This window comes from Rhinopithecus roxellana, chromosome 7 (assembly GCF_007565055.1).
Source record: "Rhinopithecus roxellana isolate Shanxi Qingling chromosome 7, ASM756505v1, whole genome shotgun sequence".
NCBI lineage: Eukaryota > Metazoa > Chordata > Mammalia > Primates > Cercopithecidae > Rhinopithecus > Rhinopithecus roxellana.
This window is the reverse complement of record NC_044555.1, coordinates 130,384,883-130,529,061: the sequence shown is the minus strand read 5'-3', so window position 1 is coordinate 130,529,061 and position 144,179 is coordinate 130,384,883. Positions and strand designations below refer to the sequence as shown.

General features: G+C 42.4%; 4 protein-coding genes and 2 pseudogenes across 7 annotated transcripts; 2 read left to right on the top strand and 4 right to left on the bottom strand.

Annotated features, from left to right (window-relative positions):
- Window positions 1–13,611: 13,611 nt before the first annotated feature.
- LOC104677808 lies at window positions 13,612–19,642 on the bottom strand (annotated as a pseudogene).
- Window positions 19,643–24,062: 4,420 nt separating this feature from the next.
- LOC115898804 lies at window positions 24,063–24,180 on the top strand (annotated as a pseudogene).
- Window positions 24,181–26,586: 2,406 nt separating this feature from the next.
- On the bottom strand, window positions 26,587–30,451 carry SMIM10L2A (small integral membrane protein 10 like 2A). Its single transcript, XM_030934812.1, has 2 exons — window positions 29,635–30,451; window positions 26,587–28,717 (listed from the first exon to the last, which is right to left on the bottom strand). The coding sequence occupies exon 1, from the start codon at window positions 30,230–30,232 to the stop codon at window positions 29,996–29,998; it is 237 nt and encodes a 78-aa protein (XP_030790672.1). The 5' UTR covers window positions 30,233–30,451; the 3' UTR covers window positions 26,587–28,717; window positions 29,635–29,995.
- A 22,385-nt stretch (window positions 30,452–52,836) lies between these two features.
- Window positions 52,837–71,229, bottom strand: LOC104677806 (embryonic testis differentiation protein homolog A-like). Of its 2 annotated transcripts, none has more exons than XM_030934440.1 (2): window positions 54,158–54,182; window positions 52,837–53,192 (listed from the first exon to the last, which is right to left on the bottom strand). In XM_030934440.1, exon 2 carries the CDS (start codon window positions 53,141–53,143, stop codon window positions 52,964–52,966), a length of 180 nt encoding a protein of 59 aa, XP_030790300.1. In that variant the 5' UTR covers window positions 53,144–53,192; window positions 54,158–54,182; the 3' UTR covers window positions 52,837–52,963. The 2 variants fall into 2 exon arrangements, with proteins under 2 accessions (XP_030790300.1, XP_030790299.1); XM_030934439.1 differs by lacking the exon at window positions 54,158–54,182 and adding an exon at window positions 71,214–71,229 and having other exon boundaries at window positions 52,964–53,192.
- Window positions 71,230–78,684: 7,455 nt separating this feature from the next.
- ZNF449 (zinc finger protein 449) lies at window positions 78,685–96,939 on the bottom strand. Of its 3 annotated transcripts, XM_030934691.1 has the most exons (7): window positions 96,875–96,939; window positions 93,931–94,384; window positions 92,090–92,294; window positions 81,230–81,343; window positions 80,418–81,035; window positions 79,614–79,713; window positions 78,685–79,450 (listed from the first exon to the last, which is right to left on the bottom strand). In XM_030934691.1, the coding sequence occupies exons 2-6, from the start codon at window positions 94,282–94,284 to the stop codon at window positions 79,658–79,660; spliced, it is 1,347 nt and encodes a 448-aa protein (XP_030790551.1). In that variant the 5' UTR covers window positions 94,285–94,384; window positions 96,875–96,939; the 3' UTR covers window positions 78,685–79,450; window positions 79,614–79,657. The 3 variants fall into 3 exon arrangements, with proteins under 3 accessions (XP_030790551.1, XP_030790550.1, XP_010381236.1); XM_030934690.1 differs by having other exon boundaries at window positions 78,685–79,713; XM_010382934.2 differs by lacking the exons at window positions 78,685–79,450; window positions 79,614–79,713 and having other exon boundaries at window positions 79,715–81,035.
- A 657-nt stretch (window positions 96,940–97,596) lies between these two features.
- ZNF75D (zinc finger protein 75D) lies at window positions 97,597–142,740 on the top strand. The gene is given in 7 exon segments (XM_010382933.2): window positions 97,597–99,945; window positions 132,607–132,740; window positions 134,300–134,829; window positions 136,078–136,270; window positions 136,978–137,069; window positions 137,406–137,532; window positions 140,669–142,740. Coding segments are annotated over 5 exon segments (1,533 nt in total). The 5' UTR covers window positions 97,597–99,945; window positions 132,607–132,740; window positions 134,300–134,418; the 3' UTR covers window positions 141,379–142,740.
- The last annotated feature ends 1,439 nt before the right edge of the window (window positions 142,741–144,179 follow it).

Below are 144,179 nucleotides of genomic sequence, written 5' to 3'. Positions count from 1 at the left end.
TTGAAGATCTACCTATAATTTGATGCTCTCAAATCTTAATTACTAATAGTCCTGTTGACCAGAAGCTTTACCAATAACATAAACGGTTGAATAACACATATTTTGTATGTATATGTATTATATACTGTACTCTTACAATAAATTAAGCTAGCAAAAAGACAATGTTATTAAGAAAATCATCATGAAGAGGAAAATACACTTACAACATTGTACTATAGTTATCAAAATACTGTGAAGTTATATATTCTGTTTACAAGAGGAATTATCTGTTTGAAATGGTGGGCAACCACAGCTGCAGACCTCAGTCTACTGTAGAGGTCAAGCAATTATATTTTTTTCTTGTAATAGCATGGTGTTTCTGCTTCTTGAGAGCACTTCCAGCATCATTAGTCACACTTCATATGGGTCCCATTGTGTTATTCAAGGTTTATGGTATTGCGCTAAACACAATGAAAAATACACAAGATCATAGTCACACAGATATCTTTTCGACATACTGATTTCATTTCCTCTGGGTATATACCCAGAAGTAGGATTGCTGGATTATATGGTAATTCTATTTTTAATTTATTTGAGGAACCTCCATAGATTTTTCCATAATGGCTGTACTAGTTTACATTCCCACCAATGTTGGAAAACTGTTCTCTTCTCTCCACGTCCTTGCCAACACTCATTCTAACAGGTGTGTCTTTTGACATTTTTAAAAATAGCCTTTCTAACTGGTGTGGGGTGATATCTCATTGTAGTTTTGATTTGTTTTTCCCTGATGATTAGTAATATTGAGCATCTTTTCATATACCTCTTGGCTATTTGTATGTCTTTTTGTGAGAAATGTCTATTCAAATCTTTCGCCCATTTTTATTGAGTTATTATTTTTTTCCTATTGAGTTATTTGAATTTCATATGAATTTTGGATATTAACCCCATATCAGATATATGGTTTATAAATACCTTATCACATTTCATAGGCTGCCTTCTAACTTTACTGATTGATTCTTTTGCTGTGCAGAAATTTATAGTTCGATGTTTATTTTTGTTTTGTTGCTTGTGCTTTTAATGTCAAATCTAAAAAATCATCACCCAGACCAATGTCAAGGAGTTTTCTCCCTGTTTTAATCTAGTAGTTTTATGGTTTCAGGTCTTATGTTTAAGTGTGTAATCCGTTTTGAGTTGATTTTTGTGTATGGTGGAAGGGGAGGACCCTCTTTTATTTAGTTATTTAATTATGTTGCATGTGGACATCCAATTTTCCTAACACCATTTATTTATTCAATAGCCTATCCTATCTCCATTGCATATTAGTGGTGTCTTTGTTGAAATTAGTTGCCTGTATGTGCATGGGTTTATTTCTAGGCTCATTATGCTGTTCTGCTGGTCTATATGTCTGTTTTGTGCCAGTACCATATTGTTTGGATTACTATTGCTTTGTAGTATAATTTGAAATCAGAAATTGTGATGCTTCCAACTTTGTTTTTCTTTGTCAAGAATCTTTTGTCTATTTGGGGTCTTTTGTGGTTTCATATTGATTTTATAATTTTTTTTCTATTTTTGTGAAAAATGCCATTGGAATTTTGATAGGAATTGCATTGAATCATTATAGCATTTTGGGTAGTAGACATTTTAATCATATTAATTCTTCCAATTTACTCTATCATTTTTCTATTTTCTATATATTTCTGCTCCGATCTTTATTATTCCTTCCTTCTGATAATTTTGGCTTTAGTTTGTTCTTATTTTTATGTCCTTGAGGTATAAATTAGCTTATTTATTTGAGATCTTTCTTCCTTTTTAATATAGGCATTTATCATGATAAACTGCCCTATTAAAACTGCTTTGTGCATAAATTTTGGCGTGTTGTGCTTTCATTTTTGTTTGTCTCAAGATATTTTAAAAATTTCTTCTTTGACCCATTGGTAATTCAGCAGTGTGCTATTCAGTTTTCACATATTTGTGAACTTCTTGAAGTTTATCCTATTATTGATATCTAGTTTCATACCATTGTGGTTGGAAAATATACTTGATATAATTTCAGTCTTCCTAAATTTGTTAAGACTTGTTTTGTTGCCTAACATATAATCTATCCTGAAGAATGGTTCATGTGCACTTGAAAAGAATGTGCATTCTGGTGCTGTTGGAAGGAATGCTCTGTGTATGTATGTTAAGTATATTTGGTCTAAAGTGTTTTTTAACCTTTATACTACAGGTATAAGTGATTCACACATCGCCAGTACAGTATTACAGTAATCAAAATTTCACTATATATTTACCTTTGCCAGTGAATTTTATACTTTCATCTGTTTTCATGTTACTGCTCTTTCATTTCAACTTGAAGAACTCCCTTTAGCATTTCTTGTAAGGCAGATCTACTAGTGATGAACACCCTGGTTTTTGTTTTTGTTTGTCTGAGTCAGTCTTTATCTTTCTTTCATTTCTACAGATTTTCTCAGTAAAGTTTCTTAGTTGGCAGTTACTTTTCTCTGTCAACACTTTGAATATATCATCCCACTGTCTCCTGGTCTGCAAGGTTTCTGCTGAGAAATCCGCTGATAGCCTTATTGATGTTTTCTTGTATGAGATATGCTTCATTCCTCTTACTGCTTTTAAAATGTTCTCTTTGTCTTTGATTTTTGATAGTTTGATTGTAATGTGTCTTGGTGAAGTCTTCTTGGGTTGAATATGATAGGACATCTTTGAGCTTCACACACCTGGATGTTCGTATCTTTCCTTAGATTTGGGACATTTTTGGCCATTGTTTCTTTTAAATAAGTCTTCTGTCCCTTTATTTCTCCCTCCTTATGAAATTCCTGTTATGTGAAAGTTATCTTTCTTGATAGGCTTTCTTAAATTTTTTTATCCTTTTTATTTTTAACTTCTTACTGGATAATTTCAAATGGTCTGTGTTCAAGTTCACTTATTCTTTCTTCTGCTTAAACAAGTGGGCTGTTGAAGCTCTCCGCTGCATGTTTTAGTTCTGTCATTGACTTCTTCAGCTCTATAATTTTTGTTTGGTTCTTTATGTTTTATAACTCTTTGTTGAACTTCATATTTTATTCTTGTATTATTTCCCCGATTTCATTAAATAGTTATCTTTTTCCTCTTGCAGCTTACTTAGCTTCTTTAGAACAATTATTTTGAATTGCTTGTAAGGTAATTCATAGATGTCCAATTCTTTGCAGTAGGTTACTGAAAGTTTATTTTCTTTCTTTGGAAGTGTCATGTTTCCCTGATTCTTCGTGTTTCTTGTAGAGCTGCATAGATATGTGCACACTTGAAGAAGCAGTCACCTCTTCCAGACTTTATGGACTGATTTCAATAAGGACAGATCTTCTTCACCTGTGGGGTGGTAGAAGGTGGGCATGCTGTGGCATTGGGTCTATGGCACAAAGCCACAAGTTTGGGGATTTGGGCACTTGAGTTTCAGGGGAGGATGCAGGGTCTCATTGGCTTGGGCAGCTAGCATCTACAACTCTGGTAACTGCATGGTTCTTGGTGGTTGTAAAGGCTGTTTGGGTTCTCAGTGGAGCTTCAGGTTCAGTGGCAAGAGAGTAGGGTAGGCAGTGGTGGGGGCCAGGACTGGTGGTGTACACATGTTCAGCTGCAGGCATATGCATGGCAGCAGGGCCTGACTGCAGGTACTCACATGGTGGTGGGGGCTGGTGGCTAGCACATGCACAGGTATGGGAGTTGGGTCTGGCGGCATGCCTGTGCATGGTTGCAGGGACTTGTTGCATGTGTAAGCATGGTAGTGAGGGCAGGCACCAGTTGGTGGGCCCAGATGCAAGTATACACATAGTTATAGGGCCAGGGCTGTTGGACAGCATGTGTACAGCTGCAGGAGTCATCTGCAGGCACATGCACGATGGGTGGCCTGTGATGGAGGTTGGGTTGATGTGTGCACGTGCACAGCTGCACATAACCAGAGTTGGCAGCATGCATGTACACTGCTGCAGGGGCTAGCTGTGAATGTGAGCATGGCAGTAAGGGCTGGAGACAGGAGTCAGCAGTCAGGGCTGGTTTCTTGTGCATGCGCAGCCATGGAGAATGCAAATGGTGGCCAGTACACACACAGTTCCATGGGTCAGCTACAGGCATGTGCAGGACTGTGCAGCCTGGCAATAGGGGTTGGTCAGCTGCAAGGACCACGAGAGCTTTTGGTGTGTACACATGTTGCAGGAATCAGCTGCAGACATGAATGTGATGGTAGGGGCTCGCAACTGGAGTCAGGGCCAGCTGTGCATGAACATATACAACTAACAGGGTCAGTCACACACACATGTAGTGGTGGATTGGGGCCTGTAGCACAGGCTCAGATGGATTGTGCACACATGCAAGGTGGATGTGTGGAATCACTGGGCTGGGGTGTCCACAGCAGCAACCACTGGGGATGTTCCAGAAGAAGGGGTGGAAGAGGGGTGGTGACTCTGGCAGCTGGAGACTGCGAAGGTGAAAAACTTTGCAGCCCTCGAGGCACTGGTTGTCCACTGCAGCAGTGCTAAGTGAACATTAGTTTCCTCAGCAGTAAAAGGCTTCAAGGGCTGTTAAGGTCTTCAGTAAAGAAGGCTGCTGCAGTCCTGTGCAAAGCAGACTACTGGGGACCACAGTGGTTCCTCCTACATGGCAGACACTGATAACCCCTACCCATTTCTTTTGTTCCTAACCATCTCCAAGCATCTCAACTGGCAGTTTTCTCAACATTCTGAGTGGGTGAAACTGGAGTAGATCAATCCTAGGCAGTGTCCTGAAGGCTGAGAAAGCCAGCTGTTCATCCTGCCCTGCAAGAGGAACTCACGAGGCCGGGCGCGGTGGCTCAAGCCTGTAATCCCAGCACTTTGGGAGGCCGAGACGGGCGGATCACGAGGTCAGGAGTTCGAGACCATCCTGGTGAACACGGTGAAACCCCGTCTCTACTAAAAAATACAAAAAACTAGCCGGGCGACGTGGCGGCGCCTGTAGTCCCAGCTACTAGGGAGGCTGAGGCAGGAGAATGGCGTAAACCCGGGAGGCGGAGCTTGCAGTGAGCTGAGATCTGGCCACTGCACTCCAGCCTGGGCGACAGAGCAAGACTCCGTCTCAAAAAAAAAAAAAAAAAAAAAGAGGAACTCACGAGCTGGGAAATGTTCTCTCCATGCTGAGCAGTGTCAACCGGGGGATGGGATGATGTAGGTAAAATGAAACTGTCCTTCCTACCTTTTTAGTGCAAGTATTCTCAGTTTTTTTCTTCAACTGTGTTGCTCTAGCTTCTTAAGTGGACTCTTGTGCTCTTTTGGAGCTATTTTTATTCATGAATGACTGTCAAGTTGTTGTTGTTGTTGTTGCTGTTTCGGAGGAAAAAAAGCTGGGACTCCTACTCCGCTATCTTGTTGATGCCACTTATTCCTGCCGGTAACTGCAAAGTTTTTTGTTGAGAAGTGGTAAGGATGGAATTGCCAATTTGAGATGTGGAAAACTAACAGGAGCCAAATTGGGTGCATAAGAAGAATAGCAAGAACTCAGCTTTAGACATATTAAATTTGCGTAGACATGTGGATAATTGAATCTGAGGTTGGTTAATGCTGGAGGTGTACACATTTTGAAGTTATCATCCCCCAGATATTATATAAAGTCACACAAAAGAAATGTATGTATATTAAAAGAGAAATGGTCCAAGACGTGTGTCTTGTGTCATTTATAATGTTGGATAGTAAGTTAAGGAAATGTTTAACATTGTGGATGTTGCCAGTTTTCCAACATGGTGTGACCATTTCCACTCCCACCTGCAGTGTTTGAAATTTCTAGTTCCTCGAGATTCTTGGTATTTATATCCTGCAACTCACTTTTAACTTATTGTAAAATTCTATTTGGAACTACTTGTTTATAACTGTAACATGTAATATACATATCTAAGAGTTCAAGCTGGGCACAGTGGCTTACCCCTGTAATCCCAGCATTTTGGGAGGTCGAGGTGGGTGGATCTCCTGGGGTCAGGAGTTTGAGAACAGCCTGGCCAACACGGTGAAACCCCGTCTCTACTGAAAAAGAAAAAAATACAAAAAATTAGCTGGGCGTGATGGTGGGTGCCTGTAATCCCAGCTTCTTGGGAGGCTGAGGCAGGAGAATCACTTGCACCCAGGAGGTGGAGGTTGCCATGAGCTGAGATTGCACCACTGCACTCCAGCCTGGGAAACAAGAGTGAAACTCTGTCTCAAAAAAAAAAAAAAAAAAAAAAAGAGTTTATCAACTGAACAAAACACCTAGGGAATTGATTCATTCTTACAGTAGCAATATTTCCCAGTATCAGGTTAGAGCCTGAGTAAGGAAGTGCGGAGCCAGTTACAGTGTACTATGATTTTACATAATTATTTCTACCACTAATACCAATCAACATTTATTTGGTGGTTATTAGTGCTGGGCATTATTCTCTGAGCTCTAAATATACCAATTAATTATCACAACACTTCTATATCATGAGGAATATTATTGTGCTTCTCATTTTATAGATGAAGAAACTGAGGAACAGAGAGATTAAGTGCCTCGACTAAGGTTGCAAACTGAGTAAGTGACACTGTCAAGATTTTAACGCAGGTAGCCAGGTTCCGTCTTTTGCTCTTACCTGTGTACTTGACTGCCTAAGGAGTTGTGAACATGACCAGTTGTTTAATAAATCTTGTACTTCTCCCTTAGATTGGCTGTGATGAAAAGTTCAGTTTCTTCATTTAACTTTGTTAAATCAGTAAAGGAAAATTAATGCCTAAAGGATTATAAACTTCCTTTCTAAAAAAAAAAAAAAAACAAAAAAAACAAAAAACTTCCTTTCTGACAGATTTACAAGGTGTCTGTTTAAACATGTGTGAAATGTACCTCAGATCTACTAAAAGCTATTTTAGGGTATTACAATATCAAAGCAACATGTGAAATTTAACATAACCTCAATTAATAGATAATGACACTCAAATCTCTCCATGGTTGTTTTAGGTCTCTTGCCTTGTAAGGGCAACTGGTTAGAAGTTGAGTATTACATGCAGCCAGGCACCTTAAACATCAAGCCATGCTCAGTGAAGCCCATGAGCTGTAAGCATGTGGATGAGGTCATTTGTTTCCATGTTGCACTTGTCATTAGTTTCTTCGAAATCTTCCTTTAGTGATAATTTTTATGCCCAGAAGTCTATTGGGTGTACTGGGAAATATAGAAAATGTGAGAAAACAAATGTATATATATATATGTGTGTATATATATATATATATATATATATATATATATATATTTTTTTTTTTTTTTTTTTTTTTTTACCAAAAGTAGCCTGTTTTCTTATTGAAATGGCAGGACTCCCAACAGAAAATAATGAGAAAATCATGTAGAACATGTACATAAGTAAGTTCTATATTATACAGTATATTTGGTATTTTAATATTATTAGGATGTTCTGAGAACAACAAGAAGAAAAACTGTGTGCTAGAAAACGCTGTATGCCAGAAAATTGTTGGGAAAGAATGCATGGAGTGGGTTGTGGGATTTGAACTTCCCAGTAAATGCTGGGTATGATTTGGGTAGTAGAGCCTGAAAATGAGAAAGAAATTCATTTTTAATAAAGGTACAGATGAAATAGTGAGCTTGGAAAGTGACAGAGAAAGCAGGGAAAAAATGATAGTCTACTTACTGCCACATTCCTTTCTCATTCAACCCCTTTCACTCTCTCAACCTTAACTACAGAGGTTTATGGACATTCTGTGTAGTATTCAGCACAGAGCTTCTCAACAGAGACCTAGGTCCCATCCCCAGAGACTCTGATTTACTTGGCTTAAAATGCCATCTGGGCATAATTATTTTTACAAAGTACCCCTGGTGTTGCCCGTGTGCCAACCATGTTGGGAATCACTGAAGGAGATGGAGTGACTTGAAGATTAGAGCCAGAGTGAGGAGGTGCAGAGCCCATTAAAGTGTGCTATGCTTTTACATAGTCATTTCCACCATTTATAATTACAGGTCTGCATTACTAGTCTACATGGAAGAAATGGGGTGATAGATGACAGTATCTTTTTCACCTTGGATTCTCTGAAACTTCCTGATGGATACATACCTCAAAGATATGATATCATCAGTATGGCCATAGTCGAGAGCATTCAATCCTGCTGTATTTGGAGGGCAGTTTCTATCACACCAGTGCAAAGGTTGTAATAATAAAACACTTATTCTCTGTTCATCTTCTCCTCTTTGGGCAGTAAAGAGCCTAGTTTAATTGAAAAGCTTAGCTTAGTAAACCTAAACATTATTTTACATATGACTTTTCTGGTAAATTCAATTAAGATACTGGCTGGTTCACTTGGACCATGAGCCCACTTTAGTGAAGTGCCTTATCAATTAAAAAGCATGCTAAAGCTGGCAAGTTACTGTAGGTAGGGAGTTTCTGGAAACGACACAACAATTCACTTTAAATTCCAGCATCGCACCTCCTCACTCTCTCTTCCTTTCCCTCACCATGTGACACACTGGCTCCCCTTCACCTTCTTCCATGATTGTAAGCTTTCTGAGGCCTTCACCAAAAGCAGATGTCAGCACCATGCTTCCTGTATAGCTGCAGAACTATGAGCCAAATAAAACCTCTTTTCTTTATAAATTACCCAGCTTCAATTATTTCTTCATAAATTAGAAATTCTTAATTTATTATTCATAAATTATTTCTTCATAAATTATTTATTTACCCAGCTTCGATTATTTCTGTACAAATTACCCAGCTTCAATTATTTCTTTATAACAATGTGAGAATGGACTGACACAGGATTACATGCAATGAAGAAAAGGAAATAAGACAATGATCTTGAGCAGGGGTGGAAAGCTAAGGCCGTTGTGTCAAATCTGTCCTGATGCCTGAAATGATCCTTAAAAATTGAAGTTCTATTAAAGTACCTGGAATTTAATTAGGACCTAGTATATTGTACTTACTATTGTCATCATGATTATGGATGTTATTAATTGACGTGCTTTGAAGTCTTCATCATAACTGTGGTTTCATCTATTACTACTTATATAGTGGTAATATACTACTTGGTCTGCTATTTCACTGCTGTTGTTATGAGATGCATAAAAGTTTGACTATATATCTGCCTTATGGGTATGTTTTGTGAGTATAAACAACCCCTCTCTCATGTTTAGTGGGTGGTTTTAAAAATTTGTTTTGTCAGAATTTAAAAATGCCACTTTATCAGTGATTTCTCAAAGAATCCCTGGTACTTTTTTTTTCCAATTGTTTTTACTGTGGCAAAACATGCATAAAATAAAATTTATCACCTTAACCATTTTAAGTGTACAGTTCATTGGAATTAAATACAATCATAAATACATTCATCAATGGAAACTTGAATTGTTTCTACTCTTTAGATACTGTGAATAAAGCTATGACATGGGTGTACAAATATCTCTTTGAGACTGTGAGACCGTGTTTTTAATTCTTTTGGGTGCATATACTGGAAATGGAAATGCTGGATCATATGGTCATTTTCCTTTTAATTTTTTGATGAACTGCTACACTGTTTTCCACAGTAGCTATACCATTTTACATTCTCACCAACAGTGCACAAAAGTTTTAATTTCTCTACATCCTTGCCAACATTTGTGGTTTTCTGTTTGTTTGATAGTAGCCATCTTACTGGGTCTCATTGTAATTTTAATTTGCATTTTCCTAATGATTTTGGGCATCTTTTCATGTGCTTATTGGCCATTTGTATATCTTCTTTGGAGAACTGTCTATTTTAGTCCTTTGTCCATTTTGGAATCAGGTTTTTGTTGTTGTTGTTGAGTTGTATGTATTCTCTATATATTCTTCATATTAATCTCTTATCAGATATGTGATTTGCAAATATTTTCTCCCATTCTGTAGGTTGCATTTTTACTCTGCTCATAGTGTATTTTGATGCACACATTTTTAAATTTTTATGGGTACCTAGTAGGTGTATATATTTATGGGGTATATGAGATATTTTGATAGAGGTATACAATGTGTAATAATCATGTCAGGATAAATGGGGTATCCATCACCTCAAGCATTTATTATTTATTAGTGTTATAAACATTCCAAGTGTACTATTTTAGTTATTTTAAAATGTACAATAAATTATTGTTGACTGTAGTCGCCCTGTTGTGGTACCAAATACTAGAACTTATGCATTCTATCTAACTATATTTTTGTACCCATTAATCATCCCCACTTTTCCTCCCTGCTCCCCATTACCCTTCCCAGCCTCTGGTAACCATCCTTCTATTCTTGATCTTCGTGAGTTCAGTTGTTTTTGTTTTTAGTTCCCAGAAATGAGTAAGAACACATGAAGTTTGTCCTTCTGTGCTTGGCTTATTTCACTTAACATAATTACCTCCAGTTCCATCCATGTTGTTGCAAATGGCAGGATCTCTGAAGTCCATTTTGTCTATTTTTATTTTGTTGTCTGTGCCTTTGGTTTCATGTCCATCAAATAATTGGCAAATCCAATATCGTGATGCTTTTACCCTGTTTTCTTCTAAATGTCTTATGGTTTTAGGTCTTACATTTAAGTCTTTGATCCATTTTGAATTAAATTGTGTGTATGATGTTAGGCAAGGTTCCATCTTCATTCTTTCACATAGGATATCCAGTTTTCCCAGCACCATTTGTTGAAAAGAATGTATTTTCCCCAAAGAATAGTCTTTTCTTTTATCTCTGAGTATTTTTATATTTTCCTTGTGATTTCTTCTTTGATCCATCGATTGTTTAAGAATATGTCAATTTTCACAAATTTGTGAATTTTCCAATTTTACTACTGTTATTAATTTCTAACTTCATCCTGTTGTAATTGGAGAATACTTTGAATGATCTCTATCCTTTAAAATCTATTAGGACTAAGTTTGTGGCTTAACGTATAATCTATCCTGGAATATGTCCTATGCGCACTTTAGCAGAATGTGTGTGTTGTTGTTACGTAGAGTGGCCTGTGTATGTCTGTTAGAATTAGTTGGTTTATTGTGTTAAGTCCTCTATTTCCTTATTTCTCTTCTTTCTGGTTGTTCTATCCATTACTGAGTGTGGGATATTGAAGTCTCCAACCATTATTGCAGAACTGTCTGTTTCTCCCTTCAATTCTGTCAATATCTGCTTCATATATTTTGATGGTCTGTTATTATAATTGTGTATATAATTGTTATGTCTTCTTGCTGTATTGAACCATCTATTTATATATAATGGCTTTGTCTCTTGAATCCTTTTTTGATTTAAAGTCTATTTTGTATATTAGTATAATCACTCCTGCTCTCTTTTGTTTACTATTTGCATACCATGTAGTTTTCCATCCTTTCACTTTCAACCCATTTGTGTCTTTGGATCTAAAATGAGTCTCCTTTAGAAAGTAGACATGTATATACACACACACACACAAACACACATATATACACACACACATGTATTTTATGCATATGTATATATACACATACATATAGTTTTCAACTTTTATTTTAGGTTCAATACTTGTTCAGGTATTTTGCATGGATAAATTGTGTGTCACAGGGGTTTGATGCACATATAGTTTTGTCACCAAGGTAATCAGCATAACTCGTGATAGGATTTTCAATCATCACCCTGCTCCTACTACCTATCCTCAAATAAGCCCCAATGTCTATTATTCTCTTCTTTGTGTCCATATGTACTCAGTGTTTAGCACCCACATATAAATGACAACAAGCAGTATTTGGTTTTCTGTTCCTGTGTTAATTCACTTAGGATAATGGCCTCCAGATCCATCCATATTGCTGCAAAGGCCATGGTCTCATTCCTTTTATAGCTGTGTGGTATTCCATGGTGTAAATGTACCACATTTTCTTTATCCAGTCTACCATTGATGGGCATTTAGGTTGATTCTATGTCTTTGCTATGGTGTATAGTGCTGGAATGAACATACCCATACATGTGTCTTTATGGCAGAATGATTTATATTCCTTTGGGTACGTACCCTGTAATGGGATTGCTGGATCAAATGGCAGTTCTTTTTTAAGTTCTTTGAGAAATCTTCAGACTGCTTTCCACAGTGGCTGAACTAATTTGCATTCCCACCAGCAGCATATAAACGTTCCCTTTGCTCTGCATCCTCACCAGTATCTGTTATTTTTTGACTTTTTGACAATAGTCATTCTGACTGGTGCGAGATGGTATCTCATTATGGTTTCAATTTGCACTTCCCTAATGATTAGTAATATTGAACATTTTTTCATATGCTTGTTGACTGCTCGTATGTCTTATTTTGAGAAATGTCTGTTTGTGCCCTTTGCCCATTTTTAACAAGGTTGTTTGGTTTTTGCTTGTTGATTTAAGTTCCTTATAGATTCTGGATATTGGATATTTGTCAGACACACAGTTTGCAAATATTTTTTCCCACTATGTACATTGTCTGTTTACTCTGTTGATAGTAGAAAGAATATCTTTGGATCATGTGTTTTTATCCATTCTGCTAATCTCTGCCTTTTGATTGGACAGTATAATCAATTTACATTTCAAGTAATTAAGAATAAGGAAGGACTTCTGATATTTTGGCACTCGTTTTTACTATTCTTTATAGTTTTGCGGGGCTCATTGCTTGCGTTACTGTCTTCTTTTGTGTTGATTCTTTTGTAGTGAGCAGTTTATTCTTTTCTCATTTCCTTTTGTGCATATTGTAGTTATTTTCTTCATGCTTACCATGGGGATTACATTTAACATCCTAAAGTTATAACACTCTAATTTGAATTTATACCAGTTTAACCTCAATAACATATACAAACTCTGTTTATTTACAACTTGGTTTTCACTCCTTTTAGTTGTTGACATCACAGGCTTACATCCTTACACAATGTATTCCCAAGAACATAAACTAATAATTCTTTTAAATTTCTTCATCTCTTAAAGTTATGTAGGAAACAAAGTGTGGAGTTACAAATCAAAGTTACAATAATACAATCTTTTAGACTAATAATTTTAAAAATGTGTTAATCTCTTAAGCCATGCACAATTCAAAAAGTAGAGTTACAAATTGTTGTTATAATAATGCTATCTTTTATAATTGCCCATGTATTTATTGAGACTTTTTTTTTTTTTTTTTTTTTTTTTTTTTTTTTTTTTTTTTTTTTTTTTAAGAAAAGGAGGTCTTCTTGTTACAGAAAACAGTTCTGAACAGTTAACATTGTAAAAAGGTGTAAAAATACAGGGTAGGGGCTCTGAGCTCTCTGAGGAATTTCCTGACACACACTCTGAACTAAGGCTGAGAGATCTCTGGAAGCCTGGGCCTCTGACCCCTGCCCTGGGCCTGGTCCCCTTCCTCTTTCCCACCAGCCCATGCTCCAGGGCTGACCAGAGACAAGGGCTCTCTCCAACCCTGGCTCAACCTCTCAAGGAAGACCTTGTACTATCTACAGTGGCTCATCCTGGAAGAGGGGGGCTGGACAGAGGTGGGGTCCGCAGGCGATGCCGGGAAGCCTCTCCAGGCCTGGAGCTGGAGTACCTCTCCTGAGCACTGCCAGTGGGGCTCCTCCTCTTTCCACCTTAGCTTGAGGCCCCTAAGGGACCAGGCTCTGGGTGGGGTGTCCAAGAGGAGGGCCCTCCCCTGTCCTGGGCACAGGGCCGTTCTCCAGATGCCAGCAGGGACTTATTTCTCTGGGGGGCCTGAGGATGGGGAGAAGGGTGCTGAGCTCCTTGGAAGCTCCTGCTGCAACTTTTGGTCCCTTCAGTGTGGATACCTGATCCTCCAGCTCGCGCACCCTCTGGTGGTGGGCCCGCTCCCATGCCTCCAGGGTGCGTTCAGCCTGGGCACTGCACAGGCGCTCCACCTCCTACTGCAGCTCCAGCTGCTAATGCTGCGCGTCCACCTCCAGTTGGGCTGGGCTGTGGCTCTGCTCCAGCGCCACCATCTGCGCCTCCAGCTGCTAGATGTGCCTCTGGGCCTCAGCCAGCTCTAGGTCAGCCCCCATGAGGGTCCGGTTCGGGGGACCCTTCTCTGCGCTCAGCGGCACTGTGTCCTTATGGCTGCGAAGCTTCTCTCGCTCCACCTTGTCCAGTACCCTCCTGAGGGCCACCAGCTCCTTCTCCAGCCGCAGGGCTGAGCGCTCCACCTCCCGCTTCTCGGCTTCCAGCTGAGCCAGGGCGCGCTGCAGGCTGCCCAGACGTTCCTGCAGCAGCCTCTGATCGTCCTGCAGCTTCTGGACCGTGTGCAGGGCTGCAGCCTGGCCCTCCTGCCGCTGCTGCAGCACCTCCTGAAGCTGTTGTAGCTGGCCCTCGGCCTCCGCCCGCCGCAGCTCCAGGTCAGCCACCTCGCCTGGCAACGTCTGCACCTGCTCGCCAAGGGAGCTGTTCTGCTTCCCTGTCTTAGACAACGTCTGCCCGGCAGCGTCCAGCCATTCCAGGAGCACTTGGCGGTCATGTTCACAGGCAGTCAGAGCCTTCTGTAGATGCAGGTTCTTGTCCTGGGTGCGGTTGAGGCTGGCACTGCTCTAGGCCAGGGCCTCTGTCAGGCCTCGCATCTTGACCCGCAGGAGCCCCTCCCTTTCCTCCACCTTGGCCAGGGCCCCATTCAGCCACTCCACTTTCAGCTGCAGGATCCCGGCCTTCACCTCACTGTCTGCCACCTGTCTCTGCAGGGAGTCCATCTGATTCTGGAGGGCCTGGGCCCGGGCCTCGCGGTCGCTCAGGCCCAGGTGGCTGCGCTACGGCTCCCCCTCAAGCGAGGGCCGCTGCAGTTCCAGCCTGATGGTGCGGCTCTCGGAGGCGTCCAGCATCTCCTCCAGGCACCGCTTGTCGCCTTTCAGCTTCCTCTCGTTGGCCTTCATCTTGCTGATCTTCTCTTGACTGGCCCAGAGCTCGCTCTCTGTGGCCTGCAGGCTTCTCTCCAGTGTGGTAACCTGGTCCAGCGTGGGCCGGCGCTCCCGCTCACTGAGCCGCACACTCTCCTCCTGCAGCACCAGCTCCGCCTGGACCCCGCTCAGCCGCCCATCAACACTGCGCAGGGCTTCCTCACTCTCAGCCACCGCCTTCTGCAGCTGCCTGGCCCTTGAGGTTGTGGTGTCCCTCTCGGCCTCCATCTCGGCCAGTTGGCGATTCGGGGCACTCTGAGTCCGAAGTTCGTCCTGTTCTCTCAGGGTGCTCCGCAGCTCCTACGGGAATTCCCGGAAGGCCCCGCGCACTGCCTCTGGGTCCGGGTCTGGAGGAGCCGGGGAGGTGGCAGGTCCTGGAAATGGTGGCTGGGACCCAGGGCTGCATTCTAAGGTGCTGGGGCGGCTGAGCCTTTCCCCGCTTCCTCCGGCGGGCGCGTCCCGGGTAGGGGAGCCCGGCACCGGTGGCGGGGCGGGGCTGGGCTGGGCTGGGCGCGCAACCGAGGGCGAGGCCGCGGCAAAGAGCGGAGCGCAGTCCACCTAGCTCAGCCTCCACTGCGCACCGCTGCACCCCCACGCGGGCCAGCTCGGCCTCCCGGTCTTGTGCCCGGCCCTCGGCCGCACTCAGCCGCAGGCCCAGCTCCGCAGCCTCGGCCTGCGCCGCCTCCAGCTTGAGCTCCAAGCCACGGGCGTGGTCCAGCTGCTGGTTTTCGGTGCCGCGCACCTCCTCCAGGGAGCCCAGCAGGCCTCGCTCGCGGGTCCAGAGCTCGCCTTCTTTTTCCTGCAGCTTCCGCTGGGCTACCTGGAGCTCCTGCCGCGTCGCCTCCAGGCTGGCCTCGCCCTTCAGCAGCCTCTGCCGGAGGCCCAGGGTCTCCCGCCCGCTCTCCTTCTCTGCCCGCTAGCCCAGCGCCAGGCGGCCCTGCAGCTCTGCCAGCTCGGGGCCCACCCTGGTATTCTCACTGTCCAGCATCTTCATGTGACTCCAGAGTTCCTGTAGCTCCCTCCAAGCCTCCAGCCGTGAGCACTCCACCTCCTGCAGCCCAGTCTGAAGCTCACCGTCCTCCTTGCCCACGGCTGCCTGTGCCGCCTCTAGGAGTGCCAGCTTCTGCTCCTTGTCCTCATCGGTACACTTCAGGTTGATGCATTCGCTCTCTATCTTCTTCACAGCGACCCGCAGTGCCTCACGCTCCTTGGCGCCCTCGCCCAGACTCTGCCATAGCTTGCCCGCCTCCTGGCGCTGCACCTTAAGGCCCTCCTGGCCCTCACGCAGCTTGCACTGGGCCTCCAGCAGCTCCCACTGAAACCGGTCACAGGCATCCTCCAGCAGCGCAGCTGGGTCCGAAGCTCTTCTGCCTCTCGAAGACAGGAGTCCCGCTGCTTGCCCAGGTCTCGGGCCTGCTCTTGCAGCCGCCTCACTTCCTGGGCGTGGGCCGCAGCAGCCTCCTGCAGCTGGGCCTGTAGATCCCGCAGCTCCGACATCAGAGCATTCACGGTGCTCCAGTCCTGCTCCTGCCGGCTCTGGGCATCTAGTTTCCATGGCTGCATCTCCAGGGAGATGGTGGCCAGGCTGTGCCTTGTACCCATCAACTTCTCTGACAACTTCTCTGACGGAGTCTTTTCAGACCCCTTCAGAGACAAGGCCTGCTGCTTCTTGCTCTGGGCCAAGAGGAGGCCTTCCTCACGCTCCTGCTGCAGGGCAGCGATCTCCTTGCTCAGCCCTTCCTTCTCGATCTCCAGCTGGGCCAGCAGCTCCTCCTGCTCAAGCTGCTGCTGACTCTGCAGCTGGGCCCTCTCGGCTTCCAGGTCCCGCCATGCTGCCTCCTTTTCGGGCTGGACTCCCTGCGAGTCCTCCTTGTGGGCTGCCCACTGCTCCCACAGAGAGGCCTGGACATCCCGCTCAGCCTGCACCAGCTTCTGAGCCATCAGCTCCTTGTCTAAGCTGGCTTTCTGCTGTGTAGCTATTATTCGCTGCCGCAGCCCCGCCAGCTCCCCAGTCAGGGTCTCCTTGGCCAACAGCAGGACCTGCCCATCGGCTTCCAGCCTGATCCCGACGGGCCTCAAGCTGAGCCAGGTGCTGTTGCACCTCAAACAGGCTGCCCTCCACGGTTTCCTTCTCCAAGCGCAAGCGTGTGGCCTCCTCTGACAGGGTGCTGCCTTCATGCTCTGCTGCAGCCAGCTGCATAGCCAGGCCAGTGCGCCCCTTGGCTAGCACCTCCTTCTCCTGGGCCACTCGCTCCGGAGCCTCCACCTGCCACTGTGGCTCCCACCGGGCCTGCTCCAGCTCCTGCTCCTGCCGACTCAGCTGCTGGGAGAGCTGGTCTAGCTGCTCCTGCAGCTGGCTGAGCTAATGAAGCAGCGTGGAGAGCTGCTGCTCCAGCGCCTCTTGGACGTCCTCTGCCACTCCAGCCCTCCAGGCCCTCCAGGGCCCTGCAGCGCCACCTCCTGCTCCAGCTGCAGCTCCTTCAGCCGCTCCTGCTGTTCTCGCGCCACAGTGGCTTCCTGCTCCGCTTGCCTCAGCCGGCCCTGCAGGGCTGCCTTTTCTTCCTCCAGCTGGGCGACAAGGCGGTTCAGATCCAGCCTGTCCTGAGACAGGCTCTGGTTGAGGGCGCTCAGCTTGGACAGGGAGTCCTGCAGGGATGCCTCCTCTGCCCTCAGCTTGGTCATGGACAGCTCGAGTTCCACCCGGCCAGCCTCAACCTTGGTCAGCGCCTCCGCCACCTGAGCCTTCTCGGCCTGCAGCATGTCCCGCTGCAGTGTGGGGCAGCTCAGTGCCTCCCTCACCTCCACCAGCTCCTTCACCAGGCCTGAGCGCTTGCCTTTCAGCTGCTCTAGCTGTTTGTGGCTGCACTCAAGCTCCTGACACACCCATGCACCATCCTGCACCTCATCCTCCTGCTCTTCCTCAGTCGGTCCCGCTGGCGCTGCAGCTCCTCCTGGGCAACCTGCAGCTTCTCCCGCTCCTTCAGAAGCTCTTGGCCTGTTGCTGGGCCACCTGCAGACTGTGGGCCAGGTTGCTCTTCTCCCTGCTCAGGAGCTCATTGGCGTTCAGCAGCCGCTGTACCTCGAGCTGGGCGTCCTCATGGGCCTGCATGGCGCCATCGGTCTTGTCCCGCTGGTGCTGGAGCTGTTCCTCTAGGGCCCGCTGCTCAACCTCGCTGTCACTAAGCTGCTTCCACAGGGTGCCCAGAAGGTCCTGGTTTGCCTCATAGTGCCCATGCGTGTCCTGGACCTGCAGCTGGTGCTTGTGCAGGGCAGAGTGGATCAGGGCGAGCCTGGAGGAGTCTGAGCTAGCCACAGACCTGCCTCGGTGGGGCGAAGGGCTGCTGCCCGGCGAGGAGCGCTGTGGTGGGGACGAGATCCTCTGGCCCGAGAGCCCCGCAGGCTGCCTTGGGACGCGTCCGTGGTGTGCTTGGAGCCGCTCAGCTGGATGCCATCTTGGTGTCCAACAGGACGGCCAATGCGAGGTCCCTCAGGGTGTGCTGCAGCCCCTCTCCATCCTCTGTCTCCAGGGCCTACTGCTCCTGTAGCTGCAGGGATTCCAGGGCCTCAGGCTTGCCGAGAGCCTTGTTGACCTAATCCTACTCCAGATTCTGCTTCTGAAGACGCTTCACTGCCAGGCCCAGCTTTATCGCTCTGGCACTGAGGTCGGCCTTGTCCAGGTCGCTTTGCATCTGCTGCTGGGCCAGTTCCTTCTTGCGGAGCACCTTGTCCCGCAGCTGCTCCTCCAGCTGGACCTGCAGCAGGACTTGCTTCTCCATGGCCGCTTCAGCCCCGCTGTCTGCCAGCCGCAGGCCCGTACTCTGTACCAGGCCCCCCTCCTGGACAGTGCATGATTTCCAGGCCAGCTCCCCTCCCAGCTACGGCAGGTCCCTCACAGTGGACATCGTCACCTTGCTGACCAGCCACCCAACCCCCACCTGCCTCCAGAGGAGTAACAGACGACTGTGCTCATTGCTGAAGTAAGCGTTGAAGGACTCCCCCTTGAGCCTCCATGCCGCCTCCCGCTGCTCCAGCTCCTTGCGTCTGTGTGTCCAGTCTCTGGTCACCTTTCGTATGTCCTCACTCAGAGCCTGGCTGGCCAAGCCTGCCTGGTCCAGCTGCTCTCAGAGCATGCCATTCACCTGGACCAGGCTGGCACTCCTCTGCTGCTCCTCCTCCAGCCGGATGAGGGCGCTCTCCAGGTCTTGGCTGTGCTCTGTGTCCCTCAGTCGCTGCTGCTCAGGCTCTCCGTATCTCTCCAGCAGCTGCTGCTCCAGCTCCGAGCACCTCTTCTTGTACTGGAGAATCTTGGCCTGCAGCTGCTGCACAAGCTGGGCCTGCTGCTGTTGGCCCTCCTGGTAGGCCAGCAGCTTGCGGCCAGTAGGAGGCCTGCTCCTCCTGCACCTGCCTCCACAACTCCACACTCCGCTGTAGCAGCCCCCTGGGCTCCTGCATCTCCAGCTCTCCAGACTCCAGAGGCACAGGCTGCTCCAGCGCATTGTACTTAATGGTGAGCTCATCACGCTTGGCGTGGCTCTGGGCCAGCAAGTCCTCCACACGCGATAGCTCCTGCTGTTGCAGCTGGTTCTTCTCCTGCAGTGAGAGCAGCAGTGCCATCTCTGTGGCCCACAGTGGGACTGGACTCTCAGGCCAGGAGAGGTTGCAGGTGACAATCTCCCTGATGCGGGCAGGTAGGATGATGGTCTGAGGGTCCTGGGCCAGGTCCCGTGCGCCCAAGCCCTTCTCCTGGCCCAGGATGCTTCTCTCCAGTGTCTGGATAACCGTCTCCAGTGTCAGCTGGGCCTCCTGTGCCCTCTATAGCCCCAAACTCATGATGGGGTGTCTGTGGGCATCCCTTCAGTCCCCTTCTGCAGGAGCCCAAGACTAGCTCAGTCAGCACACCCCACAGTCAGGCTGCTGTGCTGAGCACCAGGCAGATTAAGCTTAAATCCCGAGGTGCCCCATATGACCACAGCCGTGGGAGGAGCGGGATGGGGGTTGAGAGGGGAGGGGATGGGAAAGGACAGGAGAGGAGGGAAGCAGAGGCAGGGGGGATCTGAGGGAAGAGGAAGGATGAAGGAGAAGGGAGAGAAAGGGAAGGAAAAGAGAAGAGGGAATAGGGGATGAAAGGAGGGGGGAATCTTTATTTCTTCATTCAGCTTTGAGTTCCTATCTATTATCCTTTCATTTCACTTTGCAGTACTCTCTTGAGCAGTTCTTGCAGGACAGGTGTAGTGGTAACAAACTCCATTAGCTTTTGTTTATCTGGGAATATCTCAGTTTCTCCCTCACATTTGAGGAACAATTTTGCCAGATATAGCATTCTTAGTCAACATATTTTTAGCATGCTGAATATATCAGCCCACAGCCTTCTGGCATCTAATGTTCCTGAAGATAAAATTGCAACAGTTTCATTGAGGATCACTTGTATGTGATGAGTCATTTTTCTCTTGCTGCTTTCAAGATTTTTCTCTTTGTCTTTGTCTGTTGAAAGTTTCATTATAAGGTGCCTTGGTTTTGGGGCATCTTTCAGTTCATCTTACTTGGCATTCATTGAGATTCTTGGAGGTTTATATTCATGTCTTTCATAAAATTTGTTAAGTTTTCAGTCATTATTTTTTCAGATATTTCCTTTGCCCCTTTCTCTCTCTCTTTTCCTTTTGGGACTTCCCCAGTGCATATGTTGATGGGCTTGGTGGTATTCACAAGTCCCTTAGGCTCTGTTCATCTTTTCTTCAATCTTTTATCTACCTGTTCCCCAGACTTGATAATTTCCATTGTCCTATTTTCGAGGTTGCTGATTCTTTCTTTTGCCATGCTCAAGTCTGCCTTTAAACCCCTCTTCTGATTTTTTAATTTCAGTTTTTGTACTTTTTGGCTCCACAGTTTATTTTTGGTTTCTTTCTTAGGCTTTCTATCTCTTTCTTGATATTTCCATTTTGTTCATGCATCACTTTCTTGATTTTCTCCACATCTTCCTTTAGTTCTTGAGCATTTTTAAGAGAGTTGTTTTACAGTCTTTGTCTAGTAGATCTGCTGTCATATATACTAGATCAGGGACTGTTTCTGTTGATTGATTTTTTTTCCTTTGAATGTGCCATACTTTCCTGTTTCTTTGTATGCCTTGTGATTTTTTGTTGAAAATTAGACATTTGAATCTAATAATGTGAGAACGTTGGAAACCAGATTCTTCCCTTTCCTTGGTGTTTGCTGTTTTTTGTTATTGTTTTTATTTATTGTGTTTCTTTTTATTGCTGTAGGTTTTTTCTTTGCCAAAGATTAGTCTGGGGTGTAAACTTAAGATCTTCTCAGGTGTTTTCTGAGCCTGCAGCTTTCCCTGTGCAGCATGTGCAGTCACTTTCTAATTTCCCCCATATGTGCAGTTGTTTTTGAACGTCCTAGTCTTTAATCTCTGGCTTCCAAAAGGAGAAAAGGGTAAAATGAAGGAAGGAAAAGGAAAAGTGGTGCTAACCCTTTAAATCTTGGGAAGTTGCTTCAACCAGAGTGGGAGGGACTTGCAACAATGAAGAGAGGTGCAACAATAATGGTCACCCACCTCTTTGTCTGCAAGTCTGTGATCAGGAGCAGCAATCAGCTATCTGAGTACAGATGTGCAATATTGGGAGGGCAAGTTCCTTTTTGCCCACCCTTGCTCATGTAAGCTATGTAGAAACTGTTCCATTAACATGTGCACTGTGCTTGCCACAGGGCTGGGGCTGCTGGATGGATAGTTGCTAGTGGACTAAGAACACACTTTACCTCCAAACTTCCCATGGAAAGTGCAAGTCTTCAATATACTGAAGAGTTCCAAAATAGCTATATCAGGGTCTGTCAGTGCAATTTTTGTCTCAGTGGGGAGACTGATTCCTACTCTACCACCTTCCCAGAATCTTCCTAACCTTAAATTTTAAACTTGCACACTAAAAATTATATTTTTTCGAGTTATTCAGCAGCTCAATTCTCTTCCTGACAAAACAAAAGCCTTACCCATGTTATCTTCCCTCAGCACTCTGTCTCCACAATTCTCATGTTATTGTTTTGAATTTTAGTATAAGCTTGTTATGAGTGCATAGAAAACTTTTCTCCTCCCCTTCTCCATACATTTCCTTCTACCCATCCTTCTTTTTATAAGTGTGAGTACAGACTGAGAGTACAGACTCAGGAGAAAAACTATATGGGTACAAATCTTTGCTCCACCAGGTGTGTGACCTTGGGCAAGTTTCCTCATGTTTATAAAGAACGATAATGTAAGTTTCTGTTTTAGGGTCATGGCATTACATTATTTAGTACATGTAATGTGCTTAGAGCCGTACCTGACACAAAGTAAGTTCTCAATAAATGTTATTTTTTTCTCCTTCCTTGTTTGCTTAACCATCAATGTATGTTGATATTTTTAAACCCCTTTTAATTACCATTTACTTGCTATTATTTCTTGACTTCCATTCCTTCTTTGTGGGTTTCTCGTTCTTATTGCTAACATACATTTTTTCAGTAATTGTTTCAGCAAGAGTTGATGGATAGTAAAATGTCCAAGTTCTTCTATGTGTCCCAAGGTGTTCATTTCACATTTTTTCATAAGTTCTAGGCTTATGGATTTCTTGTCATGCTTTGAAGACATTGTGACACATGGAAAATCGAGACTAAGTATCCATCCCAATCCCCTAATGTACCTTCCTGGACTTCACAGTCAGAAAAGTCCAAATCTGTATTTCTCAGATTACTCTGTAGTAGGAGGTTCTGAATATGAATGATATCTCACCAGTTAGGTACTCTTGGGTGAGACTGAAATGATGGATGGGAAGCAGCAGCCACCTTCCTGCTTCTTTGGGTCTTTCTGCTTGTGAATACAGTCATGTAGACTTTATGTTTTCCTGCTTCAGTGTTCCTTTGTGTAGTAACTAGCTTCATGGTGTCAAAAGGTGGTTGTGATATGACAGCAGATTTCTGGTCTCTGAATCACAGCTACAGGAATGTGTTCTTGAAGTTAACAGCTTCAGTATTGGGCTCCCAATTTCCTACCATCTGAATTGAGTACAAGTGTTACCTACCTTAATGAGCCAGTTCTGCTGTGGTACCCTGGGAGTGTTTTTAGAGGCCCAACCTACCTTTCTCTCTTTCGGCCTTGAAATAATTTTGTAAGGACCTGGTCCATGGTTCAATTGAACTTCTGTTTAAAATAGCTACAGTGAGTTCTGTTTCCTGCAACCGAACCCTTACTGATGCATTGTCTTCTGGCACCCATTGTTGTGGATGATGTTTGTTTTTCTTTTTATGGATAATGTGTCTTTCCTCTCTAGTGACGTTTAGGATATTTCCTTTGTCTTCAGTGTTGTTTAATTTAACTGAAGGGGCCCAGCGGTATATTTTGTGTATGTACATATCCTACTCACCACTTGAGGTTTTTTTTTTTTGTTTGTTTGTTTTTTGGCATATTGGTACAAATCCAGACCCAGCACTGAGCACAGTGCAGAATTAGGAATTGAGAGTCTAGACGTTTCACTTCATTTCAAACCATGGTTTAAGCAGGGGACTCACTTTCAGGAGAGACCTGAGGTGGATAGGTCAAGATATTCTAGTTTTCATTCATGATGGAAACATTTTCCTACCACCTAGATCCATACAGAACACCTAGTTCTGGCTCCCTATCACATGCAGTACCTGCCCACAGTTGAGCTCTCTTTCCTAGCTTCTCAGACCTGTTTCCCTTGCTAGCTTCCAAGGGCTATGAAGCTTCAGGTCCCATTTACTGCTCTGCATTCCTTCTGCTTCTGGGTCTTAGAGGTTTCTTGTTACACTTTTGAGAATGGCTACTATTTTTAAAATATTTTTTAAATATGCTATCCATCATTATCGTGTGTTTGGAAAAGAAGGTGGGGAAGCAGTGGATTAGGGAGGTGTTCTTTCAGGTTAGTTCCAACTGACATCCTCATCTGAAGTTGCTACCCATCACTGAATGATAAAAGGCATATCTCGTTTCCTTTTTTTAAAAAAAAATTACTCTCTATAGTTGAAAACAGAAGTACAACTAAGCAATAGGCCTATGAAAATATTTAATCCTGATTATGTATTCAAAGGAATACAAAATAAAATATCAAAATAAACTATTTTAACCTATCAAACTGAGAGACTGACAAACCTGTTGTGAGACTCAGGGATAGGTAGCGTAGAGTAGAAGGAAAGGATCAAGTTCTCTCTCCTAGGAAAAAGAGTTAGCTCTAGCCTTAAAATAGAGATGGTCAAGAAGGAAATATGCATCTATAGCCATACCACCCTGAATGTGCCCAATCTCGTCTGATCTTGGAAGCCAAGCAGGGTTGGGGTTGGTTAGTGTTTGGAGGGGAGACTGCCAGGAATACCAGGTGCTGTAGGTTTTTTTTTTTTTTAAGGGAAACATTTTAGAAAAGTGATGGGTTAAATATTATATTGATCTTGAAGGAAGGGAAATGCACCCAGCTTGAGGCAATGAAAGTAGTAATAAGTTTTTCAATCTATTGAATCAGAATCGCCACCATTGTCTCAAAAAACTCTCATCCTGACTGGAGTGAGTAGTGTAACTTGGTATCCCAACTCTGGAGAGTATCAAAAGCCCTAAGCCATGCATACCCTTTGGTGCACTTTCTAGGAATATGTATCAAGGAATTGATCATGACTGTGCCACAGCATTTATCCACAACGGCATCTGTCACTGTATCACTTATAAAAACAAGGAAAAACAACAATAAAAAGCAAACCAACCGCCACCAAAATAAATGACAACAAAGAAAAACAACCAAAGGGCACTGGGGGATACATGATGAAACCTTCATACAAAAGAGATATTAGGTAGCTTTGGATGTAGGAAAATGCATAATAACATGGTAAGACAAACATAAAATAGTGGAATCAGATTTCAAAGTAGTATGTTTGTAGTTTTACATACATAAAAGATGCACACGAAGTGAAAATTCGTCCAAAATCCAGCAATTTCCCTTAGGAATGGGGTGGGTAGGAGTAGGATGGGATTTTGCATGCTCTTCATATTTCCCATTTCTCAATGTATTTGCTCTGGTGCCCCTGGAACTTCCCGCTTAGCTGCCCCCTTGCCCTCTCCTGACTCAGTCTCTTAGGTCCCAATCAATCTCTAGAGGTGGAATGGAAGAAAGACAGGTGGACCCATCTCAGGGTGGCCCCAGCTTCTCCCACTGGGGAGCTCCATTTGGAGAAGGCTCCCAGGTCTACCCCTCATCCAAGCCCTGGATTTCTTCTGGACCCCACCCAGAAAGGACAGGGTCATCTTCCATCTTTGCTATTCCATTCCACCGTTCTTCCAGCCCAATTCCCTGCCTCTCCAGGGGGCATTGGTAGCTCGGGAAAAGAGCTTCTTCTTGGGGTTCTATTTCAGACTTGGTTACTGTCTTTGGTTTCTCTGTAAAATGGAGATAATGGTTAGGTAGTTGTGGGATTATGATGAGATTAGGAATGCAAAGCACCTAGAATGGTGCCTGGCACATGGCAGGCTCTCATCAGAGGTCGGTTCCCTTCACTTGGCTCCTTTTCCCCACAGTAACAAGGCTGCTCCAGGTGAGACCTGATGACAAACAATGAACAGACATTGTATTCACTGCTTACAAGCATCCCAACAGAGCCTTACTAAAAACTCCAGGTTGTGCAGTTTGCCTAGCACCACACAGGAGTAAGTGGAAGAGCTGGGCTCAGGGCTCAGGGCTCAGGTCTCCTGGGGTCCCATCGGAGCAGAACTGGCCTTCCTGCCTTCTTTTCCTCTGTAGCAGGGATAGGAGGGGTGGTCCTCCCTCTTCAAGAGGCCTTGGAGTCAGGCTCTGGGGGGATCATTTCCCATCTTGGTTGGCAAGTCATGTGATCCATGGAGTGGGGATGAAGAGGACCATCTAGACAAAGGGGAGGGAAGCTTAAGGACTAGGGTCCATTTCTCCTACGGTGGCAGATGCATTAGCACCAGTGCTTTTGGACGACGACTCCTTGTCAGGGTGCTCTGACCCCTGGGTAGCCCTTGGCAACAGGAGTGCCCCCAGGGCCTCTAAACCCAGGCTTCACTCCTGAATCTGAGCATAGCCCTGTGTCCTCAGGATGCCTCCCCCGGCCGGGGCCCTGTGGGGCTTCCTCTAATACTACCTTCCGCCCTCCCTCCCCCCGCCTTCTGCCTGCTTGCCAACGCTTACAGCAGCCACGAGGAAACTCTCTCCGGTGGGAGCCACTAGGGAAGAGGGCTCTGATGGGCCAGAGTTTGCCTCCAACATTGGGAAAGGGAAGCAGGCTTCCAGGGCCAGGTCCTTTATCTTCTCCAAGATTCTGAAGTAACCTTGCTGGTAGGGAGGCAGTGGGAGGTGGCCTCAGGCAAGGAGAGGAGTCTCAGTGCTACACAAAATGACCTGTGTCATTTCAGTTCACTTCACCTTAGTCCACCCTCAGGATTCTACTGACTTAGACACTTTTGATCACCAGGCACTAAAACGGAAGGGGACTTATGTTTTGGGTCGTTTGAACAAAGGTTGTCAACAGGACAAGCAGCTACCTCTCGGGGCCAGGATAGGATGCTGCCTGCTTCTCATGGGGCAGTGGTCTGGGTCAAGTCGGGTCTCAGCACAGCCTCTGAACAGGAAACATGGTCCCCGCCACAGCCTGCTACAGCCTCCCCCAGCCCTAGCCTTCAGAGGCTTCTCCCTGCCAGCTCCTGGCCATGGGAGACGGTGACCTCACCATGGGGCCTCTCTCCACCTGGGGCCACTGCATCACCCCCACCAGACACGGGAGGCCTTCAGTTGGGATTTTAGTGTATTAAACCAAGGACTTTTTTTTTTTTCTTTTTTAACTTAGAGAAAACAAGAAGACATGACAGCACCAGAAACAAGAACATGTCTCTGGCCAGCCTGTGCTGACCAGTACACAATCACACACAGAAAAGTATATCATTCTGGTCGGTGTCTAGAAGCTCCACTGCCTGGAAAACAGACTGCAAATAAATAAAGTGCATGGAGACCCCGTCACGCAGCAAGGGCCCCGTAGGGGAGAGAAGAGGTGGGCAGGGGAGGTGGAGAAGCAGCAGGCGGGGCTACCACTTCAGGCAGCAGGGGTGAAAAAGCAGGGACAGGAGCAGATGCTGAGGGCTTGGCCCTGCCCCTCCCCAGCCAGCCCCTCTAGGCCAATACAGCCATACCAGGAGCCACCGGGGGTGGGCGGACATGGATTTCCCTGCCCCTCTTATGGGGTGGGGCTCCCTGCAGTCGGGGGTCTCTGAGGGTAGGGACCCCTGCAGCTCTGATGCACATTTCTCCCAGTAGGGAAGCAGGTTCCAGGGTCCCAGGCCGAGCCCCTTGCATGGGGAGGGCTCAGTCACCCCCCACACTCCCACGCCTGCACTCAGCAAAGAGTTTTCCTCCATCCTTCCTGGCTGGCCCAGGAAGAGGGTGGAGCTGGGGATCCAGTCACCCAGAGGGTGACACCAGGGTTTGAAAGGGCCACATCTGTGCATCAGACAAAAGGAGGCTCCTCACTCCTCTTCTCCTCCAGCCCTGTGTCACTCTTGTCCTATAGAGGCTGCCCCCAAAGATCTGTTGGGGGGACCAGCAGGCTGACAGGCCCCCAGAGGTGGTCCAGGGTGGTCAGGGTTGGGGTAGATGAGAGGGGCCAGCAGGGTCAGGGGTTCCCATGAAACTTAGGACAAGCAGGCACGTCATCAGGCCCTGGATGTGGGAGACTGCAAGGGGCACAAGGCAGCCACGGTCCAGCCTCTTCTGGGGTGAGGCAGGAGGACAGCTTCATGCAGGACCTGAGTCCAGTGGGCAGCTGAGGAGGGTACATGGTAGGTGGCTGGGCCACTCTGTCCCTGGAGCTGGCCAGACTGCTGCAGTTTTCAGTCCCAGGAACTGAGAACGTGGCCCTCGGGGTACCAGTGCAAGAGATGCGGAAATGGGGAAAGAGGGTGAGGGCGAGGGTCTCTTCCTGGCTCCCCTCTGGGCTGCTCCTGACCATTGTACACCGGCTAGCAGCACACCCGGGGGCCCCCAGGACCAATCCAAGCCATGAGGATGAGATTCTCCTGTGTGGTCCTGGGGATGGGGGATTGAGCTTGAGGAGAGAGAATTGGGGTCATGCCATGGGTCTCAGCCCCAGCTCACCCCAGGTTTATCCCTTCACCCTCCTGGTTATGTCGTGTCTCCAGGAGCCATGACACCAAGATCACCCCCAGTTGCCCACCAAACTGGGAGGCTTGTGCCACTGCACTGCTGAGGAGCCCTTGGTGAAGCTCCAGGCGGGGTGAGGAGGTTAGGCTTTGGGGGAGAGCTTGGCTCCCCAGGGGTCCTGGGGCCCATCTCTCCTGTCTCCCATCTCAGCTGTCTGTCCTCCTGATCTTCCCTGTGACCTTCCGTACTGCTCTAAGGAAAGCGAGATCCCCAGATTCCCTACCCCTGGGCCCCTTTCTCCCTTGGTGCCCCAGGAGCCCTATGCTTCCCTCTCCACTTCCCCTTTCCTCCTCCCACCATGCCAGGTCTTGGAGAAGACTGGGGAGGGGTGTGGGGGCCTGCAGGCCCAGGGGCACATGCAGTTCCTCCTCCTCCTATCTGCGTGTCAAGGGTAAACCCCCCCCTCCCCGAAGCCTCAGTTTCCTCTGTCATTAGGAGGGGGAAATACACCTCACAGTGCTGCCAGCAGATTTCAGTTCCCAGGGAACTCAGACCTTCCTTCCCAAGCCAGGACTTGATCCCTGGGAACCCCCACCCCGTGAGCCTTTGTCCGTGCTGTGCCTCTACTAGGAAGACCCTTCTTCTCCTGTTCAGGTCCTTCATGCTACCTCTGCCCAAGCAGGTCCAGGGCCAGAGGTGCCCCAGGGCAGGGATGAGACTCTTGGCAGGGCCAAAGAAGGGGCAGGTCACCGCCTACAAACGCCAATGCCTGAAAGAGAAAGAAAGTGATGGGGACCTCAGTTGCCTGGCCACCAGACACGTCCTTGCTTCCCCCAGGAATGGCCTCCTCTGCAAGCCCCTCCTCCATCTGCTCTGCCCACCCCAGGCTGAGAGCTGCTGTGTGCTCAGGGAGGTCTCCTTTGCCCAGATCACTTCAGTACACAGTAGGCTTCTAGAGGCCGTCTGGGGCTGGAGGATGGGACTCTGGCCCTGGGAGGACCTTGCTAGCTAGGGGCCTTAGGGAGCATGGGCTGACATGGCGGAAGAGCAAGACTGTGGGGGAGGGGACGGTAGGAATGCGTCTCTCCCACTCTTCCCTGTCTCCAAATGCAGAGCTTGGGGGGTGCCCTCAGGTAGGGGCAGGAGAACACGAGGGACAGCAGGAGCAGGCAGAGACCAGTCCCCTGGCCCCAAAGACAGGGCAGGAGGCAGTTTTGCCAAGGGCTGTGCAGGAGCTGCAGAGAGCCCCAGGGCTGAGGGCTGAGAAGAGAACAGACATAGGGCTCAGCCTAGAAGAGAACCGTCCTCCCTATGCCCACAGACTGGTGGGGAAGAGAAGGGTGGGGGCATCGTTGCTCCCCTAGGGCCTGCCCGGGGCCGCCCCCAGCCCATTACCCTCCATTCCTCAGGGTTCAGGGGACACCCTGGGGGCCTCTGTGGAAAGGGAGGCAGGCACTGGGACGTGGGCGGGAGGGGGGCCGCCCCTCACCCTATCCAGCAATCATGACTGGGGAGGAGGGGAGAGCCTGAGGCTGCTTTTCCTTTCCTCAGCTGGGCTCCACAGCTCTTTGGGCTGGTTTGCCCCGGTGCCTTCCATATTTATATTTCCCCCTGACCGCCAAGGCGCCCTGACATCTGGAGGGCAGAGCCACCGCCCCTCCCCCATTCCAACCTGTCGCCTCCTACCTTTCTGCTCCGGGCCTGGAAAGTCAAGTCGCCGCAGCAGAATTCCCTCCTTCTGGTTTCCCCCTCTTTGGCCAATGTGAGGCAACAGGTAGGCCGAGCCCAGGTAGTTTCTGGAGTCCGATGGCTGGGCCCGTTCCGTGCGTTTCTGCGCGATCCGGGGTCCCCAGGCTGAGACCGTGGCCCGGGCCAGGGCTGGGCGGTCCTGCCCGGACAGCGTAGGTCTAGAGTGCAGGGGCCCGAGCCGCCCCGCCTCCACCCCTCGCCGCGGCCCAGCTGTCCTTCATGCCGGCGACCCGGCCGGGGGCTGGCGGGGACACCGGCGCCCCTCCAGCCGGGCCGCCGCCGCCGTCGCCACCGGCGCTCACTCGATCCGCACCTGCAGGCGGACGTTGAGCATCACCGAGGCCACGATGTAGAAGTAGGGGAAGTTCATGCGCAGCCGCCAGGCCAGGTCGAAGAAGGTGAGCAGTGTGCGCGTGAGCCCCTTGCAGAAGGCGCCGTAGGAGCCTCGGGCCGCTGCTGAGCGCGACAGCCGCACCGCCAGGCCAGACAGGGCCGCCGCCGCGGCTGCCGCTGACAGAGCCGCCGACGCCGCCATGGGCCCGGGCCCCGCGCAGGCCCAGCTGACCGACTGACCCGCACGAGCGCTAGCCTCAGGGCGCCGGGACCCGAGCACTAGCGCACCCCGCGGGTAGCCCGGAGCCCCGTCCGCCCCGCCCCCGCGCCCGCTCCCGCGCCCCGCCCTCGTGTTCCCCAGGCGGAGCCGGGCTCAGGCTGCCGCTGCCTCGGCCCCTCCTCCACGATCACGCACAGCTCCGCCCCCTCCACACCTCCTCACTGTGGGCCGCCCCCGCCCCCGCCATAGCTCCGCCGCGGGCGTAGCCACACCCGCAAGCGGGAGCCGCAGAGAGGCCGTCAGCGCCGCGACCCCGCCTAATAGACAGGGCCCGCAGGCTCAGCTCCTCCCACTGCCCCGTCCCGCCCACACGGCCCCGCTTCTTTCGGGGCACCTCCCGAGGCTGGAGTGGATTGAAGGGTGGAGCTGCCAGGGATCGCTGTGGTACCATTTCCCAGGGTGGAGCGGGAGTGGAGGAGGACAATCTGGACCGCTACGCTGATTCTGTACAGAAAGCACATGTAGAAGCCTCTGCCTGTTCATATCACTTCCCTTCTCCCACGGTCTCCCCTGAAAACTGATCAGCCAAGCCATTGTACCTTTAATCTGCATGGTGCAGTAACTCTGCGCTACAGAGTGCCATCAAGCCCACACGTGTGCATTTTTCCCTTTCTGGTATATTTGCTGGTCACGTATATCTCTTTATTGGCGAATTTCCCCATTGTCCTTCCCTTTCTAAGCACTCTTCTTAATCCATTGTTTGCCCCGGTGGTTGCACAAGGTCGTCTCGGGTTTTCATTTGCTCTTGTTTATGGCCTTTTTGTTTGTTGCCCGTGTGCTTAAAAGCCCTTTCGTGGTTTCATTCAATCCTTATTAAAGGTAACCCAATCAAAACCCAGTAGCGTTTTTTCAGACTGTTTTAATGAAGTGGGGAAATGCTCACACTTCGTTATGGTCATGACTTTTGAAAAACTGTCAGCAAGAAGTAGGTTCACCCGACCCCATCCCAGTTTTCACAACAAAGGTTGACGTGGGTATTTAAGAACTCTCAAAATACCTGTTCACCGTCACACCTGATCATCTCTGTGGTATCCCACTAACTGTTTAAGGAACGCAGCGGATCCATATTGCACTGATTGGGCAATTGTCCTACCTACATGGTCGAGTTAAAAAAAAAGCCAGTTCCAGAGTCACTAGGTTATTGTGTGGACATCATGATTTTATCAACAACACAACACATCCATGCATGGGTATACATGCATCAAAAATATGCCAGGGCAGGAAGCCAGGCATGGTTTTTCTTTTCTTTCTTTTTCTGTTTTCTATTTTTTTTTTTTTTTTTTTTTTTTTTTTTTTTGAGGCTAAGACTCACTCTGTCTTCCAGGCTGATGATCTCAGCTCACTGCTATCTCTTCCTCCCAGGTTCAAGCGATTCTCTTGCCTCAGCCTTCTGAGTAGCTGGGACTACAGGCGCGGGACGCCGTGCCTGGCTAATTTTTGTATTTTTAGTAGAGACAGAGTTTCACCATGTTGGCCAAGCTGGTCTGGAACTCCTGACCTCAGGTAATCCGCTTGCCTCGGCCTCCCAAATTGCTGGGATTATAGACGTGAGCTACTGCGCCCCGGCCGGGTGCGGTATTTCATGCCTGCAATCTTTGCATTTTGGGAGGCCGAGATGGGAGGATCACTTAAGGCTGGGCCTAGGCAACATAGCAAGGTCCTCGTCTCTACAAAAAATAAAATATATTAGTGGGGTGTGGTAGCATATGCCTCTAGTCCCAGCTTCAGGAGGCTGAGGTGGGAGGATCGCTTGAGCCCAAGAGTTCGTTATTACTGTAAGCTATGATCCTGCCACTGTATGATGGGGTGAGATGGAATGAGACTGCCTCTACTGCAAAAAGGAAAAAACCAGGGGAGATATATCAAATTGCTCCATATTGTTCTGGTTAAGACAATGGGAGACTTAAACTTTTTACTCCGCTGTATATGTATGTATATCCAAATGTATGTCTATGCATATTCCTTGTATAATACAATGAAAAAAATTAGTAATATTTGAAAAAGAAAGGGCCACAGAAATATAGACTTAAGCCACATAGAAACCCATTCATTTGCAGACCCTATTGCTTCCAGCCATTTCTGAAACCTTTCCTTGGCCTCATCTCGTTTACTTTTTAACATTTTGTTTGTAAATAATTATAGACTCACAGGAAATTTCAAAAATAATACCAAAAAAGACCTTGTGCCTTTTATCCAGCTTCCCTCAACAGTAACATTTTTTGTTGATGTAATATAATATCAAAATCAGGAATTGAAATTGATACATTACTGTTCACCAGACTACAGGCCTGATTTCGCTTGGAATATTTTTTTAAACCTTCATTAATGTGTGGGTGTGTACACATATAGTCCTAACAATTTTACACCATCTAAAGATTTGTGTAACCACAACTACAATGAAGATACAAAAATATTCCATTACCGAAAAAAAAAACCTCCTTTGGCTTACCTCTTTGCACTCACTTTCAGCCACTCTGCACATATTATGTTAGATTTATTTCATCCTCTTTGGAGTGACTGCTAGTGGTACTGTGAATTTGAGTACATGTCAAACATTTGGTTTCCATGTGTTCATTGTTAATTTATAGAACTGCAACTAATATTTTAATTACATTATTAATCTTGAGATAATTGTAGATTTACATGCAATTTTAGGAAAAAATACAGAGAGATCCCATGTTCCCTTTAACCAGTCCCACTGGTTATTATCTTTCAAAACTATAGTACAGTATCATAACCAGGATATTGATATTGACACAATCCATCTATCCTATTCAGAATTCCCTCAAGCTGCCCTTTTTTGACCAAATCTGCTTCCATCCCGCTCTCCTTCCTTAATGACTGGCAACCACTAATGTGTTGTCTATTTCTGTAATTTTATCATTTCAAGAATGTTAAACAAATGGAATCATATAGCATTGCAACCTTTGGGAATTGACTTTTTTCACTCAATACCATTCTCTAGAGAGTCATCCAAGTTGTAGGGGGTGTGAAGTGTCAATAGTTCTTGATTTCTTTTTGCTGCTGAGTAGTACTGCTTGGTATGGTTGTACCACCGTTTGTCTAAACATTCACTCAGGGCATTCTTAGTTTTGGCTATTAGAAATAAAGCTGCTATGAATACTAATTTACAGCTTATTGTGTGAAGATAAATGTCCATTTCTCTGGGATAAATGTCTAAGTGTGATTTGCTAGGTCATAAGGTGCGTGTTAGGTTTTGTAAGACTCTACCAAACTGTTTCCTGAGTGGCTCTAGCATTTTATATTCCCACCAGTAATTTATGAGTATGTTGATTCTCTGCATCCTTGCCAGCATTTGATGTTCTCACTATTTTTTATTTTAAACATTTTGATAGGCATATAGTGATATCTGATTAGGCAAATACCAATAAAGAGGGTGAAAAATCATTTTATGTGCTTATTTTCTATCTGTATATCCTTTTTGGTAAAATGTTTTTTGCCGTTTTCTAGTTGGACTGTTTTCTACAGTTAAATCTCGAGACTTCTTTATATTTTCTAGATACGAGTCCTTTAACAGATATGTGGTCTGTAAATATTTTCCTCCCATTCTGTAGTTTGTCCTTTCATTCTGTTATTAAGGGCATTATCTGAGCAAAAGGTTTAAATGTTGATGAAATACAGTTTATTGGTCCTTTTTATTTATGGTTCATGGTTTTGATGTCATGTGTAAGAACTCTTTACCAAGCCTTAGGTCCTAAAGATTTTCTCCTGTGTTTTCTTTTTGAAGTTTTATAGTTTTATATTTCACATTTAAATTTGTGCCCCACTTTGAGTTAACTTTGGTATGATATTTGAGGTTTAGGTCCAGGTTCAATTTTTGTTTATGAATGTCTCATTGTTAGAGCACAATTTGTTGAAAAGGGTATCCTTCCTCCACTGAATTTTTTTTTCATCTTTGTCAAAAATCAGACTTGAGTCTCTTTCTATGTCCTCTATTCTGTTGTATTGGCCTATGTGTCTATTCTTTATACAATACTACACTGTCTTTATTATTGTTTGGATATAGTACATGTTACTATGGGAGTATTAGTCCATTCACATACTGCTATAAAGAAATACCTGAGACTGGGTAATTTATAAAGAAAAGAGGTTTAATTGGCTCATGGTTCTGTAGGCTGTGCAAGAAGCATAGCAGCTTCTGTTTCTGGGGAGGCCTCAGGAAGCTTACAATCATGGCAGAAGGCAAAGGGGGAGCAGGCACATCACATGGGTGGAGCAGGAGAAAGAGAGAGAACAGGTTGGGGGGTGCCACACACTTTTAAACAAGCAGATCTCGTGCGAACTCACTCGCTATGATGACAACAGCACCAAGGGGATGGTACTAAACCATTCATGAGAAACCGACCCCATGATCCAATCACCTCCCACCAGGCCCCACATCCAAGATTGAGGATTACAATTTTACATCCAGACCATATCAATGGGGTAGCATGACTTTTCTCTATTTTTTGAACATTTCTTTAGCTACTCTAGGGCTTGTGCCTGTCCATATACATTTTAGAATAAACTTATCTATGGGTACAAAAAGTCTTGCTGAAAATTGTGTTAAATTTACAGACCAATTTAGGGGAAAATTGACATAATTTCTGTGTGAATTCTTCAAACCCATGAACACAGTATGTTTCTTCATTTATTTAGATACTCTTTATTTCATCAAAACTGTAGAATATTCAGCATTCAGAACCTATATATGTTTGTTAAATATACTCCTAAGAACTCACTCTGTTTCTCTTTTCTTGCCTTCCTGTAGGATATTTGAACATTTTGTAAAAATTCCATTTTGATTTATATGTAGTGTTTTTTTTCCTTTTTTGTACTATAATATTTATTTTTATTTTTTATACTGGTATAAATATATATAAAGTTCAGTAAAGGTAACTTTTCATTGTCTCTATTTCTTCTATGGTCATCATAGTCATTTGTTTCATTTCTATTTATTTATTTACTTATTATACTTTAAGTTCTGGGATACATGTGCAGAATGTGCACATTTGTTACATAGGTATACATGTGCCATGGTGATTTGCTGCACTCATCAAACCATCACCTACATTAGATATTTCTCCTAATGTTATCCCTCCCCTAGCCCCCTATCCCCTGACAAGCCCCAGTGTGTGATGTTCCCCTCACCGTGTCCATGTGTTCTCATTGTTCAACTCCCACCTATGAGTGAGAATATGCAGTGTTTGCTTTTCTGTTCTTGTGTTATTTGGCTGAGAATGATGGTTTCTAGCTTCATCCATGCCCCTGCAAAGGACATGAACTCATCCTTTCTTATGGCTGCATAGGATTCCATAGTGTAAATGTGCCACATTTTCTTTATCCAGCCTATCATTGATGGGCATTTGGGTTGGTTCCAAGTCTTTGCTATTGTGAACAGTGCTGCAATAAACATACATGTGCATGTGTCTCTAGAGTAGAATGATTTATAGTTTTGGGGGTATATACCCAGTAATGGGATTGCTGGGTTAAATGGTATTTCTGGTTCTGGATCCTTGAGGAATTGCCACACTGTCTTCCACAATGAATGGCCTAATTTACACTCCCACCAACAGTGTAAAAGCGTCCTTATTTCTCCATATCCTCTCCAGTATCTGTTGTTTCCTGAATTTTTAATGATCGCCATTCTAACTGGTGTGAGATGGTATCTCATTGTGGTTTTGATTTGCATTTCTCTAATGATCAGTGATGATGAGCTTTTTTTTATGTTTGTTGGCTGCATAAATGTCTTCTTTTGAGAAGTGTCTGTTCATATCCTTCGCCCACTTTTTGATGGAGTTGTTTGTTTGTTTGTTTTCTTGTAAATTTAAGTTCCTTGTAGATTCTGGATATTAGCCCTTTGTCAGATGGATAGATTGCAAAAATTTTCTCCCATTTTGTAGGTTTCCTGTTCACTCTGATCATAGTTTCTTTTGCTGTGCAGAAGCTCTTTAGTTTAATTAGATCCCATTTGTCAACTTTGGCTTTTGTTGCCATTGCTTTATATGTAGTGTTTTTGAATATAGTTCTTTATATTATTATCTTTTGTTGGCTACTCTATGTATTACAATATACATTACACATCACAATCTCCTGGCATCAACATTTAAACCACTTTGAGTGAAGTGGAAAAATTTAACTTCCATTTAGCTTTCTTCGCCCTCCTTCCATCTAAATATAAATAGCTTAAGCATTTCCTCTATGAACATTGAACCTGCCTTAGCTAATGTTATAAGTTTTGCTTTAACCATCAAACATGATCTTAAAAACTCATGAGGAGAAAGTTATCCTGTTATGTTTACCCCCGCTTTTACTCATTCCATTATTCTTTCTTCCTTCCTGAAGTTCCAACCTCCTGTGTTATCATTTCCTTTCTGTTTAGATAATTTCCTTTAACCATTATTTAAGGGCTGCTAATCACCAGTTCTCTTAGGTTTTATTAATCTGAGAATGTCTTTATTTCCTCTGTATTCCTGAAGGATATATTTGCTAGATATAGAATTAGTGGTTGACAATGGATGGGAAAGTGGAGGGCTGCCTAGTCTTGCCTGCAACTGAACCACCTCCTTCAATTTCCTTGGTGCCAGACGGGAGTGACACTTGGGTGAATGGAAAAGCTGAATGCCAACTAACTAGCTCTCCCATGGACTTTCTCATCTCCCTCCTTGGTGATGATTTGTGGAAGAAGTCCCGCTCCCTCTAGACCTTGTTGACACAACTCCAGCAGAGTGCTGCTTGTTTCTATTGGGTAGGGAGTTGGAGTGGAAGATCGGATTCCTGGTGCAGTCATCAGAGACATCAGAGCACCACCACTTACTTCCGCATGGGAGGTAGGAGACTGAATATTAGCTGCCCACTCAGCCCTACTGAAACTGCACAGAGGAGTGGGTCACTTTGACTGAAGTGAGGTGGGTTTGTCAAAAAGATATTCTGCTCTGTTAAGCCACCATTTCCTCTAAAACCTTTGGCTAGAGGAAATAAACTTTTCTTGGAGGTTTTCTTTGTTGGCAGTTCTTGGTTGCTGGCTTCTCCAGTGCCCAATCAAGGATATATGAGAGGTGAAAAGACCATTCAGAGGACCAGGAACAGTGGCTCATGCCTGTAATACTAGCACTTTGGGAGGCTGAGGCGTGTGGATCACTTGAGCCCAGGAGTTGGGCAAATTGCTTGAGCCTAGGAGTTGAAGACCAGCCTGGGCAACATGGCAAAATCCCATCGCTATGAAAAATACAAAAATTATCTGGGCATGGTGGCTGTATTAGTTCATTTTCACACTGCTGATAAAGACATACCTGAGTCTGGGTAATTTATAAAGGAAAGAGGTTTAATGGACTCACATTTCCACGTGGCTGGAGAGGCCTCACAGTCATGGCAGAAGGCAAAAGTCACATCTTATATGGTGGCAGGCAAGAAAGAATGAGAGCAGGCTGGGTGTGGTGGCTCACGCCTGTAAGCCCAGCACTTTGGGAGGCTGAGGTGGGTGGATCATGAGGTCAGGAAATCGAGACCATCCTGGCTAATACGGTGAAACCCTGTCTCTACTAAAAATACAAAAAAATTAGCTGGGCATGGTGGCGGGCACCTGTAGTCCCAGCAACTCGGGAGGCTGAGGCAGGAGAATGGTGTGAACCTGGGAGGCGGAGCTTGCAGTGAACCGAGATAGCACCACTGGACTCCAGCATGGGCAACAGCATGAGACTCCGTCTCAAAAAAAAAAGGGGGGAGAGAGAATGAGAGTCAAGCAAAAGGGGAAACCCCATATAAAACCACCAGATCTCATGAGACTTATTCACTACCATGAGAACAGGATGGGGGAATGTAGGGAAAAGAAAGAAAATCAGACTGTTACTGTGTCTATGTAGAAAGGGAAGACATAAGAAATTCCATTTTGACCTGTACTTTGAAAAATTGCTTTGCTGAGATGCTGTTAATTTGTAACTTTGCCCCAGCCACTTTGCCCCAACCTTGTGCTCGCAGAAACATGTGTTGTATGGAATCAAGGTTTAAGGGATCTAGAGCTGTGCAGGATGTACCTTGTTAACAAAATGTTTACAAGCAGCATGCTTGGTAAAAGTCATCACCATTCTCTACTCTCAATAAACCAGGGGCACAATGCACTGCGAAAAGCCGCAGGGACCTCTGCCTTGGAAAGCCAGGTATTGTCCAAAGTTTCTCCCCATGTGATAGTCTGAAATATGGCCTTGTGGAATGAGAAAGACCTGATCGTCCCCCAGCCCGACACCCGTAAAGGGGCTGCACTGAGGTGGATTAGTAATAGAGGAAAGCCACTTGCAGTTGAGATAGAGGAAGGTCACTGTCTCCTGCCTGCCCCTGGGAACTAAATGTCTCGATATAAAACCCGATTGTACATTTGTTCAGTTCTGAGATAGGAGAAAAACTGCCCCATGGCAGGAAGCGAGACATGTTGGCAGCAATGCTGCTTTGTTATTCTTTACTCCACTGAGATGTTTGGGTGGAGAGAAACATAAATCTGGCCTACGTGCACATCCAGGCATAGTACCTCCCCTTGAACTTAATTATGACATAGATTCTTTTGCTCACATGTTTTCTTGCTGAACTTCTCCCTATTATCACCCTGCTCTCCTACCACATTCCTCTTGCTGAGATAATGAAAATAATAATCAATAAAAACTGAGGGAACTCAGAGACTGGTGCCGGTGCAGGTCCTTGGTATACTGAGTGCCGGTCTCCTGGGCCCACTGTTGTTTCTCTATACTTTGTCTCTGTGTCTTATTTCTTTTCTCAGTCTCTCATCCCACCTGATGAGATATACCCACAGGTGTGGAGGGGCAGGCCACCCCTTCAGGGGAAACTGCCCCCATGATTCAATTATCTCCCCCTGGGTTCCTCCCACAACATATGGAAATTAGGGGAGCTACATTTCAAGACGAGATTTGGGTGAGGACACAGCCAAACCATATCAGTGGCATGTGCCTGTAGTCCCGGCTACTTGGGAGGCTGAGGTGGGAGGATCACTTGAGCCCAGGAGGGAAGGTTGCAGTGAGCCAACATCGTGCCACTGCACTCCAGCCTGGGTGACAGAGTGAGACCTTGTCTCAGAAAAGAACACCCAGGTAACTCACTGCTACCATGTCTTTTCTCAAGTCCCAAGGTCCGTAGGCAATCCTTACTTCCAACTGTTACGAAAAACTTTAGACATATGACATTTAACAGAGTTTATTTGAGCAAAGAATGATTCATGAATTGAGCAGCACTTAGAACCAGAAAAGGTTCAAAGAACTCTGCCCAGCAATGTGAGCAGCAGGTTTTTAATAGCCTGATCACTGACTCAAAGTAGAGAAATCACCTGATTGGCTATACAGTTAGGTATTTGTCTTATTTGAGTATGGGCTGATGAGAAGTCTCTGATTACATAGCCAATCAGCTGGTTGGCTATTTGTGATTGGCTGAGGCTTGTTTTTCTTTTAAGTCAGTTAGAAGAAATGTTTCTAAGTCCCAGTTTGCTTACATAAGAGCTCTGGTTACAGAGACAACTTCAGGCTAGTGGCATCCTGCTTATTTTGCTTTAACACACCTTTCAAAGTTTCCCTATGCTTGTGGTATAATATGCTTGTGGTATAACAATACAGTTAAATGCAACCATATCAAGTAGATATTGTGATCAGTTTTGTCAAATTTGTACCTTTGTGTATCCACCACCACAATCAAGATATAGAACATTTTCATCACAACAGAAAGTTCTCTTGTGCTTCTCCTAATCAACACCTTTCCTCTACACCCAGGCCAAGGACACCCCTATCTATTTTCTGTCACTAATGATTGGATTTGTTTTCCTAGGGGTTCACATACATTTGTTATCATTCACACGCAGGTTCATGCTGCCTGCGTGCAGTAAGTCAATCACTGTGGTGACAGGTTTTGCAAAACAGAAAGAATTTATTCATGAGGCAGTGAAGAGGTGTGAGAATAGGTCTCAAATTCACTTCCCCAAAGATAAGGCTTAGGGATATTTATGGGTTAGAGAAGCGAGGTGGTCTAAGGCATGGAGAAAGGTGATTGGCAGTGGGGAAAAAATGAAGTAATCAATGATCTATGTAAGTGTATTTGGGGATTATGGAATTTCATAGGACGTATGTTCAGAAAATGTTACTGTTAGCATGATCTGTAGCTGGAGTTTTTGGCCTTCTGACAAAAAAGTCAAAAAGGCCACCTCTCAGGCATTTGCATAGGCCCAATTAAAGCCTCAGTAGTTTCAACTGGTTTGAACCTGACAGGAGCTGCTCCAAGTTCCTGAAAAACAACTGAAGCAACGGTTACCATGGTGACTTTTAAATGTTATCTACAAGGTAGCCAGTGAAAGTTAAGTTTTAGCCTTCAGCAGTACCGCCTTCAGCTACCATGACCTTCAGCTTTATGAAAAAATATCAAAAAGCAAGCAACCACAAGCAAGTAGGGCAGGCTGTTTGGCAGACCTAATCAGATTAACCCTTTGGTTTCCAGTGGAGTCATACAGAATGAACTCATTTATGCTTGGCCTCTTCGACTAACATTTTTGAAATACAATCATGTTGTTGCATGTATGAATATTTAGTTCCTTTTTATTGTTAAGGAGTATTCTCTTGTAGAAATACACCACAATTTGTTTACTCATGTATTTGTTGTGGTAGGGAACCTTTAAGATTGCCCACAGTGATCCCTACCTCCTGGTAGTACTCCCTTGAGCCATCTCCGGCATTGAAAGTGGGCCATAATTAATTACTTGTTTCCAACTATAAGACATTTGATAGCAACACTTGGCAGTGAGTCTTTTTAATTTTAGCCATCATAATGGGCGCATAGTGGTAACTTGTTATTTTCTTTTGCATTTCCCTTATGACTAGTGATGCTGAGTATCTTTACATATTTTGCCATTCAACATGTATTTTCTTGTAAAATGTCCATTTAAATCTTTTATTCCCTTTAACAATTAGGTTGTTTGTGTATCGAGTTATAAGAGGTCTTTATATATTTCAGATACAAAGCCTTTGTTGGATGTACGTTTTGCAAATAGTTTTTTCAGTCTGTGGCTTGCCTTTAATTTTTGCAATGTTGTATTTCAAAGAGGAGAAGATTTTAACTTTGATGACGTTTATCAGTGTTTTCTTTATGGTTCATGTCTTTTGGTCCTGTGTAATAAAACTGTGCCTGTTCCAAAGTTACCAAAACCTTATCCCATGTATTATTCTAGAAGTCTTATAGTTTTTGCTTAGCATTCTGGTCTGTTACCTATTTCAAATTAATGCTTGTGTATGGCATGAGATAGGAGACGGTGTTCGTTTCATTGTTTAAATATATATTTTTAAAAATCTAGTTATCTCAGCAGCGTTTATTGAAAAGACTTTCTTTTCTCTGTTGAACAACTTTGTGTAGTCTTAAAGCAATATTAAACTATCTTGATTGCTGCAACTTGAAATCAGGTAGTGTAATTATTTCAACTTTGTTCTTGCATTTCTGTTAAACTTATTCCTAAGTATATTCTTCTCTGTGATGTTATTATAAATGGAATTGCTTTCTTAATTTCATGTTCCAATGATACATTGTTAGTTAATAGAAATAAAATTGCTTTTATACATTGATCTTCCTGACGGATTGACACTTCCATCATTATAAAACATCCCTTACAAATGTCACTAGAGAAAAAGCTTTTTGTATTAGGTGAACCTCAAGTCAGTTCAAAAACAAGGAGTCTCGTGAGTGAGATCTTCCAGGGAGCCAACAGATGGGTCCAATAATGACAATTCTTTGGGAATTAAGCTTTGTAAGAGCTCCAGCTCTGTTCTGCAACTCTGTCAGCTGTCAGGCTTCACCTTCAACACGACCCATTAGTTTCTTAAGTTATGCCAGAGCTAGAGAGTGGAGAATGGAACTAGGGCAAGTTAAAATGCCATAAAGCTTGCTATTTTTATTGATTCAGCCATGTTTTCTTGAATAAATATTTTCTGGCTAGCTATAAGCCTTTGGGTTATGTCTATAGTTCTGAAAATGTTGATTCTAACCATTATTGCCATTATCCTTGTTGATATTTTGGAGGAGAGAACTTTTGGTGGTTGTTACTCTGCCATTTTCACTGACATCACCCTCCTTGTTATGTTATGTTATGTTGAAAACTAGACATTTTAGATAATATATTGTAGTAACACTGAATATTGACCTCCTGTGGACTTACTGTTGGTGTTGCTCGCTTGTTTGTTTAGTGACTTGGCTAGACTATTTTATTGAAGTTGTCCCCCACCCCCTAGCAGAAAGCCCATGATATTGTTCTTGAACTTGAGCATGTGCACATGAACTTGAGCTTGTGCACAGTCATCCTGAGATGACAGTGGTTTTAGTAGGGCTATCTTTGACTATCTTTTTCTATGATCACACCTGTTAGGTTCACTAATTGCCTGCTGATAGAGCTCTTGGTTTTCACAATGCCTTAGAGTATACATTGTTCTATAGCCTGATCCATTTAAATTTCAGTCCCTTTGGAAATGTAGTTTTTAGGGAAAGTCTTTGAGGTTTGTTCTAATCCCAGGAGAAATCTTCTTTACTATTTCTTTCCCTGGTTCTCTTTGGTAAACTCAGCCCTAGGTAACTATAAATCTTTTTTTATTTATAGATTTGCCTATTCTGGATTTTTTTGTGCAAGTGGAATCATACCATATGTTGTCCTTTGTGTCTGGCTTCTTTCACTTAGCATACTGTTGTCAAATTTCATCCATGTTGCAGCATGTATCATTATTTCATTTCTTTTTATTGCTGAATAATATTCCATTGTATGGATAGATCACATTTCGTTAGTCCATCCATAAATTGATGTACTTATGGGTTGTTTCCACTTTTATATTATTGTGATTAGTGACACTATGATTATTATACAAGTTTTTGTGTGTACATATGTTTTACTGGTCATGGGTGTATACGTATGAGTGGAATTTGGGGGTCATATGGTAACTCTATGTTTAACTGTTTGGGGAACTATCAGACTGTTTTCCAAAGTGGCTGCTCCACCAGCAGTGCATGAGGATTCTAATTTCTCCACATCCTCCCTAAAATGTTTTAATGTCCCTTTGCTTTAACCATTTTACTGTGGTAAAGTGGTATTTCCTTGGTTTTAACTGGCATTTCCCTAAGCCTGATGTTATATGCGGGTTTTCTATAGATGCTTTTTATCAAGTTGGTAAAGTTCCTTTTTATTTATGGTTTGCTGAAAATTTTTTTTATCATGAATGAATGCTGTAATTTGTCAAATGTGTTGCAAGTTCTATTGATATTGTTGGGGAGGACAAACTTTTCTTTTGTCTTCTTAGGTTCTGTTTTGGGGCCTGTGAATTAAACTGACAAAAGACAGGCAAACAGGAGAAAAAGTTTGCAGTTTTTATTGATGTTAATACTTTAAATTTTACTTGTGTGTGAGCTTCATAGAAAAGAAATTAAAACAATAAAAAAGGAAAACAAAAGAAATGAAAAGCAGCAACAAAAAAGAAACGAATAAAACAGAAAGAGTTAACTGGGGATACAAAATCAAAATGTGCATAATATTTAAATTTTACGTGCATGGGGCTTCATAGAAAAGAAATGAAAAATTTTAAAAATGAAAAACAAAAAGAAATTTAAAAAAGAGAAGCAGTTAATTGGGGACACAAAATGTAGACAAGAAAATTTTGGTGCAAAGGAGAAAAAGAATAGATGACTAAAGAGTCAGAGAAAAAAGAATTGGTGGAGTGATGCTCTTGAGAAGGTAAGATTTTGGATCTAGTGCGCAAGTTAGAGATTTGATCTTAGATAGGAGTAAAAGCATTCATCTATGTGAATTAGTGGCAAGTCTGCATATTCTTTTGTTAGTTCCCCTCCAAATTCATCTACCTAATACAGGTACAGAGAAAAGCAGTGTCTTATGTTTGACCAGAGTTGTGTTTTTGTCAATGGTCTATGACCAAGAAAGACAAGGGTCAGTAATTGAGATGGTCAGCAACCCAGTGATTACAATCATTAACACGGAATTTCAGCCCTGTAAGGAGAGGAGAGAGGACATCATAGGTTTGAGTAAATGTGATAGAATCAATGAATGGGAATTTGCAGTGGGAATGAAAGAGTGTTAGAATCAGGATACTAAAATGAATAAACTTAAAGTTCAAAGTGCTCAGAGATTGGGGTGCATTAAATTTTTTAATATTGTTCCTGATGTTTGATTTCTGGTTGTTCTCTCCATTTCCTAAGATATTTATCTTACAATCTGTTGTATTTGTGGATTTGTATATTTCTACTTGTGCTCTCAACATCTTTTTTTTTCTTTTTTTTTTTGAAGGAGTTTCACTCTGTTGCCCAGACTGGAGTGTGCAGTGGCATGATCTCGGATCACCGCAACCTCCATTCCCTGGGTTCAAGTGATTCTCCAGCCTCAGCCTCCCGAGTAGCTGGGATTACAGGCACCTGCCACCGCCCCCAGCTAATTTTTGTATTTTTAGTAGAGACTGGGTTTCACCATCTTGGCCAGGCTGGTCCTGAACTCCTGACCTAGTGATCCACCCGCCTTGGCCTCCCAAAGTGCTGGGATTACAAGCGTGAGCCACTGTGCCTGGCCACATCTGTGTGTTTTAAGGATATAATATTATTAGGTTCAGACACATTTAAAAGTAATTACAATTTTCTTATTTACTTAGCCATCACCTTTTTCCTCCCATGTCTCAGCTGTTGGGGGTCTTTGCCTGATGATGTGACACAGATCTTCGTTTCTGAGAGGTCTGACTCATCCATGGTACTGCCTGTTTATTTTAATTGCTGTAGCTTTTCATTACCTTTTAGTACTGAACATAAAAGCACCAAGGGGAACCCAAGAAAATCCTGATTTGATTCCAAATATAGCCCTCCCCCATTCCCTTTTTTGTAATGTAGCTGCATCTGATTTCCCCTTAGTAATCAGAGTAAATCACCTCAGCCAGTAACATAATCCCCTACTTGACTGTTGTTTCTATGGCATGAGGTATTCAAAATGGCCAGGTGGCAGTCTTACCTTCCTATTCAGTGAAACCACTCATATGATCCCTGATGGAAGCATTCCTCCTTTGGGAACTGACACTTCCAAATCAGCAGAGCTAAAAGTGGCAAGAAGAAGAAACAAAAAATCTATGAGTTGGCTGTTAAGAAGTCCTAGTAAGAGAAGTAACTCCCTCTTCCACCCCTTAATTCCTGGACACATGTATTCTATCTATGGGGGAAACAACACCACATAATGGTCTCTGTTTTAAAGCATATATTGCATCATTTTAGATAGAACTCCATCCTTTCAGGGTGTTGTCACCCAGGAGATTCCTGATTTTTCATTAAGTCTCCACCTTTCAATTGTATCAAGCATTTTTGGGTGATGGATTATATGATAAGACCACTACTGGAACTGCCTTTGATGTGAAATTAATTGTATGATCAAAAACAATGCTATGTGGAATACCATAATGAAGTATGTGGCATTCTGTGAGTCCACCTATGGTGATGCTGGTATAAGCATTATGGATAGAGAAGGTAATCCATGGATAGAGAAGGTAATCCATACCCTGAATATGTGTCTATTATGATGAGGACAAATATCTGCCTCCTTGCCATAATCTGGATGTTTGTGTCCCATCCCCCCCACCAAAGTCATATGTTGAAATCTTAATCCCCAAGGTAATAATATTAAGAGGTGAAGTCTTTTGGGAGATCATTAAGTCATGAGGGTAGAGCCCTAATGAATGGGAATAGTGTCCATATAAAAGAAACCCAAGAAAGTCCCCTTGCTCACTTCACCATGTGAGGACTCAGTGAGAAGGTACCATGTTTGAACCAGAAAGCAGGCTCTCACCAGACGCCGAATCTGCCAGCATCTTATTCTTGTACTTTCCAGCCTCCAGAACTATGATAAATATTTTTTGTTCTATATAAGCTACCTTGTTTATTGTATTTTTTTATAGCAGCCTGAATGGACTGTGACACACATCCACAGTGGAAGAGGTCCAATGTAACTGTCCTGCCACCAAGTTGCCGGCAGGTTTGCCCAAGGAACGTTGCTGTATCTGGGGCATAGTGTTGTTCTTTGCTATTTGTCAGGTTAGGACCTCACCAGTAATGGTAGCCAGATCAGCCTTCACTACGGAAAGTCCATGTTTCGGTGCCCATAAGACCATTGTGCAAGAGGTGGGACAGATGGACAATTAGGTTGATTGTCATGCACAGAAAATGTCCCCAGTGAAAAGTAGTAGTCTTACTTAGACCTCTGGGATTATGGGATAACATAGCACACGCCAGTGTAGTATATGTTGCCTACAAAATTCAAAACTTGCCCACCAATTACTGAGCTTCTTTTTTCCAATGATGTAACAGGTGCAGACAACACATACAGTGAAGCACAGATGGGTATATCCAACCTGCTACAGTACATTGACATACAAGAGAAGAACTGAAGTGTAGGATATAGAGCTATACACACCAACGTAGGTAAATTTCACAATTATAATAGTTGAGTGGGAAAAAAGTAGCATAAAAGTACGTACCAAATAGTAAGAAAAACTTGTCAAGCTGTGTGTGTGTGTGTGTGTGTGTGCCTATATTGGATACACACACACGTGAATAGCAAAGGTATCCAAAAGGCAGCAAGATGTTGAAGTGGAGCTCTATTTAGTTTCAGACTTAGCTAATGCTTCCAAAATTGGTACCAAGTGCTTCACATCTTGCAAGGAGTTGCCTGACGATCAGTGGAAGACTGGTAAAGAAGGCAATCACAAACAATCATGTGAGCTCTGACCACTCACCCATGTGTGAGTGTGCACTCACATTAGAGGATCTGGGTGACTTGGAGAGCAGAGAGGCCCACTTAGCAGAGGTTGAACGGTGTCCTCAGCTTACAGGAAGAAAATACTCTTCACCTCAAACTTCCTGGAGTGATGGCACTTCACAGGGGCCACAAGAAGGCCTTGAATCATCTTCTCAAAAGATAGAATCACAAAGAAATTTGAAAAGGAAGTAGGCCGGGCACGGTGGCTCAAGCCTGTAATCCCAGCACTTTGGGAGGCTGAGGAGGGCGGATCACGAGGTCAGGAGATCGAGACCATCCTGGCTAACAGTGAAACCCTGTCTCTAAAAAAAAAAAAAATACAAAAAACTAGCCGGGCGAGGTGGCGGGCGCCTGTAGTCCCAGCTACTTGGGAGGCTGAGGCAGGAGAATGGCGTAAACCCGGGAGGCGGAGCTTGCAGTGAGCTGAGATCCCGCCACTGCACTCCAGCCTGGGCGACAGAGCGAGACTCCGTCTCAACAAAAAAAAAAAAAAAAAGAAAAGGAAGTAGGATAGCAGACAGAGAGGAGAGGTAGGGACTTGAGACCTAGCGATTTAGTCCCTGAACAGCCATTAAAGCACTCACTGAAGAAAACAAAATCAGATTTAAACAGCTGCTAAACTCCATCCAGATAAGGGAGATGTTTACTGACCTGGAACTGTTGCCTTTCCCCCTATTCAACAGACCCTGGTGGACAAGTATTTGCTAAAGGGGAGGGGTGCAGATGTTGTCTGAGTACAAGTGGAAGGGTCACCACCCTTTCCTACTGCAGGCTGCAGCCCAGACCCAGCCTGAGCTGGGGTAAGCGAGAAGCTTTGATATTGGAAGATTAGAGTTGTGATGATTATCTTGGACAGGGTGTACAAATTACTGAACACTGACCAAGTGGAATACTAAGGTCACAAAAGACATGTTCTAATCTAGCAGTGATCAAAAAATGTGTAGGGCTAACTCTAGGATTGATAATAGGGAGCAGAGATGAAAGAACCCAGCAGAATGGATGTGGTTTGGACATTGGGAGGGGTTATGGGACAAAATAATTTGAATTTGGCCTCTACTTATTTTACACAACAGCCATACAGACATGAGAACGACAAGTCCAAAATTCAGAATCAAGCTTACGTGAGGAACAAATGAAGTCCTTTAGTTTTAAGTTGCATTTTATTTGCTGGGAGGTGAGTAAACAGGCAGTTCCTCTACTGTTACCTATACATTTCTGTATTGCTGATCTACTTCCCCAACACCGTGGTTTCTTCAAAGTATCACTTTTGTCCAATAACTCTTTTAATGGCAACTGAAGATGGTACATGAGCTCAGGCCCGTGTAATCTACCAGTCTTACCATCACCCAGAAGCATCTGGCCTTATACAGTACTGGAATGGCCTGTTGAAAAGTCAATTGTAGCATTATGTAGAAAGCAGAAATCTTCAAGGTTGGAGGGCTGTCCTATAGGATATGGCTCTAGTTCTGGACCTGTAAGCAACCTATAGTGCCATTCTCCATTGCCAGGATGGGATACAGAATGACTCTCCCCACTCTTACGCCCCCTAAAAAATGATTCACAGATTTTCCCCCTTCCTTCTCTCCAAAAATAGGACTTGGATAGTTTGGAGGCTAAAATATTTGAGCTAAGATGCCTCTTCTTTGGAAAATATCCACAGTTCCCTTATCTTGGAAACTGACATTTACTTCTTGTCCCCTGTCCATTTTCAAGTCTTTGGGTAACAAAAATTGGGGTTGAGAAGGGGTCACTGTCCTGAATGGGTAAGTGATCCAGATGACCAAGGGGAGTTTGGATTGCTGCTTCCTAATGTGAGAAAGATGATTAGTTCTGTACCTGAGGGGATTCACTGGGGAACCACCTAGCACTTCCGTGTCGAGCTGTAATGTTCCATGGAAAACTGATGTAATTCCATAATGGTATCACTTCCAAAAATTCATATATTTCAGCAACAAATTCCTAGGTTATTCCCACCAGGTACACATCCACCCACCAACATTTCCAGGTGCTGACAGAGTATAAGAAATTAATTTCATAGGGAGATAAGATGACTTTTCCTTCACCCATTCCATGAGAATGTGTAGGAAACTTTCCTGTAAACACTAAAGTTACAATTTAGGACCCGTGTTTTATTACAATGAAATCGACCTCAAACCGTGTGTTATGCAAGAGTTTTTTTTTCTCTGACCAAAGTAACAGTGGGTCCTGGCTGTGGAAAAAAAGTGGTGAATTGGTTAGGTTATTCTCAGTTTGTTCAACCAGATATATGCTTCTCTACAAGGCTGTGTTCTGGAATGCTGATACCATGGACCGCATCACTTTGGCTTCCTTGCTTTCTGGTTAGTAGATGATTTGAGCAATGAGAGGCAGCAACCAGAAATGAAAGAGTAGAAGAGAGTGTCGCCTGACACCGTGTGCGCACTCTCCACTCAGCCTCTAATCCCTGGCAGTCAGCTGCGTCCAGATTTCCCCCTGAGGAGGCTACGTATGGCCTCCACTAAGATCTGAGAAAAATCTCTTTAGGAGAATCTGGCCAAATCTCATTGCTCTCCTGTAGTCACTCCCCTTCTAAAATTTATTTGTGAGTCTGACTTCTGGGGACACAAGTCAAGCCCATTAAGGGTATGCTGAGTAGCCACAACCTTCCAGTAAATTTGAAGTGTAGTGGATTTTCCTCTTGAGAACTCAGCACACCATGCAGTTCCTGTGAAGTGGGCTTCCTGATCTCCAACCCACCCAGACTTCCAGTGTGAGTAGACACCCGCAGGTGGGTGAGTGGTCAGAGGTCACATGACAGTTTGTGATTGCCTTCTTTACCAGGGCTCCATTGTTAGGCAACTCCTTGCAAGATGGGAGTTAGTTGGTATCAATTGTTTTGGGGCACTAGCCAAGTCTGAGACTGGACAGAGTTTCACTTGAATGTGCTGCTGCTCTAGTTTGGATAACTTTACTGACTATGTATATATCCAAGTACTGCTTGGCACAGTTGAGTAACTATTTGGTACATAATTCTGTGCTACTTGTTTTCTCACTCAGTATAATAGTGAGATTTATCTGCATGTAACTCTGTATCCTAAATTCTGTCTCTTCTGTTGTGTGGCCATGGAGTGTAGGAGGTTGACTGTTATCAGCCTCTGCTCCTGTGGCTTTGGCTCCTTCTTGCCCTACCTGCTGCTTTTTCAGCCTCCATTCCCCACCTATTCTCCACCTCACAGCCACTGTTTGATGCTGGACTGCAGGTAAACAGTCACCAACGCAGGAGTGTCCAGGTAGCATTCCCCACAAAAGTGCACCCAGGAGGCCCCTCTACCTGGCAACCTCTAACCTATCCCCTCCGCCCTACAGCCAGCTGCATCCTCTGGGGAGAGGTTGGTGGCTCCTTTTTGGCAATGCTGAATCAGAGCAGGGACAGAGAAGGCGACAAGGGCAGAGAGGAGGGTGAAAAGGACACAGAGGGGTTAAATTTTCTACCCCATAAAAATCTGAGCCAGGTGCAGTGGCTCACGCCTATAATCCCAGCACTTTGGGAGGCTGAGGTGAGCGGATCACGAGGTCAGGAGTTCGAGACCAGCCTGGCCAACATAGTGAAACCCCATCTCTAATAAAAATACAAAATAAATTAGCTGGGCGTGGTAACGGGTGCCTGTAATCCCAGCTACTCAAGAGGCTGAGGCAGGAGAATCACTTGCACCCAGGAAGTGGAGGTTGCAGTGAGCCGAGATCATGCCATTGCACTCCAGTTTGGGCGACAGTGCGAGATTGTGTCTCAAAAAAAAAAAAAAAAAAAAAAAAAAAAAAAAAAATCTGGAGGAGACCTGACTGAGGGGCAAGATAACAATAAGCCTAAGCCTTAGATGTAGGGGAGGGGACACAGGAGGGGCCTTGGGGAATGCTGAACATGTTGTGAGAACACAGGGAATTGAAGAGGAGAGGAAGTGAGGACAGAACGGCTGCTCACAGGCTTATTTTGCATCTTTAAAGGACATTAAAGGGCAAGAGAGATGCTTAGAATTTGTGATGGCTTTAGTAAAGTAAAAATAAAATCCTAAGCCCTCACCAACAAAATTGACCCACCTTTGGCCAAGGGGATCCTAGAAGAACCTTAGAAATGAGTTCCTGGCCATGAGCAGATTGCAGTCAGACAAGCCTCATTATACTCCCTCTCTTTTATGGTTTAGACATAACTCATCAGCATTAATGTTCAAATAGACATCATAATAAAGACAGAACAGACTTTTTGAGGCAATAAGATACAAAGTTATAAACAGGATTGAAGGATGTCAGGCAAGGGTTAAGTCATGCACCCTTACGCTGAAAGAATAAAGTATGTTCCCACTGCCACAAGCTTTTCTTTTTCTCTAGCAGTTAAACAAGCACTGATCTAGAGATAAGCAATATTGAAACAATTGCAACTCACTTATTGCCAGATGCTGACTAACTGACCCTCAGTCTCCTGTACCATGGCCCTAATTACAGCTTTCACTGGGCAACAGATTGATTGCAGTAACTCTCTCCTAATAAGAAACCACCGACTGTGGACTGGCTCTGGCTGGATTATAGAGATTGAGCACTTATGTGCCTACGTGCCCTGAAATATCTGTTGCCATATAGGGCCTAAATGTGATACAGTTAAATGCACCCCAAGGTGAACACGGGTGGTATGTTACAGGGATGTTTCTTGAAAACGAATGTGTCAGATCCTCCTTATGAATATTCATAGCTCCTCCTGTAACTTGTAGAATTTGTATGTTCAGCCAACCCATTCAGCATAAAGCTCCTGCCCCAACCCCTTCCTCCTTCCAAGTGCCAGTCTGTGGTCTTGACCAGAGGCACTCTTCCCAGCCTGTGGCATGGCTGCTGTATAGGCTGCAACCCTTTCTAAGAAATAGGGTCTCCTTCTCTCCTTTTATAAATTTATACATTGTGATTTTACATAAGTTAACACTTTTGTGGTTCACCTTATGTAAGTTTCATCTTACTCCTAACTTGAGCTTGCCAATATCCACCATTGCTCTGACCTCTTTGCTCTCCCTGTCCCCACTTCACCTTTAGCTCTCACTTCTTAGTGACCAATTGCCCATATAATTCCCATTTCAGGTTTCTTGGAGTGAGTATCTGACTTGCTCAGCACATTCCTTGGGGACACAGCTTTTTGAATGGGAGCCATCTCACATGTTTTGTTGAACTATTGGGTGGCTTCCCTTCAGGAAAATTAACTCTCTTTGATTGGCTGTGGCCTGAAGGTTTGTTTGACATGCCAAAACAAAACAAAACAAAAAAGCCACCAGGACATTCTACTTTCCTGGGGACAGTGAGCAGGGCAATTGCCTCTAGTAGGCTCTGTGGACATGATATCTGCAATGTTAAAGCATACCCCACACTCCCAGCCCAGGTGTTGGTCTGCTCTTAAACAATGTCTTTTCACTAGGACAAGCATTAGGTTTTAGAGGGGAACACCGGGGCTGTCTCTCCAAAATGGCTAGGGAGAAGAGTCTTTGCTCTTTGAATGCCAAGTACTGCATCACTATGACTTCACAGTGTTTTTCAGATTGACGGTGGGGGACATCTTTTGTGCAACATGATCTCACCCTCTGCTCCGTGTCTGAGCACCCCTGCACTGTGTGTTAGGATGAACAGAAGCCCCTTCCAGTGTAACCCAAGTAAGCCCTGTCAGCAAACATACATCCAACCCAAAAGAATGAAATGACAGACTCTGTTTTAATGGCTCAAACATGGGAGGAGTTTATTGTTCTAATTATATTTAATTTCTCAAAATTCTGGGCAGGCCTCAGCACATAAGCCACATGACTTTTGTCCAAAGCCATGTTCACCTTGGAGTTGTTTTATGACAGCATCCATAGCCACCTTGACAGGTCGATGTCACTTCTGTGCCTGCCCAGTTGTCTGTTGATTAAAAAGACCAGCACATTTTTGGTGGGCTTCTTGCATTTGAAGGACTTGTCAGGCTTCTTGATGTTCAGTGCAAGCTTGTTGGGACTGGCTTTAGGGAGTTCTTTATCCATGACACAGCGGCTCCAAACAACCTCAGAAAGACAGCTCAACAAAGAAAGTCTGAAAAAGATGGTGAATTCCAGGTAATCAAGTGGACCTGGGACCTCTTCTTCACTGCCACACACCGACACAGTCACATATTACACGCACGTGCACACACACACAAACACACTCAGCTACCAGCAGTAGTCACACGCAATTGCTTTGGGCCATCATCTGATTTGAAATGCCAACTATATCATTTATTCAATCTGTCTCACACATGGGGCTGTATAGGAGCCTGATGGGACCTGGAACATTAAGGACACATTGTTGCATCAACCCGATCTTCATCTGACACACACAGACTTGTTAGATTGCACTCAAAGCACTAGCTTAAACTCAAGCGCTAATTTTAACTAATATCCACACTAATTTTAACTCAATTTTATGTTGCTCTTTTGCAGAGCTGCCTTTGAAAATCAGGCAGGGGGTTGGAGTAAGAGCCATACCTGCTTCACCTCTGTCTCCTTTGAAAATCATTGGTGAAGCAGGTATGGCTCTTACTCCAACCCCCTGTGTAAGAAATAAACTGTACATTCTCAAGTGATACCTAGTTTCTGTTTCTAAGGCCCATCCTGCTGAGTTTCCATGTGGGGAATGTAATCTCAGTGATTTAAAGATTGTACTCACCTCTGATACCTGACCCTGTCTCACCCCCAAAAATGCTGTGTGGTATTTTATTTGAATCTGGCACAATGCCAAGGCCAGGGGTGGATGCCAACTGTGTTCTCAATTTTGGGCTCCCAAGAGAGATTAAAGGACTTGCCCAAGGTTACAGAGAGGTGAGACTGGAACTGAGAAAGCCTGTATCTGAAGCCTTGTGCTCCTACCCATTCCTCTATAGTGTCTCTGTATCAGTTTGAACAAATGACTCTCCCATACCCTCCCCTGATTACCAAACAGGGTTGGGGTTTATCAGATAGGTTAGTCAGGTAATGGCACAACAGGATGCTCTATGATCTTGGTATATCAGGATATTTTACCTGTCAGGCCACTCAGGTTGCTTTTTAAGAACGATCTGGACCAGAGGGTAAACAGTAAGAGGAAACACGCTTTGGCACTCTCTCTCTTTCCCTGAGTCCCAGGGCCTTATTGGTTCGGTACCAAGTGAAGTCATGGTTACTATAGTGACTCACAATTGCCCTCAGAATCTAGTGCCAACAGTCTACAAGATTCAAATGCTGGCCACCATCACCTGGCTTCCTTCTGGTTCAGGACTCAATAGGGTGAGGAAATTTGCTGGGTGAGGAAGCAGGTATATCCTGTGGCTGGGCGCCATCTGCATGTCTCTTTCCTGGATGAAACACTCAGCTATCCTGGCCTCAGAACTTCTTCCTGGCTTGTGCAAAATTCCTTCATTAAAATTTCTTCTTTGTGTAGATTAACAGCACCCACTGCATCTTGCCAGGTTCCCTGGGTAGTGATCAGCAACTTTGTCTGCCATGCTCCAGTCAGGGAATTAGTCTCAGGTCAAATTTCCCACTTACTTGTCAATCTCTGCATCCTGCCTTGGTCATGACTCTGCAATTACTCCCTTCTATATTATACAATTCATGTAAATGGAGTGTTTATTTAGTGGCAGAAATTAAACACTGCAATTTGACACTGCTGTCTCACACACCTAACCCCCTCCCAAAGCTCAGTGCAGTGGAGCGCCACACTTTTATTATGTGAAACTAGGATGTAGGTGGGCTTTTAATGCTTCAAAAAATCTTATGCTAAAACTGGTCCAGTTCCTTGAGACATACTCATATGTCTCAAGCCATAGTCCCTTCCAAGTCTCTGATCTAGAATAACTATATTGTTGCCATTAAAGTGTGACCCATGTGGGTATTGTCTAGATGCAGGACATGATTTTCCAGGCTGTCCAAGTGTATTAGTCAGGGTTCTCTTAAAGGGACAGAACTAATAGAATATATATATATATGGTATTCACTTACACGATCACAAGGTCCCACAATAGGCTGTCTGCAAGCTGAGGAGCAAGGAGAGTCAGTCTGAGTCCCAAAACTAAAGAACTTGGAGTCTGATGTTCGAGGGCAGGAAGCATCCAGCAGGGGAGAAAGATGTAGACTAGGAGGCCAGGCCTGTCTCAACCGTTCACGTTTCTCTGCCTGCTTTATATTTGCTGGCAGCTGATTAGATTGTGCCCACCAGATTAAGGGTGGGTCTGCATTCCCCAGCCCACTTACTCAAATGCTAATCTCCTTTGGCAACACCCTGTAGGCACACCTAGGATCAACACCCTGCATCCTTCAATCCAATCAAGTTGACACTCAGCATTAACCACCACAAGTCTGCCCCTTGTCAACTTGAACCCATATACATCTCCTGAGAGCACACATAATCTTCAAATAAAGACAATAATAAGGTCATAATTATGTCTAACATAATACAACTATCCTTCGTACAACCAGAAATGCACCAATCCCCAACCCAAATATTATTACATAAAGTTAACAATACTAAATGCTGATATAAAGTAAATAAATCTTATGTCACATGATATAGGAAAAGGAAATAAAGATATTTTCTTAGTGCAAGTATATACATGCACAAACATGTTTTTAACAAAAGGAGAAAATAATCATGACAACTACAATTCTCATTTCGGTAGCTGGTCACGTGGTCGTAGCTGGTATTGATGACTACCTTCTTCTACTACCCATTCTGTATTCCCTTTGCCTTCAGCAAGCACCTCCTCAGGTCATCGTTTTTTTCCTGGTGGAGTGACTGAAACCTTCATTCCTGAAGGGTCTGGGTCATTTGTAGTCCTGCCTGGATTGGGCTGTTGTAGTTTCCCATTGGCCTTAATCACAGGGCATGGTAATACTAAGAGACACCCTAATGGATCTCCTGTATTCCATGTGTACACTTTTTTTTTTTTTTTTTAGACAGAGTCTTGCTCAGTCACCCAGGCTGGAGTGCAGTGGCACGATCTCGGCTCACTGCAACCTCTGCCTCCCGGGTTCAAGCGATTCTCCTGCCTCAACCTCCTGAGTAGCTGGGATTACAGGCGCATGCCACCACACCTGGCTAACTTTTGTATTTTTAGTAGAGATGGAGTTTCACCATGTTGGCCAGGCTGGTGTTGAACTCCTGACCTCAAGTAATCCACCCGCCTCAGCCTCCCAAAGTGCTGGGATTACAGGCATGAGCCATTGTGCCTGGCCCATGTGTATTCTTTCTTACCTCTGTTGTGGAGTAGTAGGCTGATTTCATCTTGATAGTCTGGGTCAGTCACCCCAGTCAACACTATAACTTCCTTCTTAGCCTGTTGACTTAAAGGTAGGAGGAGTCCAAAGTGTCCAGGTGGTAAACTTAACTTCCAGTTTAATGGAATCGCTGTTGTGTCTCCTAGCATTCCTCCCTCTGGAAGTAAGACCTCTAGGCCAGCAGAATGTAATGGAATGTCATGGGAACAGGAAGCAAAAATTTTGCTTTCATTATCACATTCTTTCTTTTTTTTAGACAAAGTTTTGCTCTTATTGCCCAGGCTGGAATGCAATGGCACAATATCAGCTCACTGCAACCTCCACCTCCTGGGTTCGAGTGATTCTCCTGCCTCAGCCTCCCGAGTAGCTGGGATTACAGGCGCCTACCACTGTGACCCGCTAATTTTTTGTGTTTTTAATAGAGACAGGGTTTCACCATTTTGGCCAGTCTGGTCTCGAACTCCTGATCTCAGGTGATCTGCCCGCCTTGCCCTCCCAAAGTGCTGGGATTACAGGCGTGAGTCACTGCGCCCAGCCTCATTATCACTTTCATCATCAGGAGGGCAGGAAGCATCCAGCACAAAAGAAAGATGTAGATTGGGAGGCTAGGCCTGTCTCTACCTTTCATTTTTCTCTGCCTGCTTTATATTCGCTGGCAGCTGATTAGATTGTGGCCACCAGATTAAGCATAGGTCTGCCCACTTACTGAAATGCTAATCTCCTTTGTTAATACCTCACAGACACACCCAAGATCAACGCCCTGCATCCTTCAATCCAATCAAGTTGACACTCAGTATTAACCATCACACAGAGGGATAACGGTAAGGACAGTGCTTTGTGTTTTTTGTAGTGGGGTTCTCATAAGGAACTAAAATGACTATTATGAGGAGACGTGGCTTGCCTACACACTGGCTGCCCACTCAATCTTATGTAAGAACTGAGGAAATTGAGGTTCCCGTAAAGGGACGCAGCACACTCCCTTTCTTGAGTAGCAGGGAAGGAAGGCTCAGTCTTCCGGGTTTTCTTCTACCCCACGTAGAACCATGTAAAGACCATGAGGCCATGTTCAGTGTCCTAAACAATTTGAAGAGGGAAGAGAACTTATAGGTATAGAATATTTTATTAACAAAGAAAGTGGAAAACTGTCTTTCTCTTAAGGAACTGACATCCTAGAAAACCCAGGCAATCACCCAGGAAGTAGGCCAGGAGAGGCTGACTGACAGAAGTTAAAAGCATAAAAATTTGCATAGTACGCCAGGCACAGTGGCTCACGCCTATAATCACAGCACTTTGGAAGGCTGAGTGGGGTGGATTACTTGAGCCCAGGAGTTCAAGAACAGCCTGGGCAACATAAGGCGATCCCATCTCTACAACAAAAATAAATAAATGAAAAATTTGCATATTCTTCCAATAAATAGGGAATATAATAGAAATAAAATATCTTACTTACATTGGTCACAATCGTTATGAAACACCTAGGAAAATGATGAAGACACATATAAGGAAAATAAACATGCAACTTTTTATGAGCTTCCAGTTTGAATATTCAAATAAGATTTTAAAATACCACATTTTTCTTAAGAGGAGGATCAATTTTTGCAATGGCATCAATTATCCTCTAAATAAATCGGTAAATCCAGTGCAATCCTAATCATAAGTCACAGCAGAATTTTGAGTGTTTGTGTAACTGGAAGACTAGATGAAATTATACTGCAAAAAATGTGAATGGTTATGTTAAAGGGGGAGCTTGTCATTCTGGACTTGAAACTTACTCTGTAGGATTAGTAAATGAAACAGGAATTGATAGACATGTCCACGGACCAACATAGATTCTAGAAATATATTCATGCAAAGCCGACTCTTTTGGTCAAGTGTGTGTGTGTGTGTGTGTGTGTGTGTGTGTGTGTGTGTGTGTGTTAGGGAGGGGAAATGCAGAGGGGTTTCCAGGACTACTTGGTGCTTCTCCTTCAGGTAATTCTGAATTCCATCAACTTTCACAGGTCTCTCTTCTGTGCTGTCTTCCTGAAGCCATCTGTGGAGTCAAGCAGTCATGACTCAGGGACACTCTGAAGTCGGTCCCAGCACATCTGCACGGAGCATAAGGAGGAAGGCAGATGAATACTTAAGACCCACCCTGGCCACTAAATCCGTGCTGAGCATTTTACTCAGTAGACAGCTTGGGAATCACAGAAATGATATGGATCTGACAGTCACTGTGGATGCTGGCACAAGCCACACCAGGCTGGAGCTGGCCTTTGCCAACACACTATGCCATCAACTCACCTCTGCCCTCCGGGGAGGATGGAAAATCCAAGAAAATAGTGTGGATCAATAAATCCTTCCCCTGATGCAACCACTACAAATGGAAACTGTGTTGCTTTTGGTTGGACCTGGCTTTTGTTCATGTAGTTTCTTGACTTCTGAGCCGTCTCTGTGCTACCAGAGGTCACAAGCAGATGAACTCTATCTACTCCCCCTTGAGGGGTGTTTACTAATGTTGCAGAGTCTGGGGGTGCTGGAGTCAAGAGGGGCCCTGTTTAGAGAAGCTGGAAGGGAGGCCGAGTGGACACATGGAGAGGCCCTGCAGTCCTAAATTTCTATTGGGAGGGGGCTTTAAGGAGCCCACTTAGAGGTCTTGATTTGTCTCCCTTGATGTTTGGAGTAGACAGTGATTAAAAGTTGGAATCAAAAGTGAATTTAAAATGGGAGTGGTTTGTAAAGCAGGGAGGGGCTTCTCTCAAGATAAAGGGAGCTAATGAAGCAACTATAAATGCCCAGAAATAAAGAATTGTCTTTGAATTTTTGGTGCAAAGTAACTTTGAGCCTACATTACTTTTAGCCAGACATTCAAGTGTGAGGGTAAATTAGCATGCAAGGTGTTCAAGTGTGCTTTCCCTGGAAACAGACCCTGAGACACACTTGTGAGCAGAAAGTGCTCACTTGGGATGGAGTCCCAGATAGCACTGGTAGGGGTCTGGGGACATGAGACATACAAGGAAGGCAGCCAACCAAGGGTGGGGAGAACCATCTATCAGGTTACCACTGTGGGCAATTGGAGCTAATTCTCAGGGGGACCCTGTGGGAGACCGTGTGGAACGTATACCTCACATTCATCCCGAGTGTAGGGTGAAGAGGCTGGGGGTATTTAGCCACCAAATACCCAACCATACTTGTTAAAGCACTTCCCCTAGGGTGATATAAATCTCTGTCACCTCCATCTTGCCTTGTTTGATGTCCAGCATGGTCCAAAGGTGAGAAAAAAAGCCCCTAAGGCAGAGAGTCATGTGTAGTAAGTAGCCCTATAGATCCAAAGGTGAGACTTAGCTCTGCAGAGCCAAGAGTCATAGGTGTTTTTAGTAACTAGCCTTGAGATTTAGAGGTGAGACCTGAGGGGATACAAGAAGACCACCACATGAGTCTGCTATACAAGGATTTAAAAAATATACTACCATATCTATTTGGGACCTAACAGCAAACAGAATTTGAATCAGATAGTTCAAGTAGTCATACTCTAATAAGGGAACCACTTGCATATGTAGGCAGAGAGAAGATACCACATAGGCTGTTTGGATCAGCAAGAATGGGAAGTTTTTAGGAAATCTGGAATTTCAGTGGCAAGGGGAAGAAACAGTGTTATTGGCTAGCACTAAAAAAGAAGGACCACTAACCAACAGCTATAACTGTAGAGTGAGAACTCCACTGCCAGAGACACAGTGACAAATAATGCTTGTGGTGAGGTTGGCCTCTCTCCTCCCACTCATGGATTTCTTGCAGTTGCCTACCACTGGCCAAATCCAACTACTAGATGAAGGCAAGGAAGCCCAGGTAATGTAGTCTACAAGCCTCAGTCTCCTAGGGCACACAGCATGCAGAAAAGGTTACAGGATATATCTAGGTGGACAAAACAAAAATAACCAACACACTTCATCCCTATTGTAAATTGCTAAAACTCATCTACTGTTGCCATTGACTCAGATGAAAAACACTCTTCACAACATAAGGAAGATACAAAGGCTCATCAGTCAACATATCATCATGGGGTGATGTCAAATCAATCATAATATCATCTGTGACCCAAATTATAACCTTAAATGATCACCAGTACTTTTTCAATAGTCATGAAAATCATAGGGAGAAAGCATTCTCACTTTTCTTCCTGTGACATCAATTCCATGTTCTCCTTAATCTATGCTGGCAACTCAAGTTCCTGGTGAATATTTACCCGGTAGGGTGACTCAAGCATTCATTGCCAAAGGATCTGAGTCCTTGCAGGTGATGTCATCCTGGAGTTGCATCAGTTTTCCACTGAACTTTAAAACTGGATTTGGGAGTGCTAAGCGATGGCCCAGTGAATCTCCTCAGTTCCAGAAGTAGTCTTCTTTTTCCCATTGTGATGCAGCAACCCAAATTCCCTTTGGTAGTCTGGATGAGTCACTCACTCTTTCAGCATGGTAATTTCTTCTCAATTATCAGTTTTTTGGGGCCAAAGGGATGAAAATGGACAGAGGACAATAGCTCAGTGTCAGTTTCCAATTTAATGGAACTATGGATACATTTCCTTGGAGAGTCATTCTTGATTTGAGCTTTTAAAATTCCAAACCACTAAGCCTAATTTTGGGGGAAAGAAAAAGGAGAAAATACGTAAGTAGGTTTTGGGTGTTTAAATTCTGCTCTTGGTTCTTTTTCATACATTTTCTTAAAAATGACAAGTGGGGAAATGAATCATCCGACTGAGTGCTTGTGGTTTTATGACAGTAGATGCTCTTCAGCCTCTCCAGTCAGTTGCCAAAGAATACAGTTTGGAATTTTGTTATACAAAACAATTGTTATGTAATGTCCTTTTATTATTTAACTAAAATTTGGGACTGGTCTTTTTCAAAAGCTTTATTTAACTTACTCTCTTCTTTTTAATTTACAAATAAGGAAAGTATTTGGCTAATTGCTTGTGGTTTTATGCCACTGAATATCCTCAAGCATAGTTTTGTGTTTTATTTTATAACATAAATGTATTTTTTATAACATTCTGCTGTTTAAAAATTCTTGTTATTTAATAGCTTTCTTTGTCTAATAATGTGATGGTTAATTTTATGTGTCAGCTTGACAGGGACAATGGGTGCCTAGATATTTGGTCAAACTTTATTCTGGGTGTGTCTGTGATGGTGTTTCTGGATGAGATTAACATTTGAATTAGTAGATGGAGTAGAGTAGATTGCCCTCCCTCAGGTGAGTGGGCCTCATTCAACCAGTTGAAGGCCTGACGAGAACAAAAAGGCTGACCTTTCCTCAAGTAAGAAGGAATTTTTCCTGCCTTTTGACTCAATCTGAAACATTGGCTTTTGTGGGGCCTGAAGTCTGCCAGCCTTTAGAATGGAACTACCTGTGAACCCCGAACATCTGAGACAGGTCTCAGTTAATTCAGAAAGTTTATTTTGCCATGAAGATGTGCGCCCGTGACACAGCCTCAGGAGATCCTGATAACATGTGCCCAAGGTGGTCAGAGCACAGTTTAGTTTTATGCATTTTAGGGAGACATGAGTCATCAATCAATATATGTAAGATGAACATTGGCTTGGTACGGAAAGGTGGGACAACTCGAAGGGGGAGGGGGGTCCCAAGGCATAGGTAGATAAGAGTTCCTAATTAGCCTTTCCAAATGAGGCAATCAGATATGCATTTATCTCAGTAGCAGAGGGATGACTTTGAATAGAATGGGAGGCAGGTTTGCCCTAAGCATTTCTCAGCTTGACTTTTCCCTTTAGCTCAGTGATTTGGGGGGTCCCAAGATTTATTTTCCTTTCACATACCCCATGAGCATTCCTGCGTCTCTAGCTTGCTGACTCACTCTGCAGATCTTGGGACTTGTCAGCCTGCATAATGTGTTAGGCAATTCCTTATAACATATATAAGCAATAGGATACATATATATAAATACTATATATTATATATATTATGCATCATGTATTATATTAAATATATACCTAATAATTATATAAATATTAATATATATATAATAAATATCCTATACTATGTGTATACAATATGCTCTAATATATATGTACATGTGTGTATACACATATACACACATATACATATACATACATACATATTAGGGCATATATATATATATACACACATCCTATACCCTATTGGTTTTGTTTCTCTGGAGAACCTTGAGTAATACAACTAGTATTTTTTAAAATATTTAAATTTTTTGTGGTATTTCCAGTGTAAAATTACACACATTGAGCATCAGACTGGTCAAGCCCCTGTTGTTTAATAACAGCAAATGCCTAGAAGTGCCACTGAAAGTAGTTTGGGATTTCATTCGCCAAAACAATTGCATGTTGAATGTCATGTTATTCAATTGAATTTGACCATTTGTTCTTTTTTTGTAAATTTCCCTTTGAAAAGTGGAACATGTTCAATTTACAAATGAGGAAATTAATGGTCAAATTAAGTAGTCTTTGTTTTCAGGAAGCGAATGGCTATTGGAGGTCCTGTTGTACACTTTTGAATTTCATTTGACAGCGTAATTGTGTATTTAATATAATGGTATTTCTTTTAATTTTGGACTCAACCCTCTTTCCCAGGTGTCTTGCATAAAAAAGATGTGTGTTGTGGTTTCTATTTACAAACAAGGAGGATGGGAGTTGTCAGGAGTCAGGGAGTTGTCAGGAGTCAGGCTGGTCAGGACAAATAATGGTGAGAATAGGCTTCCCTATCCTAGGGTTCACTGGGCCCATCCCTTTGGCCACTCTGTGCTGACTGTGCCTTAATACTTCCAATGTGCACATATTGGCTGATGAAATAGTTCCTTGAGTGCCTATTTATATTTATGCCTCCATTTTGTGACAACTAATGTGTAGTCAAGGGGAGAACTGAAAGAAAGGAAAAACTCTTGTCTCTTTCAAAAACCTGAGAACCATAATTACTGACAGTAACCTGAATCTTGTTTTAAGATAAAACAAGAATTCTTCCCTTTTATATCATTCTATTTAAGTTTGCTTATTAGCATTTGTCTGGTTCATTCTTGATATTGACTTGCATTACATATGTTAGCTCACGTAGAAATAATTCAATGACTTTGTTATGCCCAGACCGTTTATTCCCCGAAGAAGACCACCAGAATCCAGAGTCAAAGCCAAGCGGCAACATCTTTAATGCAAGTTCGAACTTGGTCCCTCCGTTCTACAACATACAAGAGGGCCTCGAACAATGCGTGTGCTTGCTTTTTATAGCCTAATGTAAACAGGACTTGTAAAGTTGCAGAGGAACGAGGGAATTCTCTAGGTTACAGCATTACAATTGGTTAACATTTTAAGTTTATACATTTAGCAGTTTTTTATTGGTTCCCGCGCTCTCACAAACGGCTGCGTTCTTATCGGGGACTTTCCAGGTGGTGTCTTTCTAAAGTTGAGATATATGGTAGTCTTTGAGTTGAAAGATATATGGTGGGGAGACATATGGTGGGATGAGCCCAGGAAGTTGAGAGACATATGGAGGGGAGACATATGGTGGGATGTGTTTATACTGGGCTCAGGAAGTTGAGAGATATATGGCAAGCACTGGTAATTAGAACAGAAAAAGAACAAGACAGGGACCTTCACAATGCTTGTCTATACAACGTCTGGAATCTATAGACAACATAATCGGTTAGGTCCGGGGTCAACTTTTAACTAGGCTCAAGGCGCCGCCCGGGCTGTCTGCCTGTGGATTTCATTTGATCTCTTTCAACTTCTTTAGTGAAGTAACATTAGTTTTCTCCAAGTATCACCTTCCTGGATTACATTTAAAGTGAGAAGGATGGATTGCTGGTACTTAGATCATAACACACCTCTGCCCTTGGTACTCCATGTCACCCAAATTTCAGAAACTGGGACATTACCTAGCCTCATAAATCCTGGATTCGGTCAGAGCCCTAGACCTTGAACATCATCTAAGTGTGGAAATCAGGCCCAGGTATCAGGCCTGAAGGCACTTTAATTGCATCTCCATTTCCAGTATGATCCTGGGGCATACTTTCCAATTAAGAACAAAGTTCCCAAATCCTATATTATATGGGCAAATGTTCAATTTCATCCATTGTTTTCTATTCCAAGAGCTTATGCTTGTTGTCAGATGGCAGCAACCCCATTTATAATACGGAATTCTTCACAAAATTGTTTTGAATGTTATTAGTTTGTTTCTAATGTAAGAAATTTTCCAAATTACTATGTTACCAATTAATTACACTAATATACCATAAAATGCAGTTGTATCATGTGCATTTCACGCCATTAAGTGTTGTAGTGGGTAACATGGGAAGGAGCACACAAAACCCATTTCAAAAATTTATTAGCCATGATCTTGCATAGTATGTGAGTGTCTGTAATTGATAACAAAGTAAGGAGAACTCAAATCCCATTTTAAGGGTTACCCATAATTCTGAATGAGTCATTAGCCTGGATAGCAAAGAATAAACTGAACTCTTTTGTCCTTCTCTCTTCTAACAAATAAGTGGCTTTGCCTCTCAGTGCAATATTTTATAATTACTTTATAATGTTCCATTAAAGCAGGATGAACTATGTTTCCTTTGTAAGGGGTGTTCAGGCCTCTGAGGCAGCAATCTTATCTGATACTGTGGCTTTTTTCATGCAGTCCCAACCTGTATTGGTTTCCTGTGTTTGCCGCAACAGGCTGTCATAAGCTGGGTGGCTAAAAACAACAGAAATGTATTCTTTTACAGTTCTGGAGGCCAGAAGTCTGAATTCAAGGTATCGGCAATGCCATGCTCCCCCTGAAGGTTCTAGGGAGGAATCTTTCCTTGTTCCGTGGGCTACTGACAATTCTTGGCATTCCTTAGATTGTAGATGCATCACTCCCATCTCTGCCTCCATTTTCACATGCCTTCCTTTGTGTATCTCCTTTGTGTGTGTCTCTATGTCTTCTCCTCTTCTTAGAAGAACACCTATAATGGATTCATGGCCCACTCTAAACCCAGGATAATGCCACATGGAGATCCTTAATTATATGTGCGAAGACTCTATTTCCATATACAATCATATTCAGATGTTCCTGATGGACATGAATTTTGGGGGACATGATTCAGTCTACTACACCATTTGGCATTACCATTCACTCTTTTGGATTACTTTGCACAGGCTGCATGACTGAGTACCCTGGGGTCAACAACCATTTTCAGAAGTTCCTCTGGATAAAGCAAAGAGGAAGTGTGTCCCAACTACCCAATGAATTTCCAAGTTACATAATTTTTCTGCAGTGGCGCTGGGCTGTCCACCCACAGGCAAGTCTTTTGGCAGATTCATACAGTCACCATCTCCTACAGAACCTGTGATGGAAAAGTGCAGTACTGGTGAGCCTATGGGCCTGTAATGTGAAGAGGGTGGAACTGGAATCACTTGTCAAGATCACCTAGACAAGTTCAGGGTACCCTTATGGTGTGCAAGGTTACAGGTGTTTTGTGAAGGGCAGTTCCCTCTTCCTGTCCCCTGTGCATCATGAACGATGGTATGAAAAGCCCTTCCTGGAGATGCTAAAGAGAGGGACTACCAAAAGTAGCAGTCACTCCTTAAGTACTGCTGACTTACTCCATGATAGAGACCCTGTTTCTATAACCTGTTCCTTTCATTAGACCGGAGGATCTTTTTCTAGTCCTTATTTGTGTTCCTCATGTACCCTATGGGTGCCGCTGTTATAGAGACATTGACAAACTTAGACTGTTCTGATTTCAAATAAACCTGATTTTGACTTTTCTAACACCAAAGTTTTGATCTTTATTTTCATCTTTTTTTTTTTTTTTTTTTTTGGAAAGCCTTGACATAGCAGGAAGCAGCAGGAGGGTAGACTGGATGAGATTTTAGAAAACAAACTTCAGGAGTCCAGGGAATGTGGGAGTGCTGCTCAGGTGCCTTCGTCTCAGGGGTGACAACATGGATTGGAATGTTATTTAAAGCTAGCTCTAACTATGAAAAAGGGGAAAATGGGACCTGTGGACCAAGTGGATGGTGGGGAGTGGTAGTCTGCCAGTGTCTCCTAGCTTTGATGGAGTGGAGTGGGCTTGTGCTAGGGGTCCTGGCGGCATAAGCCAGCAATTAACATAATATGTAGGCCAATACTTCTCAAAATCTTTACTTTCCATACATCATTGTCCATTTTCTTGCTTTGCAGATTTGCTGACACCACAAAGCATCTTTTATTCACAATAAGTCTCCAGTGTCTGAGTTTGAAAGACCTTTGGCTCATTCTCACTAACTTTCATCTTCAAGCCTGAATATCCTCAGTCATAAAATAGGAATCATACCTTGCTACCAGGGATGTTGTAGGATTGACTGTGATTATCTTTAAGCGCCCAGCACATAGAAGGTAGTACCCCTGTTTCCTTAATCCATAATTAGTACCCCATTTTCTTAATCCAAATATTGGAGCAGAACATTATGGTGCCTAGTTTAGCATTTCTTCCCACACAACCTCCCATCCCCCATGCACACTCAAGCACATTAGACTTTTGTCATCATTTCCTTTGTTTGTTTCCTTTCCCAGGGTCAGCAAGTTTCCTCAGAGATTACATGGGCTTATCTTTGGAAACTACACCTCTGTAATGCTGCAGGAAAGCAAGTGGTGGCCCAGAACCCAGGGCTCTTTCCTTGCTCTGAGCCATGTTCTTTTCTGGCCAACTCAAGACATTTTACACGGATGCTGACTTAGCTCAGTGCCCAGCAGGACTTACTATGATCTGTCCAGCTGTGTGGGCTGGAGGGTGCCTGTTAACTAGCAGTGCCAGAAAGGTCTCTGCTCTTTTCCAGCCTATGTGAAGTCACTTCTTTTCTGGGCACACATGATTAATTCATTGATGATCAAAGAATCATCAACGCCAAGACTTTTGATAATTTCAGGGGAGGAATTGCTAAATATAAGTATGAGCTATTATAAAATGTTCTCAAATATACACTGTAAGTGCTGCTATTGATCTTTACTTTTATCCTTTTGACCTTTCTTCTCAGGTTTTTGACGTTTCTTCTCAGTAGATAACTCTGGTGATTCTATTCTTCTATATGCATGGGTTTCTTTCACAGGGAGGTGTCATGCACCTGATGTCAGGAAAAGCTACATAATTTGCAGGACCCCAGAGCAAAATAAAATCAGGATTCTCTTTTGCAAAAATTATCCAGAATTTCAAGATGCCAACAGCAAAGCATTAAACCAAGCATGGGGCTTTGTTCAAATGTACAGGTTTGTACACCCATGAATCCAGGTATTCCCTACATGAAGGTCAAAACCCCTAAATTTCCATTTGCTTAGAAACTAAACACTCTACCTCACTTTTGTAGAGCACATTGATATTTCAAAGCCTTTTCACTTATTATCATAATTTATTAAATTATGTTAAAGCCTAGGAAGGTTAGGATCATTGTTATTTTCTACCTGAGAAAAACTGAGGCTTCACGTATTCAAAAAAAGCTTAAGACCACCTATTTGAGCCATGGCAGCCAAGGTCTTCCATCTGGTGACTTGATGGTGACTAAGGGCCAGCCACTCACCATCCAGACTTTAATTGGCTCTCGACCAAAATGTTGCTCATTTGGTAGATAAAGAAGGTCATGAAATTGGAACTTATCTGTGAAACCTCTTCTACCTTAGAAATTCAGTCATCCTGGATATCTTTATTGCACTAGGCTGAGGAAGACCTCAAGGCATTGTTTGGTTCAATGAGCAATTCTGATGAGGACTGGCATTCTGGGGTCACAAAGTGGAGGAGTCCAAGAAAGGTGACTGTAATTGGTGGCAATCTCCAGAACTAGGGGCCCTTCCCAGGGAAAGAAAAGGTGATTCGTCTTCAGATTTGTCACAGAACATGGATCCTTGGATCATTCCCAAGGAGATGACTCCTAGGCCACTTTTCGGCCTTCTACTCATCTTCCTTCTGTTCAGTGCATGGTTCCTTATTGGTGAGAATATTAATTACTAAGGTGATGTATTCCATATCAAACACATTATCAAATTAAGTGTGTTTTCCTTCCTCTTGTTGTTATTATTGGAAAGAGAATTGATTATAACTGAAATTTTAAGGCAAGGCCATTGACATTGACTATGAATTATCCATGTAGAAGACAATTTTCCTAGTATTTAATGAAAAATCACAACACATAAAAAGGCTGGATGTGTTCAAAAATTTTTGAATAATTTTTAAAATTATAGATGTAATATGTGCTTAGGTAGAAGGTCTAGAGACTTCAGAAACGTGTAATGAAATTTTAAACTGCCAAAAATCTGTCTACCTAGAATTATACCCACTGTTACCATTTTCATGTATTTCTAGTTAGGCTTTCCTTTGATAATATCCACTTTTTAATTATGATCTTTGACATTGATTTTTAGCAAATACCTTTATGCTTTCTCACTCAGATATTTGACTTCATTCAGTGGTTTCTTTTTTTACATTCAAGTGTTTTCATACGCAAACATTATGCTCGCTGTTAGAAAAGGCATAATGACAGCTCCTTCAGTGAGAATTTGTTAGATATGCCAATTTTTTAAAAATACAGTTTTCTGGAAAGATTTGTATGGAGTGGCATCCAAAAGGTGTAACTTCAATTTAGTACATATAGGAGTGATGAAAAGCTTATCATCCATACAGGAAGATTTGTTGTTTCTTTGTATGGTTTAATGCAGACTAATTGTCAGTCTGGCTCTTAGAAAGGTAAATGAAGTAAACGAAGGGATTTTCTATTTCCTGTTGATATTTGTACTTATGGTGTCCTGAGTTGGTTCTAGGAATAAGGTGTCTCCTCGAAAAGGTTGTCAGAGTTAGATCAGGTTTCCCAAATGACAAGAGGCACTGACTAGCCATTTCAAACCTTGCATTGAAGAGGCCTAGTGTTTTTGTGTCTACATATAAAGACACAACTCAAGAAGCTGTGTCAAGGCTTGGAAAGAGCTGATTAGGTTGCAAATCCCAAGCTATACTAGATAGAATGTCTCTGTGTCTCTACTTTTAGTAGTGCATAAAGTGGCACAGAATAGCCTAGTAACTGCTATATTCCCAAAGAGCAGACCTACAAGCTTTCACTAGAGCTTTCCTATCAGAGTCAGATCTTACTTGGGTCCTTCCCCTTCTGAGGATGCACTGATTGATGTCTGGGCAAGGGCTTCACTAAAGGAGATTGAGTAGGAGATGCTGGATAGAGACATGGTGGGAAAGGAGTAGAGAGAGAAGTAGGACTATTTATGGTGCACAAAGGAACCTATGTAACCTCCTGCTCAGAGGGTGACTTCCTTTCTTCTCTAAATGTGATATCTACCCAACACATCCAACTTACTGTTTTACTGTTTCCCTTTCAGCTGCAAAGTGCCTCCCTCCCTCAGGATTCTTGTAGAAGTAAGGATATGTGGGAGTAACAGAAAAGTATCCCTATTTACTTTAAAAAATTGTCGGCAGGGGGCCGGGCGCGGTGGCTCAAGCCTGTAATCCCAGCACTTTGGGAGGCCGAGACGGGCGGATCACGAGGTCAGGAGATCGAGACCATCCTGGCTAACACGGCGAAACCCCGTCTCTACTAAAAATACAAAAAATTAGCCGGGCGAGGTGGCGGGCGCCTGTGGTCCCAGCTACTCAGGAGGCTGAGGCGGGAGAATGGCGTGAACCCGGGAGGCGGAGGTTGCAGTGAGCTGAGATCCGGCCACTGCACTCCAGCCTAGGCGACAGAGCAAGACTCCGTCTCAAAAAAAAAAAAAAAAAAAAAAATTGTCGGCAGGGTATACTAGTTCTCCAAAGAGGCAGAACCAATAAGACAAACAGATATAGATACATGGGAGGGTATTTATTAGGAGTATTAGCTCATGCAATTATGGAAGCTGAGAATTCCCATGATAGGCCATCCACAAGGTGGAGACTAGGGAAGCTGGTGGTGTGGCTCAGTACAAGTCAGAAGGCCTCAGAACCAGAGAAGCCAGTAGTGTAACTCTCAGTCCCAGGCCCAAGGCCTGAGAACCTGGGTGGGCACTGGTGTATGTCTTAAAGTCCAAAGGCCAGAAAATCTGGAGTTTTGATATCTAAGGGCAGAAGAAGGGTGTCCCAGTTTCAGAAGAGACAGCAAATTCACCTTTCCCCTGCCTTCTTGTTCTATCTGGGCTCTCAGTGGAATGGATGGTGCTGACCCACATTGGGTAAGGAAAGATCTTCCTCACTCAGTCTACCGATTCAAATGTCAGTCTCTTCTGGAAACATTCTCACAGATATATCCAGAAACAATACTTTACCAGCTATCTGAATATCCTTTAATACAGTAAAGTGGACACCTAAATTTTACCATTACGTAGGGGAAAGGAACCTTCTCCACTGGAAACTATGTCTGCACCTCCCACTTTGAATGCTATCTTTCATCTTCCTAGTGACTAAGTTTTTAATTTTTATTTATTTATTTATTTATTTTTAGCCTAGTTTCCAACCACAGATGGGAGACATTAACCACTGGAAAAAAAAATGTAACTGTCTATTCTTTCCTGAAAGAAGATTTCCTGTTAAACCCAGCCAACAGAAGAACCCACACAGCACCAGCCAATTAAAAGGGGCTCTGATTTCCTGGAAATGACTATTATGACCATTGTGATGGTGCTGCTGTTGCTGGTAAAGATGGTAATAAGAAAATAGCCACAGTTACCAATGATTTAAAGCTTACTAGAACCAAGAATTGTGCTCAGTTCTTTATGTCTATCTCACTTAATCATCTCAAAAACCCTATAAATACTACTTTTATCTCCATTTTATAGGTGAGATTAATTATTCTAGCATTCATCATCATAGCTGTTGTCACACACTGAACCTTACCTTTATTTAGTTGGATGTTTTCCTATTGTTGTGTCACAATAAACCATACACATATTCCAGTATTATTCTTCAAGCTTGCTGTCTCAACTGAACCTTAACATTATTATAGCGGTCAGCTTCACGCTACTCTCCCACTAAACTGTTTCCTTATTCCAGTGTTCACATTCCTATTCGTTGTCTCCCACTAAAAAAAAAGACATATTCCAGCGTCATTCCACGGTGGTTTTCTCATACAGGATAATCTTATTCCAGAGGTCATCTGCATGCACGTTGTCAGAAATTGAACTTTTACCTAATCCTAGTGGTAATTTTCATGCTTATTTCCTCACTGTGAAACATAACCTTATTAATGTGGTCATTTTCATTCTTGCTCTCACAGCGAATTAGAAATGTATCCCAGTAGTCATTATCATGCTTGTCTCACACTGAACCTGAACATTATTCAAGCAATCATTTTCATGCTAATTTTCATACACTGAAACTTAACCTTATCCCATGATTCCACTTCATGGCTGAAGTCTCAAAGGGAAACTTAGCATTATTTCTGCAATCATCTTCATGTATTTTGTCTCACACTGAACCATAAACATATTCCAGCAGTCATCTTCATTTTTATTATAGTTTCATTGAACTATAGCCTTATTCCATCCATCATTTTTGTACTCCTTTTCTCATACTGAAACTTTGCCTTATTCCAGAGGTCATCTTCATGTCTCCTTTCTCAAAACAAATGCTATCCTTATTCCAGTGGTCACCTTCCTGCTTATTGTCTCACACTGAATACTACCCTTATTTTAGTAGTAACCTTCATCCTTATTGTTCAGGTCTTACCTTTATCCTTATCCCAGCTGTCAACTTCTTGCTGGCAGTCTCACACTGAAGTGTAACATTATTCCAGTAGTGTCCTTCTAGCTCTCTGCTGCACATTGAACCTTAACATATTCCAGCTGTCATCCTCATGGTTTTCGTCTCACACAGGACCTTAACCTTTACCAGAATTCATCATAATGCTTGTTGAACATTTACCTTAGCTTATTTCAGAATCATCCTTATACTTTTTGCCTCATACTTTGAACATTGACATTGTTTCAGCAGTCATCATTACACTTGAAGTCTCACATGCGATCTTAACTTTTCCAGTGGTCATCTTTATGTTTGTTGTGTTATACCTAACTTCATCTTTATTCTAATGTTCACTTTCATGCATATTATAGTAGTCATTTTTCATTTTCATGCTTGTGGTCTCTTAATGACCTCAACCTTTGTATTACTCTGTCCTCACACTGCTATAAAGAAATATCTGAGACTGGGTAATTTATAAAGAAAAGAGGTTTAATTCACTCTTGCTATGCTTTAGCAAAGAGACTGGTGGCATTTTGTCCCTGCCCTAGACATCTGTGGAGCTTTGCACTTGAGAGAGATGACATAGGGTATCTGGCAGAAGAAATTTCTAAGCAGCAAAGCATTCAAGATATGACCTGGCTTTTCCTGAAAGCATACGGTTATATGCGTTCACAGAGATTATTTAAAATAGGAACTTACATTTAAAAGGGAAGCAAAGCATAAATGTTTGGAAAATTTGCAGCCTGACCATTTGGTAGAAAAGAAAAACCCATTTTTTGCGGAGGAATTCAAGCTGGCTACAGAAATTTGCATAAGTAACAAGGAGCCCAATGTTAATAGCCAAGACAATGAAGAAAATGTCTCCAGGGCGTATCAGAGATCTTGAAGGCTGCCCTTCCCATCACAGGCCCAGAGGCCTAGGAGGAAAACATGGCTTCATGGGCTGGGCCAAGGGCCCCCTTGCTCTGTGCCGCTTCAGGACTTGGTGCCCCGTGTCCCAGTAGCTCCAGCTCCAGCTGTGGCTAAAGGGGGCTAAGGTACAGCTAGGGCCATTGCTTCAGAGGGTGCAAGCCCAAAGCTTTGGTGGCTTCCACTTGATGTTGGGCCTTCAGGTGCACAGAAGACAAGAGTTGAGCTTTGGGAACTTCTGCCTAGATTTCAGAAGATGTATGGAAATGCCTGGATGTCCAGGCAGAACTGTGCTGCAGGGGCAGAGCCCTCATAGAAAACCTCTGCTAGGGCAGTGTGGAATGGAAATATGGGATTGGAACCCCCACACAGAGGCCCCACTGGGGCACTGCCTAGTGGGGCTGTGAGAAGAGGCCCACTATCTTCCAGACCTCAGAAAGGTAGATTCACTGATAGCTTGCACCATGCACCTGGAAAAGCCTCAGGCATTCAATACCAACTCATGAAGGCAGCCGTGGAAGCTGTACCCTCTAGAGTCACAGAAGCAGAGCTGCTCAAGCCTGTAGGAGCCCACCCCTTACATCAGCATGCTTTTGATAATGACACATGGAGTCAGAGGAGATCATTTTGGAGCTTTAACATTTAATGACTGCCCTGCTGGGTTTCAGACTTGCATGGGGCCTGGGCCCCTTCTTTTGGCCAATTTCTCCTACTTGAAATGGGAACATTTATGTAACTGTAATACCCAAGATACCCCCATTGTATTTTGGAAGTAAGTAACTTGCTTTTGATTTTACAGGCTCATAAGCATAAGGGCCTTGCCTTGTCTCAGATGAGACTTTGGACTTGAACTCTTGAGTTAATGCTGGAATGAGTTAAGACTTTGGGAGACTGTTGGAAAGGCATGATTTGTTTTGAAATATGAAAAAGACATGAGATGTGGGAGGGGCCAGGGGTGAAATAATATGTTTGGCTCTGTGTCCCCGCACAAACCTCATCTTGAATTGTAATCCCCATGTGTAGAGGGAGGGACTTTGTGGGAAGTGATTGGACTATGGGGGCAGTTTCCCCCATGCTGTTCTTGTGATAATGAGGGCATTCTCAGGAGATCTGGTTGTTTGATAAGTGTCTACCATTTGCCTTCTGCACTCTCTCTCCTGCTGCCTTCTGAAGAAGGTACTTGCTTCTCCTACCTCTTCCACCGTGATTGTAAGTTTCCGGAGGCCTCCCCAGCCATGTGGAACTGTGAGTCAATTGAACCTCTTTTGTTTATAAATTACCCAGTCTCAGGTAGTATCTTTATAGCAGGGTGAGAACAGACTAATACACACCCCCAATTACAGTACTAACATTAAAGATTATTGATCACAGATCACCATAACAGATATAGTAATAATGAAACAATTTGATATACTGTGAGAATTACCAAAACGTGACAAAGAGACACAAAGTGAGCACGTGTTTTTGCCACAAATCTGGGTTGCGACAAATCTGCAATTTGTCAAAAACGCAGTATCTTTAAAACACAATAAAGTGAGGCACAATACAACAAAATCCCTGCATACATATCTCACATTTTCTTCATCCATTTATCAGTCTATATACACTAAGATTGATTTCATATCTTAGCTATTGTGAAAAGTGCTCAAATGAACATGGTAGTGTAAATATCTCTTTGGGATACTGATTTTAATTAAATATATATGCAGAAGTGCTATTGATGGATCAGATAGTAGTTCTATTTTTAATTTTTTGAGAAATCTCAATATTGGTTTCTATAATGGCTGTACCAATTCACATTCCCACCTAAGGTATAGAAGAGTTCTTTTTTCTCACATCTTCACCAACACTTGTTATCTTGTTTTGTTGTTGCTGTTGGATAACAGCCATTCTAACAGGTGTGACATGATATCTCATTGTCATTTTAGTTTGCATTTTCCTGATGATTAGTGATGTTGAGCATATACCCATTAGCTATTTATAGGTCTGTTTTCTAAATGCTTTAGTGTCTGTTTCCCAGTTGTTCATCTTGCCAGATGTTATATCTGCTTTAAAGATATTACCACTCTCTACTGCTGTGTAACAAACCACTCCAAAGTTCAACAGTGCAAAACAGTAGCCATATTATTATGCTTTCAAATTATGTGAGTTAGGAATGTGGACAGGGCACAGGGGGATGGCTCTTCTCTACCCAAGATATGTAGGGCCTCAGCTAGGATGACTCAAATGTTTTGGGGGCAACTGCTAGAGCTGAAGGATCCACTTCTAAGACAAAATGAGATGGCCGAGGTGGTTGAAGAACAAGCTCAGTTCAGAATAACCACCAGACAGCCTACAGGTGCCTCTCCATGTTTGTTGATCAGACTTCCTACATGGGATCCAAGAGCAAGTGCTTCTACTGAATAAGATGGAAGCTACAACGTCTTTTATGACCCCACCTCAGAAGTAACAGAGTATCACTTCTGCTGCATTCCTTTAGTAGCAGTCTCAAGCCTGCCCAGATTCAAGGGCAGGGGACAGAGACTCCATTTTTTATGGGAAAATAATTTGAGGGTATACTTTAAAATTCCCACAATAGGTAAAGAAATCAAGACCTGGAGACTTTGTCAAGGTCATTTGTTTGGTAAACATAGAACTTCTCAGTGTTAATTATACCATCTCTCTGCTTGAAAATGGAGGAATTGGGGTTAAGAATTGTACACTTCTGGCCGGGCACGGTGGCTCATGCCTGTAATTCCAGCACTTTGGGAGGCTGAGGCAGGCAGATCACTTGAGCCCAGGAGTTCGAGACCAGCCTGGCCAACATGGCGAAATCCTATCCTACTAAAAATACAAAAATTAGTCAGCTATGGTGGCAGGCACCTGTAATCCCAGTTACTTGGGAGGCTGAGGGAGGGAGAATTGCTTGAACCCGGGAGACAGACGTTGCAGTGAGCCAAGATCATGCCACTGCACTCCAGTCTGGGCGACAGAGCAAAACTTCGTCTAAAATATATATATATATATATATATATATATATATATATATATATATATATATATATTTATAAAAAGTATATATATATACACACACACACACACTTCTTTTTCTCTTCCCTATTCCCTTGGTGTGTGTGTGGGGGGGGGGGTGTGTGTGTGTGTGTTACAGCAGCATGTAAGTAACATCTTATGAAAAGGGACTCTAGTCCTCTCAAGATGAATTGTACTTCTCCGGAGATAAGGCAGTACAAGTGTTTCCTTTCACTCCAGGCTAAGATGAAGGGCCTCTAGTTCTTCACTGCTCACCCTCTACTTTCATAGGAAAGGAACCTAGTTGAGAAGAGGTGACTGAAGAATTACTGTAGAATACACTTCAAAGTAGAGGTAAACAGATCTCTTCTAGGGCCAACAGGTAAGATCTGATTTTCAGGAAAGGCCTCACATTTTAGAGTTTTGAAGTTATCTTCAGTAATTAATACATTTATATTCTTGTATTAGGTGATAAAGATGTTCATTAAATGTAAATATTTAAAATATATCAATATTTAATAATTTTTACTATCTTAGAATTCTTAGGAAATGTAAACTTAGGTCTTGCTAGAACTCTGAGAAGTCCTTTCTGACAAGGCACAAAAAGCTGGATAGAGGCTAACCTATATATCACTCCAGGAGAAAGAGATTTACCACCACTTCCAATCCCAGTGGTTAAAGTCTCAGGGATTGGGAACTGAGTAAACTGATTATCAATGCTAAGGAGACGCTAAGAGATGAGCTCTCTTACCAACCCATTTCACATCTGTTACAGAGGACTATTAAAGAAGCAGGGGGCTGGGCCCAGACTAATCACAGTGTAGCAAAACCAAAAATTAAGAGGAAAATGGCAACGTTGTACATCTCTTAAGTCAAAGAGGAATTATAATGAAAACAATTTTGAAATAATCAATAAGAACATTACATATAAAAGTTATGATGTCCAAAGCCATAAAGAGAAGAAATCTATAGCTTTAAATGCTTTTATCATTAAACTACAAAGAATGAGAATATAACATGAGGGATATTTATTGAAAGCTTACAGTGTGTAGGGCCAGAGCAAAATATATTTCATTTAATCTTCATAGTACTTTTGAGGTAGGTACTGTATTTTCCCCTTTATAATAGCTAGGAGGTAGGTACCATATTTTGCCCTTATCTTTTTGAAATGCTCAGAAGTACAATTAGGCACAGAAGTATAATTATTCATGCAATGTTCTAAATATGTTATCTGTTTCCAATAACTATTTCACGTGTTTCTTGATTCAATGCCACAAATATGTATTAATTCTTATATATAGGGCACTGTAAAAAAGAATATTAGACATTCTCTAACTTGTAAAAATCTAGTTAAGTATACTTGATATAAATGAGAGGGAGGATACAACTCATATTATGATTGCGACTAACCCTACTAGCCAAAAATGAACTGTATTAAATGCTAAAAATGATGCATAATCACAGTGCCATGGTTGCAGAGAGAAAAGCGATTCCAACTTGGGATGAGGACAGGAGTCAATTGCCATGCTTGTTGCCACTGTTCAGGGAAGAAGCTCTAAGTTGTTCAAAAAATTAATTAGTGCAAGTGAAGCAGGAAGAGCACATACATTTCTGCTTTATTAAAATATTGCATAAATACAGAGCAGTTGGGCACATCCATTCTAAGGCACTGTTCTGGTTTGAATGCAATTCCACAAGAGAGAAAAGAGAAGCCATTACATTCTGTATTTTTCATCTCTACATTCGGACTCCTCCCATATTATATGTTTATTGCTACTGGGATATCAGTTTGAGCCCCAGACTTATAGCAGCATCACACAAGGACCTGGATGACAAGAATTAAAGATACATCCTAGGTCTAGCAATTGGTATAATTGGCACTTAATTACAAACTCTCTTGCATGTTCTCCACCTGTTTCCCAACTCTTGTTTAACTAAAAATATTATAAAATCTTTATGAGCCTGATCCATGAATTACATTTCTTTACTAGCTTCCACTAAGCCTAGAACAGGACTAGGACTAGTTAGGCACATAGTAGATACCCCCAAAGTACTTATATCACTTTTGAGAACTTCAATGGAATAGAAGAGATATACTTTCCCTAACTGTAGTTCAAGGAAAGAATGACTGAGTATCTTCATAAAGGGAAAATGCTTGAATGTCCTATTTCTTGTATTTTATAACAAGGAACTAGGCTCAATGAATATTTTCATGTTTTAACAGGTTTAACTGACAATGAGAAGTCTTCCCTTGCTTTGGGAATTTGAGCTGTTACCATGATTACATGAGAACATTTATATAAGTAGCAACGTGTGTGCATGTTGTGTGTGTGTGTGTGTGTGTGTATGTATGTAATTATAAGTAAAATTCAAAGAGGTTGAGAATCATTGGGCAACTTATAAATTATCTGAATTAGTGATCCTCACCTTCTTTTTTTTTTTTTTTTTTTTTTTTTTTTGAGACGGAGTCTCGCTCTGTCACCCAGGCTGGAGTGCTGTGGCCGGATCTCAGCTCACTGCAAGCTCCGCCTCCCGGGTTCACGCCATTCTCCTGTCTCAGCCTCCCGGGTAGCTGGGACTACAGGCGCCGCCACGTCGCCCGGCTAGTTTTTTGTAGTTTTTAGTAGAGACGGGGTTTCACCGTGTTAGCCAGGATGGTCTCGATCTCCTGACCTCGTGATCCGCCCGTCTCGGCCTCCCAAAGTGCTGGGATTACAGGCTTGAGCCACCGCGCCCGGCCCTCACCTTCTTAAAATGATATGTGTATATACATATGTGTGTGTGTGTATAAATATAAGTAAAATTCAAAGAGATTGAGAATCACTAGACAACTTAAAAATTATCTGAATTAGTGACCCTCACCCCCTTAAAGTAGTATGTGTGTATATGTGTGTGTGTGTCTCTGTGTGTGTTACACAAATTCATATAGATTTTAAGAATTTTTTATAACACCCTTAAAACAACTGGAGATAACTAGGCTTGGGAGCTTAACTATACTGATAGCTATAGAAATATCTGTTTAAGGCAGTGTGTTCCAAGAGTCATTTGCAGAATATTAGTTCTGTAGCTTATTATTGGGTATATAAAAAGGTTTTGGGGTCAAATAAGTTTGGAAAACATTGAGCCAAAAGAGGTGCTTTTTCTCTCCTTTCTAGAAGACCTCTCAGAGATTCTCATATGCTGATGTGCACTATGAATCTAAGAAGGCAAAACAGCAGGAAGCAATTCCCAAATATATTTGCAGAATATCTAGCAGAACTAAGTATTCTATGACACACACATATGGAGACACTAAATTAAAGAATGGGTAAAATTTTAAAAAGCACTGAAAGACACATGATTGAATACCAAAGGAGAGTGAAATACCAAAGGAGAGCAAAAGACCCTGGTTCTTCAGTCAATCAAAATTAAATTAGATCCTGCTTGTATAATTTCAATTGCCAAATGGATTCTTCCAGACATAGGGCTTACTTATTCTGTGAACAAAATAAATTACCAGATTAATACTCTGCTTTTAGCAGCATTACCACAGACTGCTGACTAAGCAGACTAGCAAACTTTGCAAAATTCAAAAGTAAAGGTTAAAATCTTAATTTCTTTAAACATAAAAAATTTCAGTAGAAATAACCCAGTTCTTACCAGGCAAATGACATCCCCTTCATCCTTGTGTTCCTGACACATTTTTATTGTTTGACAAAATTCACTGTCTCCTTTCTTGCCACATGGGACACATCTAAAGCTTTGAATGAATATAATCATCTTTAATAATGACAGCAGAATAACTATAGTACTGCTATAATCAATACATCTGATAGACATGTTTATCCACTATATTGACCCTACCTCTAAAAGGATTGTCATAATTTATATGTTTTATGTTTACACCTATGATACAGTTGCCTTGGAACACAAAATTTTTCATTGTAATTAAAAAAAGAAGAGTTGTGCAGACAGAAGTAATCAAATCTAAGAAAATCACAAGAATAGATAAATACTCTAAAATGCATATACCTTGGAAGATGGGTTTTAAAACTAGGAAAAAAAAAAAGCAAAGAAAAAAAAAAAAAGCTATCTATCTTATAAGCTCAAACAAAAGCTTCCAAGACAAACAGCCTGCTGCAGGTTAAGATTTTTTTTGAGTTAGTGTCAATTTGTGTAGGACCTGTTTCAGCGATTCTTAAATAAGTCCTCTAAAATGAGTGACCTGGTGCATAATAAGGCCAGCTCTCTGTCTGAAGCTTTTAGAACAATGAGTACACTTGTACGGCTTCTCCCCTGTGTGGATTCTTAAATGAATAACGAGGCTTGGTCTCTGTCTAAAACTTTTCCCACAATAATTACACTTAAAAGGTCTCTCTTCAGTATGCGTTCTCTGGTGCAAAGTAAGAGCTGTCAGTCGACTAAAACTTTTCCCACAATTATGACATCTATGAGGTTTTTCACCTGTATGAGTTTTCAGATGTCTTTTAAGACTTGATCCATGACAAAAACTTTTCCCGCACTCAAGACATTTATATGTTTCTTCTTCAGAATGGGTTCTCTGGTGCCCTATAAGATGTGACCGCCGAGTGAATCGCTTTTTACATACAGTGCATTCATAGGGTCTCTCCCCTGTATGAAGTCGTTGGTGTCTATAAAGGTCTGAACTACGAAGGAATCTTTTCCCACATTCAGGGCATTTGTGAGGTTCTTCTCCTGAATGGATTCTCTGATGCCCAGTAAGTTGTGACTTCCGAGCAAAACATTTTCCACACTGAGGACATCGGTGAGGTTTCTCTCCTGGACTCTTTTTCTTATGGGGTTTGGGGTTGAGAGGTTCTTCCAAGTTGGAGTTCTCAGGTGTCTCTCCCAGAGTGGGGTTCTGCTGATCTACCAGTTTTGCTAAATCTGTCTGTAAATCCTCTGGGGGGGTTTCCCATTGATTTTCTAACTGTACATAGTCTTTTTGCAAAATGGGACCCTGGAGAGCATTCCCCTCTAAAGTTACAATAAATGGATACATGGTCTCCATTTTTTTCTGTTTTGAAGTATCTTCTTCATTTTCTATCCCGATCTCAAAACCTGAGAAAAGAAACAGAAACTGCAGATGATATTGTGTTCCATGGAGAAAAGAAGGTGAAGGAAAATGAAGAGTTATGTTAAACCAGTGGTAGGAACATAGAAATTCCTAAATAGAATTCCAAACTCTTTATCATTTATTTAGGTCAAATTTTTCTCTTTTTTTTCCCCTAGTATATCAAAGAACAATTACTTACCTATCTTGGAATCAAGTAATTGTTTCATTTCTTTAGAATCCTGTAATTCCTTCACCCACGGCTCTTCTCTATTCTCCAATGAGAAGTTCATGTCAAGTTTTGGTAATGGATATCCTGGCCAGAAGAAAGATGGGAAGCATTACAGTTTGGCTCATCAAAGGTTTTTCCAAAATTTAGGCTGATTTCTTGGACACATAGCCTCTTAGTATTTACTTCCTACTCCATTACTATTATTTCACCTAAGTCTCTTACAACAGTCTTTTCTTTAAAAGATAAGAGCAAAATGAAAATGAGGTTGTGTTCAATTCAAAGCTATTCTCTAATCTATGGAAGGTGAGTGAATAAATTGTGTGCTGAAATTAATGCACTAAATCATTTCAGCATCTATTTTGATACTAGATTTGTTTAGGTTAGAGCTAAAATATGAAGTAAATTTCATAAAGTTTTGCCATATTAATACTGGAAAACACTGCTATTGAGTGCTAAATGAAGAGAGAGAGGTGAAAGTAGTAGTTAAAGTGTTTACTGGAAAATTTTCAGTGGAGTCTTTTGAATTTAAATGAAAATTGAACTAAGTTGAACCTAGCAAAAGCAGTATTTATGTTGGTTTCAGTTAAAGTCTAAAAGTGGATTCTCTTAAAATTAGCCCAAATGACTCATACAGGTAAAAATGACTATTAGTCAAAATGACTACAAAATAGTATTTCAAAGTGTCAATCTAAGGACAGCCAGGTGAAGTTTCTAACCACTCACTCTCCCCTTGTCTGACCACCCCTCTCCTCACTGACAGCTGGTATTGCTTACATCCTCTTTTCTGAGCCCCTTCTTTTCCTCCTTTATCTCTGGTCAAGTTTAGTGGTCTTCAATGAAATGTGGGCTGTAAATTACTAATTTGATATCTAAATGTAGGCTGATGTTTAAATATTAGTATTATTAAAATGACATTAGGAATTTATTTTGACTAATGTTAATCTGAAGGAAAATTTAAATTCTAGAACATTATATTCAAGGCAGAGGAAGTGGACTAAAACACATCATTTTAGTTTTTCATGAACAAAAATTTCCTTTTCAAGATTAAGAAACAAAAGCTGAATTTCAAATAAAAGTGCTGTTTAAATTCAATATTTTGTTTTCATTTGGATTTCAAAGTTAAGAGTGAAATTACAGGATAATATGAAACAGGTCAAATAAAATTGAAGGTAATAGATCAAAAGAAAGCTGCTGTGAAGTAAAAGATGGAGTTTCAATTGAAACTTGGAATACGAGAGAATAGCAAAGGCTTAGATACAAAATACTGACTTATAATCTAAATGCATAGTAATCTGAATCCACATGACAAAGCAGCATAAGTAAAAATAAATATGTAATGAGAAAAGACAGTATAAATGAAAATTACCGCTTCTTTCTTTTGTTAAAAGATGTAAAAGGCAACTGTATAAAAATATGTATACAGTGTATCGCTGGGCATACAACATAGAGAAATGTAATATATTTCTCAATAATAGCAGAAATGAGGTGGGTAAGAGCAAAGTGTATGGGACTAAAGAAATGACTCCAGTTGGTAATTCAAATCCACAGGAACAAATGAAGAAACCAGAAATGATAAACAATGTTAATATAACAAAAGTTATAATATATATTTATTTTCCTTTCTTCTTTCAGCTTCTTAAGAGTCTTAAAATTACATAAAGCAATAATTATAACAATGTATTCTTGGGTTTAAAACATTTTTGATGTAATATATATGACAGTAATATCACAAAAAGGGGGAAAAGGGAACAGAGCTACATAGGAGAAACATTTCTATATCTCACTGGCATTAAGTTAGTATAACTCTGAAACCAATGATAAGATGTACATGGTAAATCCTAGAGCAACCACTAAAGAAACAAAAGTAGTAAAATTATTAAAGTAAAATATTACATGAGGAATATTTACTTAATGAAAAAGAAAGCAGTAAAAGAGGGATAGAGGAACAAAAAAGACTTGAGGCATATAGAAAACAGAAAGCAAAATGGCAGATATAAATCTAACCACATCAAAAATAAAATTAAATGTAAATAGATTAAATGACTTAATCAGAAAGCAGAAAAGATCTGACTGGATTGAAAAGATCCAACTATATACTGTGTATAAGAGGTATCCTTTAGATTCAAAGATACAAATAGATCAAATGTAAAGGGATGGAAAAAGATATATCATACAAGTAGCAACCACAAGACAGCCAGTCAAAATAGACATTAAAACAAACAAAAAAACTCATTACTAAGATATACAGGATCATTTTATAATGATAAAAATATTAATCCATCAGGAAGATATAACAATTATAATCATGTATGCACTTAATTTCTGAGTACTAAAATATGTAAAACAAAACCTGACAGAAATAGTACAAGAACCAGATAATTCAACAATAGTAGTTGGACACTTCAATAACTCCTTGCACTAACAGATAGAAAATCTAGGCAGAAGATCAATAATACAAGACAAAGAAAATACTATAAACCAACTAAACATAACAGAATAGAAATGAGAATCCAGCAATAAATCCATATATCTGTCCTGTGGTCAACTGATTTTGACAAGGGTTTCAAGGATATTCAATATAAAAAGAATAGCCTTTTCAACAAATCATGTTGAGACACCTGGATGTCTCCATGGGAAAAAAAAATATTATTTGGACCTCTACTTTGCACCCTATTAAAAATTAATGAAAAATAGATCAAAGTCTTAGATGTAAGAGCTAAAATCATAAAACTGTTAGATGAAAACACAGGGGAAAATTTTTGTAACCTTGGATTAGGCAATGATTTCTTAAATAAGACATCAAAAGGGCAAACAACAAAAGAAAAAACAATTACATTTGACTTCATCAAAATTAAAAAAATCTTTTGGGTTACAAAGAACACTATCAAGAAAGTGAAAAGATGGCCTACAGAATGGGAGAAAATATTGGCAAATCATATGTCTAATAAGGGACTTTTATCTAGAATACACGGTTGACCATTGAACAACATGGGTTTGAACTACACAAATACACTTATAGGCAGATTTTCTTCCACCTCTGTCACCCCTGAGACAGCAAGACTAAACTCTCCTCTATTTTGTTGATCTACATGTCTATTCTTATGGAAGTACCACACTGTCTTAGTTCATTTGTGTTGCTATAAAGACCTTTATAATGATCCACTTCCACTTATTGGATAGTAAATATATTCTCTGCCTTATGATTTTCTTAATAACATTTTCTTTTCTCTAGCTTATTGATTGTAAGAATACAGTAAATAACATATGAAATACGTGTTAATTGACCACTGATGTTATCAGTAAGGCTTCCAGTCAAACAGTAGGCTATTAGTAGTTACATGTGGGGGAAACAAAAGTTATGTATATGGATTTCCAGCTGCACAGTAGGTCAGCACCCTTAACCCCCACATTGCTCAAGGGTCACCTGTATAAAGAACACATACAATTCAATAATAAAAAGACAAATAATTCAATTAAAAATGGGCAAGGGAACTAAATAGATCTATGAAAATATACAAATGACCAATGAGCACATGAACGCATGTTCAGCATCGTTACTCTTCAAAGAAAGAAGAGTATCAAATCCACAATCAAAACCACAATGAGTCACTATTTCATACCCATAGGATGGCTAGAATAAAAATGTCAAATAATAATAATAAACGTCGCCCAGGATGTGAAGAAATAAGAGTGCTTGTACACTGCTGGTGGGAATGTAAAACAGTGCAGCCAGTTTGTAAAAGTCGAGAAGTTCCTGAGAAGTTTAAACATAGAGTTACCATATGACCTAGCAATTGTGCTCCCAGGTATATACCCAAGAAAAATGAAAACATGTATAAATACAAAATGTCATACTCAAATTTTTATAGCAGCATAATTCATAATAGCCAAACTATAGAAACAATCTAAACATTCATCAGCTGTTGAATGAATAAACAAAATGTGGTATAACGTCACAATGGACTATTCAACCATAAATAGGAATAAAGTACTGATACATGTTACAACAAAGTTGATCCTTGAAAATATGTTCAGTGAAAGAAGTTGGTCATAAAAGACCACATATTGTATGATTCCATTAATACGAAATATCCAGAATAGGCAAATCTACAGGGACAGAAAGTAAATTAGTGGTTGCTTTGGAGTGGGAGAGATGGGGGCCAAGAGGTGATAGCTAAAGGGTACAGGTTCTTGTTGAGGTGATGAAAATATTCTAAAATTGACTGTGGTGACAGTTGTACATATTGTGACTATACCAAAAAACATTAAATTGTACACTTCAAAGGGGTGACAATGTATGGTATGTGAATTATATATAATGCTATTTAAAAAAGATGTAAATGTAGAAAAAAACATTTAAATATTGACATCATTAAATGATATTAACAGATTAGTTTGGCTAACATTAATCTGAAGTAAAATTTAGATTTCAGTACACTATATCAAATCCTAGGAAGTAGTGTAAAATACTTTATTTTATATTTTCACAGGGAAAAAAACAATAGATTTTAGATTAAGAAATATAAAATACACTTCCAATAAAATGTTTCATAAACTCACTATTTTGTTAACAATGCTTGGATTTAAACCCAGGAGTGGGATAATTGAATGATGTGGTGGAACAGGCCCCCCCACAAAAAATAGAAATTATACATTTAAAAAAATAAGAGTAGAATTGGATTGTTTGTAACACAAAGGATAAATACTTGAGGAGATAGATACCCCATTTACCATGATGTGATTATTATGCAATGCATGCAATGTATTAAAACATCTCACATACCTCATAAATACATACACCTAGTATGTACCCACACAAATTAAAAAAAAAATTTTTTTAAGTTAGTGGAAAAAAGAAACTGGAGTTCATTGATTAAAGCTGCCATCAAGTAGAAGTGAGAAGGAATTGAAACTGGGGAGAGCAGCAAGTAGCAAAGGCTTAGGATGGTAGAAGCGTGAAGGCCCAGGAGATTTCAATATGAAAGCCAGAAAAACAGTTTTGGGAATGACAGGAATTGTTCATATGGCTATTCTCATCTTACAGAGCACAAACTTGAAACTCTTAAGGTTACAGATTTCATCAAATATCACTTCAAAACCAGGCCCAGACACCTGCTCCTTAGGTAAAAGAAGCTCTATGACCTAGTTGAAGGACTAAATGTAACCCTGGAAGCAGAATCTGGTACCCATGAGATCTAAGGGCAGCTGTGTCTCATGGGCCTCCCATATTGGCCTTCAAGTCTAGCTGCTACTTTCTGCACAGCACCAAATTACAGAGATTTGAGTACTTTTGCTTTGGTTCCTTGTCCCCAGCATCATACTCCTGGTGCCAGCTTTCAAAAAGCTTGGCCCCAAATTGGGTGCATCAGGAGTCTCCACACCTTGGATGTGAAAACATGGTGCTCAAACTTGAGCTTCTTCATGGATGTCAACCTAAAGCACTTCTTATATGTGTAGCACACCCCACCCCAACCCTGTTGTCCTGAGTAATATTCAGATACTTCCGGACACTATTACCAGTTTATTTGCATTTCTCAACCTTATTTTCACAGTCCAAGTCAGCTAAAACCAATTCCCATTCACTTTTGACCCATGTCTCACCTTTTAGATATCAGTTCCCATCCTCTACTCTTACATATTGAATAAAATACCACCACGAATGCTGAATAAAACTGACGCTTACTGAAAGCGTTTCCACAGATATATTTGCGCTACTCTGCTGGCCAACATAGCGAGAACAGCTATGGCTCTTACATAGCAAAGATAAGTGAAGACGAGCAGAATTTGGCATTCCTATATATTGTGGTGGGAGGATAAACTGGTACAATAATTTCAGAAGGCAATTTGACAATATCTATTAAAGTTTTAAATGCCCATTAATCAATCAATCCCGATTCTAGAAATTTATCATATCAATACCTGCATATATTGTATTCTCCAAATGTTTTCTAGTTTGGCTCCATGGCTTCTGGGTCAAAGTTGAGTGGCAATAAAAAAGCAGGCATTAATGACTACTTCTGTCAGGGGGCTCTTCTCTTTACCCTCAATGTAAGCTATCTGTAAAGTACTATTATTGGATGAGTGGTTTTACAGTAATAGAAGAAATATTAACTGCTGGTCAGTAAAAAGAGAAGGGCCCTACACTTCACTTCTATGAGCCTCCCTTTTTTTTTAGCTCCCACAGGAATGAGAAACACAAAGAAATGATAAATGTTTAAGGTGATAGATATGCTAATTATCCTCATTTGATCATTACACATTGTACACACATATCAAAATATCACTCTGTATCCCATAAATAGGTACAATTATTACATGTCAATTGAAAATAAAAGGAAAGGTTGGGTGCGGTGGCTCATGCCTATAATCCCAGCACTTTGGGAGGCCGTGGTCAGGAGATTGAGACCATCCTGGCTAACACGGTGAAACTCTACTAAATATACAAAAAATTAGCCGGGCGAGGTGGCGGGCGCTTGTAGTCCCAGCTACTCAGGAGGCTGAGGCAGGAGAATGGCGTGAACCCGGGAGGCAGAGCTTGCAGTGAGCAGAGATCGCACCACTGCACTCCAGCCTGGGCGACAGAGCGAGACTCCATCTGAAAAAATAAATAAATGGAAAAAAAGGAGGGCCCTACAGATAGAAACCAAAGCCTGTTACCTTAAATTTAATCATGTCTCCTGGTTTTGAGACCGTGGTCTAGAACATTAGTTTTCCAATGACAATAATATATTGTCCAGGATGTTAAACTCATCCTCTGGCTATAATTAAGAGATCCATGATAGATATATTATATTTGACCAAATTAAGTGAAGAAATTTTACTTAGGAAAAGTTAACTGAAGAAAAAAAAGGAAATCAGTTTTTGATTTTTTTTTTTTTTAAGTAAAAGGCTATTAAGTCCAGGCATGGTTGATTTAAAATCAAAGACATTGTGTCATCCTCCTTGCTTTCTCTTGGATCTTTTGCTCTGGAGGAAGCCTGCTGCCCCATCATAAGGATACTTAGGTAACCTATGGAGAAATTCCTTTGGCAAGGAATTGAGGCATCCTGCCAGTCCCTGCTGACATCTTCACAACTACAAGAGAGACTCTGAGCCATAAACATCTAGTAGACCACTCCTGAATTCCTCTCAAAAACAGTAACATGATAAATACTTTTTCCTTTAAGCTGCTAAGTTTTGAGGATAATTAATTACCCTTCAATAGCTATCCAATGCAAAGAGGGAAAAGCAATTGGAGATTAACAAAGAAGGTGCTTCACTGAATGTTCCCCTCATCCTATACTCAGGCAATGGTTTCATTAAGCCCCATTAGCAAAGACTGTCTCATAAGAGCTTCACTACACCAAGAAATGTCATTACTATAGTTAGGGGTTAGATATTAGCTTATGGTAAATTTTTTGGTATAGTAGAATAATCTGAGGAAGTTTAAGTTATAAGAATCTTCTGATGCTTTCTAGACAGCATTTGTTTGTCCTGTATTTTACTTTAAATTTTCATCTCTCATATCCTTCATCACCAAAAAGATGTGATCTTTTACATTTCACAGACATTCCAAATGAAACCTCATCAATTGAAATGAAAAACCCAAGGCTTTGACAACTCAAAATGCAATCCAGTTTTGGTGTACAAATTTTGAACTCCATGTTTTCAAAGATAAGCATGATATATTTTATGTTTTTAGGACCAGCGTCTCCTTGCCGCTTTTCTTTCTGATTGCAGACATTCTAATATTATTGCTTATCTCTGGCATCAAAGTGTCCAATATGAATTCAAATAAGGGATTTTGTTTTAAAGTTTATGTCTTCCTTAGATCACTTTATATTGTTCACTTAAGTTCTCTTTTAGTTTGCAATGAATGTGTATATGTGTTTTCAGTTATATTACATGAAAAAAATATATATGTACAATTCACATATACTCAACAACCTAATTTTTTGCTGATAGGAAATAGGTTCCAAATGTTAATATAAAATCAACTGACTTCTTCCATTACTTTTGAATTTCTTCTCCACTCAGCTGGCATCTTGTACTTTCCATTCAGTTTACAATAGAATGTATTTCATGTGATACATCAAATATACTTTCGTTTAAAGTAAAGGTTTAAGTAACCTTTAAATAATAGAATAAGCCTTGCAACATTTTCCAAAGCATAATATATCACTTTAAACGGTGATAAGAAAAGGATAATTTCCTGTCCTCCAAATTTGTAATTTTTATCTTTTAATTATATCTATCCTTTGTTAAATATACTAGATTTCCATGTGCTTTAGAGAGCAAAATATAAACACCAGATAAATATTGCTACTATGTGATATCTGTACCTGCAATGTTGACAAAAGGAGTGAATTAACATGGGGAATCAGAATGCAAATGCAGAAAGAGTTATACTTCAAATATTACTAGCTAAGTTTTACTACTTGTTCCAGGCACATACATATAAACACAGACTTTTTTTTAGAATTCCTAAATAGACTATGAAATGTAGATGATGTAAAGACTGGAACATAAATGGCAATATTACATAGTTCTGCTTTGACCACAATATGTATACTTGTAAAGTTTCCCTCTTTTGTCACTTTTATTTAAAAATATGCTGGAGACCCACAAGCACCTCATACTCTATATGTTCAAATCTAAACTCAACTTGACCCACCGAGTCTGATCTTCCTCTTTTGTTTGTCATGTCAGTGAATAATATTACTATCTACCCAGTTGAATGGCCAGAAACTTGGATTCCATCCTTAATCCCTTCTTCTCCATCACCCTGACACCCAGTCAATCACTAAGCTCTGTTATTTCACACCTGTTAAATATCTTTTGAACTATATTTTCACTCCATCATCACTAACATGCCCTTGCTTTAGAACCACATCCTCTCACCTGAATGATGGCAACAACCTCCCAAATGGGGTCCCTGCTTTCAGTGGTATGTACCCATTCCTACTATAGCCAGAATAATCTCCTAAAATGCAAATTTGTGTGTATTGCTCTGGTATTGGAGAACCTCAAAATGGTTCCCCACTTCCCTGATAATCAAGTGTGACTTCTCCATGAGGCTTCAAGTTCTTCATGACCTAGGACCTTGCTTCTCTCTCCAGCCTCTTCTATTGCCACTCCTGTCCCACTGCTCTTCTATGTCCCTTGCACTGCAGCAGGAGGTCTTCTCTCTCCCTTCAGGACTTTGCACATGCTGTTGCTTTTGATCCCAGCCCTCTCTGCTTCCCATGTACACCACTCCACAGGCTCACTTTGATCCATCCTGTAGGTTTTAACCCAGATCCGCCTTCCTCCAGACTTCCCTCTCAGCCAAAAGTTAGTTAGGTGGCCCTTCTCCATGCTCCCAGGCATTCTATTCCTCCCAACACAAAATTTACTGTCCGATTCCTGTCACATACAGGACAAAAAGTCCTACTGACATATCTGAATTGTCCACTGAACTGTAATCTCCAGGATGACCAGAGCTGCTTTTCTGCCTTGTATGCTACTGAATCGCCAGGGTCTGGTATGGTGTCTGGCTCCTCAAAGGTGCTTGTAGACAGCAGTCAAATGACTAAATGATATTAATATGATGTGGAAAGGGATATGGTTACTAATCCTGGGTCCTGAGCTAGCTATGGATGGATCAGACATTTACATTTTATAACTTGGACAGTTCTTATTTTCATTTCTTATGTGTCTTCTGTGACCTCAGTATTTAACAGTCTCTTGAACATGCCACTATGTTGAAACAGTGCCTGGAGGAGTCAGGGGAGAGGATTCTGGCTACACTTGGGCCAAAGCTTTAATGTGAGGGGTAGAAGAGGTACAGGGAACACTAGGTAAGAAAATCCCAAAGGAGAAGCTGGGTGCAGTGGCTCATGCCTGTAATCCCAGCACTTTGAGAGGCTGAGGCAGGTGGATCACCTGAGGTCAGGAGTTCAAGACCTGCCTGGCCAACATGGTGAAACCCTGTCTCTACTAAAAATACAAAATTAGCTGGGTGTGGTAGTGCATGCCTGTGATCCCAGCTACTTGAGAGGCTGAGGCAGAAAAATCGCTTGAACCTGGGAGGTGGAGGTTGTAGTGAGCCAAGATTGCGCCACTGCACTCTAGCCTGGGCAACAGAGCAGGACTCCGTCTCAAAAAAAAAAAAAAAAAAAAAATAGAAAACCCCATGGGGAATAAAATATAGGAGCAACTGGACTATGTGATCCTGCTGCCTTTCTCCACTTGGACTTTCTCCTTCTAGAACTAACCCCTGTTGTGTCTAGGTCAGTGATTCTCAAACTTCAGTGTGTGTAGCACTCACCTACAGAGCTTGCTAAACATATACCCCTGGTGTTCATGCTGCGAATAGTCTGCTTACTACAGTTTGAAAAACACTGTAATAGGTACTGATTTAATGAGGTAGATATTTCCTTTAGACTGTGGTAAGCAGTTGATCTTACAGGATCTAATGAGACTATATTACTAAAGTATTAAGTTTGAATAAGGCTCTGATGCCATGAAAGCAACCGAGGCCCTAGGGGTGGACGACATCACAGTTCCTGTTGATTAAAATTGGGCTGAGAAGTGAGTCCTTATCCAGAATCCAAACTCCCATAGTTTTCCTGTGTAACATTCTTGATCAAAAGACTCCTTAACAGGGTCATTAGCTTAAAGGGTTCCTAATCCCAGGGTTCTATCCAAAGTACTCTGTTCCCTACTATTCCCAGAGAGATTTTTTTCCTCTTCTTTATCTGAGTGGTCCGTTTCCATTGGGTAATTGGTGTTTGTAGCCCAACCCCAACCCTTGAGAATTCCTGAACTCTCAAAACAGAAACAAAAGAAAGGAGAGAACCCTTGTCTTACCAGGGTCTAGAAAGGGCTGACATTCTCCAGTAGCACCATAGTTCAGCTCCTGTGGCCCTGCCTGTGGGATCCACGCCTCTGCTACTGGGGCCTCCTGGGCAGGTCCCATTACCTGGAGTGCAGGTGACTCTAGGTGCATGGTTGGTGGTATGTGTGCTGTTCCCACTGGTGCCAGTTCTTCCAAGAGCATGTCATGCATATCAACCTGGGGGAAATGCCAGAACCATCACTCTCAAGTCTAGACCAACAGTGCCCAGTAGAATTGTATGAGAATCATGCATGTAATTTTAAATTTTCTAGTGGCCATATGAATAAATTTTTTAAAAAGTTAAGGCCAATCTTAATAGTACGTATTACTTAATCCAATGCAAACAATCAGGATTTCAACATGTAATCAATATGAACAATTATTAGTGAGATATTTCACCTACTTTTTTCATACCAAGTCTTCTGCATGTGGTGTGTATTTCATACTTACAGCAGATCTCAATTTGCATTGGCCATATTTCAAGGGCTCAAGAGCTGTACATGACTAGTAGTGACTGTATTCAGCAGCAAATGTCTAGACCACATGAAGATAAAATCTTATATAGTAAACAAAACCAAGGAGACAGAGAAAGGAAGGGCAACCACCAACCCAAGTACCCTAGGGAGACAGAAAACTTCAGAAGACTCCTGTTCAGGAGCCCTGAAGCTAACAGCTCCTGCAGAGAACCCCCATAGACAAGATTGGAGTATCCCTGATGCCCATCTGGAAGCTCCTGCTCCCTTTTCCCAAAGATACTGCACTCTCTCAGTCATGGCACTTCTGAAAAGAGGCTTTACACAGTCATTCTGAATGGCAGACAGTGCCACTGTCCCCATGGGGAGTTTTGGATATGCTGACAGGTGGTGGCTATCAGAATTTAATGGAACATAATTTACAATGCAGAACTGTTCCAGGTCCCTACCAAGTGTGGAATGTCCCACTCAAACATTCATGTGAGTAAAAAGAATCTGTCAAGAACCCCACCCTATTGGTCAAATAAGTACAATTGTTTTGTGTTTTTTTGCATAGTTTCAGCACAAATGAAATTTTCTAGGAATGCACTAATGTGAAAAGCAAAGACTACACTGCTTATTGTTCAGATTTACCAAGAGTCATATGCCATTTTGGAAAATCACATGACGAGCAGGAAAACTGTTCATAGTACTTGAGCTTTATCAGTCTGAATTTCTGGCTGTCCCATTCACAATGATTGTAAGCATAGATGCAAGCATCTGACAACTTCATGACGTTCAGTCAGGCCTCAGCATGTATATGTACAAATCTCTATCAATTTATAACAAACTATGTTTCTTTTCCTTTATATTCCTTCTAGACTTGACTCAGGGTTGGCAAACTTTATAAAGAGCCAAATAGTAAACATTTTAGGCACTGTGGGGCACATTCACTGTCAATTCTTCTCCTTTTTCCTCTTTTTTTCAATGACCTTTCAACAAGATAAAAACCATTACATACAGAGTACAGATAAACAGGCTATGGCCAGAATTGGCCTTCAGGCCATGGAGCAATTTACTGATGCTTTGGGTTGACGTATGTGAGTAGCTTATGCTGTCTATCAATTTCATTTGTGCATAGGAAAGTGGACATTACAAACTATTTGTTATAGAAGGGAAAGAGTCTGATAGAGTTAAAAGCACTGACTCATTTGCTGAGTTCAGCAGAAGAGAAAAAGGAAAAGAACTCTGGAGAAATCTTGAGGCTGGGGAATGACACAGAGACAAATGTGTGGTCTAGTCCCAGCTGCCGCAACTACTTCCTTTGGACCAGTCACAAAGATCCCACATTCTTTTCTTACCTGCTGCTCTGGTATCTCAAGTTCTCTCTGCAAGTCTTCTATCAGTGACACAACTCTTTCTCTATTCTCTGGGCAGTGCTCCCTCACCCAGGTCTCTATCTCTGTGGGCAGGATAGTTAGGAATTGCTCCAACACTAGCAGCTCCAGGATTTGTTCCTTAGAGCGCATCTTTGGCTTCAGCCATTGACAGCAAAGCTCCCAGAGCTTGTTAAATGCTTCATGAGGCCCAGCTGCTTCTCTGTACTGGAACTGCCTGAAGCGCTGACGGAAAACTTCACAGTCAGTATCATACTCTTGAAACACAGAGCCTTGATTCAAGGACGCCTGGATTGCACAACCCAGGGCCACAGCCATCGCACCCTTCCAGCAGTTTACAGTTTACCTGGAGCCTCACTTCTCAGATTCCAACTCGTTTCTCTCTGAAATCCTTGGGGTGGGAGGGAGCCACCTACAGCTAAGGACAGAAAAAAATGAGAAAGGAGAAACAGGAATGGTCACAAGAGGGCTTACTTACTTCCGTTAACTTCTTTTTTTACCAAAGAACCTCTGTTAACTTCTTTCTTACCAAAGACCTAAAGCAGTTCATTATTTTTCTCTTGGTTTTGAGAATCTGATGACAGCTTCAGACTCACTTCCTAGAAAAATACATATACACGTCCTATTCTGCATCTAGTTTGAAAAGTTTATAAAATCTCAAAGCCTCTAGAATTGTGCTTGCTGTCAAATATGGTAGCCAACAGCCCCATGTGACACTTTTAAGTTTAGTCAAAAATTTAGCTTCTCAGTGATATTAGCTAAATTTCAAATGCTTAATAGACTTCACTGCAAAAAGGTCTATTGGACAGCTCTGCTCTAGAATTCCATGGTCCCAGGCTAAGGACCCTGAATTTATTAATAAATGAACCCTTATAGATCTCTTCGCATTTAACCTATTCCCAGTTTAATTCCAATTGTCATGTGTTTCTGAATATATGTAGATCTCAAAAGAAATGGAGAAGGAATACTAACAATACTTCCATAAAACTTTGAAAGTCCATCTAGCTTTAAGTACCCTCTAATGGCCTTGGATCAAAGTGAACTTAGGTAGAGCCATGGTTTGCAAAGGCAGCAAATTGTCCATCTCTCATTCTTGCCCTTACCGAGTCTGCGTAATTCCCCCAGTAACCCCATGCCTTTCCTTCCCCACTCCTCTCCACCACAGCATTCCAAGAGGATTTCCTATGTGAAAAATACACTGCAATAAGGGAGGCCATTAGGAACTTGCTATGCATTCCTTTTTTTTTTTTTTTTTTTTTGAGACAGAGTCTGGCTCTGTCGCCCAGGCTGGAGTGCAGTGGCCGGATCTCAGCTCACTGCAAACTCCGCCTCCCGGGTTTACGCCATTCTCCTGCCTCAGCCTCCCAAGTAGCTGGGACTACAGGCGCCCGCCTCGTCGCCCGGCTAGTTTTTTGTATTCTTTAGTAGAGACGGGGTTTCACCATATTAGCCAGGGTGGTCTCGATCTCCTGACCTTGTGATCCGCCCGTCTCGGCCTCCCAAAGTGCTGGGATTACAGGCTTGAGCCACCGCGCCCGGCCTGCTATGCATTCTTAACAAGGGATATTGAGTTCATGCTATGTGCCAGGTACTGTTCTAAGCATTCCACATATACTAGTCAATTAACCCTCACCCAAGGTTAGGAGCTGGGTACTAGTATCATCCCCTGGACACAGATGAGGGAATTGAGGTTTGAGGCTTAGGGGGATTGAAAAACTTGTCTAAGGTCACATGGTAAATGCCAGAGGGAAATGGTGATTATGTCAAAATCTATATTCTCCAGCAATCAAAAGGTCTAAATGTTCTTGGTGTAGACTTTGAGGTCACAGAGACAGTCATATACATGTTTCTACACGTCTCAAGACCTGTATCTGCCCATGTGCCATGGTTCCTCTCTCTCCGCATGTGCTGAGACAGCTGCTGTAGTTGTTCTCTTCTCTGGAGGGGATTCAAGGGGAAAAAAAATACTCATGACTCTCTTCCTACCCAGTCAACCCAAATCAGCACTCTGTCCTTGTATCCTCCTTTAACATGATAGTAGCTTGACTTTAGGAGATCGATTTAGGTATGATAACCTGCTAGCTGTGTGACCCTGATACCCAGTGCCTCTGTTTGTAACAGAAGATAATCATAGCATCTACTTTATAAAATGTTCTGCGTGGATCCAATTGCATGGGAGGCGAATAGCAGCATGCCCAGCACAGAGGAAGCACTCAATTAAAGTTTATTGCTTGTCAGGAGTCATTCCTAGGGGGCCTCTATTTCCCAGAGTCTAGGCACCTAACCGTTGCTGGAGGGCATCCAGGAACTGTGCTGTTTTTGGCTCTGGACCCATCCGTTAATCTGCTCCAGCCTCACAGCTGGCCAGCCCTTCCCTGACTGACCCAAAACCATCCACCACGTCTACCAGGGAATGGACCCTTCGGGTTTCCTTTGATGGACCCTTCCCAGAGAAACGTTCATTTCACTATGAGATCAGTGATTTCTCTCCAAATCCTCTCGTAGAGAATCCACCCTCATGGGGCCTATAAGAAAAGCGATGTGTGTAGAGAGCACTCGAGGAACGGCAAGAGTGACACGTCCCTAAAAAGTCTAAAAGCTGGTTCAAAATCGGATGCTAGTGTCTCGGGCGCGGCCCCTGTTCACTCTTGGGTGACGAGGTCCCGCCACCTGAAGGGGAGCTCCCAGCCCAGAAGGACTCCCGGGAAGGCCCGGCCGGGTCGCAGGGAGTGGCGGTGGGGACCCTGGCCGGATAGGGGCCCGCCGCCCACCACTCCTTCCGGCGCCCGCCGTCCGGGGCACAGCTGGAATCACCCAGTTGGCATGGCCCCGGCTAGGGAAAGGAGCCCCGCTACCCGCGCCCGCGCCCCAGGGAACGGCCACGCCCTCTGGCCGCTCGGGGACTCACCGCCTCAGCGCCCACGGTTCTCCCAAGCTCACCGGTAACTGCCCAGGGCGCAGGCGCAGGGCTGCGCTGCGGACTACATCTCCCGACAGGCCACACGCCGCCCGCCGCGCTGTGCGCCCACAGGGATGCTGACGTGGGAGGGGCTGGGACTCTTCCTGGCTTCGACCAGCCTCAAGCTGTTTTGGAAGGGCTCCCGTTTCCTGTTTAAGCGCTTCTTAGTCCGAGGGTGTTGGGTGGGGTGAACCCCGGGTCGTGATCCAAATGAGCGCTTCTGCTCCTTGAGCCTTGGAGTAACTGTAGCGGGTGGGGACCACCTTTAAATCTGTTATGACACGGTCAGTGATTCTTAAACCTGGCTGTGTGGGGAGAATTTGTAGGGAGAGCTTGTTAAAAAGTCGTATTTCGGGGCTCCACCCGCTACCCTGATGCATTGAATCTCACAGGAACCCGGGGATTCGCATTTTAATAAACCATCCTGGAGATTTTGACTCCGGTCGTCCGCCTGCAGTTCACAGTGGCTTTGGATTTGCTTTTTAGTATCCCCATCTTCAAGACCTAAGCTTCGATCTAGCGACCCCGCCCATTACCCTGCCTTCGACAGCCACAGAAGTCTCCGGGGTCTTAAGGTTTGCCTGCTGGCCCCGCCTCTTGTCTTTCAATTGGTCCCTCGCTGGTCCTGTCCTGGAGTCAAATTTTCTTTTCTGATTGGTCAGCTGCGAGTTGTGGCGAGACCTGACCCAATGGCCGCCTGAAGCAATGGTGTCGTTCGTGAAACGCAGCCCTATCATTGGTCCTAAGCTGACAAATTGGTCCGTAGACGCCAAACTTCAGTGCTAGGACTTTCTGCGTGTGGACCGGGGGCCTGGTCCTGCGTGGGTCCAAGACAGACAGGAGAAAGCTGCCTGCTTTTGTGCCTCCCGGAGGCCCTGGTGGAAGCGAAACGGGGGCAGGAGCTGCACTGTCCCAAGCCCAGTGAGGCGAAGCTACTGGAGACAGCTCCGCCGGGTCCAAAGTTGGGCTTACCGGCTGGAACTTGAAACCCGGGCATGCCGGACTCCTGTTGAAGCCATCATTCCTCTCTCCTGGCCCCGGGCGCCTTCGCCGGCGGGGACAACTGGTTTCGGGGCCAAGGTGATCTGGGAGCCTGACAGTGGCTTCTGGCTTGGGTTCCCACGAGCGGAAAGGGTTCCCCTCCTGTGAGAGGGACACTATGGAAGTTCCTACGCCTGGAGCCAGAACTCCTGCTGCTACCGTCCGACCCAAGGTTTAGTCTGGCGGCCTCCCACCTGTGCTTCTGGGAGTTCTGCTTCCAAGAGGCTGCTGGTGCCCGGGACACCCGCGGGCGGCTCTTAGAGTTTCACCATGGGTGACTTCAGCCTGAGATGCGCTCCATGGAGCAGATTCTGGAGTTGCTGGTGCTGGAACAGTTCCTGACTATCCTGTCCCAGGACATCCACAGCAGGGTGCAGAAGGTGCAACAGGCGAGCCGTGAAGAAGCTGTAACTCTTTTAAAGTATATGTATGACTTTTAAAAGATAGAGCTTGTGAAAGTGAGAGAATAGGTGAGTGAGAAAGAGGTTTTATCTGCCATCTTCCTCAAGGAGGCCCAGCCTCCCCTTTATTCACAGGGTTCTGGGTCTGGTGGGTCCAGAGGACTGAGACATCTCGCTGTCTTAGTTCCCCATTCAGATTTTCTTGATTGCCCTCAGTAGACCTTACACGGGCCAGTGATTTTTTTTTTTTTTTTTTTTTTTTTTTTTTTTTTTGGTAGTCTTCTCTGGAACATTCATCCTCCAGATTTCCCCCCAGTGCAGTGAAGAGTGAGCTATTGCTTTTAGTTTCCACGGGGAGGCAGTGTCGCTGTCATAGTGTCAGCTCTGGAGGTCGATCAAAGGGGGCTTTCAACTCCTGGCTCTGCTCCCTACTAGCTGTGCGACTTTGGGCAAGTGACTCTTGCTTGGCTGGGCTTCACTTTCTGCATTGGTCAAATGCAGAAAGGGTAACAGACCCTTCTGGGGTTGTTTGGAGGATTAAAGGGAGAGCAGTATGTCCGTGGTAATCGCACGGCTGGCACACAGCTAGTGCTTGAAACTGTGAGCTGCTGTTAGGTTAGGGGCAGCAGTCTGGTCTCCTCTGCAGAGATGGGTCTCAGTTAATTGTGAACTCAGACAGTTTGGCACTGAGGCTTTGGGGTCACTGCCCCGGGGGCACCCAAGTAAGCTTCTCTAAATGAGAGGAACAGGAGCATCAGGAGAAGGTGGGGGAGGGACCGAAGACCTATGGGGAACATGTGTGTACTGAAATGGGCTTTCTCCCCACACCCTCCACACAAGCACATACACACATTAACTCAGGGTCATGGCATCATAAAAACCTTGAGTTTAAACCATCCCTTTCTCTTGTTGGGTCCAAAGGGACAGACTGTGGTTTTCTGTTGAAGGTTTACCCTCAGATTCTTGTCATAATTTTTCTTTTCTATTGAGCCCTGTCATGATGATAAGTGATGGCAGGTTGGTTCCTAGATCATACATCATAGACCTAGCACAGAAGTGTTTTCAGAAGAGCCTTTTCCTTACAAAACAGCATGAAAGTCATGGAGCCAGTGGATACTGAGATTTCAAACTGGAGCCAATGGATACTTAGAGGAGCCCTGTGGTGTAGAGTAGTTGCTACTTCTTGTTCACTAGGTCTAATTAGCATGTCATCGATGTAATAGACTAGTGTGTTGTCTTGTAGAAAAGAAAGGTGATCAAGATTCCTGTGAGCTAAACTATGATGTAGGGCTGGAAAATTGATATACGATATGCCTGAGGTAGGATGGTGAGGGTGTATTCCTGGTCTTGCCAGCTGAAAGCAAATTGCTTCTGGTGGTCTTTACTAACAGTTATTGAGAAAAAAAGTATTTTCAAGATCAAGAGGTGCATACTAGGTTCCAGGGAATGTGTTAATTTGCTCAAGAAATTAAACCACATCTGGAACAGCAGCTGCAATTGGAGTCATCACCTGGCTTAGTTTACAATGACCCACTACAGTCTTCCAAGATCCATCTGGCTTCTGCATAGGCCAAATAGGTGAGTTAAATGGGGATGTCTGCATATTTGACGTCACTGATGGTATTACTGATCTCTTGCAATCTCTCCAGGAGTGTGATATTGCTCTTGGTTTGCTATTTTCCTAGGTAAAGACAGTTCTAGTGGCTTCCACTTGGGTTTTCCTACCACATTAGTCCTCAATCCACAGATCAGGGAAATAGTATGAGGATTCTGTCAGTTGCTGAGTATTTTTCTTCCAATTATACATTCTGGAACTGGGGAAATAACCATAGGATAAGTTTAGAGACCCAGAGGACCCATTGTGAGACAGACCTGAACTAAAACTCCATTAATCACCTGACCACCATAAACTGTTAACTCTGACAGGTGAACTGCAGTGACATTTTGAGGCTTTTGGAACCACTGCTAGTTCAGAAGCAATGTACAGTAATCCCTGAAAAGTTTGATTATTTCATTTTCCCTACTGCACATTGACCCCTAAAGCCATAGATCTCTTTGGGGAAAGCTGCAGAAAATTAGCGGTATATATTTTTGGCAGTGTACTGTAGTGGAGTCCTTCTTTATTCATAGTGTTCTGGGTCTGTAAATTGGCTCAAATCTGGGAATTGATCGAAGGGCTAGGACTATTTTGGTGATTCAGGTTAGACTTCTGTGCATTCAATCTAGAACCCATCCACTTGTATATATCAAGTAAGAATTTAGTAGACTGCCCATCTATTTCTCTTCAAGGGACACTATGATCGACTAATCAATGCCATATGTCTCTGTGAGTCAGACTATTCTTATTGCTGCTTTGGATCTGCTGCCCATTACAGTAACTATGCACACTTTGTCTTTGTCAATTAAGTGCCCCCACTTGGCCCCTGCCACCCCAAAATGTAATGAGCTATCCTCATTACATTTAATTATACTGTGTCAGTGGCAGTAGTTTCCACTAGAATTTCTGACCTATAAACAAGAGCGATTACAAAGCTTTTTGGGGTTGCAGGGGCTCCCCTCACAAATCTTTCTCATAGTCATGAGACATATGTTTTTTGGATCCTCCAGCATGGGTGAGCAGATCTTATATGATAAATCCACTTTAACATTTCATGGGCTGGGTGCAGTGACTCACGCCTGTACTCCTGGGCAGAACAAGTAGAATCCAGTGACACACCTCCCCCATAAACACACACTCACAGAGTCCCAGGAGACTGTGCCTTCTCTTAAGTTTTGTGTTCCTAGCAATATCAAGGTACTTGTTCTTCTGAATTCACTTCTAATTTCTATTCTCTATTAGTCTCTTTAGACCCTTCCTCAAAGATGAAAATTTCAGGGGTACTGGCATCAACTTTCTAGCTTATCAGCTGTCACAGGCTTTAAAAATTTAGGAAGGAGGGTCTTTGTGCTCAGAGATTATCATTAAGCATTACTATTTATAATTTTGGGAATTTGGAGTCAAGGAATATATCCAAAATGGGGGGATTGTCTAAAAAAATTAAGATGCATTGATTTGATGAACTATTATATAGAGATTAAAAATGATGCCCATAAAATATGACCAAAAGCTAATCATTGCATTGTGGTGGAGGGTGTACAGGTGTTTACTGAACAGTGTTTCCAACTTTTCCATACGTAGGAAAATCGTCATGGAAAAAAACTTGGGAAAGTCTGGAAAACATAAAACAAGACCTAAATATGACATAATTTCTACATTGAAGCACACATGAGAAGAAAGAATAACGCTTGTTTGTTTTCATGTATCAAGTACATAAAGTGAATCACAACTATAAAAGCATTTGCACTGATTCTGAATTTGTCTCCCTTCATTGGGACCATCTCCACATTCTTCCTATCACTGTTTAAGTACTGTGGTGCCCAAAGTTGTGCACAGCTCTTTCAGTGACTGCTATATATGGAGAGAAGTTCAGAGTACAATTTCTTAGAGCTAAACTTGTGTTTAAGTATACATTTGCTGAACTTCAAATCTTTCGGAGAGATATAGGTGCTGTTATCTGACCCCTAGGAGGGAGTAGGGCTCTTCTAGAGCTGAGCAAGGTGGAGTGAGGGAGGGGACTGGGCACAGGGTTAATATGTACTGTCAGGCAGGCTGTACACTGCACAACTCCAGGATATATTGCATGTGAATGAATCTACTTTAATTGCAGAGTGCACAATATGTGTAAATGTATGCAGTGACCTTGGAGGGAGGCTTGGGAAAGAAGTGGGGAGTATTGAGACAGGAACCATGAAAGACTGGGAATCCTGGAGCATAATGGCATGCTGCCTCATATCCTACTGGTAGTTCTAGGAGTGAGACCTGCCCTCAGTGCCCCACACCAACAAGAAGCGGCAACAGGAGTTCAAAAATGACAGCCTGGCATTTAGGAAAGAGAGGTCTCGCCACAGTGCTGTCAGATTCCCTATGGGTCATTTGTAGCATGAATGAGTTCCAGCTGCAGGCCCAGAAAGAGATTCCATAGAGGCACTGAGAAGACTGGTCAGCAAGACAAGGACCAGGACTTGGAAGAGAATAGTTCAGAGTATGTAGCTGTCCTAACTGGAGGCCATGATGGAAACCATCAATACCAGCATCTGTGTGCCAAAGGCCAGGAAGAGTCAGTCTTATCTGTCGAAGATAGAGGGGAAAATGGCAAACACTCAAAGACCAAGGGAGACGAGGGAGCAAAAGGGACAGGCCCATCCTCCTTGCTGCAATCATCTGTAGCCAGATAATTTCTTGGGGAGGAAGATGAGGGGAAGACGAGTGAGAGGCAGAAGAGGAGTTGAAGGAGAAGGAAGTGAGGACTGGGTAGGGAGAGAGGGAGAGAAGGAAGAGGAGGACAAGAAGGAGAAAAGGAGGAGAAGTAGAGGAGAAAGAATAGCAGGAGGGAGGTGAAGAGAAGGGGGCATGAGGAGGGGATGAAGGAAGAGGAAAAGGGGGAAGGATAAGGAGGGAGAGCAGGGAAGGGCACATGAGAGGATAGGGCAGCCTTCATAAGGATATTGAACTTTAAATCTACACAACTGAAGTCAAGAACAAAATAAGCAATTAATTGCCCAAAAGTGATTATATTTTAAATCAGAAGGAATTGAGTCACCTTAAGTGGCAAGGTTTGGTTGAGAGTTTATGAGCACGTTGAGATGTGTTATAAAGAGAGTCACATTTCTGATCAGCTCAGTTGTTACTTCAAATTACAGATCTACTAGGAAGTGTCAACATCTGCAGAGTTTCCAAGTGTTGCCAAAATGCTTACATGTACATTAGGAAATTTCTCTAGACGAACTTCATGAAACAGCAGTTTTACAACACTTTATCAGTTATTATATGGACGAAAGTTCTCCATGCTAAAACGAAATTAAGAAAACTTGAGTTAAAGAAAAGAAATATGTACTTGTAATTGCATGCTTTCTTGGAATCTTTGGTACTGATGGGTACCATCTGCTTCCATCCTCTGACACCCCCTCAGGTGTACAGTGCCCTCAGGCTGCCCCAGCTGTCTAGAGTCCTCTCTACCCCAGATTGCGGTGACAATTCTGAGCCTACCTGTCTTGTGCAGAAACCAGAAGACAGAAGAGAATGTAGAACAGGAAAGGGAAGGAATGTTCTCTGAGAGAGGAACAGGTCTGTTGAGCACACCTTTCCACAGATGTACCCAACCCCCAACTGGAATAACTGTTGCTTCCTCCTCTGCTCATTGTGTCTCTGATCCCTCCCCGTCCTGCGAGCTCTGGCTCCTGCTGCATCAGTGACCTTCCTCCTCCTTGCATCTCATCCCTCTCTCACATGACAGTAGATCCTCTACCTCTCAGAGCTTCTCAACCCCCAAAATCCTTAAATTGCATCATCTTTCCTCTCTGCTTACCTCGAACACCAAATTGACATGAGACACACCCTGTCCTTGCTCCCTCTCCTTCCTGACACCTCCTTTGCCCTGAGTCTAGAACTGACGCTCTAGACTCCTACTGGCCTGCTTTCCAATGACATAAGGGAACATCTCGGTGGTGAACGCCACTTCCTCTTAGCAGTTCTCCTTTACATCTCACCCCTCAGAAGCATTTGATGAGTGCTTGGAACTCTCTTTGCATTTAGGATTCCAATATTTACCTCCTCTGACACCATTTACCTAATGCACTCCTCCATTCCTGCCACCTACATGTGGGTGTCTTCAAGACTCTGTCCTGAACAAAATGAAGGTACAATTGAAAATTTTCACGTGACTCCAGTTTTATAACAGGAAAAATGGGTAGGTATGTAGAGAACTGAGTAGAAGGAAATATATAAAAATGTTTACAAATATTTTAAAAAGTAAAAAATGAATAAAAGTAAAAATTTGAGTTGTTCTCTCTGGATGATTGATATTATGGCAGTATAGTTCACCTTTTATTCTCTGCTTTGTGCCATTATGAAATTATGAATCTAAAAGTCTCTGCAGTAAGAAACCAGCTTTGTAATCAGAAAGAATGCACTTATTTTCAAATAAAATTAAAAACACAGGTTACAAAAACAAAGTAATAACATTAGTGGAATGACTGTAAGTTGAGAGAGAAAAATTATATACATTGTGTGTGTGTATGTGTGTGTATACAAAGTAAGGACAAGATGAAAATAAAAAAATATGAAAAGCATTTTGTTTAGATGGCAAGAAAAAAGTTAGTTTTCCTTATCTTCATTTTCAACATACCTTTAGTGACTATCTGTTCATCTGCCCCCACATGCAGATAAGTTCCATGTCATTGTAGGTGCTATAGGGTTAAGGGCACACAGGCTACAGATAACACACACCTAGTTCCAATCATGCCTCTGCAACTTACTAGCTGTGTGTCCTTGGGAAAGAACTTAAAGGACTTCTTTGCAGGTATCTGAGTAGTGGAAGTCCCTAAAAACTTAATGACATTGGCCAATGATTGAATGTAAAGCACAGAAATCACACCATTTTAGTAGATTATGAGTTCAACTCAGAGGACTGAATTTAATTATGAACTATCAGTGTGGAATGCCTGCAGGGAGATATTTTAAGTAATTTCTGTGCATCTGTGTGTTTATGCCTGTGTGTGTGTGTGCGTGCACACGCACATGCACTTGCTTTGTCCATGCCCTGATTGAGTACCATCCCCATCATTTAACTTTTTTATTTATTGTCTATTTATTTATTTTTAGATGGGTTCTTGCTATGTTGCCCAGACTGGACTAGAACTCCTGTGCTCAAACAATCCTCCTACTTCAACCTCCTGAGTAGCTGGGATTACCTTGCTTGGCTAATTTTTAAATTTTTTGTAGACATGGGATCTCACTATGTTGCCCAAGCTGGTCTAGAACTCCTGGCCTCAAGTGATCCTCTGACCTTGGCCTCCCAAAGCTCTGGGAATATAGAAGTGAGCCACCATGCCTGACCTTGTTGAAGCCTTTTAATAAACCCAAGGGTGAGCACACAGACCAAAGTGAGAATTCACTAGTGGGAGAGCTACTAATGAAAGAGACATCCAGTATGCATCAGGCTGTTAGCAGGATTGGAAGAACACATTTTTCTCTAAGTTCTCCTGTCCAGACTGTTGATTACTTTTCTTATATTACATGCAGCATCTAAAAGACCTCAAAACTTTATCAGCAATTCCATGTTTAGGTATATACCCAACAGAAATACATATTTACCAGAACACACATACAGGGACATTCATACCTGCCTTATTTATAAAATCTAAAACTGGAAACACCCAAATGAGCATCAACATTAGAATGATTAAGTCCACTGTGCTCTATTTGTACAATAAAATCCTATACAGCAACAAAATTGAATGAACTAAACTTCATGCAAGAATGTGAATGACTCTCACAAACCTGATTTTGAATAAAGAGGTCAGACCAAAAGAAATATCTCTGTATGAATCCATTTAAATAAACATTAGAAACTAGTGAAACCAGACTATAATGTTCAAAGTTACGATAGTAGTTCACTACCACTGGGAAGGAAGGAGGGAAAAATAAATGAGGAAAAAGAATGAGGGGTTTCTGGGGGTGATGGTAATGTTCTTTTTCTTGGCATTGTCAAGGGCTGAGGTGAGCCGCTAGGTGTCAGAGTACCTGTCAGGAAAACAAGTCAAGATGAAAGTAACAGTCAAGCCTTTATTCACTCACTGTGATAGTATAAGCAAGAGGCTAAACCAGAGAAAGTGCCAACTCCATCCTGTTCCTTTTTCCCCCATGAAATAGCACTGACTCAAGGGTCAGGTGGATCAGCACAGGCATGAAGAATAGTCTCACTGTCAAGGGATCCCTGAACAAAGGTTCCTGTGGTTTTACAGACCTGGGAATAAGGAGAGGGGAAGGCCTGGAGTGAAAAAGTTCTGAGTACTGAGTCCACATGGAGAAAGGTGTCTTGAAGATTTCTTTCCCTCTCCCCATAAGGAAGTTCAGGCAGAGGCACCAGGGCTAAAGGCCCCAGATCAGTGGACTAGGAATAGGGCTAGGGCTAGGAATGCAGATATAGGTAAGAGGATGACTGCCTGGGTAGGAGACTGAGCCCTTAACTACAACTCCCTTTGGACAGTGCAATGCATTGGCTGTGGACCACCTCTGATGTGAGGAGGGCAGCCTCTCACCAAGATCGTGAGGCCTGTCTAAAAAGTAATTCATATGTTTTTGGCCAGGAGCCAGACTCCTGAGATATGGTTAGATATTTCATTCCATTTTCCTTTGAACATGTTCCTGCATATTATGTACCACACTTTTTGTCTATTTGGGCTGCTATAACAAAATAACCTTTGACTGGATAACTTATAAGTAGCAGAAATTTATTGCTCACAGCTCTGGAGGTTGGGAGTCCAAAATCAAGGCACCAGCAGATTTGGTCTCTAGAGAGGCTTCACTCCCTGCTTCATGGATGGTGCCTTCTTGCTGCGTCTTCACATGGCACAAGTGGGTAGGGGACTCACTCAGGCCTCCTTTAAAAGGGCACTAATCCCATTCCTGAGGGTACAGCCATCATGAATTAATCTGTTCTCAAAGACTCTACTTCTTAATACTATCACATTGAGTATTAGGTTCCAACATATGAATTATTTGGGGACAGGAGCATTCAGACAGCAACCACAATAACAAAAAGTTACTTTTTCTTAATGAAGCAAACATAAGGATAGTATTTAATGATGCGCATTTAGGTGGGGAAGCAAAAACAAAAAAAGAATAAGTTGGTGATTACCATAAAATTCAGGATAGTGGTAACCTTTAAGAGGGAGGGAGAATGTTGTGATTAAGAGGGGCCAGGTGTGGGATTTCAAAGTTGCTGGCAAGTTGTATTTATTTATTTGGATGGCAGTTCCAGGTTTTACTTGTGATAGATCATTGAGCTGTGTATATCTGCAAAGTACTGGTTTATACATACACACAGACATGCATATAGCACAATTATATATGAGTGTATATATGTGGGTGCTCAGGACTTGCAGGTGGAGTCTTTATATACCATGCCAGGGCAGGTAAAGCACAAGCTCAGCTTTTGATCTGTTTTCTTCTCCCAACACTCAGAACACAACTCACTCATCCTGCCAAGGAGAGTAAACAGCTTCATCATTTCCTTGGAATTACCTTGAAGGTTGATCCTAAGTCACCATAGCTGTGAGGCAGGGAGAGTATCCTGGAGACTAAATTGGCTAGAGGGGCAGAAGGGGAGTGAGAGGGCAACCTCAGGGAGGCATTAGGTAAGTCCTGGTGGTCGAGCTAGAGTAAGCCAGGAGAGCAGTGCCTCCCAGAGAAGGGGCATTCAGGAGCTGCTCCCCATGATGTACTGGAATAGGGAAAGGGGAGAGTCAGTACTCTCCATCAAACTTAGAAGAAGGTCCCAAACCTTCTCAGATATAACACGGTCCTATGAGAAGTTGGCCCTGCCTACTTCTCCCAGTCTACCTCCTCCCAAACTTCAACCTCCCATCACTGCCCCAGCCATTCTGCCCTCCTGTTCTTTAATCCCTATGAGGTCCTTTACTCACACATATTCTTTTCTCAGGCTGGGAAGTAAAAAGAAAAGGTCCTTGCAGCGGCTGGGACTAGAGGGTTTGTAGAGTTGCTTGGGGTCCAAACAGAGGTTAAGGGTGAAGAGGATTTGGAAGGTGCTGCCACTGCTAAGAGGCCCAGGAGTAGTAGCATACAGGGAAGGTAAAGAGGTAAAGATTCTGGACCTCCAGTCTTCTCTGGCCACATGCTCCCTTGTAACCGTGGTCTTGGGGGTAAATGTGAGGTTAAAAAGAAAGTATTTCAGGCACTGGATTCCCTGGCATTAAGAAGAAATAGTATTAGCGAGCATGCACATGTATAAATACACATGACACGCTGGGCGATGATCAGAGACCCTGCACTGGAATCATGGAGCTATGTGTTATGATCATCTCCCAGAACACAGGCCTCTCCATACACAGCAGGGAGCCCCTTCATCTTTTTTCCTTCAAGGTGGCACTAGTTCGAAGTAGAGTGAGAGAGAGTAGGGCAACCCATAGAAAAGATTGGAGGGAGAGGGGGTCCACCCCTTCTTGGTTTCATTCCCACTTCTTGTTCCTGTTCCTTTCCCTACCCCTAGAAGGCCAAGCAGGGGTGGGCATTGTGCTGCTTTCTTTGAGAGCCTTTGGGAATGATCAAGGATCTCCCTGGATATTTGGCATTGGTTCTCCAGGCACTGGACAACAGATGTTGGTCAGGCTCCACAGGTGAACTTATCAGACTAGGACTGTGAGCCCCTAGACAAACTAAAGGAAACCAGAGGCCAGGAGGCATCCTAAGGCTGATGAGCGTGGACATAATTGGTCCTGTGGAGCAGGCCCAGGGAAGGGTCACTCTCTCCCCCAACCTGGCCTGGGGGAATGGCATCATAGGTTGCTTGGGGTAGAAAGTGACCCCTCCCACTGTTAAACCAAAAAATCATTTACAGATTTTCTCTTTTCCTTCCCGCCAAAATAGCAATCGGGTGGTTTTCAGGTTAAAGTCTTCAAGACAATATGCCTCTCTCATAGAACATATCCGTGGTTCCAATAAATTGGAAACTGACATTGACCAATTGTTTCCTGTCCATTGTAAGCTGTTGAGGTTGCAAAACTGATAGCTGAGAAGGGGTGCTGAATAAGTAAGTGAACTGAATTATTAAGGAGGAATTTCAGTTTGCTGCTTCATAGAGATGAAAAGATGATTATTTCTGGAACTGAGGGGATTCACGGGGGTACCTCCTAGCACTCCTGTGTCCAGTTCTGATGTTCGTTGTAAAAATGCTACAATTCCATAATTATATCACCTCTAAAGACTGAGATTTTTTAGACTGACATTTTTTTGGGGGGAATTAAAACTTTGGTTGCCCCACCAGGTAAAGATCCACCAATATTTTGAGATTTTGGCAGAAGTTGTTTTGCAGGCAGGTAGGTTCCAGGGATGATCTGTTCTTCATCCATCCCATGATATTGTGTAGGAAAATGTCTCATCAGCCTTAAGGTTACAATTTACAATTTAGATTTCAAGTGGGATTATGATAAAAAGTGACCTCACCTTATGAAAATATAAGGGCTAATGGGACTTTGTGTGGTACCCTGTGCTAGGCAAAGGGTTCCTTCATCTACTCAAAGCAACAGTGGGTGCTGGTTTTGGGAAAAGTGGTGGATTACTTTTTGTTATTCTCAGTTTGTTTAATCAGATATATCCTACTTCCTTCTCTATACTGCTCTGTTCCCCAGATGCTTGACACATAAAGGCTATATCACCTGGCCTTTCTTGCCCTCTGACTAGTGGGCCAATGAGAGGCAGCAGGCAGAAACTGAGGTGTGAAAGGTGAGAGTATTTCCATGACACAGAATAAAACACTCCAATCAGCCTCCAGTCCTGAGGTTCACCTGCACAAGAATTTCTCTGTTAAGGTTACACATAACCTCCTCTAAGATCTCTTAAGAATATTCTTCTTAGGAGAATCCCAGCCAAATTTTCTCTTTCTCTCTCCCTCTCTGCCTCTCTCTCTCTCTGCCTCTCTCTCTCTCTACCTCTCTCTGCCTCTCTCTCTCTCTCTCTCTCTGCCAGTCACTCCTCTTTTGGATTTTTTACTTGTGATTCTGACTTCTGGAGCAACAAATCGAGCCCTCCCAGTGAACACTTAGAGACTTAATTTCCCCAGTAAGTTTGAGGTGAAGGGTACTTTCCTTCTGTAAACTTAGCATACTATACAACCTCCGTGAAGTGGGGCTTCTCTGGTCTCCAGCCTACCTAGATTCTCCCATGTGCATACATACCCTCACATGGATGAGTAGTCAGAGTTCATTCCACTGTTCGTGATTACCTTATTTACCAATTCTCTGTGGATGGACAGGTAACTGTCTGTGAGATGATGAGTAGTTGATCAATTTTTCTAGGAAGTCAGCCAAGTCTGAGACTAGATAGAGTACCAATTGAATATCCTGCTACACTAGTTTGAATCTTTACTATCTTTGTGTGTAACAAACTTGTCTTACTTAGTCCAATTGGGCTGCTATAACAAAACACCATAAACTGGGTAACATAATAAAAAGAAAGTCTATTGCTCCCAGTTCTGGAGGCTGGGAAGTCCAAGATCAAGATGCCAGCAGAATCAGTGCCTGGAGAGGGCTCACATCCTGGTTTATACAACAGCGTCTCCTCACATGACAGAAGGGGTGAATGAGCTCCTTTGGGCCTGTTTTATTAAGGCACTAATACTATTCATGAGGGCTCCACCCTTAAGATCCAATCATCTCCAAAAGACCCCACCTCCTAATACTATCACCTTAGGATTTCAACATATGAAGTGGAGGGGTGGGGAACAAACCTTCAGAGCATAGCATAAGCACTACTGGACACTTCTATGCTACTTGTTTTCTCACTCAATATGATGGTGAGATTTATCCATGTGTAACTATGCATCCTAATTTCTGTCTCTTCTGTTGTGTGGCCATGGGGTATAGGAGGTTGGCAATTATAGGCCTCTGCTCCTGTGGGTTTGACTCCTTCTTGGCCTACCTGCTACTCTTTCAGTCTCCATTCCCCACCTTTTCTCCACATCACAGCCACTGTTTGATGCTGGACTGCAGGTAAATAGTCACCAATGTAGGAGTGTCCAGGCAGTGTTCCCACCAATAGTGCACCCAGGAGGCCCTTGTACCTGGTAGTCTCTAACCCCTCCCTGTTTCATCCCACAGCCAGGGACATCCTCTGAAGAGAGGTTGGTGGCTATTTTTTGGCAATATTGAATCAAAGCAGGGACAGAGAAGGCGACAGGGACAGAGAGGAGGGTGAAAAGGACATAGAGGGGTTAAATTTTCTACCTAACATAAATCTGGAAGAAACCTGGCTAAGGGGAGAGACAGTAACAGCCCCTTAGATGTAGGTGGAGATGGAGAGACAGGAAGAAGCCTTGAGGAATGCTGGACAGGTTGTGAGGACCCAGAGAATTTGGGAGGAGAGGAAAAGGGGACAGAAGGACTGCTTGCAGGCTTATTTTGCAGCTCACATGAAACGACAAGAGAAATGCTTGGAATCTGTGATGGCTTTAATAGTTGACCTTATGTTAATTTCATCTTACTCCTAACTTAAGCTTGACCATATCTACCATGACTCTGACCTCTTTGCAATCCCTGTTCCCTCTTCAGCTTGAGCTCTCACTTCTCAGTGACCAACTGCCTACATAATTCTCATTTCCCTTGTCTCAGAGTGAATACCTGTATTTCCCACTCCTTTAGCTTTTTCTTTCCTGGAAGCCATGTCACAGTCTTTTTATCCTCTGGGCTAGTTCCACTTCAGTCAAATGAATTCTCTTCAATTGGCTGTGGCCTAAACAGATTTATTTCACATGGCACAAATAAATGCACCTGGGGATTCTATTTCTTTGGGGACAATGAGAAGAACAATTCCTTTTAGAAGGATCTGAAAGTATGCTGTTCTCAATATTAAAATGCCTTATGCTCTAATTTTTTTAATATTAAATAGAACCAAAAATCTACAATGCTGTAGTTTCTAAATGGTACTCTCATGAGCATCAGAATAAAAAGATATTCTAAACCTCCCACCCAACTCATGGGTTCATTATTCTCAAATATCTTTTCTTCTGGATAAGCAGTTAGGTTTTAGAGGAGAACTGGATGGATGTCTCTTCAAAATGGTTATGGAGAAGAGTCTTGGGTCCTTGCATGGCCTGGTACTAGCCTAACTACTCCCTTGCTTTGAAAAAAAAAGATTTACGGTGGAAGAAATGTGATCTGCAGCATGACCTATATCTCCCCTGTGTCTGAGTGCTCCTGCATAGAATGTTTAGAATGAATAGAATCCCCTGTCCAGTGTAACTCAAGAAAGCCATATCAGCATAAAAACATATCAAACCAAAATAAATGAAAACACAGCTTTTATTTCAATAGCTGAAGCTAGGGAGGAATTTTATTCTAATACTTTTTAAAGGAAATTATTTTCCAAGATTCTGTGTAGGCATGTGCTTGTAAGTCACGTGAATTTTTTTGGCAAAGGCCAACTCCACCCTGGTGTTGCTCATGTCAGCATCCACAATCTCTTTGTCAGATCCGGATCATTTCTGTGCCTCCCCAGTTGTCTACTGAGTAAAAAACTCAGCACATTGTTGGGGGACATGTTGGACTTTAAGTATTCATCTGCCTTCCCCCTGATATTTGGTGCAGGTGTGCTGGGACTGACTTCAAAGAGTCCTTTGTCCATGACTGGTAGACTTCACGTTGCCTCAGAAAGACAGCACAACCAAGAAAGCCTGGTAAAAATTATGAAATCCAGATAACCAAGTGGACCCAGGGGCCTCTTCCTCACTGTCCACTATCGCATCCCTATCACATCACCCCCACACACCCACACCCACACAGACACACACTAACACACTCTGCTCCCAGCAGCAGTCACAAGAGATTGCTTTGGGCCATGATCTGATTTAAAATGCCAATTATATTATTTCTTTGATTCTGTCATACACACGGGTCTGTATCTAGAATCTGCTCTGTTTTATTGAGGCAATCTTCATTCCTGTTTTAATTTCTAAATCTATCATGTAGGTTTTCATATCTTGTAGGTCAAGCTCCCTATCAAGGTTATTCCCATATGTGTTCTTGTCCTTTTAATTGAATAATCAGCTCATTTTGTTTCATGTCAAAATCATATGGAGGTTCATGACTGTGCTTGCACTGAATTCATGGATTAAAATGGTGGCAGAAATGATATAGTAATTAATTTTTCAAACTAGAAATAATGGTATAATAGTGTCAAACACTAAACATATAAAAATGTTTCATGAATAATTCCCAGTATTTAAAAAAATCATATTCAGATATATCTGATGGCCAGTGTGAACTGGATATATTATTCCTATTATTTCATAATTCATTCTTAGAGGAGCGTACAATATCTTCTTTTATGTGTTTAACTTGTGTCTACCTTACATTTTTGTCAAATTGGGTGATTTCCTTGGTTGACAAAAGAAAGACAATTTTTCTGAATTCCTATTATTAATAGATTGTTATATCAATAATATGAAATAAAAAGCAGCCATTGAAAAAGATGATGGGGTTCTCTATTTAAAAGCATGAAAGCACTTTGGGAGGCCGAGACAGGTGGATAGCCTGGGCTCAGGCATTTGAGAACACCCTGGGAAAAATGGTGAAACCCCATCTCTACTAAAATACAAGAAATTAGCTGGGCATGGTGACATGTGCCTGTAGTCCCAGCTACTCGGGAGGCTGAGGCATCACTTGAGCCTAAGAGGTAGCAGTTGCAGTGAGCCAAGATCATACCACTGCACTCCAGCTTGGGCTACAGAGTGAGACTCCATCTCAATAAATAAATAAATAAATAATTTAAAAAAGGCATGAAAAATATCTCTAAGAAGTGGTAATTGAAGAAAGTTGCAAAACATTATGCATTTTATCATCCTATTTTTGTTTCTTCATGGAGCCGTATATAAAAGTAAATGCAGAAAACAAGGTCTAGAAGAATTTACAGTGTAGTGATGATGGAAGTTCTGGTATAGGAATGTAAGTTGGAGGAGTGTAAGAAAGGAGTTGCGAATATCAGTTGTATAAGTGTCATTTTTGAGTGTATTTCTACAAAAAAAGCATGAGAATATGTGTGCCAGCCAATTCTGTCAGTGATGTTTAAATGAAATAAGATTCTTCAGAGGTATAGATTTGAGACATGGACAGGCAACACTAAGGCAAGTTGACCTGCAGTCATTGTCTCACTTGTATCTTCCAAAGGAATTATTACTAGCACTGGAACATAAGGAGCCTGGTCAGAGGGAAGTCATCCAAAACCAAAAACCCACACAAACATAGACAGTGAACCTGTCAATGGAGTTCAAGGAAAGAGAACAGATGTAGCCAGGGAAAAATTGTCAACCCTGTCTGTGACTTTAAGAGGTTCTCCTTGCAGAGGGAAAGTGAAGAGGTGGAGATATCTATTGTCTAGTCCCTTAGGCTCCCTTGGCGCCCCCTGTTTTACCAGTAATACAGTAATGAGAAGAATAACAACACCAGCAATACGAACATTACTCACCCTCCTCAGCTGAGCACTGTCTGCTTCCCAGGCACTTCTCTGAGGGCTTGACATGCAGAAACTCATCTAGCCTCGTAACAGCTTGAGGTGGGTGCAACTGTCATTCCTATTTATCTAGGGCAGGAGACAGGCACAGGAAAATCATGGAATTGGCACAAGGTCACATAGCTAGTATGTGGCAGTACCAGGATGTGAACCCAATTAGTTTAGGTTCTGAGCCACAGCTTTCCACTTATTTAGGTTGTCTCCTCTTGATCCCTGTGAAAGGCAAGCAAATGATTCTTGTCCCTCTCCAACTTGTTTGGAACACTAAACACGGCCTCAGGGTCTTTACATGGTTCTACCTGGGGTAGAAGAAAACCTGGAGGACTGAGCCTTTCCTGCCACTCAAACAACAGAGTTTGTGACTTGGGTCACAAATGTCCCACTTTCAGGCACTTGTACCTCTGTTTCCTCCCTTCTTATGTGAGACTGAGTGGGGAGCCAATGTTAACACAAGCCACATCTACTCATAATAGTCATTTTAGTTCCTCAGGGAAACAGCACTATAAAAAACACAAAGGTCTGTCCTCACCATTATCCCTCTGTCAGCCTGGAAAATTCATATCCTGCCTCTGGACAATATCCATATGGGTCACACTTTAATGGTAACAATATAGTTATTCTAGATCCGAGACTTGGAAGGGAATATGGCTTGAAACATATGAGTACTCTCAGTTAAATTTCTGCAATTAAACACCCCATTTACATGAGTTGTGTATTATAAAAGTGATAATTACAGTTATGACCAAAGCTGGATGTAGAGATTGAGGGAGAATAGGGAATACTACCTTGTACTGAGTTCTCTTGTAGCTTTCACTGGGTGATTGGATCTTAAAGTCAGAATTGCTGATCATTGCCCAGTGGACCTGTGGAAATGCAATGAATACTGTTAACAGATTGTGGTAACTCCTCCCACAGAAGTTACCAAAATATTTTAACAGTGTTCTTGGCCTGTTAACAGATTTTGCATGAGCCAGGGAATAGCTCTGAGGCCAAGATAACTTAGTGTCTAGGGAACAGATGTTACAAAGTAATGTCTACGCTCTCTGCCAGCACCTCCCACTTACTCACTGTATTCAGCCCTGAACAAGGAGTAACCCTGGTGGTAGTGGCTAGTGTTTCCTTCTTGTCATTGCAAATGGTAACAAGGTTCTCAGCTGCATTGTGAGTCATCATGACTCCTGTTGGCACTCAACCAATCATGTCCTGGGACTCAGAGAAACAATGTAGGAGAAAGAGAAAGTTAATTTTTCCCTCTCCCTTCTTACCCTCTCTCCAAGACCGATTGTTACTCCTTCGGGAACTGTGGCTGCTCAGTGATCTGGGAGATAAAACATCTAGATAGGCCGGGCGCGGTGGCTCAAGCCTGTAATCCCAGCACTTTGGGAGGCCGAGAAGGGCGGATCACGAGGTCAGGAGATCGAGACCCTCCTGGCTAACACGGTGAAACCTCGTCTCTACTAAAAAATACAAAAAACTAGCCGGGTGAGGTGGCGGGCGCCTGTAGCCCCAGCTACTCGGGAGGCTGAGGCAGGAGAATGGCTTAAACCCGGGAGGCGGAGCTTGCAGTGAGCTGAGATCTGGCCACTGCACTCCAGCCCGGGCGACAGAGCGAGACTCTGTCTCAAAAAACAAACAAACAAACAAAAACAAACAAAAAAAAATCTAGATACATCCAGATAATGTAGCATCTTTACTTGCCATCAACAAACTAATTGAACTCATGAACTCCAACCCTGCTGTAGGGTGGGGGCTGTCATTTATCCAAATTAGTAAAACATCATTACATACAGACATGGCTAAGAATGCAGGCTCAAGAGACAAGTGGTCTGATTTTTAATTCAAGCTCTGTGGGATTTTGGGCAAGTCTCTAAACCTCTGTGATCTTCAAGTTCTCCTTTTGTATGGTAAAGGTAACAATAGCACCTTCATTCTTGGGAGTTTCTGAGGATTATATGAGATGATATTACTAAAGCACTCAGAACAGTGGCTGGCATGCACTGGCTCTGAGCACTCTCTGCATGCCAGCCACTGTTGAGTGCTTTAGTAATATCATCTCATTTAATCCTCCTCCCTTAGCATTTATCATGTGGTCATTTCAGCCAACCTCTCTGATTTAAGCAGTCACCATTGGATATACATTTCCTTGAAAGTGTGTCTCATCAGTAGGGTTGTTTCCCCTGCCTTCTTCCCATTTCCAAATAAGACATCTTAGAGTAAGGCAAAGCTCATGGTTCTCACAGTAGCAGAAGGGGCAGGGCTCCTTAGTCTTGAGCTAGTCTCTACACCATGGCCGATGGTCAGGTCCTTGGCTATGGAATTGCTTATTTTCACTCAGGAGGGGACATTCCATTTTTGTCCCTGAGATTTCTGCTAGCCTCTGCTGTTGAGAACCTCAGCTGGGCTAACACAGCATGTACTATATTCTCAGAGACCTAAGACAACTACCCTTGCAGCCATGCATGACCTCAATTCTGGTTCTCCCAATGTTCCAGTGTAGGCATCTGGGCCTGAAGCCCTGCCGCTGGTGATATTAATGGTGTTCAGGTGAGTCATGACCTTAAGTCACTTGCAACACTGTGAGATCCAATAGCCTACCGACACACTGACCTTCAGCCTCTGACTACAGTGTTACTGGTCACAGAGGTGTGTGTGTCCTGAGGCAAGAAACTATATTTTTATTAGTGCACTAAGAGGCACTGATGGAAAGTAGTATCCAATTCGAACAAGGGTTATACTAACAGCAGCATCCTCTGTTTTAAAGTGTAATTGTATACTGCACATAATTGGTACAACGTTTATTATTAGCAGGAATCCACACATAATAAGACAATGTCTCCCCATTGCTTTGGAAATCAACTTTTTACTAGTTCAAATGTTTTCCACTTTATCTGGCCTGGATTGAGAACACAGTCACTAACATAAGGTAAATGTGTATCCAAGTCCCATTGCTGACACTTATAAACTATTTTTAGATCAATTAGGTTCACTTCTCTAAGCTTCATTTTCTCATCTGTAAACTGGGATCATAATCATTCCTACTTCAAAGTTTGTCAAGAAAATGTGTCATCAAGTATCCTACCTCTGTTTTTCATCTTTTACTGCGACAGATTTTAATCAGTGCCTTGGGATGCCTGCCCTGCTCTCCCCAGAAAGCCTCTGTATGTGAGTAATAAACCTGTTAAAAACCTTATTTCGGTGTGCATTTGTGTGTGTGTGTGTGTGTATGCGCATGCTGCAACAAGTATTGGTACAGTGAGCACGCTTTCTGAACAATGTCCACTATCACTGAGTATCTTTCATCTCTTGGTTTGGCTTCCTCACTGGCTCAGCTGCAGACTGAAAGGATGCCCTTTGAGATGCTTTCTACTAGAAAGCTTGCTCTTTGAGCTATGTTTCTTTGCTCTGCATTTATTGAATCCTACCAAGTTTCAGTTTAACTAACCTAATATGGAAATTTCAACAGTTAGCTTTGGGGATAGAATTATGGGATCGGGGTCATCCTTAAAATGACCCTGGGTATTGTGTCTGGTTCCAGATGTATCTGTGTGTCTCAGATTACATTGTCTGAATTCCAGAATAAGCCATGACTCTCACTGGGCTCAGGGGAATGAATCTTACCCTGTGACTAATGTCTGTGTGTCTCAACCAGGCCGGGCCCCATTCTATAGAACTCAATGGAAAGAATAATGCCCTGTGCAATCTATGTGCCCATGAGGTGGTCACTCATGTGGAGGAAGAACAGTTACCATGTGACAGGCTGACTTCATGCTCCTGAAAGCAAAAGACTCACTAGGACCCTACAAAATGCTTTTGTTGTCACTGCAGCCTATGACTTTGTAACAGCAGAACCCCTGATTATGTTACTGGAAAATGCTCATGATGTTTTCATGTGCCCTGTTGCACAATCAAGGGGCCCATTCAAACCCGACTTAAGCCCAGGATCCTTAAACTCAGTAAAGCAACCATTGCCACAGGGAAGGCTGCTAACTCTGATAATAATGACTTGAGACTATCTGGAAGAAGAAACCAATAAATATGAGCAGGGTAGGGAGGACCCCCCAAAGTGTATTTAGCACTTCCTTAAAAAACCTGAATACAAGGGTGAAGAAAGAAAATTGACCCAATTGGAAGGCAAACATTTACTAAAATACTATATACAACAGAAAAAAGCGTGCTGATTTGTTTTTATGCCTCTGGATTCAGAATTAATTGTAACACCTGCTAAAATACACCAATTGGTAAACCTTCATGTCCTTAATCAGTACTGGGGTCCAAAGTACAGCTGTATCTGGGGATCCCACTACATTTAAACAAAGTACCCCCATATTCTTAGGGTAGTTATCAAACATAAAATAGAAGATACGCAAGTATGCCTTACCTTAAACAACAGAACTGTTACCTTGCCTAATTTTCCATGGCTATAGTACCCATTGCCCTATCTCATAGTGGGCATGGATACTCAGACTCAATGAGTAAAAAGTTAAAATTAAGTGTTTGACACTTACAATCAGCTTTATTTTTAAAAGGACCCCATAAACCCTGTGCACACTACCTCATCTCCACCAGTTGAAATAATGCAGGCAAATATAAATTAAAACAGGGCCTTTAAGTATTGGAACCCATTATCTATATCTATATGTCTATATCTATATCTATCTATCCTGTCTATCTATCTATGCATCTACCTATCTCTCTCTCTATAAATACATTTGGAGAGAAAGAGAGACAGAGAAAGTGGTAATTATCCCCATTGCATCTCCATTTAACAGCTCAATTTGACCTGTTCTTAAACTTGGAAAAACTAAATGGCACTTTATGGCATATTTCCTGAACTTTGATGTCAAGGTTGAAAGGCCTTGATTAAGACCTTTGTATTAGTTTTCTGTTACTGCTCTAACAGATAACCATGAACTTTAGTAGCTTAAAATGACACAAGTATATTAACATTATGAAAGTCAGAATTCTAAAATGGGTTGACAGAATTATGTTCCTTTTGGCAGCTGCGGGGGTCTGTCCCACAGACCCTGACTCAATGATGGATGAATAAAGTACACTGACACACAGATACTCTGCTTTACCAGTTCAGCTGAGTGTCCGGGCCACTTAATAGCAGCCACGGTCCCGACCAGCTAGTGAGACTCACATTTATTCAGTAAAAATTAATTGACAAAGGCTTGAGTCAACACCACTAGAAGGTAATTGACATTGTGGACTTCCCGAGTAGAAAGCAATTAAGCACCCACAGTAAATCAAAGGTTAGTCTTAGGACCACATGAGTAAACAAGTTAGTTAGATAAACTACTCTACATTCCTTTGTATTTGTGCCCTGAGCTCTCTGGCTCCTGCATAGAGACTGTGGCTGCCTTCAGCCAGATCTATTACCGAAGTTATGCAAACTCTCAGGCCTTTCAGGAGCATTTGTGACTATTATAACTAAAATTTTCCCCACCAGCTTGACTGAACCCCCACAGGCAACTCTAGGGAAGAATATATTCCCTTGCCTTTTCCAGCTTCTACATACTGCTCACATTCACTGGTTGCTGGTTCCCATCACGTCAACCTCTGCTTCTGCAGTCACATCTCATTCCCCGAATCTGACACAAAAGCCATTAGACATGAGCTCCTTTATCAACATCCTGACATCCGTTCCAGCTTTCTCTGCCTACTCTCCTGTAACAATGGAGAGATGTTTAAGCCCTTTCCCAAATCCCTCCACTGTGCACATGGCCTTCATGAAGATTTTACCTTTATGGGGACTTCACTCCTACATAAACATCCAACACTAATTGCTTCTCTTCCTGCATCAACAATGTTTCCTCTTTCTAATTAATCAAAATAGAAACAATTCTGGAGTCTATTTAAAAATATAAAATTATATAAATAAACCTTGCTATAATTTGAATGTGTCCCCTCCAAAATTCATGGGTTGGAAACTTAATCCCCAATACAGCAGTGCTCGGTGGTGTGGCCTTTGGGAGGTGATTAGGTCAAGAGAGTTCCATCTTCATGGATGCATGGATGGATTAATGCTGTTATTAAAAGGGCTTGCAGGAATGGATTCACCCACTTTCACTTTTCTGCCATATGAGGACACAGCATTCATCCTCTCTACCTCTTCTGCCTTGTACCATGTGAGGATGCAGCAAGAAGGCCCTCACCAGACCAGGTGTCAGTGCTGTGATCTTGGACTTGCCAGCCTCCAGAACTGTGAGAAAATGAATTTCTGTTCTTTATAAATTACTGAGTCAGTGGTAATCTGTTATAGCAGCACAAAATGGACTAAGATAACTGCACCTCAACCTTGATTCCCCTTAAGTCTCATTTGTTTCCTCCGTAGCGACTTCAAAACCTGACAAGGCGAGCATAAAGAGAGATAACCATAAGATCATTTCCATCTATGGAGATGGAAAAATCCTGAAGAAAAATAACCAAACAAATCCCATAATGCATTAGAAGAATTGTACATCATAACAAATGGAGATTATTCCCATAAAGTAAGAATAGCATAATATTAGGAAAATGACCCATATTTTTCTCCATATTAAGAGCTCACAGGGAAAAAAGTGAAGATCTTGAGGATGCTAAAACACAATTGGAAACGATCATTCATCATTTTAAAAAATCACCTAATGTGTATAAACATTTATTTGCCAAAACCATCAAAAATACTTCAAAGCAATTGTCAGTATCATGTATATCCAATAAAACAGTAACCAGACAACCAGATAAGGGCTATAAGCAGTGTTTCTTGTATTTCAACATGCTTACTTTTTTACATTTTAACATTTCTGAGATCAAGAAGACAATGATAAGAGATATATATATATACTTTAAATTTATATTATTTAATTAATGATATGGCTTAAGAATTAAGGATATTCTGCTCTAAAGGCCAATTAGTATGGATTGGGAACATATATTTTATTTTCTAGATTCTAAGATTTTTTTTTTTTTTTGAGATGAAGTCTTGCTCTGTCACCCAGGCTGGAGTGAAGTGGTACAATCTCTGCTCACTGCAACTTCTGCCTCCCAGGTTCAAGTGACTCTCCTGCCTCTGCTTTCCAAGTAGCTAGGATTACAGGCGTGCGCCACCACACCTGGCTAATTTTTGTACTTGTAGTAGAGACAAGGTTTCACCATGTTGGCCAGGCTGGTCTCGAACTCCTGACCTTGTGACCCGCCTGCCTTGGCCTCCCAAAGTGCTGGGATTACAGGCATGGGCCACCATGCCCAGCCAAGATCCTTTTTTAAGGTTCTGAAATTATACCATTTTTATTATATACGTCAAAAATCTGACAAATGTCTGTTTGGAAGTTGCAAAGATAATTTTTAAGACTAAAAAACAGTAGGTAGAATATTAAAATATTTAGAGAATGCCAAAAAGATTCTCACACTGGCTTATCTATTTTGACTCTCATCCTTCAAAGCTAAACACTGTGGTATAATGAGAAACACCACTGACTAAGAGACAAAAGTTCTACTTCAGGTTTGACCAAGAATTAACTGTGTGCCCATTACTTCCATTTCAGGTCCTCATGACTTCTGAACTGATCTTCTGCAGAACCATATTGGTCCCCCCAACTTTGCCTTATCCTTAGACATTTCAGTAAATTTCCCTAATCACCTCCACAATCATTCAAAATGTATTTGTGGCCTCATGTAATGGCCAAAAAGACCACTCCTCATAGGAAGATATTAGATTACCTGCTACATTTCTTACCTTTATTACAAAGGACAGAGTTTCTACCCTGGCCTAGAAACCTCTATGCCCCTGCCACAAATATTTTGTCCTCAGTGCACCAGATTACATACTTCAGAGCTCTGCTCTGGTACACTTGATAAAGCACAGTGCAGAACCACACACTTCTTTGATAATGCTTACATTTGTTGCATGTAATACAAAATGGGAACTTCTACAACAAAATAATTGATTAGAAGAACATAAGTACTTTACAGAATCCAAGATATCAAAGCAGCAAACATGCTTCACAAGGACAGAAACAAGGGTAGCTCAACAGAACTCAATAGTAGGTATTCTAAATAATGTTCTCTATACAGAAATGGCAGCAATGAAACTTAGAGGAAAATCACTGAGTTTTGGGGTCTAGTTCCAAACTCCAAATTATCAGGAAAAATTCCTGATTGGCTCATCTAGGGTGAGGTGACAAGTATCAAACCAAGTAGCAGTGAGAGGAAACATGACTTCTTTCCTTAGCACACTCTCTCTTTTTCCCTGAATCCCAGGGCCTGATTGGTTGAGAACCAAGTGAAGTCATGGTTACTATGATTACTCATGACTGCTCTCAGAACCTAATGCCAACAGTCTGCAAGATTCAAATGCTGGCAACCATCACCTGGCTTCCTCTGGCTCAAGGCAGAATAGGGTAAGTGGAATTTGCTGGGAGAGGAAGTAGGTATATCCCGTGGCTGTGTGCCATCTACATGTCTCCTTCCTGGATGAAACATTCAGCTATCCTGGCCTCAGAGCTTGTCCCTGGCTTGTGCAAAATCCCTTCATTAAAATTTCTCCTTTGTGTAGATTAACAGCATCCACTGCATCTTGCCAGGTTCCCTGGGTAGTGATCAGTAACTTTGTCCTCCATGTTCCAATCAGGGAATTAGTCTTAGGTCGAATTTCCCACTTGCTTGTCAATCTCTGCATCCAGTCTTTGTCATGACTCTGCAATTACTCCCTCTATAATACACAGTTCATGTAAATGGAGGGTTTAGTTGCAGAAATTAAACACTGCAGTTAAACACTGCTGTGTCTCGCACAACTGTGTAACCCCCTCCCAAAGCTCAGAGCAGTGGAACTCCACACTTTTATTCTGTGGACCTGGGATGCAGGTGGGCTTTTAATGCCTTGGAAAATCTTATGCTAAAACTGGACCTGTTTGTTGAGACATATGCATATGTCTTAAGCCGTATTCCCTTCCAAGTATCTGATCTAGAATAACTATATTGTTACCATTAAAGTGTGACCCAGGTGGGTATTGTCTAGTTGCAGGACATGGATTTTCCAGGCTGTCAGAGGGATAATGGTGAGGACAGGGCTTTGTGATTTTTATAGTGGGGTTCTCATGAGGAACTAAAATGACTATTATGAGGAGACATGGCTTGCCTGCACACTGGCAATAAATCCTTCCCCTAATGCAACTATTACAAATGGAAGCTGTTTTCTCACTGGTTTTGGTTGGATGTGCCTTTTGTTCACATGATTTCTTAACTTCTCACCTGTCTCTGTGCTACCTGAGACCACAGCAGATGAACTCTAGCTACTTCCCTTTGAGAGGGTGTTTACTAACATTGCAGAGTCTGGGGGTGTTGGATTCAAGAGAGGCCCTGTTTAGAGAAGGTGGAAGGACGACTGAGTGGACACGTGGAGAAGCCCTGCAGCCCTAAATTTCTGGAGGGAGGTGACTTTAAGGAGTCCACTTAGAGGTCTCGATTCGTCTCCCTTGAAGTTTGGGGGAGGGAGTGGGTAGACGGTATAATCAAATAAATTTAAAATGTGAGTGGCTTGCAGAGTGGGGAGGGAATTCTCTCAAGAGATGTACTTTTTCAGTTGAGAAAAAGAGAGAGGGAGCTAATGAGGTAACCAGAAATGCCTAGGAAAGAAAGAATCGTCTTTCAGCTGTTGGTGCAAAATAACTTTGAGCCTACAATTCTACTTCTCGCCAGACATTCAAGTGTGAGGGTAAATTAGCATACAAGGTGTTCAAATGTGCGTTCCCTAAAAATAGATCCTGAGGCACACTTATGAGTAGAAAGTGCCTATGTAGGAGGGATTCTCAGGTAGCGCTGGTAGGGGTGTTGTGAGATGTAGAAGGAATGCAGCCAATTAAGTGGCAAGAATAATCTAACAGGTTACCAGTGTGGGTAATTTGAGCTAATTCTCAGGGGGATCCTATGGGCGACTGTGTCGAACACACACCTGACATTCTCCCAAGGGTAGGATGAGAAGTCTTGAGGGTATTTAGCCACCAAATACCCAACCATACTTCCTAAAGGACTTCCCCCAGGGGTGATATAAATCTGTCACCTCCAGTTGGCCTTGGGTCAAGTCCAGCATGCTCTAAGGGTGAGATAAAAAGCCCCCAAGGCAGAGAGTCATGGCAGTTGCCATAAGCAGCCCTGTAGATGCAAAGGTGAGACTTAGTTCTGCAGGGCCGGAGTCTAAACAGGTAAGTCAGTGTCAGAATCTTTTTGGCACTGTCTGTTCCTTAAATAGGTCAATATTCACCGTTTGTGAAAATCTTCATTGTACTGGAGCTACATTTCCTCTCTATAGGTAGCATGTTTTAAATGTTTTATCAATTATCAATTTTAATTGTAAACTGGTTGTAGGACCTCTGTCCCAGAGAGTTGTGAGATGCATGGTGAGCCATGGAGGGAACATTTGCATTGTAGACATCAAAATCTTCCCACTGGGGAAAAGAAGGCAGAATTTTTGTAGTGTGTCCTGCTTGCAGATGTACCATGCTGGGTTTTGGGCACAGGTCTCTCCCTGGGGTTTCGTGGAGATCTTGGGCTGCATTTGTCAGAAACTCTATTCTTACCATTCAGGCTGCAGGGGCCCAAGTTGCAGTGTCTCACCTCTTGTTGAGAGGTTCCTCAGCATGTGGAATACAAACCTCCTCCTCTCCAGGTCTCCCACAGCAGCTGGAACTTTATTCATGTTCCTATCATTATATTCTCTATGGAATGGGATGAGTTGCTGGTTAGCTTGCTCCCACCCACCTATGCTCATCCAGGTCCACGCTCAGTACACTGTCCCCATAGTGGGTGCCCCTATCCCCAGGGGTTCTTGGAAATGCTATTCTGGATGGTGACTCCATTTCAGCACTAACATAGCCACTGGCAGCCACAGTTGGCCTTCTCAAGCTTGTGTTGGGAGTCTAGTAATGAGTCCTTTTTGTCGCAGTTCAGATGGGGCTTGCAATGCCCAGCTCCACTGGTGTTGCTTTTTGTTTTTCTTCTATCTCCAGTCTTACAAATCAGTGATTATTGATGAAATGCCAAGAAGCTACAACTTCCGGCTGCTCTCTTTGAGCATTATGTTAGGTGACTGGGGCCTCCTGCTCTGTTTAAGGAGCCCAACTGCTTGTCTTCTCCATTAGCTTTAAAAGAGTTGAATTAGACCAGGCATAGTCCCTGTTTACAGCAATGCGGGCTGTAGGAGCTTAGAAAGAGGCTATACTTAAGTATATTCCTGGGAAACTTCTATACTTGTGTATCCCTGAGTCTAGGCATCTGACCGTTGCTGGTGGGCATCTGGGGACCATTAATCTGCTCCAGCTTGACAGTTGGCTAGCCCATCCCTGACCTATGCAAAACTTTGCACACACTACCACATTATACTCCCTTCCTTTTGTGATTTAGATCACAACTGACCACTGTTACTGTTCAAATAGAGATCACAAGACTAATTAAATGCACTCTTTGTGGCAATAAGATACCAAATTATAAACAAAGCCTAAGGCCATGCCAGTCAAGGGTTAATTCCCGCTCTGCTACACCTAAAGAATAAAGTATGTTCTCATTGCCACAAAACTTTTCTTTCTCTCTAGCAGCTAAACAAGCACTGCCCTAGAGATAAGCAATATTGAAACAATTGCAGTTCACTCACTTGCTGGCCTACTGACCTCCACTCACCTGTTCCACAAGCCATAACTACAGCTTTTATTGGACAAGAGTCGGATTTCAATAACTCTCTCCTGATAAGAGACCACTGAACATGAACTGATTCTGGCCAGATTAAGGCTGCACACTGAATGCCTTCATATCCTTGCTTCACCTTTGATGTATAGGGCCTAAATATAATGTATTTAAATGTTAAGTCTCTGCCCCAAAGTGAACATGAGATGCGTGTAATATATGTGTTTGCTTATCCCACATGCACATATCCCCCCTTCATGAATATTCATAGCTCCCAGCCACTCCAGCCAGGGGTAAAAGGGGCCAAGTTACAGCTTGAGCCATTGCTTCAGAGGGTACAAGCCCCAAGCCTTGGCAGCTTCCACGTGGTGTTGGACCTGTGGGTGTACAGAAGTCAAGAACTGAGGTTTGGGAACCTCCACCTAAATTTCAGAGGATGTATGGAAATACCTGGATATCCAGGCAGAAGTCTAATTCAGGATCAGAGCCATCATGGAGAACCTCTGCTAGGGCAGTGCAGAAGGGAAATGTGGGGTTGGAGCCCCCACACAGAGTCCCCACTGGGGTACTGCCTAGTGGAGCTATGAGAAGAGGGCCACCATCCTCCAGATTCCAGAATGGTAGATCCACCAACAGCTTGTACCGTGTGCCTGGAAAAGCTGCAGGTACTCAAGACCAGCCTGTGAAGGGGCTGCCCAAGGCCATGGGAGACTACCCCTTTCATTAGCATGCCCTGGATATGAGACACGGAGTTAAAGGAGATTATTTCAGAGCTTTGAGATTTAATGACTACTCCACTGTGTTTGGGTCTTGCATGGGGCCTGTAGACCCTTTGTTTTGGCCAATTTCTCCCATTGGGAATGGAAGCATTTATCCAGTGCCTATATCCCCATGGTATCTTGGAAGTAATGCATTTTCTTTTGATTTTGTCTTGTCTCAGATGAGACTTTGGATTTGGACTTTTGAGTTAACGCTGGAATGAATGAAGACTTTGGAGGACTATTGGGAAGGCATGATTGTGTTTTGAAATGTGAGGACATGAGATTTGGGAGGGGCCAGGAGTGGAATGATATGGTTTGGCTCTGTGTTCCCACCCAAATCTCATCCTGAATTGTATTCCCCACATGTCGAGGGAGGGACCTGTAATCCCCATATGTTGAGGGAGGGAAGTGATTGGATCATGGGGATGGTTTCCCCCACACTGTTCTCATGATAGTGAGTGAGTTCTTATCTGACAGTTTTATAAATGGCAGTTTTTCCTGCATTCTCACTTCTCTCTTGCCACCTTGTGAATAAGGTGCCTGCTTCCCCTTCACATTCTGTCATGATGGTAAGTTTCCTGAGGCCTCCCCAGCCATGTGGAACTGTGAGTTAATTAAACCTCTTTCCTTTATAAATTACCCAGTCTCAGGTATTTCTTTATTGCAGTGTGAAAACAGACTAATACACTTGTTGGATATTTATGCTTGGCCAACCAAGCATGCATATGGTTCAGCATAAAGCCCTGCCTCATCCTTCCCTCCCTCCAAGTGTTTGCTTTTTGTTTTCAGTCAGAGGCTGCACTTCTCTCCTGCAGGTTGTCATCCCCTACTTAAGAAATAAAGTCCTCCTTTCTAAATGGATAAATTGTGTGTGTGTGTGTGTGTGTGTGTGCGTGTGTGTGTGTGTTTTTATGAGATGGAGTCTTACTCTGTCACCCAGGCTGGAGTGCAGTGCTGCAATCTTGGCTCACTGCAACCTCTGCCTCCTGGATTCAAGTGATTCTCCTGCCTCAACCTCCCGAGTAGCTGGGACTACAGGCACGTGCCACCACACCCAGCTAATTTTGTGTATTTTTAGTAGAGATGAGGTTTCACCATGTTAGCCAGGATGGTCTCGAGCTCCTGACCTCATGATCCGCCAGCCTTAGGCCTCCCAAAGTGCTAGGATTACAGGCGTGAGCCACCATGCCTGGCCAAATTGTGTGATTTTTAAGTTGACACAATGAAGGTCCACTTCTGACTTTCCCCTTTTGCATAGGGTCCATTTGGCCCTGAGCTGTCGATTTCCAAGTATGAATGCTTCCTGCTTTGTCCCATCACTTTATGCCTGGAAAAAAGTGCAGGGGCAAGGGGAAGCCTTATAACATTCAGTTTATTTCCTTCTTCTGCTTCTTTGTATGAGAAAGAGCCAACTTTTGATCATTTTTTGTTCAGCTGTGATATTCTGCTGCATAAAGAAGATTGAACACTGAATACCACATTAATATGGTATTCTCAGATGACTTATTTGCAGAAACTGACCTATTTATCCTAAAATTCATATGTAAATTCAAGGGACCCAGAGTCTAAAGCAATCTTGAAAAAGAAGAACAAAGATGTAAGATTCATATTTTGTAATTTCAAAACTTACTACAAAGCAACAATAATCCAGACAGTGTGGTATTTGCATAAGGCTAGACATTTAGAACAATAGAATAGAATTGAGAGTTCAGAAACAAAGCCATACACCTTGAGTTTACTGATTTTCACCAAGGGTGCCAAAACAATTTAATAGGGAAAAAATAGTCTTTCAACAAATTATGCTAGGTCAAGTGAATATCCATATGCAAAAGAAAGAAGTTGTACCTCTGTCTTACATCATACACAAAAATTAACTCAAAATGGATGAAAGATCTAAATAAATTAGGGGCTAACACTATAAAATGTCTAAAAGAAAACACAGGTGTAAATGTTTGTGCCCTTGGATTAGGTGGCTGTTCTTTCAGATGTGACATAAGAAACCAAAGAAAAAATAGATCAACTGGACATTACAAAATTAAAATATTTTGTGCAGCAAAGGACACCATCAAGAATGTTGAAAGTTAACCCACAGAATGGAAGAAAAATGTGCAAATTATATGTCTGGCTTGTGTCTAGAATATATAAACAATGATTACAACTCAATAATAAAAGACAAATAACAATTAAAAATGAGCAAAGGATCTGAAAAAAGTTTCTCCAAAGAAAATATACAAATGGCCAATAAGCACAAGAAAATATGCTCAATATCATTAATAATAAGGGAAATGCAAATCAAAGCACAATGAGATGTCACGATACACTCACTAAGATGGATATAATTTAAAAAGGCATATAATAACAAGTGTTAGCAAGAATGTAGAGAAATTAGAACCCTCACACAGTACTGGGGGGAATGTAAAATGGTGTGGTCCCTTTGGAAAATAGTCTGGCAGCTCCTCAAATGTTTAAACATTAAGTTGACATATGGTCTAGCAATTACACCACTACAAATATATGTAAAATAAATAAAAATATATGTCCACACAAAATTTGTACACAAATGTTCATAGCAGCATTATACATAATAGTCAAAAATTGAAAAAATTCAAATACCAATTAACCAATGAATGGATAAACAAAATGTCATATATCCACACAATGGCATATTATTCAGCAGTAAAAAAGAATGAAGTAATGACATATGCTACAATGTGGATGAAGCTTGAAACCATTATGCTTAAGGAAAGAATGGAGACACAAAAGATCACATATAATATGATTCCATTTATATGAAATATCCAGGATAGGGAAATGTATAGAGAAAAAATGTAGATCAGTGGTTGCCTAGGGTTGGTGCTGATTGGGAGGTGGGGGATGACAGGAAATGAGAAGTTAAAGCTGCATGGTTCAATATTTTTGGGGGGGTGAGGTAAATATTCTATAATTGATTGCCATGTTGGTTACTCAACTCTTTGAGTATATTTAAAAAACACTGTTATTTAGAATACTTTAAATGATGTAATTCGTGAATTATATCATAATTTAGCAGTTTAAAAAATTCTAATTTCTAGAACCAGAAATCAAAGTCATGTTTAACAACTCACTATTGTGAAGCCTTGATTTTGAAAGCTACCAATTTTAGAATTGAATCTACTCTGAAACTGTTCTTTATTACTTGTTGCATCTCCTTCAGCATGAAATGAAACCTTTAAAATTCAGTTGTAGAATCAAAAAAAAATCAGTGAGGTTGTCCAACCTCTGTCTCACAACACATCATTTAAATTTAGCCATCTGTTGTTGTTCTTCATCAGTCTCTCCTCTTTTTTTGAACGACTTCCTTTGTAATCACAAATTTGAGGGTGGGGGAAGGTAACCCTTTTCTTCATTCTCATTTGTATCCTATCTTCTTCTAAGTTGGTTTCCAGTTTTCCATATTTCTCAAAAATTGATCTATATTTTTCCTCCTCTATGCTGCTATTGGCTGAATGTGTACACCCAAAACTCCTAGGTGGAATCTGTAATCCCCAATGTGATGGTATTTGGAGGTGGGGCCTTTGGCAGGTAATCAGGTTTAGATGGGGTCATTAGTATGGAGCCTCCATGATGGGATTAATGTCCTTATGGAAAAAATAAGAAAAGACATCGGATCTCAGTCTGTCTCTTTGCATATATACACCATGAAAAGGCCTTGTGAAGACATGACTAGGAAGAAGACCCTTACCGTAAATCCAACAACCATGCTGGCACCCTGATATCAGTCTTCCAGTTTCCAGACTACGAAAAATGTTTACTGGTTAAACCTTCATCATTTTCAGATTCCTTTCTATAAAGACATCTTAGGTATTTGCTATAGTTGTTTGTTTTACTCCATCTCAACTTTGCTCACTTAAAAATCACGCGTTCTTGGGTTGTAGGTTTAACTTCGGAAACTCTTTTTCCTTCTTTATCTTGCTCATCATGACCTTATTCAAAATTACAGTATTCTCTTTAAGTTGCTTCCACCTATAAAGTTGTTTGCAGCTCAAGATCACACCTTGATTTATTGGGTGAATCAAGGTTGAAGTGTTTAGGGGAAAGAAAATGACTTTTATCTGACCATCCTCACTGGTTAGTGATTCATTGAAATGTAAGTCTGGGAATTATACAGAAGTCACAGTGCCCTGACTTCCTCTTCATTGAGTTATGAAATATTATGTTGAAAATGCCTGACTTGCGGAATATAGTTTTGAAAGAACCATTCTGAAGACAATGCTCTGGTGAACCAAACATTTTTACTAAGTTTATATATCATAGATAATGCACTGTGTCCTTTTACATACCTTTGGGGAGCTTCGATTTTGAATGATGATTGACTTTAACTTAGTGTCATCTGCATTTATATATAAAAAGTCAGACAGGTGCTTTTTATTTTCCTCCTGGACATGCAGACATCTCTTTGGCTTGTCTGAGTTGGTTTTCACACTGGCTTCCAAAATATGTCAGTTTCATCCCCATTGTAAAACTAAGCTACACCCAGTTTCTCCTGTTAGATTCACATTGGCAATTTTTGTCCAAATGGCTCGACACTTGGTAAATAGTGAAAACTTGGAGAATACTGACAACCCAAGATATTCAGCTTTTTAGAAAGATGATTCTGTAAATATGAAATACCTTACCCAGAGAACTATGCTAAGCACTGCAGGAGATAAAGATGGAAGCAAGATTTCTGTCCTCCAGGGAAAGCATAATGTAGTAGAAAAAATGACAGGATATGACAACAGGATACCTAAAGTCCTGGCTAAAATCTGCCACCGGTAATCTATGTGACCCTGAACATGAAGTAGTAGGTGAAGTCATGTCATACCGTTTCAAATTATTTATATGTCAAAGAGAAGTATAAATGGGACCTATCTCAAAAGGTTAAAATCTACCTAACAAGAGTAAAACAAGATAACCGTTGGGGAACATGTGTCTGATAACTAGAATATGGTTTTGAAAATATAGGGGGCTGTTGTTTCTGATCTAACGAGAGGCTTGACCAGGACCAAACTGTCTTTTATTCAAAGAGGCTTTTGATAAGTCTAGTGACTACAGCTGGAGCTCTCTCTGGCTGAGACTCAGGAAGGCCCAGTACACAGCTCTGCCCACAAGAGTGCTGAAGTGGTTCTGACTTTGTGAGCCACTCTTCTGTGGCCCCTAGACCTTTGCTGTGGCAACCTTTACTGGGTGAGGCTCCTAGTAGAATGGGCTGCCAGCCTCTGTGAAGCCAGCAGGAACAATCTGGATGCACAATACCTGGCAAATCAGGGATAGGAGACCTTGGCACCAGGAGTCTCTAAGCTACATGGCTCCCAGGGAAGAGCCATTTGAGGGGCTTCTCTAGGCTTCTAGCAGGGCTAGAGACCCGGTAGCATTAACTCTTTCTTGCACCCAGGACCTAACTGGAGCAGGAGGTTGGTTCTTCTGGGATGGAAAGCACCCCCGGGACAGTTCCTAACTTGGCTAGGCTGAGACTTCGCAGGTAGAGGGAGGGGGATGGCTGGGCGTAGCTGTCACAAAGCCACCGGAAATGCATCTTTCATTTTCTGGTTGATTCCGGTTCAGGTCCACAGACCTCGACCCTGGAAGAGTGAGTCGGGGTCAGGTGTTCGGGAGGTGGAGGGATCGAATGAGGGAACTGATATTCCAAGACTCCCCAAATCTTGGAGTTTCACTCGCCAGGCATCCCGCGCTTTCCTGACATTCGCGCAGCAGCGGAGAGCTTTCCTACCCAGAGCAGGGAGGCGTGGCCACAGAGGCGCAGTCGAGCGGAGGAAGAGGAAAGTGGCCTCCGGGGAAGCCAGAGCTGACTGAAGGTAACCGAGAAGCTGATTTTCTCTTTAGATTCGACTGGCGATGTCCTGAGAAATACCGGCCACTCCTGCCAGTTGCAGCCTTTGGGGCTGCTGTGTAGCGAGGAATGGGGGTGGGGTACGTGATACAGTATTTTTCAGTAGGCAGTGGCGCCACTGACAGGCGGCAGATCGGCTGGAGAGCTGGTGGGACTTGTCCACAGCGAGGCCGCCTGACCGCAGGCTCCTACAGCCACTTCTTACCTACGGAAGCAACTTCTTTCTACCAGATGTACAAATATAACCCAGGGATGCTAGTGAATCACACTCAAAGGCTGCCCACGTTCAGAGTTCTTGTGGGCACCCCTGTGGTTGATCTAGAAGTCGTAGTGAATCAGAGATGGGGATTTGGGGCAGTAATGTCTACCACCACACCCAGCGAAACTTCCTGATTTTTGATGGCTTATGAACATAACACTAAAGAAAGGGTCATTTCAACATTAAAGACAATGGCTTCTGCTGACAAATATACATACATACACACACACACACACACACACACACACACCCACACACACACGAAGTGTTCCTGTACCTCCTGAGCCTGAATGGTCAGCAAGGAGCCAACCATTATTTTGAATACCTGTGGCATCCTTGAAAGAATTTTGTTGCTGTTTCTGCTGCATCACCTCAGGGAAAATCAGTTCTGAGGACATGTTAAGTCAGGAGAAAGGTTACCATTACTAGGACCCTTCCCGTCTATGAAGAACCTTAATCATCACCATCTCTCTTTTGTTTTTGTTTTTAACCACCTGACATTTGTATATATGTAAAGGAAGGCCATCTGTAAAGTTTTCCAGTTAAAGTAAACAAAAGATTTAATACACAAATACAAACCTGTGCAGTGCCCTTTATAAGTCTTTCAAAGAAGTACTACACCCTGCCACATCAAATGTTGATGATCTGCTCGCTTAGCGGGGGGACATTTGCTTACTTTTTCTCTAGTTACTTCTACTCTGATCTTGCTGTCTCAGTTCTCCTACCAGCATTGGTACAGTATAAAAGGGAATATTAAGAGTTCCATTTAGTAAAGCCTTCAGTCTAAGTGAGATGAAGGGGTATAGAAACTATTTTTCCTCTGACTAAAGAAAAATGATTGGGATGATCTGTTAAAGTTTCAAGAAACTCAAATAGGCCCTATTTGCCAATATAGGACAGGAAACCTACAGATTAAGTATTGGATAATCTCAAAGCTCCTTTTGGCCAATTGGTGCCAGTTTTCTCACCCACCAATCTTTCCTCAACTGTTAAAAAAAAAAAAAAAAAAAAAACAGGAAATACATTGATTGGCATTTGTCTTCTCTTAGCTATGCTTTGTTTCAAAGTTGAAAAACAAAGAAAAGGAGAGAAACTTACCTTCTGAGTAATCTAACATCATGAATGTTCCAATTCTTGACAGTTGATTTTAGAGGAGAAGCCAGACAGGAACTTCTCTCTTCATTTTCCTCTTACAATAAATAGCAAGTAAATATGTGTCATGTGGTTTTCTTCTTGACATGTACTTTTCTTCTGCTCTCCCTCAGTGCTCTTGGGAAGAACAATTCATTGATTTGGTACCAAACCTGATGCATCCTCATTTGTCAAAGGTGGTACCAGGTGGGTGTCAGTGTCACACACAAGAGTAAAACTGTTCCTAGAGCAAATGACGATGAGAGAGCTGAAGGCGGATTCATGCTCAAACCCCCAGATGGGGGCTATGTGGGAGACTAGTGGGTCTGTGAAAGAGAACTCCAGTCAGAGTAAGAAATACAGCGCAAAAATAGAGAGTCTTGGTCCTGAGAGCGCTTGCAGGCACTTCTGGAGCTTCCGTTATCATGAAGCAACTGGACCGCTTGAGACTATCAGCCAACTTCAGAAATTATGCCATCAGTGGCTGAGGCCAGAGATCCACTCAAAAGAGCAGATCTTGGAAATGCTGGTGTTAGAGCAGTTCCTGAGCATTCTGCCCAAGGAAACCCAGAACTGGGTACAGAAGCATCATCCACAGAATGTCAAACAGGCTCTGGTCCTGGTGGAATTCTTGCAGAGGGAGCCTGATGGAACAAAGAATGAGGTAAGAAGAAAGATTCCCTACATGTACAATGAAGTAGGATAAAAGTGAATATATCAGAATGGAAGAGTTATCAGAGAACTAGATTAAGTTGCTCTTCTGTTGCTCATTTAGGACAGCTAGCAAGGATCTAAAATGACATACATGCAGCAATAGTCAGTCCACAGGTTTCAAAATTCCTAGCAGAGCCTTTCCTGGTCTTAGAGGAAATAAATGCATTTTGTCTTCTCTGGGGCCAGGGTGAATTGATGGTGGTGGGCCTAGTCTGGCACGGGCAAGGAGAAAACAGTTGAGTTCTTAGAGAAATAAAGGGCAAGAAAGAGTTGGGAAAGGGGAGAAGATCCACAAGATAGGCAGCACTTACAGAGACAAAAGGAGAGAGAGGTTAGCAAACAGAAGTATGAATCAAGAGGCTCTGGGGAGACTGCAAAGAAAGAGAACAAAATGGAAAGATAAAAAGGAAACAAGGATATGGAAAGAAGACAATTGTCAAGAGAGAAGTGGAGGGAATCAGGATGCTGAGGGGTAGTATCTTCTGTAGCAGGAACACACATCTCTGGCTGGAAGGAAAGAGCCTCCATTGCCCTCACTTAGTGGCTTGTCATTGGCCCTGCTGGTGAGTGGGAAACCAAGGTTTGTCCTTGGCAGATGGCAGCACACTTCCTTTTTTCAGGAGCCTACCTTGAAAAATCCAGGGCAGGGCATATTTTTGGTGTCTTATTACTACCAAATCATGTGAAGAGAGATTGAAGCCCAACTCTTCTCCCCATTTATTCTTCCATCCATCTTCGTTCCCTGTGAAATTCTTTCCTGGATGATTGGAAACTGGCTAACAGGAAAGCTTTTTTTACTCAATTCCTTTTCTTTTACAGAAAACCAAAAGATAAAAATTCACTAAAACAAGGATCCAAGTCAAGAAAGCAAACCAGTGAAAGTTCCCCAGCAAGGGAACAGGCTGCCCACCCAACTTTGCTAGTGGCTGGAGCCAGGGCTCTGTGCATCGGGGTGGGGGCCACTGGGTTGAGGGATGGGGGGGATCTGCAGTAGTCACAGCTTTTTCTATTTTATCCTAATTATCCCAGATTTTGAGTATAGTTCTTTATGAGAACATAGTGGCACTCTTCATTCCTTTTATTACTTCTCTAATGTCATGCACTCCCCAAATCTGGGCTCTGCTCTTGTTCCTCCCTCCACTACCACCCCAAAACCAAAAGTAAGTTCTGTGCTAATGAGGATGGGGATTATTTCTAGGTCACAGCCCATGAGCTGGGAAAGGAGGCAGTGCTCTTGGGAGGAACAGCAGTGGCCCCAGGCTTCAAGTGGAAGCCAGCAGAGCCCCAACCAATGGGTGTGTTCCAGAAAGAATATTGGAATACATACCGGGTACTACAAGAACAGCTGGGCTGGAACACTCACAAAGAAACCCAGCCTGTATATGAAAGAGGTGAGGAGCTTCATCATAATTGTCTTCTCCTGGGAGCTGTGATGGTAATTAGTTCACCTAGAATGCCATGGGAATTTTCCAGGTGGCCAGCCATGCTAGCAGCTATAATGTCTCCCATGTGGGAGTATAGTGGGTCGATGGTGGTTGAAAGTGGGGGTCAGCCTGCGGGACAGAAATATCCAAACCACAGAACCCTGCTATTCACACTGTAGACTCTACTCCTTTGAAACTTGAGAAGATGGAACAGGGACAGGTGGGGCCACCTCCCCCTCACAAGTTGAAGGAAAAATTGGGGTCAGACGTGGGCTATCAGTGGCAGAATGTGATGAAAATTGAGCACTAGGAAAATATAATAAAAAACAAAAGTCTCCCACATTACCTACTGTACACCGGAGGACCTGAGCCCTTCATTTTCAAACCTTCAATTCTTGCCCAGCTTATGTTATGAGAGGAAAAATGAATAGATTTCGTTTGATTAATTTCTTTTGTGAAATCTAAAGAATTCATGAACTGGGGAACTGGTTGTATGAGTGGTAGATATTTGGTTCTTATTTACAATGAGATGACCACTTCTTGGCACCACACACACACTTGTCAATGTGACCCATCTTTACTGAAGGCATCCTGATGTTCTGTATTTTAGAAATCAGCTCGGGATGTTTGTAAATAGGAAAGAGAAATTTTCCCTGGCTATTTTCTACACATAGCTGTGCATGATCAACAGATGTTAGCCCTTTCTGAGCAGAAAAGAACCAAAGACTGAAAGATGGCATCTAAACTCATCCTGCCTGAGTCCCCGGTGAGCTGTTATTTCTGGCTTTTTTCAGGTGACTTGACCGTGGCCTTGTCTCTGCTTGTCCCTACTGCCTAGGACTCATAGTGTCCAGCAGGTGCTTGGAGACATTTTAGCCCCAGTTATTCTCTAGGCAACTAGGCTTGGCACAGTGGGAATTGGGCACCTCCCAGGTGATTTACTGATCCTCTTTGCTCCTTCCTTTCTGCCTTCTCACTTTTTTACTCTAAATCTTGTACTGTTAACATCTTCAGCACCTGGCCTACCATGTAATTCAGAAATGGGTGGTAGGACAGCTTCTGAAGTGGCAAGTACTAAACTATAGCCCATTCTCTTCTTTAGAGTTTGTTGACATTTGAAGATGTGGCTGTGTATTTTTCTGAGGAAGAATGGCAATTATTGGATCCTCCTGAGAAGACTCTCTACAATGATGTAATGCAGGATATCTATGAGACTGTCATCTCTCTAGGTAAAGATTCTTCCTTCCCTTTGTGTAGAAGTTAAGTAATATGTTATGTCCTCTGTTTATGGAAAATGCACGCCTGTGAGAGAGTCTCAGTGTTCCAACAGCTGATTGATTCTCAACTTGATGATGTGTGGGAAATAAATGGATTATTAGGATCCCCTCGAGAGCTTTTTATAAATACATGTCACACTTCCGCATTCTAAATAGAATTATTTTGTTTTGACTGTGGAAGATTTTACTTTTTTTAACTTTCATCCAAACACACCCTTTTCTAAAAAACATAAAAGCATGCACATCAATGGCATTATTCTACAAACAAATTAATAACTAATCTGTAAATCAACAACAATAACAATACAAACAAAAATTTAAATGATATGTGGAAAGATTTACAGGTAGGTATATGGCTCTTAGTTTAGAAAATAATAATTCAAGTCAATATCAATAAAAGTTAAGGAAAAGTTTCTAATTTCCAAACATTTTGATACAATTATTTTTCCAACTACAATATTTTATAGACCTTTTGTGAGAAGAATATTAGTGTAGTCCTAAAAAAGATAACATTCAAGTGATCCTATGCAGGTCAGGTTGCCTTGTTAAAATGAGTTAGAATTCACATAATTCCAATAGTATTATTGCCTCTTGAAATTTAAATGTAGAGCATATCCATCATATTCAAAATGAGTTCCACAACTTACATTTATTTTGATCTAGTTAGAAATAAACCCTAAATTTAGGACTGGTAAAAAATATATTTAACAAAGACATGGGATTGATCTAAATTTTACTTTACAGGTAAGAGAAAATTACAATTCAGGATGAGGACACTTCATAAGTTTTACCAATGCCCCCATTTATAATTAGGCCAACTGTATCTTGAGTGTATATGAATGTGTGAATAAATACATACAAACATGTACAAACCAATTCACACCACACGACTCTTCAAAGATGTTGCTTGAAATGGCTTATTCTCTGGTTTGGGATAAGTGGTGTAACACAGTCACTTAATTTTCTCTTAATCATTTTTCCCTTTTGTTTATAATGATTCACTTAGTATGTTTCATGTGGGTCATTAATATATTTTTGCAACAAAAATCCAGTAGCAGTAAGCAGAAATGTTAACTTAAAGGACTACTGGGCAATCAAAGTTTAAATTATCACATGAAAATAGAGCAGATCACACGTAAAGTCTTCTGCCATGGGATATATTGTTCCATGACTGAAAATTTTGATTTGGTTCCTAGAACATAGCTCTTGCTCTAAGTGATACATATTAATGTGTAGCTCCAGTCCTTATGAATTAAGTCTGTATTTTACTGGTTTGAGAAGGTGAATTTCTGTGTGTGTGTGTGTGTGTGTGTGTGTGTGTGTGTGTGTGTGTGTCAGAGTCTCACTCTGTCACCCAGGCTGGAGTGCAGTGGTGCAATCTTGGCTCACTCCTACCTCCACCTCCTAGGCTCAAGCAATTTTCCTGCCTCAGCATCCTGAGTAGCTGGGACTACAGGTGTGTGCCACCACGTCTGGCTAATTTTTGTATTTTTATTAGAGACATGGTTTCACCATGTTGGCTTGGCTGGTCTCGAACTCCTGACCTCAAGTGATCGCCTGCCTTGGCCTCCCAAAGTGCTGGGATTACAGGCATGAGCCACCGCGCCTGGCCTGAGAAGGTGAATTTCTTGCCACAGACAAATGCAAAATGCCTCTGCAATAGCGGGTGAAGCCCACTCCCAAGGGCTTAAAGAGTTCAACTTTGAAACAGGGCAGCATGGGCTGCCTCTGCATTTCTTCATAGCAAGTCTATATGCAAGCCACTGAGCAGCACCACTGATGGGAATCCAAAGGAAAACGTCTATAGCACAGTGGAAATCCACCATGGTAACATAAAGTGATTTCTCAATTAAATATTTTGCTATATCAAAGAGATGTAGGCAAAGGCACGTGGTACTAAATCTAGTCAGAATGTCTGCGGGTCCCCATTACCTCAAATATCAGTGAACTCAGGGACCAATCAAGGTTTACACTGATTATTTTGATATAAAAAATAAAACCAGAAAACTTTAATGTTTTCAAGCATTTATGGCACAGACATAGGGAAGTACAAATATTATAGCTTGTATCTTCAAAAAGCTGGGCAATTCACGCTGCTACAGTGAATCAGTCACAATTTTAACTTCATTCTTATATTTGATACATTTTTGTGTGTAGAGTACAGGGTGTGCAAATTAAGCAATTTCAATAAATATTAGAAATGTCAATTATTTTGCAAATATAAAGTGAGTGGAATCAGCTAATAATGCAATCCAATAAAACATGTGTTAAACAGAGCTTTTTCCCCATGAATACTTTTTACTCTTTCCTTTGAACATCTCGATACTTAAATACATTTTCTTTTATTGGCTTGCAGAAATTAAGCAAAAAGTGAACTATTACCTAGCTACAAGATACTAAACAGTAATAAGAGTTTGGAGCTGTCCAGTTGTAATAAATAGAAAATTACAAATATAGTGAAATATGCTGCAAGTTAATGCTCAAAAATGTAACCATCTGAACTACAAAGTACACAATCCTACTAGTCTTCTGAAGTTGTCATTAGTTCATGGAAAACGTAAAGAAGAGCAGAAACTCTATTTAGCTTTTACCTTTCCAGCAGCTCCAGTGCTAAAGTTATATAATCATGTATGTTTGCCCAAGACCAACTGCACATTGGTATTAGTCACATATTCTGTTTTATCCAGAGTTCAATCAACAAGGCTTTATTTGCACTTCTTTTTACATTCAGGAAACAATAAGCCTACCAGGCAGGCTTCTGTTGGTAATTGCCTTCTTCTGTTGGGTGTGGGGTTATAAGCCACCCTGCTAAGTTATTTTTCTTGTTGTGGGGTCCCAAACCAGTTTGTCTTTTTCTTACCATTTTAAGAATTTTCTTTTAGTTATCTCATATTACTTAATGGGTTTATTGTTGTGCCTATCAGGGAGGATCAAGGAGAAATGGGTCTATGCCATTTTGTCCAGACTGGACCAGAAATCACTTGTTCCTGTATTTCTTTTAAAGCAATCATCATTGACTTTTCTCTCCATTTATGTAGCTTTCTTGCACTGGGACACAGATGGCTAATTATTCTGTTTATTCTGACAGGGTTAAAGCTAAAAAATGACACTGGAAATGATCATCCTATATCTGTTTCTACATCAGAAATACAAACATCAGGATGCAAAGTATCAAAAAAGACCAGAATGAAAATTGCCCAGAAAACAATGGGCAGGGAAAATCCTGGTGATACACACAGTGTACAGAAATGGCATCGAGCTTTTCCAAGGAAGAAAAGAAAGAAACTTGCAACTTGTAAACAAGAGTTTCCAAAACTTATGGATCTTCATGGGAAAGGCCCCACAGGGGAGAAACCTTTTAAATGTCAGGAATGTGGGAAAAGCTTCAGAGTTAGCTCTGATCTTATTAAACACCAGAGAATTCACACTGGAGAGAAACCCTATAAATGTCAACAATGTGACAAGAGGTTTAGATGGAGTTCAGATCTTAATAAGCACTTCATGACCCATCAAGGAATAAAACCATATAGATGCTCATGGTGTGGGAAAAGCTTTAGTCATAACACAAATCTACACACACACCAAAGAATTCACACAGGAGAGAAGCCCTTTAAATGTGATGAATGTGGAAAAAGATTCATTCAGAACTCCCACCTTATTAAACACCAGAGAACTCACACAGGTGAGCAGCCTTATACATGTAGCATATGCAAGAGAAACTTTAGTAGGCGATCAAGCCTTCTTAGACACCAGAAACTCCACAGAAGAAGGGAAGCATGTCTACTGTCTTCAAACTGAGGAAAGTTACCATGTAGACCTTGACTTTAGAAATGATGAAAGAATACAAAATTATGAGGCACCCAATGATAAGAATCTGTCATTAATAGAACATTTGGGAAGGGTACATGTTACACTTCACAAAAAGGAATCTAAGCTGATTGTCTTATTCAGCATTGCATCTTCTGTGCCTAGCACAAGAGTGATACATAAGGAGTATTTTATAAATAAAAAAAATGAAAATGTAGTGATGAAATACCTTTAGCTATCTATCTATATGTATATATCTGGTTATTCAAAACTTCCACACCCCCAGTCATCTACATTTTTCAAGTGTCAAGTGCTCAACAGACATATGATGGTCAAGGCTCTTAGTCTCATTCTTTATTCTTTGTCAAGAGAAATGGAAAGAGTACTTGGGCCCTCTTAAGGGAGCTCAGAGAGAATTACTAAACTAGGGACAATTTCAATAGTTACCATTCTATCTACATGAACAATCAAGGCCAGGACTCAGGAAACTTTATTCTGTAACAGAAAGAGAGGATTCAATGTTTGCCCTGAGAGAATTGTCCCATTCTCGTTGCTTCTCTCCTGAGTACCCACTACCACAGTGTCTCTGTCAAGGAATTACAAGTAGCAAGGAAAGGTCTGAATGTAAGAACAGACCTAGGGACCTTGCAAGCACTTGATATCTCTCCTCTTGCTGACTGTTTCAACATAGACATACAATGAAATGATGAGGGAGGCAGTCTCGGCCCTCATCCAGGTCTCTGTTTTTTTTTTTTTTTTTTTTTTTTTTTTTGTAGAAAGCACAGGTAAGTGGTGAATGGTCTTTTTCTGTCTTTCATTATTATGTGGACTGTAGGGAGGCTTTCAAACTGGTGCCATACTGCTGCAGGACCTAAAGGGAGCCCCATCTTTATGGCTGATCAAGTACAACCCTATATGCCTGAATACTCTGCAAGAAGGCCTGGAGATTTTGCAAAACTGATTTACTGAGAATGGCAAGGAGAACCTTGTGAACTTTTAGCTTTGGTGCACAGCTGATACCAGGAGGGAACATCCTGAAGTGTCAGAGCAAAGTAAGGCATATGGCTTAGAGTGATGACCCCAGTCAGAACCAGGCCAGATGAAAATTGTTTCCTGATGTTACTGGTCTTCTTTTCCCTGTTAGCCAAAGTGACTATCTCTTAAGAGAAGATAATGTGACGTCAAGGGAAGTTGGAAGTCATGGATTTATATCTATGTCAGATCCTGGTTTATAATGTTGGCCAAGGCTTATTTATATATGTTTATTTAGTATTCCATAAAATTGTACTTTGTAATGAAAATGACATGTTTTATGTTAAATTTAGACAATAAAGAAAACTTTGTCACCAAATCGCTCAGAAATGGCCAATGTTTGCTTTTTTGAAATGGACGTCTTCAGATATTTTTTCTACCAGGAGACCGTTCTAAGCCTGTTTCCAAATGTATAAAATGAGGATTATAATTCCTACTTCTTAGGGCTACTGTGAGGATTAAATGCACACATGTGAGCATGCCTGACACAATGATTGGCCACAGTCGGTGTTTCCTAAACATTTGGAACTTTCTTCATTCTTCCTTCAGCTAGTTATTTAGAAAAGAAAATAAACTTTGTCTACTTGCCCAGCTTTTAAGCATTCTTCATTAATGAGTTTTCCATCATTTCTAGCTGGTTTTTTTAGGCCCACTAATGACGGTCAGAATGGTAGCCTTCTGGCGTGACATTCATTCTGTTCTAGAGGTGCTCCTCTCTAGTCAGCCTGAAACAATACACTGATGTCCCAGTTCAGCTGGGTATACTGTTCATGAGTAACAAAACCAAAATATTCTACAAACCCTCAACTTGAGATTCCTGAAAATGGAGGGGAGGTGATGGCTAGGGGTGGAATTTTTGTGGACAGTATTTATGCTATTAGGTGCATCCTCAAGCCAATAAAGTGGAAATGAGAGAGGAAAGGGGTAACCTCATATAATGGCCACTATAAAGAGTGAAAGTGGTAAGCCAAAAGGAGGAAGTGACCTGGGAGGAAAGGATCTCATTATATTCCTAAAGGCTTGGAGACTATGACTGCCTCACCACTCCCCCAACCCAGAAGGATCTGAGATGGTGCTTTGAAACTAAAAGGGGAAATTCAACTTCTTGCAGAGGACTCCATTCTCTTTGTGTGAATTCATGTTTGCTAGCATCCTGGATAGCTGCTATCATACCACCATTCAAATAAATTTATTAATGTGGCTTTTATAAAGAAGTTTATAAAGAATTTTTATAAACTCAAAAATTCAAGGATGTACTAGATCAATGGACCCAGCTGTTATACTCACGAGAATCAGCAAAGTCCCCCAGAACAAGTCAGCAAAAGAGCACTCCACTTTCCCAAAGCTGCTTACCCCTGTTATAATACCTGTTACCTTCAAAGCTTATCATGCAGGTCCTCAACTACACCGGCATCATTATCAGCAGGGTTTGAGAGCAGGGAACATGGGCTCTATTTGAGAGATCAATTATTTAAGGCAAGTGGCAGGAAGTGACTGCCTTTAGATGGGTCTGAGCAGAAACAGAATTGAGATTTGTTATTTCAAGTTCAGATACTCCACCATCATTTGAATACAAGGGCCCCAGGAAAAAGCACATTCTTATCCCTGAGGCTGTGGAATAGGATCTAGAAATCAGGGCTTCTGGCTGACTCATTAGCGCCCAGTCTGCCTTTTCAGCCCTCTGACACAGTCTCCTAGGGCCACATTCCCCATGCATCCTGACTACTCATGTCATCCCTTGCCAACTCGGAAAAAGAGGA

What these genes read in the sequence shown, in the direction of transcription:
- LOC104677806 (XM_030934439.1), bottom strand. Translation starts at nt 53,143, where the DNA reads ATGGATAAAGAACTCCCTAAAGCCAGTCCCAACAAGCTTGCACTGAAC.
- ZNF449 (XM_010382934.2), bottom strand. Translation starts at nt 94,284, where the DNA reads ATGGCTGTGGCCCTGGGTTGTGCAATCCAGGCGTCCTTGAATCAAGGC. An exon ending in TTGAGATACCAGAGCAGCAG is followed by an intron (nt 92,295 to 93,930) that starts GTAAGAAAAGAA and finishes CATTTCCCCCAG; the next exon opens with GTTGATATGCATGACATGCT. An exon ending in ATTACTTGATTCCAAGATAG is followed by an intron (nt 81,036 to 81,229) that starts GTAAGTAATTGT and finishes TTCTTTTCTCAG; the next exon opens with GTTTTGAGATCGGGATAGAA.
- SMIM10L2A (XM_030934812.1), bottom strand. Translation starts at nt 30,232, where the DNA reads ATGGCGGCGTCGGCGGCTCTGTCAGCGGCAGCCGCGGCGGCGGCCCTG.